This window comes from Hemiscyllium ocellatum, chromosome 5, assembly GCF_020745735.1.
Source record: "Hemiscyllium ocellatum isolate sHemOce1 chromosome 5, sHemOce1.pat.X.cur, whole genome shotgun sequence".
Lineage (NCBI taxonomy): Eukaryota > Metazoa > Chordata > Chondrichthyes > Orectolobiformes > Hemiscylliidae > Hemiscyllium > Hemiscyllium ocellatum.
This window is the reverse complement of record NC_083405.1, coordinates 124,207,252-124,351,430: the sequence shown is the minus strand read 5'-3', so window position 1 is coordinate 124,351,430 and position 144,179 is coordinate 124,207,252. Positions and strand designations below refer to the sequence as shown.

Here is a 144,179-nt window from a genome sequence, read left to right as displayed (position 1 = left end):
GATTGTAATAAATTTCTTAATGATTTTCTTTTGACAAAACCATGCTGACGCTCTCCTCGAACTTTAAATGTGTAATTATAAATTCTTTAACAATCAATTCTAATACCTTTGCACGACAACTATCTGGTCAATCTGCCTTTCTCCCTGCTTGAATACAGGGGTTATATTTGCTGTTTTCCAGGCCAATGGAACTCATCCTGAATCTAGACAATTTTGGAAAAGTGACACCAAAGCATCCACTACCTCATTAGACTTTATCCTTGCATCTTAAAAAAATTACCATCTGGACCAGGAGATTTTTCAATCTGCAGGTCCATCAGTTTGATTCATAACACTGCCCTAGTGATTATAAGCTTGCTGATTTCTTTTCTCCCTTCCATCTTCTGATTTACTGGAAAACGTTCTTGGAATGTTTCTCATATCCTCTATATTGACCTAGATGCAAAATATAATTTAATCTGTTGTTTCTTTATTATCTAATATTAACTCTCCATTCTAATTCTCTCGGGTCAACACTCACTTTACTCATTCGTCTCCTGTTTAAATATCTGTAGGAACTTTTGCTATCCTTTTTTTATAATATTCCTAGCTTTATCTCAGTCATTGTGGCTCTGATGTCAAGGGGTGCTTGAGTATTGTGTTCAGTTTTGTCACCTTGCTATAGGAAGGATGTTATTAAACTGGAGAGAGTGCAGGAGAAATTTACAAGGATGCTGCCAAGATTCCAAGGGCTGAGTTATAGGGAGGTTAGACAAGCTCAAACGTTTTTCTTTACAGTGTAGGATACTGAGAAGGGATCTTCTAGAAGCATATAAGATTGTGAGGGGCATGAATAGGGTGAATGTACACAGTCTTTTTCCCAGGGTTGGGGAATCAAGGACTAGAGAGCATTAATTTAAGATAAGAGGGGAAAGAATAAATGGGAACCTGAGGGACAACTCTTTACACAGAGGGTGGTACGCACATGGTGTACCAGCGGAAATGCTTGAGGCCGGGTACATTAATATTTAAAAGGCATTTGAACAAATACATGGATAGAAAAGGTTTAGAAGGATATTAGCCAGGTGAAGGGAAATGGGGTTACCATGGATAGACATTTTGATTGGCATGGACCAGTTTGAGCCAAAGGGCCTGTTTCCGTGCTGTAGGACTCTATGAGTCGAGCTGTAACCAAGACAGAAGGTGTTTGATTTTGATTCAAACTGATTGCAATTGATTCTTGCTGAGGTAGCTGTTTTTCTGAATCTGTGTTAAGTAGTTAAGGTCTTTGCTATTCTTAAGTTTTAACATAGTTTACAAATTGATGGTCAAGTTGATAAAGTATTTAAAGCCAACTTAAACATGTCTGCTTTGGTTCAAAGATTATGAAGAGGTTGAACTATTGACACTGCAATGCAAGGGAGTGTGAGAAAACTACTTGGATTATTTGTACCAGGTGAGAGCCATGCCACTTATAATAGGATCTTCTGATTTGACCAGTAAGGTACAGGAGGGTATGACTGTGAATAAGGCAGGTAAGAAGACCCTAAAGGCAACAGTATCACCTCCTGCAATTGTCCAATAAGTTTGAGGTTTTCTTAGCCTGTTTGAAAGAAAATGGATGTTTCAGGATGGTGCAGCAAATCATTCAAGTGCCAAGGAATGTATTAGCTGGTTTGACACTACTGACTGCAGCAAAGAGCAAGAGTATAGACACCATATTACCTAGGTTTGGATCATCTACTCAGAGCTGAAAAGGAACTTGCAGTGGGCAGATAAGGAATCCAGTGATCACGGTCTGTTTGAGATAGAGGAAAAACCAGGAAAGGAGTTCTGTATTGACAATATGAGGAACTAAACAGATAAGTAGACTCACAAAGGCCAAAATCTCTGGATTATTTCCTGAGTCATGAGCAAATTGGTACAGGGTACTGTTTTGGACCAGACCAGACCCCCTCAAATTATTTTAAAGATAGACATGAAATGCTATGTGACTACTCAACATTAAAACACAATTTATTTAAACACTATAGTTAAAATACAAAAAGAAAGAGGAATTTAGAATAAATTGGAATACGTGACCAAATAATAGATACAGTATCATGTTACTAATTAATGGCTCCAATGTAGTAACATCCATAATCATGACCAAAAAGACAAATTCAGACACAGATTCTCATATGCATCTTCAATCCAGGAGGGAAAAACACATCAAGTGAAGATTTAGAGAGAACAGCAGCTAGGAGACATTCACTGAAGTGCCAACTGTTTTGAGACCTCAAAGCTCAAAACTAAGCCCAAAATCTAAATTAAAACTAGAAAGCCTGGTGTGGGAGAGCTGGCCACACCCAGGCTGCTTCCATTGATCCAATTGTAAAAATATCCCAAGGCCTCACAAATTATTGACTTTCTCAGAAACAATTCTGTATCTCTGCCTTACAACCTCTCTTTAAAAAATACAGGACAAAATTATCTCTTAAAGTGACAGCATTATCAAAGTACATAAAATTAAATGAAATTGTGGCTCAAAGACTGGTGTGAATTCCTTCGTCTCCGCCGCATCTGCTCCCAGGAGGACCAGTTCCAACACCGCACAGCCCAGATGGCCTCCTTCTTCAAGGACCGCAGATTCCCCCCAAACGTGATCGACGATGCCCTCCACCGCATCTCCTCCACTTCCCGCTCCTCCGCCCTTGAGCCCCGCCCCTCCAACCGCCACCAAGACAGAACCCCACTGGTTCTCACCTACCACCCCACCAACCTCCGTATACAGCGTATCATCCGCCGTCATTTCCGCCACCTCCAAACGGACCCCACCACCAGGGATATATTTCCCTCCCCTCCCCTATCAGCGTTCCGCAAAGACCACTCCCTTCGTGACTCCCTCGTCAGGTCCACACCCCCCACCAACCCAACCTCCACTCCCGGCACCTTCCCATGCAACCGCAGGAAATGTAAAACTTGCACCCACACCTCCTCCCTCAGTTGCCTCCAAGGCCCCAAGGGATCCTTCCATATCCGCCACAAGTTCACCTGTACCTCCACACACATCATCTATTGCATCCGCTGCACCCGATGTGGCCTCCTCTACATTGGGGAGACGGGCCGCTTACTTGCGGAACGCTTCAGAGAACACCTCAGGGACGCCCGGACCAACCAACCCAACCACCCCGTGGCTCAACACTTTAACTCTCCCTCCCACTCCACCGAGGACATGCAGGTCCTTGGACTCCTCCACCGGCAAAACATAACAACACGATGGTTGGAGGAAGAACGCCTCATCTTCCGCCTGGGAACCCTCCAACCACAAGGGATGAACTCGGGTTTCTCCAGTTTCCTCATTTCCCCTCCCCCCACCTTGTTTCAGTCGGTTCCCTCAACTCAGCACCGCCCTCCCAACCTGCAATCTTCTTCCTAACCTCTCCGCCCCCACCCCACTCCGGCCTATCACCCTCACCTTGACCTCCTTCCACCTATCACATCTCCATCGCCCCTCCCCCAAGTCCCTCCTCCCTACCTTTTATCTTAGCCTGCCTGGCACTCTCTCCTCATTCCTGATGAAGGGTTTATGCCCGAAACGTCGAATTTCCTATTCCTTGGATGCTGCCTGACCTGCTGTGCTTTAACCAGCAACACATTTTCAACTGTGATCTCCAGCATCTGCAGACCTCATTTTTTACCCTGGAACAAGTGGGTTCTTGTTTGTGGGTCACTGATACCAATACTGAAGAAATTGTGGGCTATACCATTGGGATGATCTACACCTGATCATGTTGGGGCTATTATTCTTGCAAACTGCATAACTAGAGAAATAGAGAGGGTTTTAAACTAACTGCTAGGGGCAAGGGATCAAATAGAATCATAGAATCCCTACAATATGGAAACAGCCCTTTGGCCAATCGAGTTCACACCAGCCCTCTGAAGAGCATCCCTCCCAGAGTTCCCTCAATCCTATCTCTATAACTGCATTTCCCCATGCTAATCCACCTAGCAAGCACATCCCTGGACAACATAGGCAATGTAGCATAACCAATCCACCTAACCTACACATTTCTGGACTGTGGGAGGAGACTGGAGCACCTGGAGGAAACCAATGCAGACACAGGGAGACTGTGCAAAACTCCACACAGACAGCTGCCCCAGGCTGGAATCAAACCAAGGTCCCTGGCCTTGTGAGACAGCAGTGCTAACCACTGAGCCAAAAATGTGATATATCAACAAGTACAGATGAATTAAGACAGGAAAATAGTGAAGTATGGAACTAGGATCCAAGAATAGCAGGAAGGGGCAAAGAGAAAAAAACCTAGGAATGTAGCAGCAGTCAATACTAGGTGTTACAAAGATGACAAAAAGACAATACTAAAGACTTGTATCTTAATACACCCAGCATTTATAAAAAAAAAGTAAATGAGTTGATGGTACAGATTGAAATAAATATGATCTGACAGCCATTATGGCATTTGTGCATACATTAGAAATGAGATTTGGATTAGGAAATAGGTTGCAGAATCAATCTGCATGTAAATAAGGAGTAGTGGGGCAACAAGTCACTACTGGGAGTGGAGTACAGGCCCTAACAGTACCCATGATGTGGTGGGGCAAAGTATACAAGAAGAAATATTGGGTACTTGAGATAAAGGGATGACAATAATTATGAGTGATGTTAATTTACACATCTATTGAAAAAAATCAGTTTGATAGGAGTAGCCTAGATGCAAAGTTCATTTGTGGTGGTTTCTTAAAGAAACACATTCTGGAACTGACCAGAGTGTGGGTAGATTTGCTTTTGTGTAATGTGACAAGGTTAATTAATGACCGAAGAGTTAAGGCATCCTCAGGAGGGCCAAATTTGTTTGAATTTTATGTCCCTTTGGAAACAGAAAGGTTCAGGTCTAAGACCATTATTTTAAACCTAAATGAGGGCAACTATGTGAACATGAACACTTGGCTGGCTGAAGTGAATTGGTATACTAGGCTACACATTAGCTCAGTAGGGACACAGTCGCAGGCAACATAAAGAACATTGAATGATACTCAATAAGTATATTCCTATTATAAAGAAAATGTCTAAATGTAAAACCCACTTTCCATGTTTAACTAAAGAAGATTTTGGGAAAACATCAGCCTTAAGAAAAAAACTATACAAGCAAGTGAGATGATTATTCAGAATACAAAGAATGCCAGAAAACAATTACAAGGCTAATTAGTAGGAAGACTGAGAGATAGCCATACAGTCACAAAGTCCTGCAGCATGGAGACAGGCCCTTTGGCCCAAACTGGTCCATACCGACCAAAATGTCCATCCACACTAACCCCATTTTCCTGCATGTGTCCCATATCCTTCCAATTCTTTCCTATCCATATATTAGTCCAAATGATTTTAAATGTTGTTAATGTACCTGCCTCAACCACTTCTGCCGGCAGTTCATATCATGTGCATACTATCCTCTATGTAAAAAAAAAGGTTGCCCCTCAGGTTCCCATTTATTCTTTCCCCTCTAACCATAAACTGATGCCCTCTAGCCTCAATTCTACAAACCTGGGAAAAAGACAGTGCATTCATCCTATCCATGCCTCTCATAATTTTATACACCTCAAAAGGTTCTCCCTCGGTCTCCTGTGCTCTGAAGAAAAATGTCCTAGCTTGTCCAACCTCACCCTATAACTCAGACCATTGAGTCCAGACAACATCCTTGTAAATTTCCTTTGCACTCTTTCCAGTTTAATAACATCCTTCCTGTAACAAGGTGGCCAAAACTGAACACAATACTCCAGGTCTGGCCTCACCAATGTCCCGTATAACTGCAAAATAACTTCTCAACTTCTTTAGTCAATGCCCTGACTGATGAAGGCCAATGTGCCAAAAGCCTTCTGCACTGCCCTGTCTACCTGTAATTCCACCATGAAACTCCTACCTTGAATTGACTTTTCAAAATGCAAGACTTCACACTTATCTATATTAAAATCTATCTGTCAGTTCTCGGCACACTTCCCCAGCTGTTCAAAGTTCTGCTGCAATTTCTGATAACCTTCCTCACTGTACACGATACTGCCTATTTTCGTGTCATTAGCAAATTTATTAATCACGCCTTGTACATTCTCATCCAATTGTTGATATAGATAACAAACAATTTTGGGCCCAGCACCAACCCTTGAGGCACTCCACTGATCACATGCCTCTAGTATGACAAGCATCTTTTCAGTATTATCATCCGTTCCCTACCATCAAACCAATTTTGTATCCAATTTGCCAGCGCGCCCTGGATTCCATGCCATCTAACCTTCCAGAGCAGGCTACCAGATGAAACCTATCAAAGGCCTTACTGAAATCCAGATCGACTACATTTACTGCCCTGCATCAATCTTCCTGGTCACTTCATCACACCAACAAATTTGTGAAGCATGTTCGCCCATGCAAAAAGCCATGCTGATTACTCCTCATCAAATACTGTCTTTCAAAACATACGTATAGGGATGGCACGGTGGGTCAGTGATTAGCACTGCTGCCTCACAGCACCAGGATCCCAGGTTCAATTCCAGCCTCAGGCGACTGTCTGTGTGGAGACTGCACATTCTCCCCGTGTCTACATGGGTTTCCTCCGGGTGCTCCGGTTTCCTCCCACAGTCCAAAGATGTGTAGGCCAGGAGAATTGACCATGCTGAATTGTCCATAGTAATAGGTGCATTAGTCAGAGGGAAAGGGTCTGGTGGGTTACTCTTCAGAGGGTCGGTGTGGACTGGTTGGGCCGAAGTGTGGACTGTAAGGAATCTAATCTAATGTATCTCTCCAAATCTTTTCAACTAACTTACCTACCACAGATGTTAAGCTTACTGGTCTATAGTTCCCAAGACTTTCTTTGCAGTCCTTCTTGTATAAGGGCATAACATTTGCTAAGCTCAAGTCTTCCAGGACCTCACCTGTGGCTAACAATGATGCAAAAATATCAACCAGGGCCCCCACAATTTCTGTAGCCTCTTGCAGTGTTTTTGGATATATCTGGTCAGGACCAGGAAATTTATCCACCTTCATACGTTCTAATGCATCTAACACCTCCAATACTGTCCCCAAGATATGACTGCTAACTTCCCCAAGTCTTCATATCTTTCGCCATGGTAACACACAGAGGATAAATAGTCATTGAGAATCTCACCCATCTTTTGCAGTTCTACACATACATGCCCACTTTTGTCCTTGTAGGGCCTTATTTTCTCTCTAGTTGTTCTTTTTCTTCTAAAATACTTAAAATACTTCTTTAGATTCACCCTAATCTTCTCAGCCAAGGCTATTTCATTCCCCTTTTCACCCTCCTGATTTCCTTCTTCAGTAAACTCCTATAGTGTCTGTCTACCTCCGGGGATTTCCTGGATCCCCGCTGCCTGTACCTGAGCCATGCCTTTTTTCTGGTCAAAGCCTCAGTATCTCGTCATCCAGGGTTCCATATTGCTGCCAACTTTGACCTTCACCCTCACAGGAACATACAGACCTTGAACTCTAGCTTTTAAAGGCCTCCCATTTTCCAGAGGTCCCTTTGCCTGCAAATTACTCCAATCAACCCCTGCAAGCTCCTGTCTAATTCCATCAAACTTCGCCTTGATCCAATTTAGAATTTAAACCTGTGGACCAGTTTTGTCCCTCTCCATAACTGTTTTAAACTTATTACAACTATGGTCACTAATCCCAAAGTGCTCCTCCACTGTCAACTCCATCACCTATTTTCCAATAGGTTGGGTTTTGCCCCTTCCCAAGTAGGACTCTCTATATACTGCTTCAGGAAACTTTCCCAAATACACTCAGCAAATTCCAACCCATCTAAGCTGTTAACACCATGGCAGTCCAAGTCTATATTAAGAAAGTTAAAACCCCGTACTATGACAACTCTATTGCTCCAGAAAGTCTCGCCAGTTTCCCTGTATATTTGTTCCTCTAATTCCTGTTGACTATTTGGAGGTCCGTAGTACAAACTCCATAACGTCACCATCACCTCATTTCTTAACTCCACCCATAAAGCTTCCTGGGATGATCCTCAGTTATTTCCCTTCATCAAAAATGCAACTACTCCTCCTCTCTTTCCTCCACCTCTAAAGCACCTGTAACCTAGCACGTTAAGCTGTCTGTCCTCCTTCCCTTAGCCATGTTTCTGTAATGGCTATTATATCCGTGCCCTGAGTTTATTGGCCTTACCTGTCAAACCCTCCTGCATTGAAATAGAGCAATTTGGCATCCCTTGTTTCCTATCACGTACCAGCCTGACCCGTCTTTTCAACTTGTTATTTCTGATTACTATATCTTCATCCAGCCTTGCACTTGCCTCCCTGCTGTTGAGGATCCCACCTGCCTGCCAACCTCGTTTAAACCTTCCCTGGTCACACTAGCAAATCTGCCTGCCAGGGTGTTTGGTCGCCCTCCAGTTCAGGTGCAACCTGTCCCTCTTGAACAGATTACCTCTGCACCAGAAAGGATCCCAATGATCTAAAAATCTGAATCCCTGCCCCCTGCACCAATTCTTTAGTTAGTCATTCATCTGCCATATCCTCCTGTTCTTACCCTCACTAGCTCTGTATTCAATTGCCATGTTTTACTTCCTCAATGAGGCAGCAGAACTCTAACTTTTAAGCTTTAATAAGATGATGTTCAACACTATTTCTCTTGATAAGTGAGTATTCAGTCTAATGTGTATGTCTGCGCTCTACTTTTAAGATTATAGTTTGAAGTTTGGTACCCAGAATTACATGCATTACTGCAGGGTCTGACAAAGGTTAACAAGTCTATTCAAGAATCACTTCAATAAATCATCTGTAGCAATTGGAACCGGGTGGGCCCTGTTGAATCTAAGGTCTTTGACTCGGGTTGTTAACCCGGGTTGATAAGTGTGGCGCTGGAAAGGCACAGCAAGTCACACAGCATCCGAGAAGCAGGAGAGTCGACTTTTTGGGCATAAGCCCTTCATTAGGAATTCCTGACACACTTTTCAACTCTGATCTCCAGCATTTACAGTCCTTACTTTCTCCTAGTCATTGTTAACCAGAGCCAATCAGAAAGCCCTGGCCCACCAATATAACTAGGGGAAACTGTTGAGCAGTCGTGCAGGAGAAAAAAATAAGAAGAAAAAAAAAATAAACAGGGGATAATTCAGGTTTTTTCAAAAAGAAAGAAATAAAAAAATACACAACCAGGGAAAGTGAGTCTGGGGAGGGTTGATCAGAACACAGATTGGTCGAAGACCGGAAGGCTGACAACTGAGGGATAGGATCTATTCCCATTTGGAAGAAAATGGGCTTATCAGTGATAGATAACATGATTTTATACAAGGAAGGTCATGTCTTACCAATTTAATAGAATTCTTCGAGGAAGTGACAAAGTTGATTGATGAGGGAAGGGCTGTAGATGTCATATACATGGACTTCAGTAAGATGTTTGATTAGGTTCCCCATAGTAGGCTGATGGAGAAAGTGAAGTTGCATGGGATCCAGGGCAAACTAGCTAGATGGATAAAAAGAAATTGGCTGGGCAACAGGAGACAGAAAGTAGTAGTGGGAGGGAGTTTCTCAAAATGGAGAACCATGACCAGTGGTGTTCCACAGGAATCCATGCTGGGACCACTGTTGTTTGTGATATACAACAATGATCTGGAGGAAGGTATAGATGGTCTGAATAGCAAGTTTTCAGATGACACTAAGATTGGTGGAGTAGCAGATAGTGAAGAGGACTGTCAGAGAATACAGCAGAATATAGATAGATTGGAGAGTGGGCGGAGAAATGGCAGATGGAGTTCAATCGAGGGAAATGTGAGGTGATGCATTTTTGAAGATCCAATTCAACAGCACATTATTCAGTAAATGTGGAAGTCCTGGGAAATTTGATGTACAGAGAGCTTTGGGTTCACACCCATTGTTCCTTGAAGGTGACAACGTAGGTCAATGGAGTGGTCAAGAAGGCATGCGGCATGCTTTCCTTCATCGGACGGGGTATTGAGTACAAGAGTTAGTTGGTTATGTTACAGTTGTATAAGACTTTGGTTCACCTACATTTAGATTACTGCATACAGTTCTGGTCACCACTTCACCAAAAGGATGTAGATGCTTTGGAGAGGGTGCGGAGGAGATTCACCAGGACATTGCCTGGTATGCAGGGTGCTTGCTATGAAGAAAGGTTTAGTAGATTAGGATTATTTTCATTAGAAAGACAGAGGTTGAGGGGGGACCTGATTGAGGTCTACAAAATCATGAGAGATATAGACAGGGTGAATAGCAAAAAGCTTTTTCCCAGAGTGGGAAACTCAGTTACTCGAAGTCACAAGTTCAAAATGTGAGAGGAAAAGTTTAGAGGAGATATGCGTGGAAAGCATAAGGTGGTGGGTGCCTGGAACGCATTACCAGCAGAGGGCACGATAGTGTCATTTAACATGTATCTATACAGATACATGAATGGGTAAGGAGCAGAAGAAATCTAGACCCTTAGAAAATAGGTGATAGGTTTAGATAGAGGATCTGGATCGGCATAGACTTGGAGAGCCAAAGGGCCTGTTCCTGTACTGTAATTTTCTTTGTTCTTAACTGTCCTGCAAGAAGGCTAGCCAAGGGAGGTCTGTTCAGTAGATGGTGTAGACCGGTGTCAGGAGGTGTGTAGGGTACTCAGGGGCAGGAAGGTGTCAGGAGGCATTGAGTTATGTAATCAATGGTTTTCATTGTTAAATGTTGTTTTTGGCTATGTTACATTTTGTAAGCTGATTTCTTTCATGCCTGGGTGTAGCTGATGTGTAAAGTGTTTGCAATTCTTTATTGTGGGCTTTTGTTCTGCTGTAAACTTTGCCTTTAGGGGCTGAAAAGTGCTCTTCTCTGGATTTCTATCATTGTGGTACCTTTGAAAGGACAGTTGTGTGAAAATTCTATATACATTTTATGTAGTGTTGTTGATTTTATGAGATTTTGGGCACCTTATGATTGCGTCCCTATTTCTCTTATGTATTGTTACTGTTGTCCTATGTTCTGTACAACTGTGAATAAAAGAAAATGGGGATTACCCAGTGCAGGGAGAAGGGCAGGTCAGAGGATCTCCTCGTGGGTCTGCTCCTGAGCATGGTCAGCTGGCCATTAACATGTCCAGGTGGCGGCTGTGGAGGGGGTCGTTACAGCCGATGCCTGCCCCTCTTTCAGGCCTGGGTGTCCCTGTAGAAGCAGCACGCGGTGCCTACCAACGATCGTGAGGCTTTCAGGGAGAGGCAGGCACTACGGGGCTTAGAATGCTTTATTTCCTCCTCCAATGTTGATTTAATTCCTACCTTCCCTTTCACATTTTTGTTCAGGTACGCATTGTCCTTGAAGAGAAGGGCACTGCTTGTCACTGGCCACTCAGGTGTTTTGTTCTTCGTGGTGATGGATTACAAATAAAGTTTTCTGCATTCGATGTTCCAGCACCTACAAGCACACAACATGGGTGCTGGGGAGAAAAAAACACTACTGCTGTTTGGTAGAAGTGAGGTGGGGGGGGGGGGAAGTTCAAAAAAAAATTTAAAAATATAACTGGAGATCCTCCAAAAAAAATAATAACCAGAAGATTTAAATACAATATATAATCAAACATTAGAATCTCCTCAGTTGAAGTCTGACTCTGAGCTGACTGGTCACAGCCAGTGTTACTAAGGGTTTTTATTTTTGGTTTTATTCATGTGTGGGGAACTGTCTCCACCAAGACAAAAAAAAACAGGGGATTTAGAAAAAAATGTATAACCAAGATATTAGGATCTCCTCAGTTAAAAAAAACACATATAACCTGGGGATTTAGAAAAAAAATATAATCTGGACATTAGAATCTCCTCAGTTGAGGTCTGACTCTGAGCTGACCGGCCATAGCCATTGTTATAATAGGTTTTTGTTTTAGATTTTATTCATTTGTGGGGAACTGGCTCCAACAAGGAAAAAAAAACAGGGATTTAGAAAAAAAGTATATCACCAAGACATTAGGATCTCCTCAGTTAAAAAATATATACAACCAGCACACTACAATCTCCTCAGTTGAGAAAACATTTAATCAGGGGATTTAGAAAAAGAGTACAACCAGAACATTAGAATCTCACCAAGTGAAATGAAATAACTAGGGGATTTAGAAAAAATATATAACTGAGGATTTTTAAAAAATGTATATAAATACGGGATTATCGGGACGGCTGTCTGACAGGTAGCCGGAAGGTGCTAAGGGGTGGTTTGGGAAGCCAAAAGGTTGATAGGCCATTCTGATCGCTGTTGTCCTGGGGTGGGAGTGGGAGGTAAGATAGACTGTCCTGGAGATGGCTTGAAGGTGTATCAGGGCAGGCCAAGAGCTGGAGGAGGCGTAGGGGCCAGCTGCCTTTGAGTGGCCTGAAGGTGGGCGGGGCGAGCCATTTGCTGGTTTATCAAGGATGTCTATGTAATATGTACTGTTTTATTATTTGGTTGATCTGAGTGTTTTGTATCTGTTTGTATTTACTGATTCCTCTTTGGTAAGTTAAGTAGGGATCTGGGGTTCAGCCACATTTCCCTGTGAACTGGTTGCACAGTGGGGTTTGGGGTTTGACCTTGTCACCCCTTTCCCCTGTATGTTGCTGCTGTTCATTGTTTGTTTGCATTTTATACAGTTTGATACAATAAAAAGTAATACAGGGAATTTAGAATCTCCTCAGTTCAGGTGACTGACTTTGAGCTGGCTGGCCATAGCCAATATACTGTGCACTACAAAAGAAAGGGTGACTTGGCTACAGGGAAAAAAAGTATACAAACAGGGGATTTAGAATCTCTTCAGTTCAGGAGACTGACTCTTGGCTGGCTGGCCATAGCCAGTGTACTGTGCACAAATATACAAAGGGTGACTGGGTGACGGGATACCGGCCTCTGTGCAGTTATTTCAGTGGCGAAGAGAGTGGTAAAACAGTATATGCCTGAAGAACATTCATTCACAACAGCCATCTTGGAGTTGGAGTAAGAATTTCAGGCATCATGCCTTTATTTGAGAAGCATGACTCATTTAATCCTGCCATCGAAGACTGGCAATAAAGTATGTGGAAAGAATGCAATGCCTTTTCCAGGCTAACGACATTGGGGCAGATAAAAAGCAACGAGTAATCCTTCGGACTGCTTGCAGACCTGCAGTATTTTCAGTTAAAAGGCGCTCAACTTTCCCAGAAGCACCAGACACTAAAATCTTCCAAAGGTTGATGGTGTTAAGGAATATTAAGACCCCAAACCTCCTCTAATCCTGAGATTCTATTGATTTTATTTGGCTCTTAGAACATGGAACGTTACAGCGCAGTCAAGCCCTTCGCCCCTTGATGTAGCACTGCCCTGTGAAAATAGTTAGATTAGATTAGATTAGATTACTTACTGTGTGGAAACAGGTCCTTCGGCCCAACAAGTCCACACCGACCCGCCAAAGCGCAACCCACCCAAACCCCTACATTTACCCCTTATCTAACACTAGGGCAACTTAGCATGGCCAATTCATCTAACCTGCACATCTTTGGACTGTGGGAGGAAACCGGAGTACCCGGAGGAAACCTACGCAGACACAGGGAGAATGTGCAAACTCCACAAAGTCAGTCGCCTGAGTTGGGAATTGAACCCGGGTCTCTGACGCTGTGAGGCAGCAGTGCTAACCACTGTGCCACTGTCTGATGCCCATCTAACCTACACCGTTCCATTATTATCCATATTTATGTCCAATGCCCATTTAAATGTCCTTAACGTCGATGAGTCCACTACTGTTGCAGACAGGCAATTCAACGCCCATACTACTCTCTGAGTGAAGAAATGACCCCTGGTAGCTGTCCTAAATCTATCACCCCTCGGTTTAAAGCTATGTCCCCTCAATTTAGCCTTCAACATCCGAGGAAAAAGACTCTAATTTTCCACCTATCTAACCCTCTGATTATCTTATATGTCTCAATTAAGTCACCTCTCAACCTTCTTCTCTCCAACAAAAACAGCCTCAGTTCCCTCTGCCTTTCCTCATAAGACCTCCCTTCCATACCAGGCAACATCCTCGTAAATCTCCTCTGAACCCTTTCCAAAGCTTCCACATTCTTCCTATAATGTGGTGACTAAAACTGCATGCAATACTCCAGGTGCGGCCTTAGGTGTCTTTTACAGATGAAACATGACCTCTTGCTTTCGAAACTCAATCCCCCTACCAAATACCAACACACCATATGCCTTCTTAACAACCCTATCAACCTGGGTGACAACTTTCAGGGATTAATGCACCAAGACACCAAGACCTCACTGTACATCTACACTGCCAAGAATTTTACCATTAGCCCAGTACTCTGCCATCTTGTTACTTCTTCCAAAGTGATCTACTTCACACTTTTCCGCATTAAATTCCATTTGCCACTTCTCAGCCTAGCTCTGCATCTTATCAATGTCCCTCTGTAACCCGCAACATCCTTCAGTACTATCCACAACTCTGCCTACCTTGGTGTCATCTGCAAATTTACTAATCCATTCGTCTATGCCCATATCGAGATCATTTATAAAAATGACAAGCAACAGTAGCCCTAAAACAGATCCCTGCGGCACACCAGTGGTAACTGAGCTCCAAAACGAACATTTCCCATCAACCATCACCCTCTGCCTTCTTTCAGTTAGCCAATTTCTGATCCAAACCACTAAATCACCTCCAATCCCAAATAGCCTACCATGTGGAACATTATCAAACGCCTTACTGAAGTCCATATACACCACATCAATCACTTTACCTTGATCCACGTGTTTTGTCACCTTCTCGAAGAACTCAATAAGGTTAGTGTGGCATGATCTACCCTTCATAAAACTGTGTTGACTGTCCCTAATCAAATTATTCCTTTCCACATAATTAAAAATCTCTTATAACCATTTCCAATACCTTACCAACAACATCACTGGCCTCATTAAGGCTCACTGGCCTACAATTACCAGGGTTGTCCGGACTTCCCTCTTCAACAAGGGGACAACATTTGCTATCCTCCAGCTTCCTGGCACTACTCCTGTCAACAAAGATGACATAAAGATTAAAGCCAAAGGCTCTGCAATCTCCTCCCAGGCTTACCAGAGAATACGAGGATAAATCCCATCTGGCCCAGGGGTCTTATCTATTTTCAGATCTTCCAAAATTGTTAAAATCTTCGTCAAGTTCAATCCCATCTAATCTTGTAGCCTCTATCTGTGTATTCTCACTAACATTGCCCTTTTCCAATGTGAATACTGACAAAAAGTATTCATTCAGTGCTTCTCCAATGTCCTCAGATTTCACACACAACTTTCCATTACTATCTTTCATTGGCCCTAATCTTACTCTAGGCATTCTTTTATTCCTGATATACCTACAGAAGGCCTTAGGGTTTTCCTTGATCCTATCCGCCAACAACTTCTCATGTCCTCTCTTGGCTCTTCTTAGCCCTCTCTTTAGATCTGTTTTAGCTAACTTATAACTTTCAATCCCTCTAACTGAGCCTTCACACCTCATCCTTATATAACCTTCTTCTTCCTCTTGACAAGAGCTTCACCTTCTTTAGATTAGATTACTTACAGTGTGGAAACAGGCCCTTCGGCCCAACAAGTCCACACCAACCCGCCGAAGCGCACCCACCCAGACCCATTCCCCTACATTTACCCCTTCACCTAACACTCCGGGCAATTTAGCATGGTCAATTCACCTGAACTGCACATCTTTGGACTGTGGGAGGAAACCGGAGCACCCGGAGGAAACTCACACGACACGGGGAGAACATGCAAACTCCACACAGTCAGTCGCCTGAGGCAGGAATTGAACCCGGGTCTCTGGCGCTGTGAGGCAGCAGTGCTAACCACTGTGTCACCGTGCCTCCCATGGTTTGGAGATGCCGGTGTTGGATAGGGTGTACAATGTTAAAAATCACACAACACCAGGTTACAGTCCAAAAGGTTTATTTGGAAGCACTAGCTTTTGGAGCGCTGCTCCTTCAGAAGGAGCTGCACTCTGAAAGCTAGTGCTTCCAAATAAACCTGTTGGACTGTAACCTGGCGTTGTGTGATCTTTAACTTCGTAAACTATGACTCCCTCTCTCGGCAAGAGTACTGGGGAAATCCATATCAGGATGTTTAGCGAGGTTGACATGACTGGCAGAGGCACCTGATTTTGGGTTAACCCTAAATGAGATGCTGGTATGTAGGATTAATGGTATAACCATGCAAAAGCTGAAGCTCCACTGGTCTTCAAACAGGCACTACAACTGGCTTTGTCATTAGAAAAAGCGGCATGTGAAGCATGAGAATTATAGGGCATCCCAATGGAAGTGGACGACCTCAGCCATTGAACTGAGCTTGAGGAAAACCACTTGAGTGCAGACACTCACAGACCCTCATGCCGGGCATATCCTGAGCAACCAGACCCTTACAAAGTCCACAGCGGAACCCCGTATCAAAGCCGAACCTCAGCCAAGTTGCTAAATCGTTCTTCAGGATCCATGCTGGCAAGCCATTGAAGTTGCTGCCAATATGCAGACTCAAGTTAGCAAAGGAGTCCTACAAGGCCTGACTTGAGTAAGAAAACTCATAGGCCAGTACCCAGGAAACTGCACACCTTGGAAAGTCCTGTTACATGTGGGTTGGAACAATTGTTTTGTGACATCCAAATCAGAACCGAATAAGCAAGTTTTGAGAAGATTTGTAGCTCAGGTTGAAATTCTGGATGTAGGTTTGCTCACTGAACTGGAAGGTTTGTTTTCAGATGCTTCGTCACCATACTAGGTAATATCTTCAGTGAGTCTCCAGATGAAGTACTGGTGGTGTAGTCCGTTTCTATTTAAGTTGAAGTGGTGTCCTTCCTCATCCGTATGTAAGGATACGAGTGAAAGTGGGTCACATCCTCTTGTGGCTCTTTGATGTTCGTGTATCCTGGTGGTTAGTTTTCTGCCTGTTTGCCCAATGTAGTGTTTGTTACAGTTTTTGCAAGGTACTTTATAAATGACTCCGTTTTGTTTGTTTTCTGGTATAGGGTCTTTCAAGTTCATTAGCTACCGTTTTAATGTATTGGTGGGTTTGTGGCTACCATGATGCCAAGGGGTCTGAGTGGTCTGGCAGTCATTTCAGAGATGTCTTTCATGTAGGGGAGCGTGACTAGAATTTCTGGATGTGTTTTGTCTGCTTGTTTGGATTTGTTGCTGAGAAACAGCAGACTGTGTTCATTGGTACCCACTCTTTTTGAATATACTGTACGTGATTTTCCTCTGTTCTGTGTAGATTCTCTGTACTACAGTGTGTGCAGGATCATTGAAATAATGTTCTAATGCAGTTTTGTTTGTGGATGTTGGGATGATTGCTTCTGTAATTCAAGCCAAACAGAGACACACACGAGAATTCCTAGAAGTATGGCATTCTAACCGGAACTCTATCAACAAATACATTGACTTGGATCCCATTCACCACCCCCTTAGAAAAAGAACAGGAAGTGACATCACCACAGGAAATGACATTTCCAACCCAAGGAAACCCAAACGTATAAATAGAAAGCGGGCTACACCACCAGTGCTTCATCCAGAGGCTCACTGAAGATATTACCTAGTATGGTGACGAACCATCTGAAAACGAACCTTCCAGTTCAGTGAGTAAACCAACATCCAAAACCAATTAAAATTAATGTTTGGGTAAATGATCATCCAGTTCCCATGGAGGATGATGCCAGCACAGCTGCCTGTGGTTGAAGACCTTGTCTTTAACAAGATTTGTTCCAGTCTCAAACCTCTATGTTTGCGCAAGATCTCAGCCAACTGAGAACATACACTGGAGAACCATTGCAAATTAAGAATATGAGTTTGGTTCTGGTCTCATATGAGAAGCTATTGGTTCAGTTACCACTGATGGTAGTAAGAGGCTTGAGACCGAGTCTATTGGGAGGGAATTGGTTGAGAAAGATTCATCTAGATTGCCTCAACATTATCCAATTAGAAAATGGCTGCGTCTGTGAAGTCCTAGTGAAATACCCAGGTGATTTTCAGGAAGGGTTGGGGACTATCAAAGCTGCCAAAGCCACTTTACATGTTTTCCCCTGCCCAATACCATTTGCGTTGCGGACACAAGTAAAGGTGGACATCAGGAGGCTGGAGAGCAAGGGAATCATCAAACCAGTGCAATTTGCAGAATGAGCAGCACCGGTCATATCAATTATAAAGCCTGACGACTCATGTCACCTTTGTGGAGATTTAATGCAAACAGTAAATCACTTCTGGCAATTGGATAAATACCCCAATCTCTCGCAGAGAGGACTCGTAAGCAAAGTTGGCTGGGGCGCTATCCTTTCCAAAGCTGGACATGAGCCATGCCTACCTACAATTACAACTGGATGAGGGGTCCCAGAAGTACACCACAATTAACACCAATCTACAAGACTGTCAATTGAGGTTATCATCAGCTTGTGTCCTTTTCCAGCTGACCATGGAGAACATTTTACAAGGGCTACCCCGGATTGCCATTTATTTGGATGATATGCTAATGACCGGGAAGACCAATAAAGAGCGCTTGGCAAACTTAAACATTGTGCTTAAATGTTTCTCTCAGGCAGGTGCATGCCTTAGAAAGGAAAAATGTGTGGTCCAGGCACCCCAAATGACATACTTAAGTTACAGAGTTGACAAAACTGACTTACACCAGTTGGAAGATCAAGTGAGGGCAATCAAAGGAGCCTCAGCATCCACATCTGTACCAGAGCTTAGGTCTTTCCTTGGGTTAGTAAATTATTATCAAAAATTAATATGTAACCTGGCCTCCATCTTCCCACCTTTTCACCTGCTATTGAAAAAGGGTCAGCCTTGGAAATAGTTACCTAGCCAAGATGTAGTCTTCAGGGATGTGAAAAAGTAGTTGTTGTCATCTAAGGTAATAGCCCATTAAGCAAGAGGTAGTAGTGACATGAGATGCCTCCTGTATGGTATCCGGGTAGTATTGGCTCACCGGTGGCCCATTAGAGAGGAACATACAATAGCACATGCTCTCCGGACTCTGGGTGATGCTGAATGCAAGTTTTCCAGACAGAGAAGGAAGGGTTGGCAGTCATTTTTGATGTGAAGAAGTTCCACCAGTACCTGTACGGATGGGAAATTGTCATAATAACAGATGACAAACCCATGCTAGGACTACTGAAGGAAGACAAGTTCGTGCCCCCACCCCGATAGTTTCTGGCAGATTTTAACAGTGGGCACTTATTCTCAGCGCATACAAGATAGAACACCGTCCAAGAAGCCAAGTCACTAATGCGGATGTCCTCAGCCACCTCCCACTGGTAGATATTCCACTGGTGGTGCCTTCCCTGGAACAGTCTATTCTGGTTTTACACTTTCTGGATACCCTTCCAGTCACTGCTGACAATATCTGTGGACACAAAAAAGTCTGTCCAAGCAAAACTAAAACAGGTGGTGGTATTTGGGGAGATAGAAGGGCCATCACAACTAGGACTGAAACCTTTCTGGATTCGGTGGAACCAGATCACTGTAGAGGATGGTATATTACTTTGGGAAGCAAGAGTGTTTGTCCTGTGTAAAGGTCGCCGCCAGATACTGGCTGGATTCCACCAGGATTTCCAAGATGAAGATGCTAGCAAGAAGCTATGTCTGGTGGCTAGGGTTTGATGCTGATGTAGCTGTGTTGGTGGGGCAGTCTCTGGACTTCCAAAAAGGACAGAAATTGCCAGCAGTAGCCCCACATTCATGGGAATGGCTGGGTAACCCTGCACTTGGTCACATTTCGACTGCGCCGGTCCTTTCGTGGGCTCAATGTTCCTTGTCATTATAGATATCATTCAAAATAGCTGAATGTGCATCAAGTCTGTTCGGCAAATCAGGGATGACAATTGAGTATCATTCGCAATACAGGGACTCCTAGGAGTATTGGTCATGGACAATGGGAAGTCAAATTGCCACATTTTTCCTCAAAGCAAGAGAGACAATTTAAAGCAGGGGACAAAATTAGTTACCGGAACCATAGAAATGGCCCTATATGGGTATGAGGAGTAGTGAATGTGAGGTCAGATCCCGTGACTTACAAAGTTCAGGTAGGTGAGTCAGTCCTGTACACACATGTGGATCACCTCAAAGCTGTTACCTGACAAATGGAACACGAGGAAAACATACCTGGCCCCTCAGAACCACCAGAAGGCCTGTCAGAAACTGTAGGTTCTCTCCCTCCATCTCAGGTAGAGGAAACTTCAGAGTCTGAGATGGATGCAGCCTTTGTAATTGCCTTTATTTAGGTTTAGCACAGTTGTTTCTGACCAAGTTCCTCCCTCTCAAATTGAATACTAAATTCTACCATATTATAGTTTCTGTTTCTAAGGGGATCTTTTTCTTTGACATAATGTATTAAAGCTGCCTTATTACACATCACCAGATCCAAAATAGCCTGAACCCTCGTTGGATCCACAACATATTGATCAAGAAAACTGTCCCAAAAACACTATGAATTCTTCCTCATGGCCTCCTTGCCAATTCAATTATCTCAATGTACAATCTACATTAAAGCACCTATGATTAATGTACTGACTTTGGTAGAAGCCCTCATTAGCTCCTTATTTATTCTCTGTCCAACTGCTTAGCTACTGTTAGAGGACCTATAGTCTACTCATACCAGTGTATTCTTTCCCTTTTTATTTCCTAACTTCACACACATAATTCCAAAACCTCTGATTCAAGATAATTTCTTATTATCCAACATATTCGCTCCTGGAAAAGTCATCATAGTTCCAGGGGACCATAGAGCTGCTCTCTCATTAAAGACAGATAAGTGATGGTGGTTTAATCTAATGGGTCACCATGTCTCAGGTGAGAGGACAGATTGAGAAGGAGGGACCTTCATGATAACCTCAGCTGGTATGAGAAATTGAACCCACGCTGTTAGCGTTACTCTGATATGCAAACCAGCCTTCCAGCCAACTGACATTTAATTTATTGTTGTCACATGTACCAACGTATAGTGAAAAGGTTCGTTTTGAGAGCAATACAGGTAGATCATAGCAATTGAGGACATAGATCATACGGTACTTATGCAGAGCGAGGCATAAAAGATAACATTTGGATAGTCATGGTCTGATTAGGGGTAGTCAGCATGGATTTGTGTGCAGGAAGTCATGCCTGACAAATCTTTTAGAGTTTTACAAAAAGGTAACGTAGGACAGTGGATGTTGTCCATATGGACTTTAGTAAGGCCTTTGACAAGGTCCCAAATGGCAGGCTAATCATGAAGTTTAGGTCGCACGGGATCCGGCGAGAGCTAGCTAACTGGCTTCAATAGTAGGAAGCAGATGGTCATGTTGAAGGTTGTTTCTCGAACTGGAGGCCCGTGACTAGTGGTGTGCCACACAGGTCAGTGTTGAGAGCTTTGTTATTTGTAATTTACATAAATGATCTGGATACGAATGTACAAGGCATGATCAGAAAGTTTGCAGATGATACAAAATTAGGAGGTATCGTTGATAGCGAGGAAGATTATCAAAAATTACAGATGGCTCTTGATCAGTTGAGGAAGTGGGCTGAGGATTGGCAAATGCAATTCAATACAGCTAAGTGTAAGATGTTGCACTTTGGAATGTCAAACCAAGGTAAGACAGTAAATGTTAAGGTCCTTAGGAGTAGAACAGAGGGATCTAGGAGAACAGGTACATAATTTGTTGAAAGCGGCATCACAGGTAGATAGGGTGGTGAAGATGACAATTAGCATCATCAGTCGAGGTATGAGATTAGGAGTAGGTCGTTATGTTACAGTTATATAAGTTGTTAGTGAGGCCGACTTGGAGTATTGTTTACAGTTTTGGTCACCCTGTTATAGGAAAGACATAGTTAAACTGGAAAGAGTGCAAAGATGATTTATGAGAATGTCGTCAGGACTAGTTGGCCTAAGCTATATGGAGAGGTTGGTCAGGATAGGACTTTATTCCTTGGAACGTAGGAGAGTGAGGGGTGACCTTATTGAAGTGTATAAAATCATGACAGTATAGATATGATGAATGCATGTAGTCTTTTTCCCAGGGATGGGGAATTGAAAACTACAGCCTATAGTTTTAAGGTGAGAGGGGAAAGATTTAGGAATAACCGGAGGGGCAACTTTTTCACATAGAGACTGGTGCATATATGGAATGGGCTGCCAAAGGAAGTGGTTGAGGCAGGTCCAATAGCAACATTTAAAACATTTGAATAGGTACATGGATGGGAAGGGTTTAGAGGGATATGAACCAAATGGGACTAGCAGAGTGGGCATCTTGGTCAGCATGGACCAGTTTGGGCTGAAGGGCCTATTTCCACGCTGTATTACTCGATGACACTATGACTGTATGATTGCACAGGAGGTGCACAAAAGCAAGATTTGAAATTAGAGATGTCCGCTCTGCACAGAAGAAGCTGTTCTTGAACCAGTTGGTGCATGTGTTCAAGCTTCTGCATCTTATGCCTGACGGAAGAGGTTAGAAGAGAATATTATCAAGGTGGAAGGGGTATTTGATGACGTTAGCAGTCTTTCTGCGGCAACGTAAAGTGTAGATGGAGTTCATCAATGGGAACTTGTCTTCCGTGATGGTCTGGGCTTTGTACACAACGTCCTGTAGTTTCTGACGGTCCTGGGCGGAGCAGTTGCCGTACCAAGCCATTATGCACCCAGATAGAATGCTTTCTATGGTGCATCTGTAAACATTTATAACATCTCTATTCCTGAGATGCTGCCTGGCCTGCTGTGCTTTGACCAGCAACACATTTGCAGCATCTGTAAACATTGGTGAGCATCGTTATGGACATGCCAAATTTCTTAAGCTTCCTGAGGAACAATAGGTGTTGTTGTACCTTCTTGACCACTGCATCTACACGGGAGATCCAGGACAGATTGTTGATTGTCGTCACTCCTAGGAGCTTGATGCTCTCGACCCTCTCCACCTCAGCTCCATTGTTGTAGAGAGGGACGTGTCCTCCTCCTTTCTTCCTGAAGTCAAAGATCAGCTCTTTGGTTTTGCTGACATTGCAATCATTCTATCTCCTTCCTTTATTCTGACTCATCATGGTTTGTACCATCAACAAACTTATAGATGACATTCATATAAAATTTGGCTACACAATTGTGTATACGTAAATACAGTAGGGAACTGAGTACACATCGTTACGGGGCACCAGTGTTGATGATTACTATTATTTCCACTTTTAACCCTACCCTCCATTGTATAAGACCTTGGCTGATCTTTTTGTGTTCTGAATTCCACACTCCTACCAATAACCTTTGATTTCCTCATCTGAAAATAAACTATCAACCTCTCGCCTTAAAAATATTAAATGAAGAAAACTACGGACTGCAAATAGTTACAGAATTACAGAATTCTTAGGGTGCACAAAGAGACCATTTGGCCAATCTTGTGCGCAGTGGCTCTTATAGAATTATAGAACCTCCATTCGGCCCATTGAGTCCACACCAAAGAGCATCCCATCCGGATTAACCTGTCTGACCAAGCATTACCCTGCATTTCCCATAGCTAATCCACCAAGCTTGCATATCCCTGGACTGTGGGAGGAAACAAGGGCAACCAGAGGAAACCTGTGCAGACATGGGAAGAATGTTTGGAGTTTGCACAGTCATCTAAGGCTGTAACTAAACCCAGGTCCCTACAGCAGTACTTAATGCCAATCTTCTGTATTTATCCCATACCCTTGCACATTATTTTTAGCCAAATAATTGTCCAATCTCTAGTGCCTCAATTTTACTTGCCTCTACTATTAAAAGAATAATAACAATTCTGATTAGTATTGCAGTTTAGATGGGCAGACAAGTAGCTAATAGAATTCAATCTACACAAATGTGAATTAGTGTACAGGATGTTTGGGAATAAAGGGTAGGATTCTGAAAAGTGTACGCTAACAAATAAATAAATGGTAACGAAAGGAAACCGAATTCTTTACGATTGATACCTAAGATATGTTTGATTTAGCCCAATGTTAATAAACAATAGGGTGGATTTCAACATTTACAAACCTAAATGGAATGGATTTAAATCAGCACTCATAAACCAGGCCTGAGCGTGCCTGTAAAAAGGCTTAGGAAAGAAGGACTTTTTAGGCGCAAATGTAGTGCTCCAGGAAGCCCAAGTTCAAGACCCACTTGTTTCCAGGGGTGTATCATAATATCTCTGAACACGTTAATCCGGAAAATTAATAAACCAGGTCAGAATACATTTAAATGAGTTATAATAATCAAGGATAGATCAGATATTATTCATACAAGGGAAAAAAAAATGTTTAAAAATCTGGACATATATTTTGAAGGGATCTATTTGATATTTTATCTCCGAACAGTTGAACACTTGATTTGAAGTGTTACCGATTTAAATTGAATACAGGAAGGGTGGACCTGCTTTTACAATTCGCAAGTTAATGTTTCCTTGTCCTTCTCGCCAGTTAACTGACCTCCAAATTTGAAAAGACTTCTACACTCGGGCAGACCCCTAGAGGGCGCAGCTCGAACATCCGAGAGAGGGGCGGGGCCTGAGGTAAGGGGCGGGGCCTGACGTGGTACGTATTGAACAGGCTGGCAAAGGAACGAGGATGGGCGGGGCCTGAATACCAGGGAAGGGCGCAGCCGGACTCAGGAGAGGATGACGGGTGGAAGGAAGCGAGAAGAATCGGGTGGTGACGCAGGGAGCGGGTATAAGGGGCGGGGTTATAAGTGGGGCGTGGCCAAAATTGTCCAAGGGATGTAGCTGCGTTCGGGACCTGCTTAAATGGGCGTTGCAAGTACAAGGAAGGGTAAGTGAGCAAATTGTGGTCGAGCAAAAATGGAAATTGCTGGGAGAATCTCTGTAGCTCTGGTAGAATCTGTGTATATGTGTGAAGTTCAGCGCAAGCTGGAAGAACAGCATCTTTTTTCCACTCGGGAAGCTGGAGATTTATTGGGTTCAATAATTTGAGGGCCTCAGCACTTGCTCCATTGTCTTCCCCCCTCACCCCAGACACACCAGGTTTTTTCATCAGAAACAAAAACAGAAATTGCTGGGAAAAATCTCAGCACGCCTAGCAGCATCTGTGGAGAGAAAGCAGAGCTAACCTTTCGGGTGTGGAGACCTTTTTTTCAGAACTGATTGTAGAAAGGGACTCATTGGTATATGCTGAAGATGAGGTGTTGAGGAGGGGAATTGAATGTTGGAAATGGAGCTGACAGCTAGAACAGCAGTTGGGTAGACAACAGAATGGGTAAACGTCACCCTGGAGAATAAAGAGCTGTGAATGTGGGCCATTAATAGTGAAATGTGTTCATTGGGTACCCGTCCTTTTATAATACACTGCATACATCTAACCCAAACTTTGGATCCTCTAAATGGATAACACTTTTGTCATCACTAAATGAAACAAATTAGAGGAAAGCTTCAAGACCACCAATAATACCCTTACTGGCATAAAGTTCGCTAAAGAGGTGGAAAATAACAACAAACTGCCATTCCATGATGTTGCAGTAGAGCTAATAGCCAATGGGGAACTTCAAACCAGTGTATACAGGAAAACAACAAATACTGAACTACAGAAACAACCATCCCTACACCCACAAACAAATCTGCATTAAAATATTATTTCAATGAGCCACCACACACTGCAGCACAGAGAAGAAGAGAAGAATCACCTATGCAATGAACACAGTGCGCTGATTTCTCAGCCATAAACCCAAACAAGCAGATAAAACACATCTAGTCACGCTCCCCTACATCAAAGACATCTCGGAAATGACTGCCAGACTACTCAGACCCTCTTGGCATCGTGGTAGCCCACAAACCCACCAACACACCAAAGCAACCGCTAATGAACTTGTAAGACCCTATACAGAAAACTCTCACTAGTATCCTTACATACAGATGAGGAAGGATACCATTTCGACTGGGACAACACATCCATCCTAGGACAAACCAAAAAGAGACGCACAAGAATTCCTAGAAGCATGGTATTCCAACCAGAACTCTATCAACAGACACGTTGACTTGGATCCCATTTACCACAGGAACAGGAAATGGCATCACCAACCCAAGGAAACCTAAACATATAAGTAGAAAATGGACCATACCACCAGTGCTTCATCCGGAGGCTCACTAATGATGTTACCTAGATGATGATGAAACATCTGAAATGGAATCTTTCAGCTCAGTGAGCAAACCTACATCCAGGGATTGGATTAGTTTAGAGTATGTGGTCAGAATGAACAAGTTGGACCCAAGGGTCTGTTTTTATACTGTACACCTTTGACTCTAGGGAACAGTTCAGAAGAAAAATCACTGAACTGGAAACATTAACTCTGATCCTCAATGAGTTTTTCCACCAATTTTTATTTTTGGTTCTGATTTCCAGCATCTGCGGTTCTTTTTTTTAGCACTGAGGCTATTATCCTGACATTCTTTATTTATGTGCACAAAGTACATCAGCTGTGGTATCCAGTTTGGAGTCAGTCCTCTGGATGAGGAGATTGTAAATTCCCTATTTATATATTGAAAACCTCACACTACCGTCTAATAACAGAAGTGCTTATTTCTCCCCTGTACCCATGTAGTGCGTGTGGTGCAAGACATTGAAACACAAGTGCAAAAAACGTTATTCATATTCCACCACCAAGAAGAAAACAACACCTGAGTGGTATGGAAAATAAAGAACATGAAAGCATGGGAAGGGTTAAAGCATGAAGACCACTGGCAGTCTGTGGTCTGTGGAAGGTAGAATGGGATAAGACTAGGCAGAGTAAGGTTAAGGCTGAAAAGTCAATATAGTGGGATGAGATAACACAAGTAATAAAGTGAGTTTCTCTGTTAAGTGTTATTATAACAGGATTGGGACAATAAATATTTGGAACATGACATTAAAATATCTAATTAATAATTAGCAGAGTCAGTTTGAGACAGGAGACTATTGTAATAGATGGAATAGCTAAATATCTCATGACAGGTTAGTCTAGAATTGAAGATCACTGTAGCAGAGTTAGCAATAAATATCTAACTGTGACAGAATAACATTAAGTAGAATATACAACTAAAGAGATAATGGGAACTAATATCACTGATTTATTGTGTAGCTAGAGTGAGGTATTTTGATTAAAATAGTTGGACATGCTGATAAGTTAACAGAAACATGATAAAAAATATAAAAATACATGGACCCTGAAATTCGTGGGTATTCGAGAATCTGCTTTCTCAGTGTCACAGTTTTTTGTTTGCAAATAAAAGACCTACTTCTTGAGGAACTCTCTGCCTCTCCTGGTGATTGTCTTTATTTTTTCCACAACAGCGGCTAGTGACAAGCATTGTTTAGAAGCAGTGCCTACGTGATCAAAGAAGTGAAGGTGAGGGTAGGGATTAAATCAAAATACAATCGGAGGGGGAAATAAAATAATCCACGCCTCGCGATACCCATCTGTCACATTTGCAGTTGTTTCGAATTTTGGTGGGGGGGGTGGGCCTGCAGAAGAGGGTGTGGTTATTGTGATTAATGGGCGGGGCAAACAGTCACAAAGGCAGACTTTGGCAACAATTTGTTAGGAATTCAGGATTTGGTAAGGAGGCATGGTTAGTGCAGGGGAACATTGTTCAGTGTGGGTGAGCAATCTTGGTTAAGGGGCCTGGTCAGCATGGGCCAGGCTTTGTTGAGTGGGCATGTCCATTATAGAGATTAGAGTGGTGCTAGAAAAGCACAGCAGGTCAGGCAGGCTTCTGAGGAGCAGGAAAATCGACATTTCCAGCGATTGTCCTGCTCCTCGGATACTACCTGACCTGTTGTGCTTTTCCAGCATCACTCTGATCTTGACTCTGATCTCCAGCATCTGCAGTCCTCACTTTAACCGTGGTCATTGTGGAAGTGGGTTTTGTTGTGTTGGCGTGGTCAGTGTAAGGAGATGGGCGGGCTTTAACTGAGTAGTCGTGATCAGATGGAGAGGGCATTGTTGAGGGAGCGTGGTCAGTGTAAGGCGGTGCTGAAAAATGTGTTGCTGGAAAAGCGCAGCAGGTCAGGCCGCATCCAAGGAGCAGGAGAATCGACGCTTCGGGCATGAGCCCTTCTTCAGGAATGAGGGGGTGGACGGGCTTTTAACGAGTGGGCGTGGTCAGGTGGGGAGAGCATTGTTGAGGGGGCACGATCAGTGTAAGAAGGTGGGCGTGTCTTTGAGTGGGCTGGTCAGTTGGGGGAAGCATTGCTGAGGGGGCGTGGTCTGTGTAAGGAGGTGGGCGGGCTTTTATTGAGTAGGTGTAGTGGGGTGGGCATTGTTGAGGGGCGTGGTCTGTGTAAGGAGGTGGGCGGGCTTTTATTGAGTAGGTGTAGTGGGGTGGGCATTGTTGAGGGGCGTGGTCTGTGTAAGGAGGTGGGCGGGCTTTTATTGAGTAGGTGTGGTGGGCATTAGTGAGGGGCGTGGTCTGTCAGGAGGTGGGCGGGCTTTTATTGAGTAGGTGTGGTGGGGTGGGCATTGTTGAGGGGGCGTGGTCTGCGTGAGGGACACGATCCGTTGTCTCTGACGTCATATTCTCGGTCTATGTATGGATTTATTAAATATTAGAAAGTAAATGAGTGCATGCTACTAACGGGCTGCAGTGTACAAATATAATAAAAGTCCAATAAAATAAAGACGGAAATACTGAATCTGCCTGGCGACGGTTACGTTGAATATCATTCAGTTCTGATGAAGAGCCACCGGACTCGAAACGTTAACTTTGCATTCGCCCCAGAGATGCTGTCAGACCTGCTGATTCTCGCCAGCAATTTTTGATTTCATATTGAATATAATTGCTTGACCGTGATTCTTTATCGAAACCAGCCCATACAAGATCACGGAAGGGGCGTGCCGTCACTGAAATGGGCGGGGCCGGTGGTACGGGTGGGCTGGAGTCGAAGTTCACGGGGCGGGGCCAGAGGAAGGGGCGGCACGGAAAGTCACGGTTTCGGGCGAAGTGGGGGTTCGATGGGCGGAGCGAATATAACCCCGCCCCTGGCCGTGACGTCAGATCACGCCTGAACCGGTCGATGAGCGTAAAATCGTCAGTCTACCACGTCTTTGTCACGTGATCAATATAACAACAAAAAGTGAAAGGTGATTGCTGAGATATCTGGAACAGAGAGAGGGGAGAAGGTAAGGAAGGGTGTCCGGTGCATTGTCTCCCATAACCCTTTCCCGGTAGAGCCGGCAGTTTGGGCCTACCCACCCCTTACAACGGGGGGATAACTAAAGCCTGGACCCCTTGCCCCCTGTAACGGCTTATATCGACAGCAGCCCCGGGTAACGGGGATCTGCGCCGACTGACGCTTTCGGTTTTTGGCAACGGCTTCACCCTCTGGCCTGGGAGGCATCATTTGCTCCTCTCCAAGTGACAAATCATCCGACTTACTATCTTTAACCTTTTGCCATCAAATCATCTGTTCTTCTTTCCTCTCGCCTGAAGCACTGGCACACATTCCGGGCTGCACAGTTTAATCTTCAAGCAAATCTTCCACAAAACCCCGTAAACACTCGGGAGGACCAGCTAGACAAACCGAAACCACTGCTTCCTGCACTGCAAGTGTTCTTAATCTCACCTGTCTTTTCACGGCATCCAATTCAGTCTATGGGGGTGAAAGGGGAATGTGCTGAATGATTAGTATTCCGAAGTCTGATATGCACTGCATATAACTTGATTTAGTGGTTCGATATCTTAGCTCTATATTTAATAATCCCGTTTTTGGACATGAGTCTCACAGCAGCAGGTACCCAGGTTTGATTCCTGCCTCGGGTGACTGTGTGTGGAGTTTGCACATTCCTTCTATATCTGCGTGGGTTCCTCTCTTTAGTTTAAAGAGCATCTCAGCAGATAGCAAGAAAATTGATTTGTTGGCCAGTCTCTACTTGACTTCAGTTCTTGGGAGTGAGGACAGTACAGATTTCCTTACTGACCTAGTCGTCCTTACTGAAAAGGGTAAATCCTGTTGTGTGGATGGGGTCAGGCTCCCTTGGGATACCTCTGCAAGGTTGTCTGTTTTGAAACAAACTCCAGCTTCATCTAGCCTTTGAACAGTTAATTGAATCTAAAAACAAAGACTACAAATCTTAAGCACACAACACTGAGCTTACTCCCTAATTTCAAAATGTGTAATTTTTTCCTGTAAAACTAAAATGAAACTATTATTAACCATTGTACACTGTACTGTGACATATGCCTAACAAGTTGCACTGTTAGAATTTTTAAGATTTCCTTTTTTGTATTCTACCTATTAAACAATCGAGACAGCTTCCTCTTGTTTCTGATTCAACAAATATCACATCACTGATTAATATTCAAGATTAGAACAGTTTTGTGAGTGTATTCTGGAACTCTGGGTGAAGTGAATTATTTTATTGCATGGACTTTGTTCAACATCCTGTGCTATGATCTCATGCTTTTTCGTTGGAAATCCCCAACTTTAGATATCGAAAGTACAACACAAAAGGCTGGTCTTGTACATTGCCTTATTGGGTAGTTTTTGTTTTCATGACATGTATGCAATTATAGTTTTAACTGTAAAAGTTGATCTAAAGGAAAAAAAATGAGTTGTTTCACAGTAGAAAACTGAGAATTGCTTTAAAAAGTCACATCTTGTTTAAGCTTTTTGTGTTGTACTCATCAAGACATTTCAAGCATACAAAGCCAAGGGGAAAACCAACCTGCAGTATAAATTTTGGTTTTCCTGCTGAATTAGTATTCTTAAAATGTCCTGATGTGTGCAAGAATCAAAGCCTTAGTAAAATGTCTTTTTCAGCAACTGTCAAGTCCTGAGTACTTTTCATTTTTTGTTAAAAATTGGAAAATAACAGCCAGGACTACTATAAATGATAGAGATGAGGCTGAATGTTATCTCAAACTCAAGAGTGGAGAGTGTGGAAAGATCAGTGCACGAAAAAAATATTAAAAGGGAAAGACAGAATTCAGCATAAAGTTGATGAGCTGATGGTAGAAATAGACACATGGGTATTACCTAGTGGGGATTACTGAAATGTGGTTCCAGGAAGATCAGAACTGGGAGTTAGCTGTCTAAGGTATTCAGTATTCTGAAAGAAGGAGCAGAAATTGAAATTGTTTTACTGGTTAAGGATTATAGGGTATATTAAGAAAAGATATTGGCGCTAGGCACCAAAATGTTGAAACCCTTTAAACCAGGAAATAACGGCTTGTGAGAAGGGCACAATGGTAATTTTGGGTGATTTGATCATCCATATTGGTTTGATTAATCAACTTGGCAAGGGTAGCCTCTGAGAAAGGTTCATAGAGTGTATGAGGAATTGTTTCTCAGAGCAACATATCATGGAGTCAACCAGAGAACTGGTTACTTTAGATTTTGGTATTAGACTGAGGAAGGATTGGTAAATAGCATTGATTTTAAGGATTCTCTTATAAAGAGTGATTGCAATATGCTAAGGTTACAAATTCTGATTGAAAGAGTGAAGACAGAGTTGCATATGAGAGTTTTAGTGCTGGGCAAAGATAATTTTACAGGCTTGAAAGGAATTGGGCCAATTGGACTGGGCAGGACAGTTGAACAGTGGCAGATGCTTTGGCAGATACTAAATGCCTTCTGATTAAAATATATCCCCGAGAGGAAGAGGATTTGTAAGATGAAAAATCATTCATGGCTTAACAAGGAAGTCAAAGATAACGTAAAGGCAAAACTGGGGCATAGAATACTGCAAAAGTTAGTGGCACTCTGGAGGATTGGGAGAATTTTAAACGTTAGCAAAGGCTTACTAAAAACAAATTCAGATGAGCTAAGATGAACAATTTAAGGGGAAACTAGCAGAAAACATAAGCACTGACACCAAAAGCTTCTTAAAAAGCAAGTGTTGGCCCTTTTAGAGCATGAGAATGGTGAGGTAATAATGGGGAAACTCAAAGGTAGCACAGGCACTAAACCAATATTTTGTCTTTTTTTTTTCCATAGTGGAAGATTTCTTCCCAAAAATACAGGAATTTGATGAAGTTAGTGTGATTAGGGAGAACTGTTGAAATTAAAGGCATATAAGGCCTCAGGGCCTGATGGCCCACATCCTAGGGTATTAAATGAGGTGGCAACGGAGATGATGGATGTATTAGTTATGATATTCCAAAATTCCCTGATTTCTGGAATGGTGGTTGTAGATTGAAAATATGCTAATGTAACAACCTTATTCAAAAAAAGCAAAAAGTGAAACTGTAGGCCACCTAGTTTGACCTCTGTAGTGGGGAAGTTGCTAGCATCAATCAGAAAGGAGGAGGTAAGCCACCTTTGGAATACTGTGTCATTCTGGCCTCTTTGCTGTATGCTGTGGAACCTGAAAGGATCGGAAAAGATTTTACAAAGCTGTTGCCAGTGTTGGAGGGTTTGAGCTATAGGGATAGGCTGAATAGGCAGAGAGGCTATTTTCTCTGGAGTGTTGGAGTCTAAGAGATGACCTTTATAAAAGTTTATAAAATCTGGAGGGGCATGGATAGGGTAAATTAGACAAGGTGGTTTCTCCAGGGTGGGGGAGTTCAAAACTAGAGGGCAAAAATTTAAGGTGAGGGGAAAGATTTTAAGAGACCTAAGGGACAACTTATCCGTGTAGAGGGTGATTCATGTATGGAATGAGCTGCCAGAGGAAGTGGTAGAGGCTGGTCCAATTAAACATTTTAAAAGGCAGCTAGATGGTATATGAACAGGAAGGCTTACAAGGATCTGATTGAGATATATAAAATGCTAAATGCGATTGATAAGGTGAACATTGAAAAATGTTTTTCCCCCTTGTTGGATGGTCTCAAACATGAGGTCATAGATATGGAGTGAGAGTAGGTAGGTTTCAAATGGAAATGAGGAATCGGAAGGTTGTAAATCTGTGGAACTCACTGCCCCAGAGTGCAGTGCAGGCAGAATCAAGTAGCAGTTTCAAGAAAGAATGACTGTATGGATCTGTTTTAGATCAGTTTTTATAACTTTTCAGTAAATAAATACCACTTGTATAACTAATTACGTCTCCAGCTTTATTATTCTGTATGATATGTTTCTGATTTATGTAGCGTGGAAGTAGAGTTGGACAAAGTGATTTGTTAAATAGATATTTATTTCATGCATTTATGTAAACTGGACTAGTTTTTGCTTTACGAGGAGTTATAGCTATCACAAGTAAGGCTAACATTTACTGCTGATCCTCAAGCAATTGTATTGAACTGCAGTCTTAATTGCTACAGTACATGTCGTGTTGGGGAGAGTGTTCCAGGATTTTGACGCACTGACAGTGAAGAAATGTCAACATGATTCCAAGTCAGTATGGTGAATGACATGGAAAGGAATTTGCAGGTGTTGAAGTTCCCATGTTTATACTTCCTTTGTCCAACTTGTCACAGTTGCATATTTAGAAGGTGCTGTTAAAAAAAACTTGGTGAGTACCTGTAGTCCATCTTTTAGATGGTGTTGAATTCTTGAGTATTCTTGGTGCTGCAATCCACCAGGCAAGTAGGTGGTATGCAGAGGATGGTACACACATGGAATGAGCTACCAGTTGAAGTGGTTGAGTGGATGCATTAACATTTTTTAAAAGGCATTTGGACAAATACATGGATAGGAAAGGATGAGAAGGATATGGGCTAAGTGCAGAGGAATGGGATTAGTGTGGATGGACATCTTGGTTAGCATGGGCCAAAGGGCCTGTCTCTCTGTTGTCCAGATTCTGACTGTAAAGAAATAGATCTGTTTTGTTTTGTCAGAAACATGATAAAGGGCAATGGGGAGCATGCAGGAGAGTGGAGTTGAGACTGAGCTAAGATTGACCATGATTATGTTGCACGGCAGAGTGGGCTCAAAGAGTCGAACTGCCTACCCCTGCTCCTAATGTGTTCCTAAAGTGAACTTTTGTGACCAACTGGAAACTCACTGAGCAATGTAAACTACAGTCACTTTGGCTCAACCCATTTGCTGGCTGATTCTCCTCTTTTTATCCCCTCCCCCATTCTTAAAAAGCTTGAACTAATGAAGAATGGTGATATACTAATGTGGCCCATGCTTTTATGTGGTATGGCAGACTGCATAAAGTTCCTTATTGAGACCACTGCCTGTCTATCATTTCCTTGGTGGTGGGACCTATCAGTGAAAATCCTAATACTGACCACCGTAAGGTAGTTTTTCCTTGAATGCTACTTTAGATCAGATCAGAATCTGTACAGTGTGGAAACAGGCCCTTTTTCCCAACAAGTTCACACTGACCCTCCGAAGAGTAACCCGTCCAGACCCATTTCCCTCTGACTAATGTGCCTAACACTGTGGGGTAATTTAGCATGGCCAATTCACCTGGCCTGCACATCTTTGGACTATGGGAGGAAACCCGAGTACCCGGAGGAAACCCACGCAGACACAAGGAGAATGTGTGTGGAGTTTGCGCAATCACCCAAGGCTGGAATTGAACCTGGGATCCTGGCACTGTGAGGCAGCAGTGCTAAGTGTCAGTCATAGCGTGTCAGTCATAGCCTTCCATCTCAAGACAGTGGTTTATGCTATGTTGAACAGTGTTTAGCTCTCACCTTCATCCAGATTTGCTAAGTGGGTCATCAGCTTAGTGTCCTGATCAGAGAACAGTTTTTCTCCAACCATGATCCGAAGCTGCTGCATGTTGTGAAGTTTGTTGGTGCTGGCAAAGTTCTCGCAGTTATACTGAAATGCTATGCTCCAGAACTAATTGCACCAATTACAAGTCAAACTATTCCACTATACTACAACACTAGCATCTGCAACATGCGTAATTTCACAAAGACCAAATGGATTCAGGCCAATTATAGCCCCATTAGGTTAGTCTTGATTGTGGAGAAAGTGAGGACTGCAGATGCTGGAAATTAGTTTCTGAATGATTCCTGAAGAAGGGCTTTTGCCCAAAATGTCAACTCTCCTGATCCTCTGATGCTGCCTGACCTGCTGTGCATTTCCAGCACCACATTTTCTTTAGTCTTGACTGTAGCAAGTTGGAGATGATTCAACAACATTGTTGAACTGACACCTGCACTTTCAGTCTGTAACCTGCTCACTAACATATTCAATTCTACCTCCGCTACTAATGCCAGTGTAGCATTATGTGGACAGAGTGAACTGAATGTGAGTGTGATAGCATTTGACATCGAGGCAACATTTGATTTGAATATGTCACCAAGTAGCCATGCCAAAAAGTGGAATGTGAGAATTGGGGAAAGCTCTTTTGCTGTTTTGGACCACATTCGGCATGGTTGAGGTTTCTGGAGATTAATTATCTCTGTTCCTATACTTCACTACAGGGGTTCCTTGGTAGTATCTTAGGCCTGAGCACCTTCAGCTGCAACAGTGTTCTGTTCTTCAGAAGGTGACATTTGTGCGAACATCAAAAGTGCTCAGTACTAAAGAGTGCTCAGATATTGAAGGTGGAAATGGACAATGTTCATACTGAAGCTAATATGTAGTCAATGTACCACAAATGTCAAGCAGCACCTGTCTCTAACAAAAGAGAATCTATCCACTTCCCCAGTGGCTTCACAATCTGAGTCATCCATTGTCCATATCATTGATCAGAAAATGAACTGTATTAGCCCCATGTACTCACTGATTTTAGAGCAGGTTAGAGGCTAGAAATCTGATCAACTCTCGTCTGACTCCTCCAAGTGCAAGTAATTGCTCCCCACTTGTCTGGAGCACAACTCCAACAGCAATCAATCTCGATGCTACCTAGGACCAAGTAGCCCACTTAATTGACACCAAATACACACAATTCAACTTGAACTCACTCTACCATCAATGCACAGTAACAGCAATGTGTATCATCCACAGGATGGACTGCATCGACTTCACTATATTAACTTCCTCACCAGCCAGCAAGGGCATTGGTTCAAGAAGGCAGCTTTCTGTAGAACATAGAAAATTACAGCACAGAACAGGGCCTTTGGCCCATGATGTTGTGCAAAATAACTTAACCTACGCATCCCTCAACTCACTGCTATCCAAGTGCATGTCCAGCAGTTGCTTGAATTTCCCTAATGACTCTGCTTCCACCATCACTGCTGGCAACGCATTTCATGCATTCACAACGCTTTTGCGTAAAGAGCCCTTCTCCTCCTACTATCTTAAAACTATGACCCCTTGTACCAGTCAGTCCTGCCCTGGGGAAAAGTCTCTGGCTGTTGACTCTATCCATTTCCTGTCATTTTATACCTCAACCAGCCCCTTTCCGTTCTAACCGTTCCCTTTCTTCCCCCCCCACCCTTCTCCGAGGTTATTCAACCACTCAGCATAAGGCAAGACCTCCAGTACAGGCAGCATCCTGGTAAACCTTCTTTGCACCCTCTCCAAAGCCTCTGTATCTTTCTTATAGTAGGGCAACCAGAACTGCACACGATATTCCAAGTGTAGCCTCACCAGGGACTTGTAGCGCTGTAGCAAAACCTCACTGCTCTGTCCCCTGTTAATGAAAGCCAAAACACCATATGCTTTCTTAACAAACCTATCCGCTTGGGTGGCAACTTTGAGGGATCTACATAACTGCAGGTCCAGATCCCTCTGTTCCTCCACACAGCCAAGAAGCCTGTCTTTAATGCAATATTCAGCATTCAAGTTCAACCTTCCAAAATGCATCACTTCACATTTATCAAGGTTGAACTCCATCTGCCATTTCTCAGCCCAGCTCTGCATCCAGTCTGTCGCACTGCAGCCTGCAATAGCCCTTGACACTATCGACGGCACCTCCAACCTTTGTGTCCTGTGCAAATGTACTAACCCATCCCTCGACTTCCTCATCAATTATAAAACCTACAAAGAGCAGAGGCCCAAGAACAGAGCCCTGTGGGACCCCACTCAACACTGACCTCCAGGCAGAATACTTTCCATCTAAAACCACTCTCTGCCTTCTGTCAGCCAACCAATTCTGAATCCAGATAGCCAAATCTCCCTGTATCCCATGCTTCCTGACCTTCTGAATGAGCCTACCATGGGGAGCCTTATCAAATGCCTTGCTGAACCCATATACACCACATCCACTGCTCTACCTTCATCGACCTGTCTTGTCACCTCCTCAAAGAACTCAATAAGATTTGTGAGGCATGACCTGCCCCCCTCAAATCCACGCTGACTGCCTTTAATCACACAATGCTTTGCCAAATAGTCAGAAATCCTATCACTCAGAATTCTTCCCACGACTTTGCTGACCACAGACATAAGAATGACTGGTGTGTAATTGCTAGGGATTTCCCTATGACCCTTCTTGAAAAGAGAAATAACATTCACCTCCTTCCGATCCTCCAGTATAACTCCCGTGGAGAGTGAGGAGGCAAAGATCTTCGCCAGCGGCTTAGCAACCTCTTTTCTCACTTCCCGGAGCAGCCTAGGAGAAATCTGGTCTGGCCCTGGGGACTATCAATCTTAATGTTTTCCAAAATTTCCAGCATATCAACTTCAATCTTGATCTGGTCAAACCTATATCCTAGCTCTTCAAAGTTTTCATTCACAACAAGGTCCCTTTCCTTTTAGTGAAAATCGAAGCGCAGATTAAAAACTCATTTAGTGCTTCCCCCATCTGCTCAGACTCCACACACAAGTTCCCTGATCGGCCCTACCTTCTCCCTGATCGTTCTCTTATTCTTCACGTATGAGTAAAATGCCTTTTGATTCACTAATGTCTTTTTTAAAAAAACATCATGTGGTTTGACTCAGAGCGACCCTTGGCAAGGCAGTCTCTTCCCACATTTGCTGCAGGTGAAGACTGGGATGAGAAGATGCACGTTTTTTGTGTCTGTGTCAATTGAGTATTGTTTCTGCTTACCTCTTCCAATTCCCTTATTTCAGTCAGCCTCCAGATATCAATGCTGTCTGTGCCCATACCCACCATCTTCATTATACTTGCAGAGACCTTTGCAGTGGAAGCTTAGATGTATATACAGAAGGTCTTTAGAAAAACAGCTACTATATGTTCAATGAATCTGACCAAACTGTCTTTGGCTGACCAATGTGTCTTTTTTTTAAATGACTTGTAGAATGTGGGTATCATGGGCATTGTCCCTAGTTGCCCTTGAGAAGATGGTAATGATCTGTCTGTCTTAAACTGCGACACAAGGGTATAGGTAGATCCCAATGTCGTTCAGGAAGCAATTCCAAGACTTTGACTGAACAAAAGTGAAAGAACAGTAATATATTTCCTAGTCCAGATGGTAAGTGGCTTGGAGGGGAACTTTGCAGGTGGTGGTGTTCCCATGTATTTTCTGCCCTTGTCCTTCTGGTAGTTGTGCTGTTGTCAAAGGATATTTGGCAATTTCTGCAGTGCAGCTTGCAGATGGTACACACTGCTACTCTGTGTTTGTGGTGGAGGGAGTGGATGTTTGTGGTGTAGTGCCAAAGAAAATGGGCTGTCTTGTCCTGGATAGTGTTGAGTTTTGAGTGTTGTTAGCGCTGCACTTATCTAGGAAAGTGGGCAATATTCCATCGCATGCCTGGCTTGTAGTTGATGGACAGTTTTGGGGAGATGGGAGGAAAGTTTACTCATAGTAATCCTTGCTTCTGATGTGCTCTTGTCGTCACTATATATTTATGGCGAGTTCAGTTTATTTTATGGTCAATGGTAAACCTCCGATTTGAATAGTGGGATTTTCAGTAGTGGTAATGTCATTCAATGTCAAATGGCAGTGGTTAGATTCTATCATTGGAGATGGTAATTGCTAATATTTGTGTGGTGCAAATGTTACTTGAATGCTGATGGAATTGCCACACTTCTGCTCCTTTGGGTTAGTAACCTAGTCCTACCAGATGCTGAGGATATTTGAGATGAAGGTGGAAATAGTTCTGGTTTTCCTACCGTCAAACACTGTCCAGGTCTTTGTAGTGAGGACAAGATTGATAAATTTGCAGCTTCATATTCTGTCAGATGAGTTCCATTCCACATTCTTACTCAGCTTGAATATAGTAGCTACAAGCTTTGCACTTCATTGATTTTAGTAACGAGTGATAATTTCACATGGAGGCTACACAGTTAACAGCTATGAACAACATTATCATGTTGGCAAAGCTGATATTGGTCTGGCGAAGCTCTGGACTGGTCATGAGCAAACTAAACTTTTTTCTTTGTCACAGTACCATATTTTGGCATGTTTGTGTGCCATCATTGGTGTAGAGCAACTCCAAGGATTTGGCACTCCTCCTCTTTTCTTTCCTTTTCCCCTGAGATCCAAAACTAGGATGAAAGGAAGATAGGGTGGTGTATTAGGAATATCAATGGACTAGTAATCTAGAGCTTCCAGGCTAATGTTCATGGTGAAATTTCAAATCCACATCACCAGGTGTGTTTGTATTGAATTCAAAGTCTGAAATTGCAAAGTGAGCTTAATGACAATTGACATAGTTGTCATTTTTTAAAAAATAAACCATTTCATTCACTAACTTGCTTTTCTAAGGAGGGGACATCTATGTCCTAGCTGTTTTGGCCTATATGTGACTCCTGACACCAATATTGTTGATTCCCCTCTGCCACTGGACCATTTAGGGATGAGTATTAAATGCTGGCATAGCCAATGACTCCCACATTCCATGCATATTTTTTAAAAAAGTTCTTTCTTTCAATTCTGATATGAATTGACATCTAGGTAACCTGAAAGCGAGCAAAAGCAAAGAGAAGAATGTCGTGCCAGTTTAAAATTTTTTTTCTATCCACTTTGAAGGGTTTAGCTGTTGGACTCTTAGCTGACATTGTCCATCATGTCATTGGAAGAAGTGGGTGACATTGACCAGCTTCAGCAGGCATCTATCTTTATCCAGTGATTTTAAATAGACAGATTCTGCTCACATGGCCAAATGTGTTGGTGAGACTTAATATGTAGTAGTCTCCTTTTTCCTCATGGCATTTCTCTTGCAGCTGGTTAAGATATTATATATCCATTATAGATCTTCCATTCTGAAACCACACTGGGTTTTGGGGTATAATCATTTAACTAGCCTCTGCAGTCTGACAGGGGCAACATGATGTTCACCGAGGGTCTCTCAATAGTTGTTGCAAACTGCTTGGGTTTAAAGGGTCATAATTTTTGTCACACTTCCTGGGGCACTGGCTCCAGCATCAGCAGAAACAGATATTTATGAAGGTACTTACAGGATTGTAATATCCTGTTTTGATTTATTCACATGTCATAGATATGAGCTTGTGCTATGTTAAGTGAGATAACAGATATGCTGATAGGCATTTTTTCAGTTTTGCCCTGATACACTGACTTTTTGTCAAATGCTTCCTTAATCATATAATTTCCTGGAAACACAATCCATTTTTTTCCAATTGTATATCTCATTTGATGGAAAGCGCCTCTGCTTTGGGTTTGTAATGGAGCCCCTTTTTTTTTAATATGTCGCTGATTGACCTGTTTTTTTTTTGTAAATCCTGTCACAGCCCCAGCATTCTCTTTCTCATAAGATCTTCTGGCAGAGTAGTACTGTAGTAGCTTGTGCATCATCTGGTACTCTGGATTTCACTTGCAATAACTCTTGATCTATTCAAGGGCTTCTTGCTTGAATCTGACTAAATGGAGTGGTTTGCTCAACTTCAGTACGGGTTTGCACGCATGCCCACTACTCAAAGTAGTTGGACTGTTCCATATCACCTATCCTTTGTGGAGAAATTTGCGAAGAAAAATACCTATGACTACAATTCCATCAGGAAGCAGTCAGCATGTAGCATCCTTGCAGGGAAAGGAGGGATGGACCCTGTCACGTGGTTCCCGAAGCAGACAGTCATTTTAGCAGAATATCTCATCACCAGAACCTTCCACCAAGCACCAAGAAGTCATTTAGCTGATGGTGAGAGGGGCAGTACCTGTGAGATCCTTGTATGCCCGGTCTGACTGTGCCACCGCATGCTGCCCTCTCAGTGGCTGCAGGTGAGATGAGAATGTCTCATATCTCCCTCTGGAATGTGCCTTTGCAAAGGAAGTCTGGAGAAAGATAGTGACTTTTGTCAAGATTTGTCCCAAGCAGCTCCATGACGCAGCACTCTGTGCTCTACGGTCTGTTTCCCGGGACACACAGACACATCGACTGCACCTGAAGGATCACTAACTCGGCGAAAGAGTGGTCTGCCTGGAAAATCTTGTCAGCCTTCTAGAGTAAGGGGCTGGCCCTGACCAGCTGTTGCAGACTGGCACATTCCAAGGTCCAGGACTACATGCTGAATGATGCACTAAAGCGTGGGGCAGCTGCTGTATGAGATCTTTCTGCTAAAGTTAAATGGGGGTCCATTCAGTTATCAAACCTTCCCAGTGTCTCAAGTGTGTAGTCTTGTATAAGTAAGATGCCTCTGGATTGTTTGTTTGGATTGAATCAAACTCGTGATTTTTTTTTTCCCTTTTGTAAAAAACCGAATTGCGTTCTTCATGTGTGTATACTTTTTACATATTAATGTAATATACTTTTTACAAAAAGTATTTTTGAAATTTAAAATAGATTCCTTGAGTGATGTTAATCTTGAGCCAGTTAGCTTTATTTCCCCCCTCCTCCTCTGTTTTCAGTATGTTTAGTGTGGAATTACAGAAATCCTGAATTGTATGAGAGGAACCAGTTTAATTGCTTGCTAGCTTCCTGTTGTACCTAATTCCTAGATTGCATTGTATCACAATCATGAAATGGGCTTTTATTGAGTTTAATCACTAACTACAGGGCAGGTTCATTAATAGTAATAGAATGTTTGTTCGAAATGTTGGTTGTCAAGTTGCAATACAATATATTAACTGGGATTTTATTTTGAAATTTTCTTTTAGAATGGCAACTGACGGCCCACCAGAGAATGTGGTTCAGGACCAAGTTAGGTCACTACTGGAGAACGAAAAGATCAAACTTTGGGAGCCTCCTTACACAGCCGAAAATAAAGATGCTTCACCAGAGCTAAAAGTATGGAACATAAATTGCTGTACTAGTAAGAAACATTTTGCACATGCAAATATGTCGTAACCAGCAATGTCGGATTTCTTTTGCGAGGGAAACGGCACTTCTCACTAAACGACAAGCTGTCCATGGAATATACTGTCTTTGAGGTGTTTCTACTGTTAGCAATGTCTGGCTGTAAAGGTGTTTGCGCATTTTTTGTTTGAAGATACAATTGTTATCTTAACACTGGCCCTATATCTGCAAAGAGAAAACAGTCTAAAACAGCAGCGCAAACACTCTATCTCTCTCTTGCAGTGTGAACTTCATGCTGTAAATGTTTTCAGAAAGCATTCTAGTATGGGATCAAGTTGATAGAAACAGATAAAATAAAATATTTTAAAATGATCATTGAAGGACATATGTGTATTTGTTGGAAAATTATGAAGTGGTTACAGATGAAAATATCAATGGATTATTTGCCCATGTTTTAAAGCTTTGTCTAACCATTAAAATCATCTGAAAATAAGAAAATTAATCTATAAATTTTATTTAAAGAACTGATATCCCTTTTACATCAACCTTAACGCTAGGAGCATTTGCAAAGTATTATTGGCAAGAACTTAACCCTAACTCATGGATCCATTCTGCAAATTCTAGGGAGAAGAGAGTTTCAAATAATTTTTCTGGTGGTGATGTCTACCTGCTACTTGTTTTGCAACAACCTCATCGCCATTATAGTGAAAAATCCTAGAGTGGTTGAATGTTAAGTGAAACTAAAATAACATCCTGCAGCTGATTTTGTTTTATAAAACAAAATTAAAACCAATTAACCAGCTGCATCTATAATCATGAACTTTCAGGGGTTTTTTTTTATATATATGTATGTACTTTTTAATTCTCAACCTGAACATCGTTTTTTAAGCTTTCACCCGGAATAACCTACCCTGACAAACATTGCTTTACTATACTTTAATAACTGCAATGAGACACAGGTAAGCATGGACTATTGGTAAGGATCTTGTTTAATAATTTTTTATCACTTATTTATTTAAGATCTGGAATACACTGTCTGCAAGAGTGGTTGAACCAAATTCTGTAAATATTAAAAACATTCAAAATTCGGAAAATTGTTATTCTTAGTTATAGGGATAGGGCAGGGAATTGGACAAAGTAGATAGACAGTTGAATTGCTTCTTTGTGCTGTAAGATCCTAGAGATCAAAAACAGTCACATTTAAAAATTAAATTTCATTACCAATGCAATAAATACATTTCTGCAACCAGATGCTTGAACCCATGTCTTGTGGGTAAACTGGGATTTCCCATACTTACTTTCTTTTTTACTATAGTTATTTCAATTCTGGCTATTTTTTTTAAAAAAAGCACTTTACTTGATGTAGAGAAAATGGATTGCATTAAAAACATTATTTGATTCAGTGAATATCCACTTATTTTTGTTTACAGCTTTTGGGCCATGTGATTTACAGAATAGATTCAAAGTGATTTGGTTCTGCTATTTAGCAATAATAACCAATTTTAAAGGTAGTATTCAGTGCTATCATTCTGGTGATGAATACCAAGGGTTTGTTGCTTGCCTGGTAGATAGGCTTTGTTAATCACTAGTCTACACTTGAATATAAGTGCAATTCTGCATTAGCTGGAAATCTGAAACAAACTGAATGCTGGAGAAATTCAACAAGTCTGGCAGCTTCTTTGGACAGAAACAGTTAAGACTAAGCTTTTAAAAAATGGTGACTGTTTCTGTCACCACAGAAGCTGCTGGACTCGCTGAATTTTTTCAGTGTTTACTTGTTTGTTACTAATCAATACTTGCTTGTATAATCTCATGAATTGTTGGCACGAGTATTTAACTTTGTCAAGAATAAAAGTGATTCTTTAAAATAATCTCCTTTTTCCAATCAGATTCTTGGTGAGAAATATGCATTACAGTTGTGCATTGATTTGAGTATGGTGGAAAATGTTCTTGAAAATTTGAGGTGTAATTCACTGCAAGGCTTGAATGCAAAAAAGACATTTGAGGACACTGGACTTGCGACAATCCGTATCAATTATACCAGTCATGTAAGTGACTTTTTGTTTCATTTGTAATGGTGCAACCATTTAATGAACTCTGATCTGAAACTCCGTTTGTATCTGAGTGACACTTTTTCCTTCCAAGTCAAAAATAACATTTGCTACAATTATTTACCTTTTTTTATTGAAGAACCTTTTTTTAACAGAAACTCCAGATCCTTGTTCAAATAACTTTTACTTTGTGCAGGGTACTTGTAGAGTTTGATTTTAAAGTCACACAACACCAGGTTATAGTCCAACCGGTGTATTTGGAAGCACTAGCTTTCAGGGGGGTGCTCCTTCAGATGGTTGTGGAGCATCCCTCCGAAAACTAGTGTTTCCAAATAACCCTGTTGGACTATAACCTGGTGTTATGATTTTTAACTTTGTACACTGCAGTCCAACACCCGCATCTCCAAATCATGCAGTCTTTAGCAACTAGATAAAAACTGACTTTTTATCATTGCTGGCTGTTCTCTTCAAAACTTAAAATATGGTTTATTAATATGATTTAGAATATATCGAGTGAATGCAGTTTGAAAACTATATTGTTTTTAATATTGCAGACAAAAAGAAAAGAGAAAACTAAGTTGACAACGAAACTAAACATTTCAGCCAAAGATCTAAGAGCTGAGTAAGTCCTGTACCTGTTTGAGCTGCGAAGAATTCTTTGGAAGATGGTTATAATTATCAGTTTAAGATTGGTGCATTATAAAACAAATGTGATTTCTTCCATATGCACTTATTAGCAAATGTTATTTGTATCTACTTTTTAAAATAAAATTTCATTTCAAAATAAAATGTAATAGAAAAAAATCTATTCTCTGGAATTGGACATTGCTATCAAAGCCTGTATTGTATTGCTGCTACAAATGTTAAAGCTTTACAAAACAAAATGCAGGCTTTGATTAATGGCTTGTATGCTAACATTGGTTTACTTTATGCAATTTATATTTTGTCTGTGCTGGGAAATGGCAGCATGCTGAAATAAAATAACTTTTTAGAAACTGAGGGTAGCAAGGCAAAACTATCTAAATACCAAAGAGACCCAGATGTCTTTAAAATGCCTACTTTGCTCACATGATGCATACCTTTCATTTCTTCACACTGATATAAGCAATAGAAGTTGGACTATAGTCTTTTGTAGTTATGCCTTTTTTGAGAATTGCATCTCCATAATCATACTTTCATTCCTGCACAGAATTGCAAAATTGACTGGAATGAATGAACAACATGTTAAACTCATAATGAACTCCAAGGTTCTTAAAATGGGTAAGTGGATTGCAATAATAATAGTATTGTTCCATTCTAATAATAAGTCTGCAAAGAAGATCTGTATTAACCTCCAGTCCTTCGAGTGACTTCCCCACATTAATCACTGTCTGGGTTCTAATCCACAAGTGAGACCTTTCCTTTATTGTGAATGTCCTGTTCCCACCAATAGATAATTACCTTAGTAATTGTGGTGTCCTATAGGAAATCATTTTCATTGTTTTGTCACTGTTGCTAATCTAAGTAGCAATGGACAATTTTCCAAAATCTTTTAATGTTGCTTACTCTTCATATCACATCAAAACACAACTGAATCACAGAATTCCACTTCTGGTTCAATTACTTTGTAGGTTTGACAATTAGAATTTAATGTATTTACATGCTTAATATATGGTGATATTTCTAAACTAAAACAAACCTACTCTGTTCAGTAACGAACTGGGTCCCTACCATTCCAATAAATTTATAGAAATGCAATGTCACAATACACAAATTTGAATTTTTCATGGCAAAAGTCTCATCATATTTTTTTCAGATCGATCGCTTGCTGAACAGAATGTAAAAAATAATTCATTAATTATGGTTATGCAAATAACTCTGACTGAAGAAGAAGCAAAAGAACAGGAGATAAATTATCAAGAGGAGATGAAAGAACAGGATGAGAGGAAAGCCAAAATATCTAGGACCAGAAAGGGTGCTGAAATCTTAGCTCAGCATGGTAAGCTTATCTTATTTTTCTTAATAATTTGGGATAAAATTTCTTATCCCTCTTATGTTTATGGAACCAGTAATTAATTACAGTCTGAGTCATGTGTGATTTATATCATGTCCTGAAATTCTCTTGCCTTGCTACTAACCCCTTCAATATTCTGTCTGTAATAATTTTCAGTAGATTTAGTAAGTGAATCAGTTGGATGTTTGAGGGGGGTGGTATGGGAGGGAGGGGGGAAAAGTGTTTTGTGAGAAGGAAGAGCAACCATTATTTTGCTTGCCTTTCCTAGCAACGTTTGAAATATCTAAAGTTTTCAACAGCATGGGAACAATTTGTGCATGTGCTGACTTCAGCGAGGAACGATGATGACATATAGCAATCCTTCATGTGCTCTTAAAGGTGGTAGGTGAAACCTGTTGCTGAAAATTTGCCAATATCCTTGGATTACATAGAAGGGGTGTGGACTCAAGTTGACCATGTGATATTTCATTATTCTTTATTAACTTGAACACTTTTAATTTGTAGACTTTGTTTTGAGTGGGTGTTTGGAATAAATGAAACATTTTTCTCTTCTAGGTGAAAATACAGATCTCAGTAATGTTCCATACTTAGAAATCGCAGATCAGAAAGGGCGGCCAATCCCTATCCCTGCTGCAGAAAAAAAGGTAAGTGATTTGCATGTAATGAAGCAATTTTTAAGAACATAATACAGTCTTCTAGTTTAGCCTCTGACTTACCCTTTTAAAGCTACAGTATTTCTGTGATTGGTTTAATTCAATTCCTAGTTGACTATTGCCCTAAGGATGTTGATAGTGGAGATTTCAATGTTAATGGTATGGAGCAATGATTAAATTCATTCTTGTTTGAGATGGTCATTGCCTGCCATTTGTGTAGCATGATTGTTACTTGTCAGCTCAAACCTGGATATTCCCAGGTCTTTGCTGATTTTTGGATATGGATTGTTTCAGTATCTTAAGTTATGAAATCCGTTGAATATTGTGCAAATATTCCCACTTCTGGCCTTACGAAGAAGGGAAAGTCATCAAAGCAGCAGCTTCAAGACGGGTGCGCCTAGGACACAGAAGAATAACTGTATAACTACCCAGCAGCTGAAATGACTGAACTCTTTAAAAACCACAACCATCTTTCTAGGGATGACTTCAACCAGTGGAGATTTTCCTCTTTTTTTTTCCCTTTTGATTGCAGTTTTGTCAGGACTCCTTGATGCTACGTTTAGTCTAATGCTGCCTTAATGTCAAGGGCAGTCACTCTCCCCTTACCTCTGGAGTTTCTTTTTTTTTAGTCCCTGTTTTAAACCAAGGAAATAATGAAGTCAGGAGTGGCCCTGGCAGAACCCAAGCTGGGTGTCAGTGAGCACGTGCTGCTTGATAGCATTATTGATAACACCTTTCATTACCTTTTTTTTTACTACTAATGATTTGAGAGTAGACTGATGTAATGGTAATTGGCCCTGGATTGGATTTGTCTTGTATTTTATGTGTAGGATGTACCTAATAATTTTCCATAGTTGTATTAATACTGCATCAGCTTGTCGAAGGGCATGGTAAGTCTTAGAACATAGAGCAATACAGCGCAGAATAGGCCCTTCGGCCCTCGATGTTGTGCTGACCTGTGAACTATCCTCAGCTCGTCTCCTACGCTATTCCAAAATCATCCATGTGCTTATTTAAGGATTGTTTAAATCTCCCTAATATGGCTGAGTTGACTACATTAGCAGGTAGGGCATTCCACGCTCTGACCACTCTTCATAAAGAACCTGCCTCTGACATCTGTCTTAAATCTATCACCTCTCAATTTGTAGTTATGCCCTCTCGTACACGCTGACGTCATCATCCTAGGAAAAAGACTTTCACTGTCCACCCTATCTAATCCTCTGATCATCTTGTATGTCTCAAAACCATTGCTGGAATATTGTCTGATTATCTTGTCTGTCTTCAGAACCACTGCTGGAATATTATCAGGGCTCATTGCCTTTGCAGTATCTAGTGTCTCCAGCTGTTTTTTTTTAATCAGTGAATTTAATTAGCTCAGGACTTGCAATACTGTGGACTTGCAGAGGAGGCTGAATTGGATTGTCCATCTGCATCTCTGGCTGACTATATTGCACATGCTTCAGCCTAATGTTTAGCATGGATATGCTGGGCTCCTGATATTTGAGGGTCCATTACTTCTAGTTACTTTTAATTGTCCACCATTATTTGTGACTGGATTTGAAAGGACAGCAGAGCTCCAATCTGATCTAGTTGGTTGTGGATTGCTGAGTTTGTTCTGTCATCTGTTTTTTATGTAGTCCAGTTGTACAGCTTCACTAGATTGGCATCTTATGTTTGGGATGCTGTGCTTGGCATGTCCTTCTGCACTCTTTGAATATTGGCTGAGCCCCTTACATGATGGTAATGGAAGATTGGACAGGGTTTGAGTCATAGATATCCATCATGGAAACAGACACTTTGGTTGGCATGGACGAGTTAGACCAGATATCCCAACCCAATCTAGTCCCACCTGCCAGCACATGGCCCATCTCCATTCAAACCATTTCTATTCACATACCCATCTTAAATGTTGCAATTGTACCAGCCTCCACCACTTCCTCTGGCAGCTCATTCCATACATGCACCACCCTCTGCATGAAAAAGTTGCTCCTTCGGTTTTTTTTATATATATATTATTATAGACAGCCCCCCCCCCTGTCTATTCAGCCTCTCCCTATAGTCAAATCCTCCAACCCTGACTACATCTTTTTGAACCCTATCAAGTTTCACAACAACATCATCCTGATAGGAAGGAGACCAAAATTGCACACCAATATTCTAACAGTGACCTAACCAATGTCCTGTACAGCTGTAACCTGACCTCCCAACTCCTGTACTCCATACTCTGACCAAAGTAGAATTCAGCTTATGATGATGGCCCACACCACCTCATGTATATCCAGACTTGAGATGCTAGACCTGTTTGAAATCTATCTCAGTTGGCATTGTGTTAATGCCACATGACATTGCTGCTGCTGGTGCTTCTTTTGGGGATGGTGATGGTATTCTTTTGAGATATTTAAGATTGTCATACCTATATAATTGCAAGTCAGAATTTTGCATGGTGACCATGCCTTCAGTTTCTTGAATTTGCACCTTACTCTACTCCACCTGTAAGACACTAAAAGCATTTAACTTCAACTAAGTGTTTAGTCATTTTTGGTTTTCCCCCTGCCAGTGCCCCCCCCCACCCCCCAAAACTCATTTTTGAGAACACACACAGATTTGACCAATTTCTTGTCAGGCTGTTAATGGCAATATGCCCAACTCGAGTTTCTATTAAGCTTTTTAATTAAATTTCAGTTTCATTGCTTCCTAGGCACTATTGTTAGCTATGACACTACATGAAAAAGGCAGAGCATTTATGAAGAAGAAAGATTATGCTTCAGCATTGTTGTATCTGTTGGATTCTGATGAAGAATTTGGGTAATGCTTTTTTATTACAATATTGTATTTATCATTAAAATGTGCTGTGGTTAATAAAACTCTCAACATTAATTTTTGCTATGGCATATTATAGAAGTTTTTCCTACTTGCACTGTATATGCTGTACCTTCCAGAATTTGACTTTTAGTTAGTTTGCTGTTGCAAGAGTTTCTGTACTTTTTCTAATGATTGCATATTTATTTCGTCATAGATTCCCGTTTTCAGATTCAAACATTTCAGTCATGAAACTGAAGTTCTGTTCTGCAAATCACTGATTAATTTTCCCTATTGGAATTTTTTTTATTTGTTCAAGGGAAATTTGTTAGCTAGACCAGCATTTCTTGCCCATTCTTCATTCTTCAACTCATCCATGCCGACCAGATATCTTTTAAAATGATCTTCTCACCCTTGTCAGCATTTGGCCCATATCCCTCTTAAACCCTTCTTATTTATATCATTTACATCTTAAATATTGTAATTATACCAGCCTTTTCGTCTTTTCGTCCCTTCTGGTCATCCGTGTGAAAAAGTTGCCCCCTGGGTTTAAGGTGAGAGAAAAGATTTTAAAAAGGGACTGTCTTCTAGTTCTGAGGAAAAGACCTTGGTTATTCACCCAATCCATGTTGCTCTTAATTTCATATACATCTTTTTAATAAGGTCAGCCTTCAGCCTCTGATGCTCCAGGGAAAATATCCCCACCTGATTCAGTCTCTCCCTATAACTGAAACCCTCCAACTCTGGCAACATCCTCGTAAATGTTTTTTGAATAGAATCCTCAAAGTGTAGGAAGTGGCCATTTGGCCGAAAAAGTCCAAATCAACACGCAGAGCCGTATTTCCCCTCCCACCCCCCCCCCCCCCCCCCCCACCCCCGTGTCTTCTCTTCCCCCACCCCCCCACTCTATTCCTGTAATCCTCCTTGGCTAATGCAACTAAACTACACTATTCCATCTACAAGGCACCAAGGAGATTCTCTGGAGCATTATAGTTCCCAATCAGGGTTGCAGTTAACTAGCTCAAGTAAAAATTGCATTTCAATGAAACTGTTTGAATTAAGCACATCATTGCATAAGATCTAGGCTTTAGTCTTATTCTTGATGTGGAATTGTTGGATAGGGCTTGATGAAGGGGCACTGCTCTGAAAGCTTGTGATTTTCAAATAAACCTGTGACACTAAACCTGGTGTCGTGGAACTTCTGACTTAGTCTTATCCTGCTATTCGTAATTCAGTATCCTGATTTTATTCGTTTAACACTGTTTATAACTTAAATTGTTTGTTTAATGAAAATATATTTGTTGACCGAGATTCTCATGAAGGAAGAAAATAGTGCTATTGCCCTTTGTATTGCTGAACATTGATGTGTCTTCTGTGATTTTAATAGCCAAGCTAAAGAGATCCTCTTTCCTATTCCCTTCTATTTTCCTCCACCGTCCATAAGAGATTTGATAAGACCTCAAACTCTCCTAGGATGGGACAAAGTTTTTGTTGCAAAATTAGTTTCACCTTTTTTTATTGTTTGATTTGATAGCATTTTGTTAACTTAAACAGCTATATTGTTGCAACTTTACTGTGTTCTCTGACTACCTACTTCAAATTGGAGTCAAAAATTCAGATTTTAATCTCAATGGGAATAAAGTTTTTTAAGTTTTGTGGGTAAACAAATTGGATTTGAGAATTGTTTTATTTGCTCATTTGTATGTCACTTTCTGGAGCTTCGAAGTGATTAATTGTCAACTATAAATATTTTGTGATTTAAATGAGGATATTGATGGAATTTGTATTCCAGGAAATGTGGGTCTGAACTTCTGAACATTGTAGATAACCATGCGGTCCTACAACTGGAAATAGTGTGGTGTTACCTTCAATTGGAACAACTCGACTGCCTTCGTGATGCAGAAGAGAGATTAAAACGAGCCCAGACCAGGCTGAATAACTGCTATGGCGAGAACCTGGAGCGACTCTACAACCTGAAGGTTGATGTTTCATGGTTTTTGATATTTGATTTTGCTTGGTCGCATCAATGCTTTTCTTAAGATATTCTTAACTCTAAATCAGCACTAAATTTGCAATGTCCATACACAGCCTGAAAGTAGCAGTAATCTCTCCAAGACTACATTTAACTTTGTTGCAAATTCTGATTTTTACCTTTTTTTTTAAAATCATTACTTAAACCTTAAGTGAAGTCACTGCCATGCTATCACTACCATCTTGGAGGTATTTCCAAACAATTATTAGAACAAAAAGTTGTGGAATTTTCAGTATGTTTGTTTATTTATGCACCTATGTATTTTAGTTGTTTTTGCCATGACTTGTATTCTGATGTGTTGTCTAAGCTAGTTTTTATTTTGTTTGCTCATTTACATCTCATAGGGTAATACTGCCAATGAGCAGGTGCTATATTTGCGGCTCAAGCTTCTTCAGGGAGTGGTATTGTACCATAAAGGAAAGCTGGATCAGACTAAAAATCATCTGAATGAGGTGCAGGCCTTTATCTCCATCTTCTTCTTCTGTTTTGTAGTCATTAACTTTAACTTTATTTTAAGATCACTTTCAGTTCCACCTAATTCTGCAATAATGTTTGCTTTTATTTGGCAGCAAAACACAAGTTTTTGTTTTCCACTTGATTTTTCTTGATGTCAACATTATGCAAACAAACAAATAGAAATTATTCACTGGACAGGCATATGAACTTACTTGGAATTGTGTAGGTGGCATGAGCTTCAGATTAGTATGACCGGGCGATGCACAATCGAGGGCTGAACATTACTGCGCTGTAATGTTCTATGTTCTATTCCAAGGGATTATAGGACTAAAATCATAAGAATAATTACAACCCAAAGGAATCACTTCTGTATCAGTTCTCTACAAATATAGTTCAATGAGTTCTGCTCCATGCCCTCTCAATTTCTCTCCCCATGGTCCTGCAGTTTTTTTTTGTTTTTTTAAATCTTTAATTGACTAATACCCTCCAAGAATAATTACATTTGCCTCCCTTTACCGTTGGTGTCCTCTGGTTTTGACTCTTTCACCAATGTACATCATTCCTAAAGCTTTCACAACCTTCCTATATTCTGATCTCTCAAACTAGCCATATGCAACTCTCTCTTACTTTTGTTTTGCTAAAGACCTGTCATAGCTTCCTCTATACTATGTTTCTGTTCTCTCACCTTCGCAATGCTCCATGCTACCTTCCATGATTTGTGCACATATATCCCAAAATCGCTGTTCTTGTACATCATTTCGAATTGTAATTTCTTAAAAGAAGAATTGAGTTGCAATGTAAGAATTTAAGTGTCAGTTTACACTTTTCTCTACAATAAATCCTCCTCCTCATTTTTAACCGTATTAACTTTGTTTCAGGCGGAAACATTATTGGGAAAGCTTTCTGTGGATGATACAAAGGTGATGCAACTGATGTGTCTTGGTTTCACAGCCCAGGAGGCACGGCTAGGTTTACGAGCGTGCCATGATGATATTGAAGTTGCTGCATCGCACATCTACCACAGGAGAGAGGTAATTTATATTACGGAATACCTAGTAATATAACTTTTGTTACTGCCACTTTTGGACATACCTTGCTTTACCTGAAACACTAGTCAGTGTCTCTCGCCCATCTGCCTCCTGCAACCAAAAACAAAAGTTTTGTGCGTTGGTCGGTAAGGTGACAAGTGTTTTCTTTCATGTTTCATTTTCTTTTTCCAGTGATCTATTTGGGAATTTAGGATAGTGGAAATAGAGGTTAGGGCAGTTGAATGTTCCTCCTGCAATATTGTGGGAGGTAAGGGTCACCTCCAGTGTCCCTGCTGACTTGATTTGTGGGAAGTGCACCAAACCCCAGCTCCTCGAACTGTTAGGGAATTGGAGTTGGAGCTGGATAAATTTTGGATCATTTGGGAGGTGGAGGTGGTTATTGAAAAGAGTTACAGGGAGGTAGCTACTCGACAGCCATGTGAAGAAGGTGATGGGTTACCATCAGTGATAGGAAAGGGAACTGGCAGGCGGTGCAAGGATCTCCTGTGGTGGTTCCCCTCAACAACAAGCATACTGTTTTGGATACAGTGGTGGTGGTACCATGGGTAAGCAATGAGGCACAGGTCTGTCCCTATTGCTCAGAGGGAAAGGAAGAGGAGCAGAGATTTAGTCATTGGGAACTCCGCAGATGGGAGGAGAGATCAGAGGTTTCGTTGGAACGAGAGAGACTCGTGCTTGGTGTGTTGCCTCCCAGGTGCCAGGGTTTGTGATGTCTCTGATAGTGTTTTTGAGATCCTTGAGGGGGAGCAGCCCCAAGTTGTGGTCCACCTAGGCACCAACAACATAAGTAGGAAGAAAGATGGGGATCTAAGGCAGAAATTCAGCAAGTGAGAATGGAATCTTGGAGCTAGAACAAAGAATTATTATCTCTGGTTTGTTGCCCGTGCCATGTGCTAGTGAAGCAAGGAACAGGGAGAGTGTGGAGCTGGACACATGACTGCAGGGTTGGTGCAGGAGAGAGGGTTTCGGATTCTTGGATAATTGGAATTGTTTTTGGGAAGGTGGGACTTCTACAAACAGGATTGTCTTCACCTGAATCTGAGGGATACTGATATCCTGAGGGGAAATTTGCTAATGTTCTTTCAGGGGTGTTTTAAACTAATGCAGCAGGGGCATGGCAACCTGGATTATGGTTCCAGTGTACAAGAGGTTGAGAATAGTGAGGTCAGGGATAGGTTTACAAGGTTGTGAGGGCACTGGCAATCAGGATGTTGGTTTGAAATGTGTACTTCAATGCTAGAAGCATCTGAAATAAGGTGGGTGAACTTGCAGCATGGGTTGATGCCTGGGTTTTCGATGTTGTGGCCATTTCAGACATTGCTCGAGGGACAGAAATGGGTTGTTGCAGCTTCTGGGATTTGGATGTTTCAGTAGAACAGAAGGTGGTAAAAGTGGGTGGGGAGGGGGGTGTGTGGCATTGTTAACAAACGGTGGAATTACAAGCAGCTGAGATAACGTTTGAGGACTCATTCACTGAGTTTGTTTGTGTGTTTGTGTTTGTTTGTACTGAGGTTAGAAACCAGGAAGAAGAGGTCACCCTGTTGGGAGTTTTCTAAAGGTCTCCAAATTGTTCAAGGGATGTAGGGGAAAGGATAGCAAAGATGGCTCTTGATAGGAGCAGGAGTAACAGGGTAGTTATGGGGGACTTTAACTTCCCCAATATTTACTGAGAATACTATAGTTCGAGTACTTTTGATGGGTTAGTTTTTGTTCAGTGTGTGCAGGAGGGTTTTCTGACACCATACGTGGACAGACCAAGTGTCAATGCTACTGGGGAATGAACTTGGTCAGTGTTAGATTTGGAGGTAAGTTTGTACTTTGGTGATAGTGACCATACGTCAGTTACATTTACAATAGCAATGGGCACGGATCGGTCTATACTATTAGAGAAAGTGGTATAACTGGGGAAAAGGCAATTATGATGCAATTAGGCAAGATTTAGGATGCATAGGATGGGGAAGGAAATTGCAGGGGATAGACACAGCTGAAATGTGGAGTTTATTCAAGGAGCAGCTACTGTGGTTAGCTGTAAAAAGACAAGGTGTTGGTTGATGCAAAATGTTCATCCTAGAGTTCCGTTACCAGTGGTGTGCTGCAAGGTTTTGTTTTTGGCGCTGCTGCTGTTTGTCATTTTTATAAATGAACTGGACGTGGGCATAGAAGGGTAGGTTTGTGGATGACACAAGGTAGGCAGAGTTGTGGATAATGCCAGAGGATGTTTTGGGTTACAGAGGGACATAGATAAGATGTAGAGCTGGGCTGAGAAGTGGCAAATGGAGTTTAATGTGGAAAAGTGAGGTAGTTCACTGCGGAAGAAGTAACAGGAATGCAGAGTATTGGGCTAATGGTACAATTCTCGGCAGTGTAGATGAACAGAGATCTTGGTGTCCAGGTGCATAAAACTCAGGTTGATGGGGTTGTTAAGAAGGTATATGGTGTGTTGGCATTTATTGGTAGAGGGATTGAGTTTCAGAGCCATAGGGTCATGCTTCAGCTGTACAAGACACTGGTAAGACGGCTCCTGGAGCATTGTGTACAGTTCTGGTCACCAAATTATTGGAAGGATGTGGAAGCTTTGGAAAGAGTTCAGAGGAGATTTACTAGGATTTTGCCTGGTATGGAAGGAAGGCCTTATGAGGAAAGGCTGAAGAACTGAGGCTGTTTTCGTTGGAGAGAAGGTGGTTGAGAGGTGACTTGATCGAGATGTCTAAGATAATAGTTAGATAAGGTCGACAGTGAGTTTTTTACCTCTGGTGAAGGATACCATGAGGGAAAATAGCTTTAAATTGAAGGGTGATAGATTTAGGACAGATATCGAGAGTAGTTCCCTTAGTAAGGGCATGGAACAGCCTGTCTGCAACAGTAGTAGACTTACTGATGTTAAAGGCATCTAAATGGGCATTGGACATACACCATTCCATTATTATCCATATGTAGGTTAGATGGGCATCAGATTAATTTCACAGGTTGGAGCAACATTGAGGTTCCGAAGGGCCTCTACTGCACTGTAATGTTCTATGTTCTAATCTTATATGGTGCAATGGTGCTGGTCACTTGAGTGATACTGGCATCTTGAACTCCATTTGGTCAGATTAGTTGTGACTCTGATAAAGGACTGGAACATTTTAAGGGTTGGGGAAACCAATCCCATGTTTAAATCAAATAGGGAAGCTGATTTGGACCATTTTGCAGCTAACAAGCTACCATCAGCGCTCGCATCTTTTAAATGGCCAAACACCTGCTTCCAGATGGCCAGCAGCTGTTCTGTGCTACCAGGAACTGCAGCTCGTTGAGGTGCAATATTAAATGTAGCCATTGCAGCATGGTAAATGAATCAGTCATTTGACAAAGTCAAGTAAGCTCTTGCTAGGGAAACCATTGCTACAGTGCTCCCAGACTACCTAATATCTAATTTTATAATGTTACTGTCCTAGAATACAACAAATTTTGTTTTGAACTGAATACTGTATAAATGTCTTTCACACATTTCCTTTGTTAATTTTTGATCTTTTGTAAGCCAGCTTTCCCTATCTATTCAATTTGAAAAACTTTGAGTTTGTTTTTAAAAAGTATTCTAGAGTAAGTGGAAAGTCTGGGGCAGACTAAAGCAGATGGAGTAAACACCTTTTTGAGGTTGGAATCTAGATGAGAATCATTTTTTAAATTTGATGTAACTTGTTTTCCAGAAAGAGATTTCAATCTCATTCAAATCATTTCTCATAAGTAAAGCATTTTAAATTGAGGTAATACTTTCTCCTAATAATTATCTGAAAATAAAGGTTACATGGATTTTTGCAATACATCAAACTGCTTAGATTATTCTTCTGTTTCTCTCGGCAGATTGATTGACATGACTTTAACAATTTTTCTTGTTATTTAACCTACTTTTCTAATAGAGATGGGATTATACACCTGAAGGGAAGGGGTGTGTGGTGCTTGAACCTGAACCCCTCTATTTAGGGATAGGGATTTATCATGGTTTTTCTCCTAGCCACTAAGCGTTTGAACTTGTTTCCCATTTAACATGTCCATAAAACTGACTATACCACTACTTGTGCTATACACATGGACAATAACAAGTTCCTTTTCTAGTGGAGTAGCAAAATGCTGTCTAATTTGGTGTATTTTTCCTTTACAAGAATAAAGGCCAAAACACTCTGAACTCTTGATTCCAACTACTGTCAGTAATGCAAACATCTGACAGGTCTGACTGTGTTTTTGATTTTGTACTTTGTAGGAGAAAGCTGAAATCCGGAGAAAAGAGAAAGCTGAAAGAAAAAGGAAGAAACAAGAAGCTGTGAATTCTTTGGTGGCAATGGGCTATTCGGAAAAAGCTGCAGCCAAGGCATTTAGATCAGCCAATAATAACTTGGAACGTGCTATAGAGGTCAGTAACTTTTCATTGCACAGAATTCTGTGGTAGTGATTTCAAAGATTGTGTTGGAATTTTAGTCCACACGAAAAAGGAAGCATCTTAATTTTCACTCCTAACTGGTTTTGGCTATGGCCAGTAAAGGAATATCTCTGAAAATCTGCAGTACTCATCTCCTTCTCTATTAATGACAGATGTGATTATTAATTTTTTTTAAAAAACAAGCGAAGAGAGGGGTAAAATGCAAATTCACTTAAGAAAATGTCATTCAAATATGCACTAAGCTGTAATGTCATTTTGAGTTTGTTTGCGCTCAAACAGTGGAGTCAGTTTCCATGAGATTGCTTCCCTTTTGAAATCCATTTAGGGAAAATGCTTTCATTTTATTAACTGCCTTTCCCATCTTCAACCCAAAGGAAGAACTTTGCATTCAATGAAATTATTGTCAATGTAACAAATATGAATCTGGATTAGTGGTGCTGGAAGAGCACAGCAGTTCAGGCAGCATCTGAGGAGCAGTAAAATCAATGTTTCGGGCAAAAGCCCTTCAGGAATACAGGAAATATGAAAGCTAGTTTATGCATAGCTTCTCATCTCCACTTGAGACAGTATTGAAAACTTCAATTTAAAGTCAGTTGTACAGCGTAGAAACTGGCCCTTCAGTCTATGCTGGCTAGCAAACATCAAACTGCACAAATCCCATTTACCTGTACTTGGTCCACAGCTTACTATGCCCTGGCATTTTAAGTGCTCATCCAGATGCTGCTCAAAGGTTGTGAAGGTACTTTTGCTCCACCACCCCCTCAGATAGCATGCTCATAATATCTTTTTAACCTCTGGGTGAAAAAGGCCATTCTGGAGATGATTTCCTCCAAACCACTTGTTCCTCATCCTTAAATTTATGCTGTCTGGTCTTTGACACGCCTGCCATGGAGAAGCAATTCTCTCGATCCACTCTATCTATGCTTCTCATAATTTTGTACCTCAATCAGATCTCCTTTCAACCTCCTCTGCTCCAAGGAGAAAACACCCAGCCTATCCAGGCCCTTCTGATACCTGAGAATTTTCATCCTAAGCAACAGCACAGTGAATCTCCAGTGAACCTTCACCAGTTCAATCACATTCCTCTAATACTGTGGCAACCAAAATTGTACACAGTATTCCATCTCTGGTCTAACCAATGTTTTATAAAGTTGTAACACGATTTCCTTGCACCTATATCCAACAACCTGACTAATAAATGTAAGCATCATGAATGCTGCTTTCACCAGCCTGTCTACCTGTTCTGACACCTTCTGTGGACTAGTTTTGCCAACTTACCTTTTGGATTCCATGAGTGTTTATATTTTTGACCAGTCTTTCGTTAGGGACGAATCAAAAATGTTCCTGAAGTCTGTGTAGACTACATCAACTGCGCTTTCTTTAGTATATTTATTCACTTTTTTGCAAAAGAAAACTGAATTAGTCAGGGAGGATCTCCCTCTCAAATCATGGGATTCCTGCAGTGTGGAAAGAGGCTATTCGGCCCATCAAGTCTGCAAGACTCTCCAACCAGCATCCCGCCCAGACTGAGCCCCCAAACCTATCTTTGTGTAACCCTGTATTTCCTATAGCTAACCTACATAGCCTGCACACCCCTGGACATGATAGGCAATTTAGTATGGTCAATCCACTTAACGTGCACATCTTTGGATTGTGGGAGGAAACCAGAGCCCCCGGAGGAATTCTCTCAAACACTGGGTGAATATGCAAATTCCATAGTCGCCTGACAATGGAATCAAACCTGGGTCCCTGGCACCATAGTGATAACCACTGAGCAGTCTTGCTACCCTGATTGTCAGTACTGACAATCCCTGATCAATCCCTCCCTTTCCAAATATTGATTAATCCTACCCTTTAGAAATTTTCCAACACTTCCCACCGCTGTCAGACTAAGTGGTCTGCAATTACGTAGCCTATCCCTGTTGTACTCCTTGGACAGAGGAGTCAATGTTTACTGTAAAATGCACCCAAATTGGCCATCTCCATCAAAGGGACCTTATACAACTTGCTTTTGAGGTAGGTGTGAGGATGTCATGGTGATTTGAAGATTGAGAATCTGTTGTGTACCATCCTGTGACTAAAGCTAAAACTTATTAACATAAATCAGAAGTAGCTGTTTGTCTCTGCATTTTGTTGTACTGAAATTGATATCTTGCATTTTCAAAATAGGAACTGAATAATCTTCTACCATTTACGATGCTCTTTTGATATTCTGTAGGTCCTAGCAAAGGCGATCCGTCTGCAGGGTTAAAAGACTGGAGTCCCACTCACCTAGTCCTTCTCACTTGCTGTTTGTGCTCTGACTGCCTTAACATTTTCACACATTTCTCCTGAAAACTTGAGGATACTGAGCGAGATCCTAATGATTTGAAACTGTTTTCTCCTGTGATTTCTAATTGATAAATATAAAGCAGCACTTGTTAAGGTGAAGTCCTCGTGAATTCCTCGATTAAATGTTGAATTACCTTACCGCGTTTCAAAGGTCTCCTCCAAACCTACAGGAACAAGAAGAATTTAAAAGTAATATTCAAAATCCACTGCAATGACTTCTTTACTTGCAATCAGCTTATTTGTTGCTCAGGCATTGAGTTGAACACTATTCACCCAAGTGCTGTGTATCCTCCTTTTTAATGAACACCAGCAGAAAGCCTAAGTGCCAAAGAACTCCTTAACAAGCCTCTGGGTGTCAGTTCCTAGCTTAAAACTTGAACCCTTACATCAAGATGATGTACTAGATCCAATGCAGGCTGAATGTACAATTTCAGCTTAAAATATCAACATGGTGAACTCTGAAGCTCTTTTGGTTTGTTTTTCCTCCAGTTATGTCAGGCAACCATAACTTACCAAGTAACAAAATTTCTCAACTTTATCATTTAGCCATATCCATCTTCTGTTCAATGGACAAGTTATTAAAATCATTTTTTTTATTGTATCCATTTTAAATATTCCAAGTTGCCCATTGCTGAGATGGGCTATTTTATTGTAGGTAATTGGACTGATCCTCCACCAATTGCACTATTTTCAGATACTTCAACACACCCCAGAGCATGTCTATATGGATGATGAGGAAGCTGGACCAAGTAACAGAATTGAAGTTTCTGAAGAAACTATTAACCAGGTATGCATTGTTTTTGTTCCTTGGATTGATAATTTGCCCTCAAGCTGGTTGAATCTACATAATTGTTCTCGTAAATGTGTTAGAGCAAAAATTGAGAGAATATCCACCATACTCCCAATCCTTGGCTTGTCTTCCTCCTCCTCAACACCCCCCTCCTCTCCCTGCCCCAGGTGCCAGTCAATCAAGAGCACAATTCTCTGGTTGAATCACCCTGCAATACATATCTCAAATAATTTTCTCCATGTTGTATATCATGGCTATGAATGGCAGAGCAGGCTCGAGGGGGCAAATGGCCTACTCCTGTTGCTTATTCTTTTTGGTTGTCTTATGGTCTTATCAGTCTCACTATCTATGTATATAGATGCAATTTGCAGATAATCATAAATAGAACAAGAGAAGCCGATATCCAGAGTATTTTTTTACCTTTGTATTTCTTTCTCTAGCCTTACTTGATTGAGGCCAACATTACTGTATGTGCTGGTAAAGGTGAAGTCATAACTAAAGTGTTTTTTTAAAATTCAGCATAAGATTACAAGGCTTACTGAATATGATTTACTCTTAATATTAACTAACTCACATTTTTGCGTATTCCTCTTTCACCCCCCTTTCCCCCCCCCCCGTGAGCTTTTGTACTGAGATACCTCCACACTCTACAATCATGTCACTCTTCACTGTATCATTTGACCCCAGAACTTCCTCATGACCCAACTGCCACTCTGACCAATGCACCATCCATTTAGTCCCCCAGCAGCATGGAACTGCCAGGGCCCTTCATCTGTCGTATTGCTTAGCCTTGATTCTCAAGACCTAAGCATTGATCTTGCATGTGTAACCCTTCCCTGTATATTCCAACTTTCGTCCCCCAGGAGCCCCCTTTTTATAGGGCCCCACCCAATGCCTCCTCTCCTTTTTCAAGCTAGTCATGAATCTCAAGGTATATGTTTCTCATTGCTTGTTGTTGGGAAGCACAATGCCACCTCACTTTTCTGTCACCTTAACCATCTTTCATCAAGTAGCTAGCATGTTGCCTCAGACTTAAGTACCCCTGTCCAACTTGTTTTCTGCTCCCAAGAGTTTCACTGGATTGCACTCCAGTTTGATGATTCACCTAAAGTTTTCTGAATTTAGGAAATTTTAATAACTGATAAATCCTCTTCAATAATGTCTTCCCTTACAGGTGGCATTTTTGGGTTTTGATCATTCTGCTGCTGAAATTGCCCTCAGGAGATTTAATGGGAACATTGAGCGTGCTGTTCAGGCCTTGATCGATCACGGTGGATACCTTCCATCAAGTCTACTTAATTCACCTCCCTCATCGACATCACCAGAGGATATGGATGTTGAAGGTAATTGTGTGTTAACTAGCAAAACTGCAGTTGGAGTCAATGTGCAAAGCTACTGAGAAAAGAACAAACTACAAACCTTTCTTTAGCACCATTCATGAGCTCAGCCTGTTAAACATCTGGAGCATTCTATGAATTTGTTTTGGAAATGTAGTGTAGGTGACATGGCAGCCAATTATACACAGCAAGGCCTCAAACTCAGTATAATAGAAGATCCCGTAATCCGAGTGATGCTGAAGGAATAAATATCAGCTAGGATTTGGCATGAATGTCACCGGGTTTTTGGTTTTGAAGTAGTAACCATAGACCTTTTATATATGCCATTGTACACGGATGGGGCAGTGGCCCATGTCACTGAGCTAGACAGTGTATTAATAAAATGAATTACTGACTTGAGCACTTGGTTTGAAAGGGAGAAGCTTGTGAAGAGAATAAGGAATCTCACTGACTACTACTTGAGCTATCTTTTAAGAAAATAATCTGCAGAAGATCTTTGGAATTTAATTCTATCAAAGAATTTGTGTTCTGATTTTTTTTTCCCCTCTTGGCATGTATGACCTTTCTGGCACTCCTCCTTTCCTTTCCTCCATTCTTTAGAATATTTTAGGTGTTGCAATGCAAGCCCATCTTGTCCTGTGTCATGCCTTTTCTTGTGAGGAAAAGGTTTAATTTATAACAGAAGCACAAAGCTCCTAATCCCTATTCACATTTCATTTTTTTTGTGTGGCAATAAATAGATTAACATTGACATTGACGTGAGGTAGATTTCAAAGTCAGGTTGGCAACAATTATGAACGTGAAACAAAACAAATTGCTGGAAAATCTCAACAGGTCTGGCCGCACCTATGGAGAGAAAGCAGCGCTAATGTTTTGGGTCCAGTGACCTCCCCACCCCTTCTTCAAAATGCTGCTTCATGGAGTGTGAATTGTTTTCTGGTCAAGTACAGTGCAAGCTAGCTGAACAACAAAGCTGTTTTTACAGTGCCAACAATAGACTACTCTGGACTTCAGAATCACTCCAAACCCAGGCAGGCATTGGTGAGTTGCTGCAGTTCTTGTAGCTGAGAGTACTGCCACTTGTGCATCAGTGATGAAAGGATTGAAGTTGAAACTGAAGCTGGTTTTGGGGTGCACATCAAGTGGCTTACTTTGTCCCGGATGGTCATAGTCAGAGATATGCAGCATGAAAACAGACCCTTCGGTTCAACTGGTCCATGCCGACCAGATATCCTGAATTATTCTACTCCCATTTGGCCCATTATCCTCCTAAACCCTTTTTCTATTTATATACCCATCCAAGCACCTTTTTTAATGTTGTTGTAATTGTACCAGCCTCCACCACTTCCTCTGGAAGCTCATTCCATACACTCACCACCCTCTGTGTGGAAAAGGTTGCCCCTGGGTCCCTCTTTAAATCTTTCACCTCTCACCTTTAAACCTAATGTCTTTTGGACCCTCCCCACCCCCACCCCCCATCCTGGAGAAAAGACCGTGTGTATTTACCCCAACTATGCCCCTCATAATTTTATAAACCTCTATAAGGTCACTCTTCAGTTTCTGTTCCAGGGAAAATAGCCCCAGTTTATTCAGCCTCTCCCCATAGCTCAAACCTTCCAACCCTGGTAACATCCTTGTAAATCTTTTCTTAACCCTTTCAAGTTTCATAACATCCTTCTTCCTATAACAGGTGACCACAATTGCATGCAGTATTTCAAAAGTGGTCTAACCAATGTCCTATACAGCCACAATGACTTCCCAATTCCTAAAGTCAATAGAGCTGCACTCATCAAGGCAATTGGAAAGCATGTCATTGTGCTCCTGGCTCGAATTACTAGATGATGATGGTTGAAGTTAATTCAAGCTGTTCTTGTCACCCATTGTATTTATATAGCTGGCCTAGTTTTTTTCAGTGATAACAACATTTGGACATTGAGGACATGTGGTCCCTTCTACCCTGAGGTGTCATAATCCATGTAAATGGCACAGTGGTGACTAGATTCCCTCCTGAGATTGTGTTTTAATGTGAATTAAAGCCTTATCAGCAGCTAAGTCACGAAGTTTCTACGTTTCAGCCAAGAATGAAACCATGCTGCAGCATTGACAATTCTTTTTTAAAATGGCTTTTTTTTTTGTTTCGTACCTGCCTCAGAAGAGTCCTCAGAAAAAAAGCAAAAGGAGCGTGAAATTGTGGAAGAGGTTTTAGCAGACATCCCAGAGCATGAAGAAGACTACCTTGACATGACCCTGGAAGAGGAGAGGGAGGTCATTATCAAGTACAAGACCTGGCTACAAAGGTCACATCCATCGACCTTGTAATTAGACTGTGGAAGAGCCAGTACTTAAATCCTACCGCTGATTTGTGCCTCATACCTCCATCTACAAAATGTGTTGCCTTTTCTTGATTAGAAACAAAAACTGAATTTTTCTGTTTATGATTTTGTTTGCCGCCTTGCAAAGACCTGAAGCCATGGCATCCCTTTACTATATAATCAAATTTAGCTTTTGGTGCAAATTTTAATTAGGATGTAATTTTATAGTAATTTAGCCTTTCACTTTGTAGTAAATACTGACATTTACTTTACCGGTAGTTGTTCTTATTTCCAAAATAATTGCTGTTGTTACAGCAAATAGAAAATCCAAATTTGGATGTTATTAATGCTGGATAGTTCTACTTCACAAATTAGTCTCCAATGACGTCTTTTTCTAGGCTTTGGTCTGTCACGTACTAACTGTGGTTGGGGCAATCTGTAGTATTGGGGAACCTGTCTGAATAACTCCAGTTGTATAACCTTGGATCTCTTGTCAAAAAGAATTTGCCATCTATATCTTAATCATCATTGTCAAAAATCATCATTTTAAATTTTTTACAGTCTGATTCAATGGCCAGTATTGTTTCCTTCTTGGGCTACACTGGTCTATGCTGTTTGGAACTAGTCAGTATTGCCAGCCATTTCTCTGCTCTCTGGTTTGTTATTCAATGATTCACAATTGCATCCTGTCTTTGCACCCGGCCTTTTAGGCCTGACCATAACTGCTATTGAAACATGGAAGTGCCACTATTCATAACTACTTATACCAAAGTTTAGATTCGGGGGTTAGAGCCAGAGCTGGAAACAGAGTGCAAGTGTATGTATTATAGATATCTTTCCTCAAACTGAGCCCTTAACTGGAGATCAAGAAAACATGTTCTTACTGCACAGACTGTTTGTTTGGCTGCTATACTTGGTGAAGCAGCGATTTCTCACGACCATACCCTCCAATAAAGGATGTGTTGTTTAGAGGCTTATATTTGTTTTACCTCAGTATTTGGATCATGATGCTGTTCTTGTCCTCAGTATTTTCTACGATAATCCCTTCACCTGTGCTTCAAGGCTAAACTCCAAAGCAGTTTGTTCAAGCAAAGTCAGCAGTGGCTCCAGGGTTTTTTAAAAAATAATATTGTCTGGGCCTCTAGCTATTAGATTGCAGTTGATGGCAAAACCATAATGGGTGCTTAAAATTAACAGGACTTTGTAAGATCCTGACTTTGTAAGGATATGCTGCTGTTTTTAAAGAAAAGTGAAAATAGGAGTGATCTCTAAATTCAATAAAAATGTATAAAATTAAATAGAAATTGTATACAATCCTATTTTTGAAAAATTGTATTTTGTCTTGCTCATGAAATTTGTGTACAGTGCCAATTTTTTTCAGCAATAACATTGACAGATGATTTTATACAGAAATGTGCTTTGTTTATACTTGCTGTAATGGATTGAACTGAAATGAGCTGATTTAAACTTTATTTCCCCCCTGCACTCTTACTGAGTGCTGCATGTGAAATGATGTACAACAGAGGGCATTTATCTGTTTAGTTCGAGGATGTGGAAATTCATTCACCGATTCGTTTGTTACTTTTGGCCTTGGTTCTATGTTAGTGCCCTTGCAAAATGTTGGTTCACACTGCAGAGACTTGAAACCAGGCTGATACTGTAATATTTTAAACCAAGACATAATCTGCCTTCTCTAGTGAACATGAGTGATCTCGTGGCACTATTTGAAGGGCAGGGGATTTCTTCCAGCTGGCATTTATTCTGGAGCCAGCTATAATTTGCCTCTATTCAAACATTTTGCTTCAGATATTTTTAACAGTATGGAGTACGTAGCAATTTTTAAATCCACTATAATTGTGCAAACTCTTCTCTTTTTAAGAGACTTTGTTTCAATTGTACTTATACTGTACTTATACAGTTGAGTTGAAATTCCCAGCTTCCTAAATTACATTTCTGATTCTGTGTACACTTTATTGGAAGTAATGATCCTTCTCCCTTTCCTTTTTGATAATTTAATACCTTTCATAAAATTTTGAATAAAATCTTTGCCTTGATTTGTTAGTGAGCTATTACCTCTCTGTTCTTGAAGTTTTGCTTCTTGGGAGTTGTAATTTTTGAAGTCATGTATAATTCTCAAATAAAATGATACTGTGTACTGAAGTGTTTTGTAAATTTGGAGTAATGGCTAACTGAAATAATTACAACATTTACTCCTCTGGAAGGATTCCAATGTCCGAAAAGCTAACTTTAGTGCTCTCGCAGTTTCTAATCCCACCTGGCTGCTAGTTATAAGAAACCAGATGACTCTTAAAATAAAAATGTTGACTCTCTCCAGCGCACTAGGAATTTCACGGTCTGGATGGAATCTGACCCCGTGGACTTAATTTAGTTGTCCAGCAGCTGGTTCAATGTTTACTCGTTGACATTTGAGTTGGGGGGAAGAGGAAAAAAAAGTCTGGTATTTGGGGTTAGGTGAATAGATTAACTGGAGGGTGGAGGAAAGGTAGCTTGTTGAAATGTATCGAAAACTGGGACATATGGAAAACACTAGAGCAGAAGTGAGCTGTTAGCAATACTGGCAGCCATTGGGTTAATATGGACCACAAGATTTCAAAATGTCAGTGTTCCATTTCATTCCAGATTTTTAAAATATTCGTCTCTGACTCAAGTTTCCGAAAGCATTCATTATCATCTCTTGGGCAGAATAATGGGATTATGGGAATGCTGATAGTGAGAGGCGATGGTGTTATGGTGTTGTCGCTGGGCTAATAACCCAGAGACCCAAGCATTAGACCATTAATTCCAGATTTCATTTTGATCATGGAGCTGCATTCAGTTTGTTGTTTAAAAACCCAGTTGGTTCACTAAAGCCTTTTTGGAAAGGAAATTATATTTTTCTTTTTAACAGCACAGAAAGAGGCTTTTGAGCCTGTTGTGTCTGTGCCAGGAATCAAATGTCCATCTATTCCAATCCTGTTTGCCAGCATTTGGCTGATAGCCTTGTGTGCTATGACATTTCAAGTGCTCATCTAAATAGTTCTTGAATGCCTTGGATTCCAGCCTTGACTACCCTTTTTTTTCAAAAAAGATAGTGTTCTAGATGCATTCAACCCTACAAGTAAAAATAGCTTTTCTTCAAATTCCCAATCAATCACTTGTTTGTTACTCTGAAACTGTGCCCCCTAGTCATTGACCCCTCTTTTGGGTGTTTCTCCCTATCTAGCTGATTACATTCCTCGGAACTTTGTCATTTAGGTTCTATGAATCAGTCCAGCCCAGGCAGCATCCTGGTGAATCTCTTCTACACTCTCTCTAGTGCAATCAGATGCTTAAAATGTGGTGATTAGAACCACACAATACTTCAGCTGTTCTGTTCTCCAAATCTACTGTCCTTGCCTGATCTGACTTACATCTGATTCCAAATCTCTGCTGTTGACTTGCCTGTGAATGGCTTGTTAGACAGATGAATCAAATAACTAAATTCTCAATGCTGGGCCATTCAAATAGAATTCTTTAACTTAACCACTGGAAAAGTCAAGAGCATTGCCACTAATTAGGGTAGATCTTGCATCATGCAACCCCCCCCCCCCACAGGCAATCATGAGGCTGAATTGTATTGAGGCAATTTGCAACTTCGTGACCTGTCATTTAGAATATAGAACTGTACAGTACAGAACAGGCCCTTCAGTTCACGATGTTGTGCCAAACACGATGCCAAATTAATTAATCCCTTCTGCCTGCACATTCATGTGCTTATCTAAAAGGCCTTATTATTTTTGCCTCCTCCACCACCACCCCACCAGTGCATTCCAGACTCCTATTCCTCTAAGAAAGCCTACCCCCCCACTCTGTGTTTGAACTTTGTCTCCCTCCCATCTTAAACATATTCCTCTTAGCTTTAGACACATGGATTCGGGGGGGAAGAAGGTTCTGACCATCAACCCTATCATGCCCCTCATAATTTTATAGACTTCTTTTAAGTCTCCCCTCAGCATCCACTGCTCCAGAGAAAACAATCTGAGTTTCTTCTAGCCTCTCTTTGTAGCTCGTACCCTCTAATCCAGGCAGCATCCTGGTTAAATGTTTTCTGCATCCACGTCAAAGCTTCCACATCCTTCCTGTAATATGGTGACCAGAATTGAATGCAATGCCCAGTGTGGTCTAACCAAAGTCTTGTAAAGCTGCAGTGTTACCTCCTGACTCTTGTCCTCAATTCCCTGACCAATTAAAGGCAAGTGTGCTATATGCCTTTGCCACCCTATCTATTTAAGTGGCCACTTTCAGGGAGCTATGGACTTGAACCTCAAGGTCCCTCTATATATCAATACTGTACAGGGTCCTGCCATTAACTATATACTTAACTCGCACTTACCCAGAGTAAACTCCATTTGTTATTTCTTCATTTGTATCTGTGACTGATTTTATGTTCCACGTTACCCTTTGGCAATCTTCTATACTATCGTGACTCCACTGATCTGTTTCGCCTGCAAACTTGCTAAGTCGCTCATCTATATTTTCATCCAAGTCATTTATATAAATCACAAACAGCAGAGGTCCCAGTACAGATCCCTGCAAAGCACCAGTAGTCACAGTCCTCCAGCCTGAAAAACATCTGTCCACCACTACTCTCTCTGCATTCTATAGGCAAGCCAATTCTGAACCTATATGGCCAAGTCAATGTGGATCCATGCATCTTAATCTTCTGGATCAGCTTACCACGGGGAACCTTGACAAAGACCTTACTAAAATTCACATAGACAACATCCACTGCCCTCCATGATCACCTTTGACATCTCAAAAAAATTCAATCAAGTTAGTAAGACGTGACCTACCTTGCAGGTAAAAAGTGAGGTCTGCAGATGCTGGAGATCAGAGCTGAAAATGTGTTGCTGGTTAAAGCACAGCAGGTTAGGCAGCATCCAAGGAACAGGAAATTCGACGTTTCGGGCCAGAGTGACCTACCTTGCACAAAGCCATGCTGGCTGTCCCTACTTAGGCTGTGCTTTTCCAAATGTGTATAAATCCTATCCCTTGGAATTGTCGCCAAATGGTTCCCCAACCATTGTGAACTCGCTGGTCTATGGTTTTGAGGATTATCCCTATTTCCCTTCTTGAACAGAGGAACAACATTAGCTATTGCCAGTCCTCTGGGACCTCCCCAGTGGCTAGCAAGGATACAAAGGCCCCAGCAATCTCCTGTCTTGCTCCTCTCAGTTACTTGGGTAAGTACCATCAGGGCCAGGAGACTTATCCACCTTAATGCTCTTCAAGGGACTAAACCACTTGATCTCAAAATGCCCTAACATATTAGCATGCTCCACACTAATCTCACTATCCTCCATAACCAAATGCCAATGCAAAATACTCATTTAGGATCGCACCCTCTGCTTCCAAGCACAAGTTGCCTCCTTTATCCTTGAGTGGTCTTACTTTCCCCGAATAATCTTTGTGTTTTTCATATATTTATATAACCCCTTGGGATTCTCTTGAACCCTACTTACCAAGGTTGTTTCATGGTCCCTCCTTGCTCTCCTAATTCCCTGCTTGAGTACTTTGCTGTTTTGTTTATATTCCTCGTGGGCCCTGTCCAAGTTTAGCTTCATACACCTTATGTACTTTTTTCCCTTTTGACAAATTTCACAACTTTTCTCATTATGCAAGGGTCCCTTACCTTGCCATCCTTGTCACTGGAATATGCCAGTCCTGAACTCTGATCAGTAGGTCCTTAAACAATTCCCTCATGTCAAGTAACGATTAGATTACTTACAGTGTGGAAACAGGCCCTTCAGCCCAACAAGTCCACACCAACCCGCCGAAGCGCAACCCACCCATACCCCTACATTTACCCCTTACCTAACACTACAGGCAATTTAGCATAGCCAATTCACCTGACCCGCACATCCCGGAGGAAACCCACGCAGACACAGGGAGAATGTGCAAACTCCACACAGTCAGTCATCTGAGTCAGGAATTGAACTCAGGTCTCCAGCGCTGTGAGGCAGCAGTGCTAACCACTGTGCCAACCACAGCTCCTTCTAATTAACACTTCCTAGATCCTGTCTAATACTGACGTAATTTGCCTTTTGTTTAGATTAGAGTGGTGCTGGAAAAGCACAGCAGGTCAGGCAGCACCCAAGGAGCAGGAAAATCGACATTTCGGGCAATAGCCCTTCATCAGGAATGGAGGCAGGGAGCCTCCACTGTGGAGAGATAAATGAGAGGGGGGGTGGGGATGGGGAGAATGTAGCAAAGAGCACAATAGGTGAATGGGGGTGAGGATGGAAGTGATAGGTCAGAGAGGAGGGTGGAGGAAGATAGCAAAGAGTACAATAGGTGAATGGGGGTGGGGATGAAGGTGATAGTCAGAGGGGAGGGGTGGAGTGGATAGGTGGCAAGGGAGATAGGCAGGTAGGACGGATCATGAGGATGGTGCTGAGCTGGAAAGTTGGAACTGGGATAATGTGGGGGATGGGGAAATGAGGAAACTGATGAAGTCCACATTGATGTTCTGGGGTTGAGATGTTCTGGGGTTGAAGTGTTCTGAGGCGGAAGATGAGGCGTTCTTCCTCCAAGCATTGGGTGGTGAGGGAGCGGCGGTGGAGGAGGCCCAGGACCTGCATGTCCTCATCAAAGTTGGCGGGGAGTTGAAATTTTGGGCCACGGGGCGGTGGGGTTGATTGGTGCGGGTGTCCCAGAGATGTTCCGTAAAGTGCTATGCGAGGAGGCATCCAGTCTCCCCAGATGTAGAGGAGACCGCATCAGGAGCAACGGGTACAATAAATGACATTGGTGGATGTGCAGGTAAAACTTTGATGGATGTGGAAGGCTCCTTTGGGACCTTGGATGAAGGTGAGGGAGGAGGTGTGGGCACAAGTTTTGCAATTCCTGTGATGGCAGGGGAGGGTGCCAGGATGGGGAGGGTGGGTTGTAGAGGTGTGTGGCCTGACCAGGTAGTCACGGAGGGAACGGTCTTTGCAGTTTGCAGAAAGCAGGGGTGAGGATGGAAATATATCTCTGGTGGTGGGGTCCGTTTGGAGGTGGCGGAAATGTTGGTGGATGATGCAGTTCATGCGAAGGTTGGTAGGGTGGAAAGTGAGGACCAGGGTGGGGGGGGGGGGGGGAGTGGTGGTTCTGTCCTTGTTATGGTTGGAGGGGTGGGGAACACTTTAACCCCAGGTCATCAATGTGGGCCACCAGTTTCCTCATTTCCCCTCCCTCCACCTTACCCCAGTTCCAACCTTCCGGCTCAGCACTGTCCTCACGACCTGTCCTACCTGCCAATCTCCCCACCTATCCAGTCCACCCTCCTCTCTGACCTATCACCTTGACCCCATCCCATTCACCTATTGTACTCTTTGCTACCTTCTCCCCAGCCTTGCCCCCCCCCCCCCCCCCCCTCCGCTACCTCCCACTTATCTCTGGAGGCTCCCCGCCTCCATTCCTGATGAAGGGCTTTTGCCCAAAACATCGATTTTCCGGCTCCTCGGATGCTGCCTGACCTGCTGTGCTTTTCCAGCACCACTCTAATCTAAACTCTGGTTTCCAGCATCTGCAGTCCTCACTTCTGCCTTGTAATTTGCCTTTCCCCAGTTTAGTACCTTCCTGCAAGGTCCTGACTTATTCATTGCTATCTTAAAATTTAAGGAGTTGTGATCACTGTTTACAAAATGCTCTCCCTAAGGTTAGTCACCTGTCCAGGCTCATTAGCCAATACAATGTCAAGTATGGCCCCGATAGTTGGACTATCCACATTCCGTTTGAGGGAACCCTCTTGGATGCACTTAATAAATTAAGCCTCTTGCTCGAAGGGAGTCCCACACAATATTGAAGAAATTAAAGTCACCAACTATGACAACTCCGTCATAGTTCTCTCCATAATCTTCCCACATGTTTGTTGCTAAATGTCTTGATGGCTATTGGGGGGCCTATAGTGTAATCCTATCAGAGTGATTGCATCAATCTTTTGAGCTCTTCCTATATTGCCTCAGTGGACAACCCCTTCAGTATGCCCTCTCTACCTACCTGCCTTCTTCCCACCCACCCCCCAACACACCTCTCCACCTCCTAATGACCCTTATCTCCTCCTGAGCTAGATTGATTTCTTTGTCTAACAAGAATTTAAGGTGGTGAAAATAAATACTGCAGATGCTGGAGATTAGAGCCAAAAGTGTGGTGCTGGAAAAGCACAGCCGGTCAGGCAGCATCGTGGAGAAGGAAAATCGACGTTTCAGGCAAAGGCCCTTAATCAGGAATGGTCAGATGTAGGTGGGAATGTGGAACTCAAAACACAAACAGATCAAATGTGATCTCGTTGAATGGCAGAATAGACTCAGAACCGAATGGTCCGCATCCACCCCTAATTTGTGTGGTCTTCTACCTTCCTACTCTCCTGTGGTCAGCCCAAGTTTGAAACCCACAAATCATTTCACAGTCCCACTCAGCATTCTATGAAGGGCCCATCAAAGTAACTGCAGTTGACCCTTTTTGTTACTATCCTGCTCCATTGGCAACTAATATCACACCTCCCTTTCCTACCTTACTCCTTTTAATATCACTGTCCCTTTGAGCTCTGCTGGCAGATCACCAAGTTGAATATTCACTCATAAACAAAGCCCTTAGCATCCACAACTTTATTATGGATGTTCTTTTTGATATGTATTGATGTAATTGAGAGTTCATTTATGTTCCTTCATAGATATATTTTCCATCATTTGTCCTGATTAAGTAACTGAGGTAATGGCAGAACCTTTGTGCCTTTGTCTCTCCATCATCTCGTACCTTCTATTCTTTTTCATAGCACCTTCTGGCTTGTTTTACCCTTTCTCCAAGGTGATTCTTCTCTACTAACTACACCACCCACCCCAGCCCTTCCCTTCCCAGCTTATCCTAGACTTTGGGTGGCATTTTCCTAGGCCCTGAACAACAGGCTCATGTCTGGGCAAATTGTGTGGAAAGTCCAGTGAGGCCGTTCTCGATGCCTGGAGCAATGATTGCCTTCTGACTGACTGACTTCCGGATGTCATAATGAGCTTCTTGAGAATGAACCTATTATTCGGGTTTATGTTGCTTTTTTATCATACTCACTGCCAGTGAATCTCCCCTCGTTAAAATGCATTTTCATATTCTACCATGCACTGGCTTGAAACTCAATGCCAAGATTCCTTATATGAAAGTTGGAGAAGGTACCTGGGATTTCCAGCTTGTTTCTCTGGGTGATCATCTTGTGCAACTGGCACCAATGTCTTGAGGGTGGTCCATAAGCAGCAGATGCTGGCATCAATGTTTCAGCCTTACCACACCATTGTACCACATCTCTGATCCACTGACCGAATGCTTCTGAACTTGAAGACTGCATTTAGGGACTTATCTTCACCTAACTGGTACACTGCTACATGTATACTTAGTGTGCAAGTACAGGATCCCTGCTCATAGATGCTACAAGGAGATATCTTAGGGCTGCTTGCTTGCTTGCTTCCTCAGTGCACATTTACTTAGCACCTACCTGGATTCCCACAGCATCCCTGCCTTGCTTTTCCGTTTTGAGCCCTGCCCCCTCAGCCAGAGCTTAAAACCTTGCCTTGCTGTTCAATGTAGACCCAAAGCCAGGGAGCTTGTTATGCTTGACATAGATCATTGGGAAAAGGGTCTGTCAATCTCAACACATACAGCATGTGCCTGCACAGTAAACAGACTGTATGTTCATCAACCACACGGCCTTTTCTCAAAGCCTAAAGCGAGTAGATCTCAGTCAAAGCAAGAGGGACTGCTGTCAGTCAGGGCCTTTGGTGCAGTCAGTCAAGGGCAGTGTCTGCTCAAGGCCAAGGACTTGGTAATGGTCCCCTAGTGGGTCAGGATCAGGGGTTCCATATCACTGCGGGGATTGGACCACGTTGGACCTGGAATGAGTATCCATAGGGGGAGGTATCAGGGGGCACTGTAATGTTAAGGAGGTGGAAAATCTCAGCACTGGGGTTTGGCGGCAGTGATCTGGGATATCGAGGGGAGAAGGACCTTAAAGTGGGGAGGAGATTTTGATATCCAAATGGGACACTGGTGCACAGGAGGTTATGGGAGGGGGTTGATGCCTTAGTCCCGACAGGGGTCACCATGCTGCACAATGCCTGGCATCACCAAACCATTATGACAGTCCTCAGGGAGGTAAAGTCGAAAGTTGGATTCTCAGTTGAAAATGTTGTCTGGTACCATGTAGAGGTTTAACAGGATGGGCTGTCCAGGGAGTGTGAGGTAGTTGGGACATGGAGGCTCAGCGAGAGGGCTAGGGCATGCCTGACAACTGGTCCAGCCTGAGACTCGCAGTGTCCGGTGTGGTTTGTTCTATCATCTGCCACATGGACTATGAATAGGAAATGGCTACAACACGCCTAGTGAGCACTGTCAGTGTCAGCTTGATGGCCAAAAATGTGGACTCGACACTAGCCCGCCTATATGACAGGACTGGCGACAGTTTTATTTTTATTTACTCATATGTGTGATGCAGGCATCACTGGCTCATTTATTGCCCATCCCTAGTTGCCCCCTTGAGAAGGTGGTGGTCAGAGCCTTCCTGAACTGCTGCAGTCCACCTGCTGTGGTTGACCCACAATGCCCTTCGAGAGGACCAGCAGTGTGCAGCTTCACATCAGTCACAACTAGATCAGCATGTGTGTATAATATATGCAGTGTACAGCTGCATTGGGTGTAAATGCTGGTCAGAGGCAACATTTCCTCAAAGCTTTGTGTCAATGTGATAGCACAGCAGCTCCAACATTCCGCATATGCCAAAGACATGCCAACATGGATTGTGCCATTGACTTACAGCTCCAGAAATCACTGATGGACATGGACCTCAGAGATCTGTACAGAAGACAGTAAATGAAGACAGCTAATACAAGACATCAGAGCATGCGAAGGGGTATGGAACTATGTCCATCCCCACCTGTGCTGAAAGTATTATTTAAAGGCAAGTCTGTGGTGCCTTTTGTGGTTGATGTGGGGTTGGGAGGAGGTAGGTTCTGTGCACTTGCAGCATGGAGACTTTAATGCCACATTTGAGTGATGAAGTACTCATTGAAATATTTCAGTGTCGAGAGAAGTCAATACCTGGCCCTCCTTGTCAGAATGCTCCATGTTTCACACTATGGAGGAGCATGTTAAACCATCATTTATAAGGGGATGTGACTGTTGACCATTTGTTCTGTCCCTTATGCTGCTGATGCAAGATGCAGTAGCGTGGGACACTGGCACTGACCCGTGTTAACTGCTGGCGTGGGAACTGTGACCTGACCTGAAAGGGGGATGGGATTGGCTATCCTATCCCAGTGGTTGTCAAGGTTACAGCTGTGTTGAATTGATGTGACTAGCTCCTTACAGACAGCCACCAGGGCCTTGTGAGGGATCTCAATCATCGCTGCCCACTAAGGCATAATGACTGATCAATGCCATTTATGCCCGATTACTTCGCTTTACCTTGTTTCCTCATGGTGGAGGTGAGTGCTGTAGCCTGGGGAGTAGGGCATGGCTGGCTCCCTCTGGTACATGGTGCCATTGACCACACAGAGCTCATTGAGAGAGCCCTATCATAACACAGCAGAGCTCATCAATAGAAAAGGATTCTCTCCCATCACCGTGTAATTGATCTGTGATCACCTCTGCTCCACTTCTTACGGATTGGTGCCGGTATCCCAGTAACTGCCGCAAATCCGACATATTTGACAACGTTTGTTTTCCGGCTGCTTTCCAGGGTCTGGATGCCTGACTGGTTACTGAGGGACAAGGGCTATCCACTGCAACGCGTTGCTGATCACTCCCTTATATAACTTCCTGACTGGGCAGAGTGTAGACACAATACAGTCCATTCTTCCCCATAACCTGCATTTCCCTTGGCCAATCCACGTGACCCACACATTATGGGGCAATTTAGCATGGCCAGTACATATCTCTGGACTGTGGGAGGAAACTAGAGCACCCAGAGGAAACCCACACAGATTTGGGGAGAACATGCAAATTCTACACAATCACTCAAGGCTGGAATCAAACCCAGCTCCCTGATTCTGTGAGGCAGCAGTGCTAACCACTACACTGAGCCAACATGCCTTACAATAGGAGCAGGCAAAGAGGGGATGTGATGGAGGCTAATGAATTGGGAGAGTAGGAACCATCTTCCAAGGAAGAGGAGGATGAGGACATAGAGCAAGAAGAACATCGTCTTATGGATGACAGAATGCCGTGGCTCTGAGCACTATAAGCCAGCCGGAATTCTAGTGGATAAGAGATGAGGGCAGTGATTAATCACTGACTTGTTGTTCAACATGCAAGCGACTTGTTTACAGTCTGGGAAAGAAATGCAGCCTCATTTTGATATTTGCAAACAGAAGTTAATGATCATTTGAGGACTTCCCTTTATGTGATCCCCTCACATTAAACAATGCGAAGATGCTGGGGTGCAGTGAGCATTGGAGAAGGAGGAGAATAGAGTTTGGGAAGGCTAAAGAAATGGGGTGGCTACAAGCTGGTGAATTACAACCAGGCATTGTTCATAAACAGCGATTGAGGTAGGAATGTATAGTTGCATGTGCAAGAAGTTTCAGCCATGCCACCTCCATGTAGTGAGAAGCACTTGTTTTTGGCTTTTGTGGCAATACATTGACAGTGAACTGTAGTTTTTCAAGGTGTTGGATACAGTTCGTTGGGCTAAAGCGGTCAATGAGTATGGGAAGAAAGCAGAAACAGAGGACTGAGTTGAATGATCTAATTGAGCAGCAGAACAGTTTGTAGGGCCAAATAGCCTAGTTCTACTCTGTTCTCTATGTTTTTATGTAAGGACAACTCCAGATTGCTAGTGGTTGATCAGATGTATAGCCTGGATTCAAAGTTGGTGCAGACACCAGGGGTGACAGTCTAGACTGAGATATCCTGATAGGAAGAGTTCTTACAGCTATGGTGTGTGGTAGATCCAGGTTGTCCTTGATTTTGATTTGATTTGATTTGGTTTGATTTATTGTTGTCGCATGTACCTAAATAGATAAAAAGGTTTTTCTTTGCGAGCAGTAAAAGCAGATTGTAATGTACAAGGACATATAAATCACAGGGTGCTTAGACAGAACGAGGCATACAAGGAAGTTTTGCAGATGTAGATGAGGTTTCTAAGTGCAGAATGGTTGTAAGAAATGTGCTCACAAAGAGTCGCCCAGTTTCGGCACCATCTTGATGGACAAGACAGGCGGAGGAAGGGCATTTTTGAGATGATAGTGCAGGAAAACATGTTAGGCCTCGAGGAGAGAAACCCTTCTACAATACAACCAAAAAGACACTTTGCCAAAATGTAGCACACACATTCCTTACACGGGCCCTACATTCCTCAGAGATGCCTACACTATCACATTTCTAGCCCACTGCACGTGTCTGATTTTCATCACTCCACTCGTAATGCCCTATCTTCACAGCTGCCTTGGCCCTTTGTTGACAAATTCCCTTCCTTAATTTATTTCCCTCTTTATCTCTCGCTGCATTGAGAGAATCCTCAGAATGCACCTCTCTGAGTGATAAGAACATAAGGAATAGGAGCTGATGTGGGCCATTCAGCCTCCTAAGGCCTCAATTCAAAGGAACATGGCTGATCATCTATTTCCACACAATTTTCTTGTCCTAGCATCATGTCCCTTGATGTTATTTTCTTCCATACCTTAATACTTCAATAGTTAGTGAAGTGTAACATTTCTTTTAATGACACTCTGTGATGTTCTATTACATCAAAGGCACTATGTAAATGTAACTTGTTGATGATGATCGCTGCATTCCCAAAAGGGAGCAGGTAAATAAATAAAAAGAAACACTGAAACACTAGATCAGCAGATCTAGTAGGATCTGTGGGTGGAAGATAGAGTTATCATTTCCGATGTTAACTCGGTTTCTTACTCCACAGATCCGGTCAGACCCGCTGAGTGTTGCCAGCATTATTTTCATTGTTGCATTGGATGTGGCCGTTGCTGGCAGCGTCAGGGTTTATTGCCCATCAATTATTGTCCTGGAACTGACTGGTTTGCTCAGCCGTTTCAGAGGGCAGTTAGGAGTCAACCATGTTGCTTTGGATGTGAGTCACATGTAGGCCAGATGGGGACAGACAGCAGATTTCCTTCCCTAACCAGATAGGATTTTACAATGACTGAAAGTAGTTGCAATGGTCACCAGTACAGATACTAAGCTTTTTTTAATTCCAGATTTTTTATTTCATAAGACCATAAGAAATAGGAGCAGAAATTAAGCCCATTGAATCTGCTTCACCATTCAATCCCATTCTCCTGCTTTCTCCCTGTAACCCTTGATCCCCTTGATACTCAAGAACCTATCTATCTCAGTCTTAAATATACTCAATGACCTGGTCTCCACAGCCTTCTATGGCAATGAATTCCACAGATTCACCACTCTCTGGCTGAAGTTACTCCTTATCTCTGTTCAAATAGGTCTTTCCTTTAGTCTTAATATGTGCCCTCAGGTCCAAGTCTCTCCTACCAATGGAAACACCTTGCCAACACCTAGTCTGTCCAGGCCATTCAGTATTCTGTGTGTTTCAATTAGATCGCTCCTCATCCTTCGAAATCCATCGCATATAGACCCAGAGTCTTCAATGTTCCTCATGTGTTAAGCTTTTCATTCCTGGGACCATTCTCGTGAACCTCCTCTGAACACGCTCCAGGCCAGTACATCCTTCCTGAGATATGGGGACCAAAACTACATACAATATTCCAAATTCCACTAGCTGCTGTTGAACCCGTATCTCTGGGTTGTTCACTTGAGCCTCTGGATTACAGGTCTAGTGACCTTGCTGCCATTTCAGATTTCCAGCATTGGGAGTACATTGCTTTTATTGTTGTGTAAGCAAAGCACAGATCCATTGGGCTTGCTAAACCAGTTTGCTTTCCATGACTGTGACACTTGTTTTACACAATACTCAGTCATTTCTATCTCTATTTACCCTGTTCTGTTCTTAATCTACTCTTCATCCACCATAATAAGACTACAGTTAACCTTTCTTTCAGAAAGCAAAACTAGAGCTCCTGGGTGTTTTATTGGCAGATTAATTCACATCAGCTTCATCGTAGTAAGCTTCCACAGATAAATGTTAAGGTAATCACTTCTAATTATGCCTATTGGTCAGGACATGGAAGAAAATTCCTGGTCCCCTCTGCAAATAGAGTAAGGTCTTTTATTGCCAACTAAGAAGGCAATCAGGATTAATTGGTCATCTGAAAAATGACACTTCTGGCAGGATAGTGCCCTCTATAGGCATTGGAGGGTAGGGGCTCTTTTAAAAGAAACAGAATGGAGTAGGCAGAGTTGGGGAGCAAATTGAATGCTACAATTACCAAGTTCATTCTAATTGCATGTACTTCCTTGGGCCACTGTCCAAGGTACACTAATGAGAGAAAAATCATGAAATGTTAATGCCCCAGTGATCATTTTCAACTTGCTTTGCTCCTTGAAACTGAAAGTTCAACTTGTGATTTTTATTTAAACTGAAACCTAAAGGAAGTGTATTATAACCCTTTCAAATTACTTTCATTTTCACTTGCTCATACAAAAAAAGGTTTTGAGTATATACCAAAGCAAACAGCTCCAGAAGCTATGGCAGAAAGGAGACAAATTGTGAACCAGGTAGGCTGAAAGACAGTAGAAAACAGTGTTATGATTATATCTGGAGTTTCATAGTTAAGGGCTAACCGTAAGGCAAATTAGATATATGTCTCATGCTAATTTGGAGAACAAAGACTGAACCTTAAGTGTATGATTTTGTATATATCATGTGTATATCTATATTTGTGCTTGTGGCTTAGTCTTTTTCTGTCTGTATCTCTCTCGCTCTCTGTCTCTGTAGCTGTGGGTACTCTGTATAAATATATCTGTCTATCTTTTTGTTTCTTCATGTCTCTCTCTCTCCATTTGTACCAATTTCACACTCCCAGTGTTTGTGTTTCTCACTCACTCTCTCTCTGTGCTTGCCTGTATGTGCTTATCTCTATCTTTTTGTATCATTTTCTGTGCGGCCTCTTGTCTGTCTGTTTGTGTTTCTTCCTTTTCCTCTTTCTGCATTTCACTCTCTGAAATGTGTGCATATGTTTTTGATTCTGCCTCTGTCACTATGTGCCTTCCTCTCTGCCCATGTTATTTATGAGCTCCATGTTTGCTGGACTTCCCCTTTCACTGCACTGTTGAAAATGATAGCAACTTGCACAAAGTCAACATGCCAAAATAATGACACAGCATTGGAAACGGTAGTGAACCTGCAGGCTGGATCTAGACAGATCTAGATCTGGATCTTATAGCCCCATGTCACTGATTGTTTACCTCTTTTAAGTGCTTATTAAACTTCCTTATGTGATTAGATTAGATTCCTTACAGTGTGGAAACCAGCCCTTCGGCCCAACCAGTTCGCACTGACCCTCCAGGGAGTAACCCACCCAGAACCATTAACACTAACACTAGTGGGCAATTTAGCATGACCAATTCACCTGACCTGCACATCTTTGGATTGTGGGAGGAAACCGGAGCACCCGGAAGAAACCCAAGCAGACACGGGGAGAATGTGCAAACTCCACAGAAACAATCACCCAAGGCTGGGATCGAACTTGAGACCCTGGTGCTATGAGACAGCAGTGCTAACCACTGAGCCACCGTGCTGCCCTTTTGTTTCTACCACCCTCATGGGCAGTGATTTCCAGGTTGTTACAACTCACTGTGTAAAAATATTCTTCACATAACCCCAGCAAATGGGGAAGACTTTTAGAACAGAGATAAGGAGAAACTTCTTCAGCCACGGAGTGGTGAATCTGTGGAATTCATTGTGGAGGCCAGGTAATTGAGTATATTTAAGACTGCGATAAATAAGTTCTTGAGTATCAAGGGAATCAAGAGTTATGGGGAGAAAGCAGGAGAATGGGGTTGAGAAACATCAGCCATGATTGAATGGCAGACCAGACTTGATGGGCTGAATGGCCTAATTTCTGCTCCTGCATCTTATTTTCTTATGTTTTACCATTGACTAATGGGATGGGCTTTTCTTGTCTACTTTATGTAAACCTGTGATAATTATATGCACCCCTATCAAATCTCCCATATTTCATCCTTGCTCCAAGGACAACAAATCCATCCTTCCCACTGTAGCCTTGTAATGAAACCTCACCATCCCTGGACTGATTCTTTTTAACACTCAGCAGGTCTGGCAGCATCTGTGGACAGAAATCAGGGTTAACGTTTCTGGTTTAGTGACCCTTCCTCAGAACTGATGGTAGCAAGGAAAAAGTTGTTTATTATGCAGAAAATGGGCTGGTGAGAAGGTGTAAGGAATAAATGATACATGGAGATAGAGCTCAAAGAGAGAGAAGAATAGATGGACAGACAGACAAAGAAATGGATAACGGTCAGCCTAGGAGAATGAATGGCTACTAATGGAGACTATTAATGGCTAACAATGGGTTGTGTTTAGTAGGAGACCATGTGTAACAAGTCCCGGTGTGTGGGGTATGGGGTAAGGACGTGGGAGAAGGTAAGCCTTAAAATTGATAAACTTGATATTGGGTCCAGAAAGCTGTAGAGTTTCCAAGTGGAAAATGAGGTGTTGTTCTTCCAAGCTGAGCTTTGCTGGAGCACTGCAGTGAGCCTGAGACAGAGGTGTTGGCCGGGGAACAGGTGGTGTGTTAAAGTGGCAGGCAACGGGAAGCTCGGGGTCATTTTTGCGGGCAGAGCATAGGTGTTCTGTGAAGCATTCACCCTGTACATGCTTTGTTTCCCCAATGTAGAGGAGACCGCACTGTGAGCAGTGAATGCAGTAGACTAAATTGCGTGAAGTGCAGGTAAAGTGCTGCTTCATCTGGAAGGTATGTTTGGACTTTTGGATACCGAGGAAGGAGGAGATAAATGGGCAGAGATTGCAGGGGAAGGTGCTGTGGGGTGGGTGCGTATTGGTAGTTAATGAGGAGTGGACCAGGGTGTCTCAGAGGGAACGGTCCCTACGGAAGGCGGACAAGGAAGGGGAGGAATATAGAGTCATACAGCACAGAAACGGACCCTTTGGTGCAACCAAATCATGCCGACCATAATCCCAAACTAAGCTAGTCCCACCTGCCTGTGCTTGGCCTATATCCCTCCAAACATTTCTTATTCATGTACTACCTAAATGTCTTTTAAATGTTGTAACTGTACCCTCATCCACCACTTCTGGAATTTCATTCCCCACACAAATCACTTGCTTTGTAAAAAAAAAAATGACCTCTCATGTCTTTTTAAAATCTTTCTGCTCTCACCTCAAAAATATGCCCCCTTGTCTTGAAATCTCCAGCCTTAGGGAAAAGACATGCCATTCACCTTAACTATACCCACTATTATTTTATAAATCTATTTAAGGTCACCTCTCAACCTCCTGTATTCCAGTGAAAAATGTCTCAACCTTTCCTTATAACTCAAACCTTCCATTACTGGCAACATCCTGTGTCTATTGGTGGCATCCTGTTGGAGGTGGTAGAAATGGCAGCTAATGATCCTCAGGGTGTGGATGCTGATGAGATGGAAGGTGAGGACAAAGGAGACCATATTGCTGTTGTAGGAGGGAAGAGGGGAGGTGAGGGCAGAAGTGCAGGAGATGGGTTGGACCCAGCTAAAGGCCCTGTCAATAACAGTGCTAGGGAATCCTCGGTTGAGGAAGAGGTTGGACAGTTCAGAGGCTCCCATGTTGAAGTTGGCATCATCAGAACAGATATGATGGAGACAGAGGAACTGGGAGAAAGGAATAGGGTCTTTACAGGAAGCAGGATGTGAGGATGTATGATCAAGGTAACTATGAGAGTCAGTGGGTTTACAGTAGATATTGGTGGGCAGCTTATCCCCAGAATTGGAAACAGATGTCAAGGAAGGGAATGGGGGAGTCAGAGATAGACCAGATGAAAGTGAGGGTGGGGTGGAAATTGAAAGCGAAATTAATAAACTTTTCCAGTTTCGAACTGGAAAAGGAAGCAGCACTGATGATGTCATTGGTATAGCAGAGAAACAGTTGTGGGTGGGGGCTGGAATAGGAGTGGAAAAAGGAATGTTCCACATACCTCACGAAGGACAGGCATAACTAAGGCCCTTGCAGATACCCATGGCAACTCTTCTGATCTGAAGAAAGTGAGAGGAGTTAAAAAAGAAGTTGTTCGGGATGAGAATGAGCTTGGCCAGGTGGGGAGAGGCTAATGGCGGATGGGGTCAAATCAGACTTTTTTTTCAGGACGAAGTAGAGAGCCCTGAGACCATTCTGGTGTGGGATGGACATGTAAAGGGTTTGCCTGTCCATTAGAAAGAAGAGTTGACTAGAGCCCGCAAACTTGAATTTCTAAAATTGGTGTAATGCCTCAGAGGAATCACGGGTGTAAGTGGGAAGGCACTGGATGAAGTGAGAAAAAAATTGGGTCAAGATGGGAAGAAATGGGTTCTGTGGGGCAGGAGCAGACAGAAACAATGGATCTGCTTGTGGATTGTGGGAAGGACCAGTGCGGAGTTGGAAGACTATGAGCTTGGAGGCAGTGAGAAGGAGATCACCAGATGAAATGAAGTTAGTTACTGTAGTAGACATTATAGCCTGATGTTCCATGGTGGGACCATGGTCCAGAGGGAGATAGGAGGAGGTGTCTGAGAGCTGGCCGTCAGCCTCTGCAATGTAGAGGTCAGTCTGCCAGACAACAGCAGCATCACCCTTGTTAGTAAGGCCCTGGTCAGAAGATTCTGGCAAATCTCCTCTGCAATCTGTTAAGAACTTACCCATTTTTCTAAAGTGTAGTGAACAGAACAATGTTCACTATTTGAGGGCTAACTGAAGGTTAGCATAAGGTTCAGCATAACTTCCCTGTTTTTGTACTCCGTGTCATCGTTTATGAAACTCGAGTTCCTATATATTTTGCCAACTGAGTCTCAGTTTGTGCTTCCAACTTTAGTGTTGTTTTATTACTTTAAGAGCAGAACTGCTTTAGGAGCTGACTTTGTTAACCAGCCACAGGACAGGATGACACCACGTTTCCAGCAGCCATGAAGAGTCCAAGAAGCATCATATTAGACTGAGGATGCATGCATCAGTTGTTCTGTAACTGTGATTTAGCATTTTATCAATTAAGTAAACCTGTTTTAAATTTTCAAGTAAATTGAACATACACTACTTATCAATCCAGGACAAGAGTGGTAATTCTGTGTCGAAGTATAGAACACAAGAAAGATCAATGCCTTTACGCATCCCCATGTCCCCCTCATTCTGAATATTGTTTAGAAATATGATATTAAGTCAATCTTGCCCCTCCCCATCCCAATTGCCAAATTGCAGGATTTTGCATTTCTTCATGTTAAATTTTGTCTCCCACTTGTCTGCTCATTCTGCTGGTTCACTTTTTGCCACTCCTCCAGGTTTGATACCCATGGAAAATGTTGGAATTGTACTTCATGTTCTAATGTCCAAGCCAGTTATATATTGCAAAGAAAAAGCAGTCTTACAGACTGTCACATTGCTGTCTGATAAACAACCATGTACAGCTCCTTTCTGACCTTGAACTGATTTTTGTCCAACTGCGTACTGGCCCTTCTGTTCTACAAATCTCCGTTTTGTTAACCAGCCTTTTCTGTGGCACTTTGTCAATCTGTTTCTTAAAATCCATATAAATCTCACCCACAGATTCCCTCCAGCAATCTTCTGTTTCTTCATGAAGAAATTCAGTTTGCTGAATTTAAGTGTTTATGCTGGCTATCCTTAATGAATTGAACACTTTCCTGTTACTTTTTCCCCTGATTAAAGATACCAAAACCTTACCAATGACTGACTTGAAACCAACTAGCCTATAGTTACTCAGACTGTCCATCCACACTTTCTTGAATAAAGGTGTTACATCCACAATCTCTGAACCTCTGGCATCGCCTCCATATTTAGAGAAGCTGGAAAAATTAAGGGAATCCCTTCCTCTATATTTGCCACCCACTTCCTTTAGAACACAAGATGCAAGTTAAGGGACCTATCTACCACTAAGCTTAGCCTATCGGCTACCTCCTCCCTTCCAATTGTCACATTGTCCATGACCTCTACTTTCTCCTTTTATCTTCAATATTGTTTTCAGATTCCTCTCCCTTAGCAAACACCAACACCATGACATCATTAAGTGTTCCAGAATTACCTTACACCTCTAAATATTTACTATCCATTTGTTCCTTATGGGAGTCATTCCATCTCTCACTGCCCACTTACTATCAAATTATTAATAGAAAATTTTTGGATTTCCTTTTATGTTGACTGTCTTTCTATTCTCATTTACTGGCCTTCTTCACCTACTCTTTCAATGTGTTGTGTTTGACCTGGTTTTCATTTGCAGAATCCACCCGAACTACACAATCCTGTTTTGTTTTCATTCATCACAACATCTGTCTCCTCCAAAATCTGAGGAGTCCTGTTTTTGGCTTAGTTTCTTTTTGTCCTTCTTGGAATACCTGCAAAGGACCAGTACCTTAAGGTCACCCACTGTTCTGTTCCATAATATAGTCACTGATAAGTCTGACAAAGAATTGAGGATAAACCTGTTTACCCAGAGAGTGGTGGGACTGTGAAAGGAAATTTCAGGTGAAGCATTGTATTTGAGGAGGAGCAGGAAGGGGAGTGTAGTGATTGGAATTAGGTTGGCAGGTTGATCTGAGTATGAGTCAAGATTAGAATGGTGCTGGAAAAGCACAGCAGGTCAGGCAGCATTCAAGGAGCAGGAAAATTAACGTTTCGGGCAGGAGCCCTTTATCAGTACAGCCCCTGATTGGGGCTGTTAACCTGGGCCAATCAGGGAGCCCTGGCACACAGATATACACAGGAGTCCCAGTGAGTCTCCTCACTCGAGGGACTGACTCTGAGCTGGCTGGTCAGAGTCCATGTATTGTGCCCGTGTAAATAAAAGATGACTTGGTGATGGGATACTAGCCTCTGTGGAGTTATTTCAGAGAGACAATTAGAGCCAAGATTAAATCAGGAGGTTTCAGAAGCAGGTCCATGTAGAACCCAACTAGGAGTGATTAAAGTTAAAGGGAGTGCTCTGTTTCTGTGCTATGTGTTATGTTATCCTTTGTACTTTAGCACGAGTCAGTGCCATTAGGAGGAAATGGGAGATTCATTTCTGGAATGAAATTTTGCCAAAAGATCCATTGGAGTTCACTGCAGTTAGAGATGTTTATTACAGACTGAGAGAGAGACCGGAGTCTTACATTAATCTTGTTGTCCCTTGCTTCCTTTGTTGCTAACATGTTTTTATTGAAAATTTCTCTCTGGATTTGGGACTTGCTAGCAAGGCTATATTGCTCACCCAAAGCTGTGTTTGTGAACAAGATAGTGAGGTTTCCTCTACAACTGTTGAAGTTCATACTCCTGAAGATTAATGCTCAATACTTTTTATTGACCTTGTGACGATTTGTGACAATCTTGCTACTTTTGAAACATTAAACTTTGGTATTAGGTAGAAAATTGGGCATCATTGGAGGGACTTTATTTCAAGGGAAATAGATAACCAGCTGTGAAACCAACAGGGCATTGTTTTCATAAAGTGCGATGCATGTATTAACTGGCTTACTTTGTGGCTATAGGATCTGTTCTAGATATCATGCAACAGGAACTAGGAGGAAGGGCCAGTAAATTGTCCATGGAAATACTGAAGGGAGTTCACACTCTTGAGGAAATCAATTCTATCAGAATAAGAATTGTTTCTTTCCCTCTGTCACAGCAAGAGCAGGACATTGGCCACGCTACGGATAGTGGTGGGGGAGTGAGCCAAGAAGCAGAAAGCAACAGCTCCGGAAATCTGCTCATTCGGATTGCGTTACCAAAGCTAGATCAGGTAAGGGTACTGCTCAACACTGATACAATGGCCACGAACTTAGTGATTGTTATGTACCACAGGAACAGATCAAGGTCATTCAGAAGAACAGCTGTTACAGCAGCCGTTTTGGACACAGCAAGATGCCATGAATGCAATGAGTAAGCCGTTAGTCTGTTTTTAGCAGCAGTAATTGAGAAAGGAAATGTAAGGCTCCACACCAGGAGAACACTTGTTCTTTTTCATGTGATGTCATGGAATCTTTATTATCTGCCCCTCCTGGTGCTTATATAAATATCAGGACAGAGTTCTGGATGCTTTTGACAGTTGAGGATTGAAACTATGCCAGTGCAAACTAGTGAACATTTGTGAATGATTTACACTATTTACAACTATTAGTGAGGGTTTGATTCCACCCTCAGGCGAATGCCTGTGTGGTGTTTGCATGTTCTCCCCAGTGTCTGTGTGGGTTTCATCTGGGTGCTCCGATTCCCTCCCACAGTTGAAGAATGTGCAGGTCAGATGGATTGGCCATGGGAAATTGCTCATAGTGTCCAGGGTTGTGCAGGCTAAGTCGATTAGCCATGGAGAATGCAGGGTTACAGGAATAGCGTAGGGGGGTTGGGTTTGGGTGGAATGCTCTTCAGAGGGTTGGTGTGGATGCGATGGGCCAAATAGCCTGTTTCCACACTGTAGCGATTCAAGATTCTATGATGTGAAGAGTGATTGTTTCGAACACTGTTGGGTGGCTGGATTTATCTTGCACCAGGCACACGGGGCTTGGGACCCAGTTCCATAAAACCAGTTTCTCAACCTTCCCATTTCATGGGGGGCGAGAGAGACTCACGTTTGGTATGTTGCCTCCCAGATGCAAGGTTACGTGACGTCTCTGATTGTGTTTTCCGGGTCCTTAAGGGGGAGGGGGAGCAGCCCGAAGTCGTGGTCCACATTGGCACCAATGACATAGGTAGGAAGAGTGATGAGCATGTTAGGCAGGCTTTCAGGGAGCTAGGTTGGAAGCTCAGAGTTAGAACAAACAGAGTTGTCGTCTCTGGCTTGTTACCATTGCTACGTGATAGAGAGTCAAGGAATAGGGAGAGAGAGCAGTTAAATGCGTGGCTACAGGGATGGTGCAGGAGGGAGGGATTCCAGTTTTTGGATAACTGGGGTTCTTTCTGGGGAAGGTGGGACCTCTATAAACAGGATGGTCTACACCTGAACCTGAGGGGCACCAGTATCCTTGGGGGGAGGTTTAAACTAACTCTGCAGGGGCATGAGAACCTAGACTGTGGCTTTAGGGTGCAGGACCTGGAGTGTAGGGAGGTTAGGAACATGGCATCAATCTCAAAGGAGGGTGCCTGTAAACAGGAAGGTGGCTTGAAGTGTGTATACTTCAATGCGAGAAGTATACGAAATAAGGTAGGTGAACTTGCAGCGTGGGTTGGTACCTGGGAGTTCGATGTTGTGGCTATTACGGAGACATGGGTAGAACAGGGACAGGATTGGCTGTTGCAGGTTCCAACATTTAAATGTTTTAGTAGGGTCAGAGGTGGGGGTAAAATAGGGGGAGGTGTGGCATTGCTTGTCAAAGATAGTATTACAGCAGTGGGAAGGACGATGGATGAAGACTCTCCATCTGAGGTAGTTTGGGCTGAGGTTAGAAATAGGAAAGGTGAGGTCACCCTGTTAGGAGTTTTCTACAGGCCTCCTAACAGTCCTAGACACACAAAAGAAAGGATTGCGAGGATGATTCAGGAGAAGAGTGAAAGTAATAGGGTAGTTGTTATGGGGGACTTTAACTTTCCAGATATTGACTGGGAAAGCTATAGCTCGAGTACGTTAGATGGGTTGGTGTTTGTCCAATGTGTGCAAGAGAGTTTCCTGACACAATATGTAGACAGGCCAACAAGAGGTGAGGCCATACTGGATTTGGTTCTGGGTAATGAACCAGGCCAGGTGTTAGAATTGGAGGTAGGTGAGCACTTTGGGGACAGTGGCCACAATTCAGTGACTTTTACTTTAGTGATGGAGAGGGATAAGTGTGCACTGCAGGGCAAGAGTTATAGCTGGGGGCAGGGAAATTATGATGCGGTGAGGCATGACTTAGGATGCGTAGCTTGGAAAAGTAGGCTTCAAGGGAAGGGCACAATCGATATGTGGAGCTTGTTCTAGGAGCATCTATCGAGTGTCCTTGATAAGTATGTACCTGTCAGGCAGGGAGGAAAGGGTCGTTTGAGGGAGCCGTGGTTTAATAAGGAATTGGAATCCCTTGTTAAAGGGAAGAGGGCAGCCTATGTAAAGATGAGGCATGAAGGTTCAATTGGGGCGATTGAGAATTATAAGGTAGCCAGGAAGGATCTAAAGAGAGAGCTAAGAGCAGCAAGGAGGGGACATGAAAAGTCCTTGGTTGATAGGATTAGGGAAAACCAAAGGCTTTCTATAGGTATGTCAGGAATAAAAGAATGACTAGGGTAGGAATAGGTCCAGTCAAGGATAGTCGTGGGAAGTTGCGTGTGGAGGCTGAAGAGATTGGGGACACACTAAATGAATACTTTTCGTCAGTATTCACTCAGGAACAGGACATTGTTGCCGATGTGAATATTGCGTCACAATTAATTAGAATGGATGGCTTTGAGGTATGTAGGGAAGAGGTGTTGGAAATTCTGGAAAGGCTGAATATAGATAAGTCCCCTGGGCCTGATGGCATTTATCCTAGGATTCTCTGGGAAGATAGGGAGGAGATTGCAGAGCCATTGGCCTTGATTTTTATGTCTTCATTGTCTACAGGAATAGTGCCAGAAGACTGGAGGATAGCAAATGTGGTTCCCTTGTTCAAGAAGGGAAGTAGGGATAACCCTAGTAACTATAGGCCGGTGAGTCTCACTTCTGTTGTGGGCAAAGTCTTAGAGAGAATTGTAAGGGATAGGATTTATGAACATCTGGATAGGAATAATGTGATCAAGGATAGTCAGCATGGTTTTGTGAAGGGCAGGTCGTGCCTCACAAACCTTATTGAGTTCTTTGAGAAGGTGACTAAGGAGGTGGATGAGGCGGTAGATGTGGTGTATATGGATTTTAGTAAGGTATTTGATAAGGTTCCCCATGGTAGGCTACTGCAAAAAATACGGAGGTATGGCATTGAGGGTGAGTTGGAGGTTTGGATTAGGAATTGGCTGGCTGGAAGAAGACAGAGGGTAGTAGTTGATGGTAAAGGTTCATCTTGGAGTGCAGTTACTGGCAGTGTTCCACAAGGATCTGTTTTGGGACCATTGCTGTTTGTCATTTTTATAAATGACCTGGAGGAGGGGCTAAAAGGTTGGGTGAGCAAGTTTGCGGATGATATGAATGTCGGTGGAGTTGTTGACAGTGAGGAAGGATGTGGCAGGTTACAGCGGGATATAGATAAGCTGCAGAGCTGGGCAGAAAAGTGGCAAATGGAGTTCAATGTAGGTAATTGTGAAGTGATTCACTTTGGTAAGAGTAACAAGAAGATGGGATACCGGGCTAATGGTCGGATACTTGGTGGTGTTGATGAACAGATGGATCTTGTTGTCCATGTACACAGATCTCTGAAAGTTGCCACCCAGGTAAATAGTGCTGTGAAGAAGGCATATGGCGTACTGGCTTTTATTGGTAGAGGAATTGAGTCTGGCTTTTATTGGTAGAGGAATTGAGTTCCGGAGTCTTGAGGTCATGTTGCAGTTGTATAAAACTCTGATGCGGCCGCATCTGGAGTATTGTGTGCGGTTTTGGTCGCCATACTATAGGAAGGATGTGGAGGCACTGGAACGGGTGCAGAGGAGGTTTACCAGGATGTTGCCTGGTATGGTAGGAAGATCATATGAGGAAAGGCTGAGGCACTTGGGGCTGTTTTCATTGGAGAAAAGAAGGTTTAGGGGTGACTTGATAGAAGTGTACATGATTAGGGGTTTAGATAGGGTTGACCATTAGAACCTTTTTCCACGTATGGAGTCAGCTATTGCAAGAGGGCATAGCTTTAAATTAAAGGGCGGTAGGTATAGGACAGACGTTAGGGGTAGATTCTTTACTCAGCGAGTCGTGAGTTCATGGAATGCCCTGCCAGTAGCAGTGGTGGACTCTCCCTCTTTATGGGCATTTAAACGGGCATTGAATAGGCATATGGAGGAAAGTGGACTACTGTAGGTTAGGTGGGCTTGGATCGGCGCAACATCGAGGGCTAAAGGGCCTGTACTGCGCTGTATTTTTTTATGTTCTATGTTCTATGTTCTGTTTCACTTTCCCATACCTCTTGATCCTTCCTGGACTGCATAACACAACTCAGAATGAGCAATGCACCCACCAATCCAATTAGAGTGAATATAGATAAAAGAATTATGGATACTGTAAATCAAAAACAGAAACAGAAATCACTGGAAAAGCTCAGCAGGTCTGGCAGCATCTGTGAAGAGAAATGAGAGTTAATGCTTTAGGTCTGGTGACCCTTCCTCAGAACTGATGGTAGCTCTGAAAATGTCAGTTTTTATGTAGAAGATAGGGTGGTGGGAGGGCGTAAGGAGTAAATGATGAGTGGGGATAGAGCCTAAAGAGAGAGAAGAACAATTGTACAGACAAAGGAGTGGATAATGATCTGGCTAGGAGGGTGAATAGCTATTAATGGAGACTGTTATTGGCTAACAATAGATAGTGTGTAATGGCAGACTATGTGAGAACAAGGCCTGGTGTGGAGGTTGGGGGCTGGTACATAGGAAAGGTCAAGCCCAGAAGTTATTGAACTTGATGTTGAGTCTGGAATGCTGCAAGGTCTCCAAACAGAAAATGAGATGTTGTTCTTCCAGCCTGCACTGATCTTTGTTGGAGCACTGCAGCAAGCCTGAGACAGAAATGTTGGCTGGGGGACAGGGTGGCATGTTAAAGTGGCAGGCAGCTGGAAGCTCAGGGTCTTATGTGCGGGCAGAATGTAGGTGTTCTGCGAAGTGGTCACCCAGTTTCACTTCGCCAGTGCAGAGGAGACCACATTGTGAGCAGCGAACGCAATAGACTAGATAGAGTGAAATGGAGATAAAGTGCTGCTTCACCTGGAAGTATGTTTGGTCCCTTGGATACTGAGGAGGGAGGAGGTAAATGGGCAGATGTTATACTTTCAGCGATTTGCAGTGAAAGATTCTATGGGGCTTTTGGGGGGGGGGGGTTGTTGGGAGTGAAGGAAGAGTGGACCAGGGTGTCCTGGAGGGAATAGTCCCTGCAGGAGGTGGACAAGGAAGGGAAGAGGAATATGGCATCTCTCTGGAGGTGGCAGAAATGGCAGCTCATTATTTTCTGGATATGAGTGTTGGTGGGATGGTCGGTAAGGATAAGGGATATCCGATTGCGGTTGTGGGAGGGAAGAGAGGGGGTCAGGGGTGAAGTGAGAGATAGATTGGACTCATTTGAGGGCCCTGTCAACAATGTTGCTGGGGAATTCTCAGTTGAGGAAGAAGGTGAACATTTCGGAGGCTCCATTGAATGGAAAGGCAAATTGTGCAGAGGATGTGGAGGATCTGTAGAGAGATTCAGATAGGTTAAATGTGTGGGCAAAGGTCTGGCAGATGGAATATAATGTTGATAATTGTGAGATTATCCACTTTGGAAGTAAAAATAGTCGGTCAGACTATTATTGAAATGGTGAAAGATTGCAGCGTGCTGTTGTGCAGAGGGACTTAGGAGTCCCTGTACCTGAATCGCTCTGTAGGTGCAACAGGTAATCAGGAAGGCAAACAGAATATTGGCTTTCATTGCTAGAGGGATTGAATTTGAGAGCAGGGAGATTCTGCTGCAATTGTACCAGGTGTTGGTGAGGTCACTTCTGGAGTATTCTGTGCAGTTCTGGTCTTCTTATTTGAGGAAGGACATACTGACTTTGGAAGCGATGCAAAGGAGGTTCACCAGGTTGATTTCGGAAATGAGGGGGTTACCCTATGAGGAGAGGTTTACCCGCCTGGGGCAATACTTGCTAGAATTTAGAAGAATATGTGTTCACCTTAGAGAAACATATTAAATTATGATAGGGAGAGATTAGATAGAGGCAGGCAAGTTGTTTCCACTGGTGAGTGAGACTAGGACTAGGAGACATGGCATCAAGATTAGGGAAGTCGATTTAGGACAGAGACGAGGAGAAACTGCTTTTTCCAGAGAGTAGTGAATCTATGGAATTGTCTACCCAAGGAAGTGACAGAGGCAGCTTCATTAAATCTATTCAAGACACCGTTGGATGAGTTTTTGCATGGTAAGCAAATTAAGGGTTATGGGGATAATATGGATAGGAGGAGCTGAGACATTAGATAGATCAGCTATGATCGTAATGATCAGGAAGAGGGCATTGTTGGTCTGATCAGTAAGTTTGCAGATGACGTGAAGATTGGTGGAGTAGCAGAAAGCATAGGGGACGGTCAAAGAATACAGGAGAATATGGATAGACTGGAGAGTTGGGCAGAGAAGTGATAGGTGGAGTTCAATCCAAGCAAATTTGAGGTGATGCATTTTGGAAGGTCTAATTCTAGAGCGAACATGGGAAACGTTGATGAGCAGAGAGACCTGGGAGTTCAGGTCCATTGTACCCTGAAGGTGGCTGTACAGGTAGATAGAATGGTCAAGAAGGCATATGGTGTGCTTGCCTTCATTGGATGGGGTATTGAGTATAAGAGCTGACAGGTCATGTTAAAATTATACAAGACTTTGGTTTGGTCACATTTTGAATACTGTGTACAGTTCTGGTCGCCACATTCCCAAAAGGATTTGGACGCTTTGGAGAGGGTGAAGAGAAGGTTAATGAGGATGTTGCTTGGTTATGGATGGTGCTAGCTATGAAGAGAGATTGAGTAGGTTAAGATTGTTTTTATTAGTAAAAAGGAGATTGAGGGGGGACCCTGATTGAGGTCTACAAAATCATGAAGCATATAGACAGGGTAGATTGAGATAAGCTTTTTCCCAGGGTGAGGGATTCAATAATGAGAGGTCACGCGTTTAAGGTGAGAAGTGAAAAGTTTAAGGGGGACACATGTGGAAAGTACTTTACACAGAGGATGGTAGGTACCCAAAAAGCATTGCCAGCAGAGGTAGTAGAGACAGGCACAGTAGATTAATTTAAGGTGCTTCTGGACAGATGCATGAGTAGGTGGGGAGCAGAGGGATACAGATCCTTAAGAATTGGGTGAAAAGTTTAGACAATGGATTTGGATCGGCTCAGGCTGGGAGGGCCGAAGAACCTGTTCCTGGGCTGTAAATTTCCTTTGTTCGTTATTCTATCTTAATGAATGGCAGAGCAAGCTCAATGGGCCAAATGACCACCTTCTATTACAATAAAACTATGTGACAGAGATGGAGGAACTAGGAGAATGAAGTAGAGTCTTTACAGGAAACAGGGTGAGAGGATGTACAGTCCAGGTAACTGTGGGAATCAGTGGGTTTACAATGGATGTTAGTGGCCAATCTATCCCCAGAAATAGAGACAGAGATGTTGAGGAAGGGAAAGGAAGAGTCCGAGATGGACCAGGTAAAAGTGAGGACAGGGTGGAAATTGGAAGCGATTATAGACCTGGCCTATAAAAGCCAAGCAGTTGTGCAAAACTACTGAAAGCAGTTCACCTCAGCTGAAATATTGTGTCCAATTTTATTACACTCGAGGAAAGCTTTGAAGAGGTTACAAAAGAGATTTATTAGAATCATTCTGGGGATGCGAGATTTTAGTTAGATTGAAGAAGCTCCATTTATTCTTCTTTGAGCTGTAAAAAGCAGAGGAGATTTGGTTAAGGCACTTAAAATCATGAGGGATTTAGATAGAGCAATTGTTCCCATTTCCTGAAAGGCCAATAACGAGAGAGCATAAATTTAAAGTGAGCATAAAAACAGATGGACTGGGAGATGTAATGGATGCTCTCAAGCCTGCTCCACCATTCAGTAACATCATGGCTGCTGTGATTGGGCCTTGACACCATTTTCTCCCTGTTCCCCATACCCTTGATTCAGTTGTAGTTCAACAAACTATCTAACTCCGCTTCAAATATACAAAAGGATACATGCTCCAAAGGTTGGCGTCCCTCCAAGACAAAGCTGCTTGTTTTGAGATAATGTAATTCGAGGAAGAATCAGAGGCAACTTAAGAAATCACCTCCATAAACAGCAAATAGTTAGGGTTTGGAATGTAAAGTCCAATCAGGAAGAGATTCCGAGGACTGCAGATGCTGGAGATCAGAGCTGAAAATGTGTTGCTGGAAAAGCACAGCAGGTCAGGCAGCATCCAAGGAGAAGGAGAATCGACGAAACGAAAAGAGAAGAAGAGCTCATGCCCAAAACGTCGATTCTCCTGCTCCTTGGATGCTGCCTGACCTGCTGCGCTTTTCCAGCAACACATTTTCAGTAGTGGAAAGTATTCTCAACCAGTCAGCCAGTAGCTCGGAATAATGCTGTAGAGATATGTCAAATCTTACCACAACAGCTAGGGATAATCAAATTTAACTAATTAGTCATTTGATAATATAGAAGTTGAATTTTGCTGAAAAATACACATTTTTGTCAAAGCTGTTCACTTTACATTGATCAGGACAATTTGCAAGAAATACCAAAGTGAAAGATACACAATATTTATACAAATTAGAGAAGAGTACTGGTTGTTTGGCAATAGAATCTGATTAGTCATGGACTAATTTTCCACTATGCTACAATCCACTAGGCTCCTTATCTTTATTCCCATGTTCCTCCTTTCAATGCCTTTCTCCTTCAACCAATATCCAACCAATTAACTGCCATGGACACTGCACCAGTTAATGATGACTGACAGTTAACTGCCTAGTTTTACTAGGTATACAAGATAATGAGAGGCATGGGTAAAGTCAATAGCCAGAGATTTTTCCCCAGGGTAGGATTGACTGGCACGAGGGTCATAGCTTTAAGATATTAGGGGAAAGGTATAGAGGGGATGTCAGAGGAAGTTTCTTTGTGCAAAGAATTGTGAATGCATGCAATGTGTTGCCATTGGTGGTGGTGGAATCAGAGGCATTAGGGATATTTAAGCGATTGCTGGACATGTGCATGGATAGCAGTGAATTGAAGGGTGCATAGGTTAAGTTATTTTATTTTACATTAGCATTAATCCTTGGCACAACATCGTGGGCCAAAGGGCCTGTTCTGTGCTGTACTTTTCTATGTTCTATGTTCTAGTTTAGTTTAAATTTTAAACAAGGCAGGTTGACTTGGATAGGTCAAGACATTGGCCTGAGAAATGAACACAAGAATGGCTGTAAGTTACTTTGTTGTGTTGAAATAGTCGTGATATCTGTACAGGTTCTGAGTCTACAGAACAGGGCCCTGTAATATATGTAGCTTCCACTACACGCAAATGTGCCACACTGCAAAATAAACCGACACTCTATTCTTATCATTAGAAACCAACACTCTAGTCTTATCATTAGAAATGTTGTTTTCCCTTCACTTGGTATTTCTTGTGAATTATCCTGATGAGTTCAAGGTGAAAATCTTCAACAAAATGTATATGTTCTCAGCAGAACTTCAAGCAATTAATAATCAGATTCCACTGCAAATATACCTGCATCACCAGTGAAGATCTAGACCCCTCCAGAGGGGCCTTTTAGTTCGAGATCAGTCAAAAGAATCACGAGGAGTACTGTTTGTTTAAAGCAAGGTTACCAGTTTAATAAAATAAGGCAGCCTGACGCAGATTTGCCCAGCAACCTGGTGGTTAAAAACTTCTGTGTTCCATGGAGAAATGGCACAATTACATTCAAAAATTACACATTATTTATATATTTTTTTAAGAGATAGTACAACCTTAATTACAAGAAAAGACCAATCACATATAATAAGGTGACATGATTTACAGAGGGTTAATTCAATGATATTCCCCTGGATGGGGTTCTTAATTTATGTAGAGCACCATTCCATGCAAGCAGTTCAAGGCTAGTTCGAATACCAAATCACTGTCTTATGAATCATATTATGAAAAATCCATTGTTCTCTCTTATCTCGAAATAAAGCATCAGTTCAAGCTCACACAGTCAAATCATTACTTGCAGCCATTTTGTTGAGTTACTTTAAATTGAAAAGCCATTTTGTGCTTAATAAAAATCGACAGATACTTGTTGCTTTTGACAACAGCTTAAATTCAAATTTTAGACCCTCACCATGACTGTATCTTCAAGAAAGTGCGTCATCATTACTTCCTCTGAAGCAACTAGTGTTAGACAATAAATGCTGGTCTCACTGTGAGGTTTGCATACCAAGGATGAATTAAAAAATAAATGGATTATTCTTTGAAAGGCACAACACTGTCTCAAAGGGCTAATTGGTCTCTTTCTCTGCTATTTTTCATGTGACAGTTCAATTGTCCTTTTTGTTTTACAAAATGTAAGCTTGGTCTGCTTTTCAGAGTTTAAGCTCTCTTTTACTTTTCAGGAAAAAGAAAGAAAAATACAGATCACTATTTCTCCAAATGCCACAGGTCTTCAGTTCTGCAATGAGTAAGCAATGATTGATGTTGTGATTGGATGTTAATGGACATTTGAGGTAACAAAATCAATTAGACCCAGTGATAAAGCACATACAATCCTAGCTCTTTTCTGCTCCTGATGTAATGATAAAAAAGGCAAACACAGACAATTTTTCACAAATAATCCTTTCTTTAGCCATTTTCTATCTCTTTTTCATTAATTAATCTGTAATTAACTAAATCACTTTTTTTTCTCAGAATCTCAAAGGAGTTACCAAATATTGATGTTGAAAAAATGGAATTAATATATAAAGGGAAGTTTCTGGATAAGTGTGAGTACAAATTCTAAAATTCTTACCACACAACTCTTACCTCCAAAACAGGTATACCCTTTTGGATACTGTTGGGAGAGATGGCTCACTAGGGGAGAGCAGCATTTGCTGTTCAGAAGGGCAGGAAAAAAACTCATAGGGCCATAGTCATAGGGAATTCTATTGTAAGTAGATAGGCAGTTCTGTGGCCTATAAAGAGACTCCCAGTTGCTCGGGTCAGGGATGTCACCTGTTGGCTGCAGAACATTCTGAAAGGGGAGGGTGAACAGCCAGTTGTCATGGTGCACATTGACGCCATTGATAAAAGTAAAAAATGAAATGGGGTCCTGAAAGCAGAATTCAGGGAGCTTGGAGGGTGATCTCAGGATTGCTACCAGTGTCACGTGCTAGCCAAGGTAGAAATGGAAGAATAGGCAGGATGAACATGTGGCTTGAGGGATAGTGTAGGAGGGAGGGAGTTCAGATTTGTTGGATTATCGGACCAGTTCTGGGGAAGGTGCGACTATTACAAATTGGACGGTCTACACCTGCACCAGACTAGAACTCATGTCCTTGGGGAGTTTTTGCTACTGCTTTTGGGGAGGATTTAAACTAATGTGGCAGGGGCTGGGAACCAGAAGAGAAGACTAATAGACAGTGAGGTGGAAACTAGAGACTGTAAGGAACAGGATCATGAAGTTAGAATTACCAAGGGGAAGAGTGGGCAGAAAGCAGATGAACACAAAGGAACTGGTGGTCTGAAGTGCATATGCTTTAATGCAAGGAATATAGTGGATAAGGCAGATGAACTTAGGGCTGGGATTGGAGCCTGGGAGTGTGATGTTATTTGGTTGAAGGAAGGGCATGATGATTGGCAAGTAAATGTTCCAGGATATAGATGCTTCAGACAGAACAGGGAGAGAAGTAAAAGGGGGGAGGAGTTGCATTGCTGGTCAGGGATGATATCACCGCTGTGCTAAAGAAGGACACGATGGAGGGCTTGAGCAGTGAGACATTATGGGTAGAGCTGAGAAATAAGGGTGCAGTTACATTGTTGGGGCTGTATTACAGGCCTCCCAACAGTGAGATAGAGGTAGAAGAACAAATAGTTAAACAAATTATGGAAAGATAGGCAGATGATGAAGGGCTTTTGCCCAAAACGTCGATTTTCCTGCTCCTTGGATGCTGCCTTACCTACTGTGCTTTTCTAGCACCACTCTAATCTTATGGAAAGATATAGAGGCAACAGGGTGGTGGTGATGGGAGATTTTAATTTTCCCAACATTGACTGGGATACACTTAGTGTCAGAGGTCTGAATGGGGCAGAATTTGTAAGGAGCATCCAGGAAAGTTTTCTAGAGCAGTATGTCAATAGTCCAAATAGGGAAGGGGCCATATTGGACCTGGTATTGGGGAATGATCCAGGCCAGGTGGTAGAAGTTGCAGTGGGAGATTTCTTTGTTAATAGTGACCACCATTCTGTAAGGTTTAGAATACTCTTAGACAAAGATGTGAATGGACCTAAGGGAAGTGTACTAAACTGGGCCAAGGCCAATTATATCAAAATTAGGCAGGAGCAGGAAAATATGGATTGGACACAGCTATTTGAAGGGAAGTCCATATTTGATATGTGTGAGTCTTTCAAAGATAGGTTGAAGGTAGTGCAGGATAGGCATGTCCATTTGAAAACCAGGAATAGGAAAGGCAAGATTCATGAACCGTGGATGACAGGAGAAATTATGCTAAGAGAAAGTGAGGACTGCAGATGCTGGAGATCAGAGCCGAAACATGTGTTGCTGAAAAAGCGCAGCAGGTCAGGCAGCATCAAAGGAGCAGGAGAATCGACGTTTCGGGCATAATTCCTGAAGAAGAGCTTATGCCCAAAATGTCGATTCTCCTGCTCCTTTGATGCTGCCTGACCTGCTGCATTTTTCCAGCAACACATTTTTCAGTTCAGGAGAAATTATGTGCATAGTCAAGAGGAAAAGGTCCAGGCAGCTAAGAACAGAACAGGCTTTGGAGGAATATTGGGAGAGTAGGACCAATCTTAAACAAGGAATCAAACAAGCTAAAAGGGGTCATGAGATAACTTTAGCAAGCAGAATTAAGGAGAATCCCAAGGCCTTTTATTCATATATAAGAGGCAAGAGGGTAATAGAGAAAGGGTTGGTCCACTAAAGATAAAGAAGGAAAGTTGTGTGTCGTACCTGAGAAAATGGGAGTGATTCTCAATGATTACTTTGCATCAGTGTTCACTGAGGAGAGGGACCTGTTGAATGTTGAGATTAGAGATAGAAGTTTGTTTACTCTGGATCATGTTGACATAAGGAGAGAGGATGCATTGGGTAGGCTAAAGGATATTAAGGTGGAAAAATCCCCAGGACCGGAGAGGACCTATCCCAGGTTGCTGAGGGAGACAAGAGAAGAAATAGGTGGGGCCCTGACAAATATCTTTGTAGCATCCCTAAACACAGTTGATATGCCAGAGGACTGGAGAGTTGCTAATGTTGTCTCCCTGTTCAAGACGGGTAGTAAGGATATTCCAGGTAACTACAGACCAGTGAGCATGAGGTCAGTGGTTAGAAAGTTGCTGGAGAAGGTACTGAGGGATAGGGTCTATTTATATTTGGAAAAGGATGGGCTTATCAGTAATAGGCAACATGGTTTTGTGCGGGGGAGAGCGTGCCTTACCAACTTAATAGAGTTCTTTGAGGAAGTGACCAAGTTGATAGATGTCATATACATAGACTTTAGTAAGGCATTTGATAAGGTTTCCCATGGTAAACTAATGGAGAAAGTGAAGTCATATGGTGTGCAGGATGTTCTAGCTAGGTGGATAAATACCTGGTTGAGCAACAGGAGACGGAGTAGTAGTTGAAGGGAGTTTCTTGAAATGGAGAAAGGTGACCAGAGGTGTTCCACAGGGATCAGTGTTGGGGCCAATGTTGTTTGTGATATACATAAATGATCTAGAAGAGGGCATTTGTGGTCTGATCACTAAGTTTGCAGATGTCTTTGGTGGGGTAGCAGAAAGCATAGGGACTGTCAAAGAATACAGGAGAATATAGATAGACTGAAGAGTTGGTCGGAGAAGTGGCAGATGGATTTCAATCCAGGCAAATGTGAGATGATGCATTTTAGAAGGTCTAATTCTAGAGCAAACTTTACTGTAAACTGAAGAGCCTTGGGAAAAGTTGATGAGCAGAGAGATCTGGTTCAGGTCCTTTGTACCCTGAAGGTGGCTGCACAGGTGGACAGAGTGCTCAAGAAAGCATATGGTATGCTTGCCTTCATCGGATGGAGTATTGAGTATAAGAACTGGCAGGTCATGTTAAAATTATACAAGACATTGGTTCGGCCGCATTTAGAATACTGTGTACAGTTCTGGTCGCCACATTACAAAAAGGATGCAGACACTTTGGAGAGGGTGCAGAGAAGGTTAACGAGGATGCTACCTGGTATGGAAGGTGCTAGTTATGAAGAAAGGTTGAGTAGGTTAGGATTGTTTTCTTTAGAAAAAAGGAGATTGAGGGGGCACCTGACTGAGGTCTACAAAATCACAAAGGGTATAGAGATAAGCTTTTTCCCAGGGTGAGGGATTGAATAATGAGAGGTCATGCGTTCAAGGTGAGAGGAGAAAAGTTTAAGGGGGATACATGCAGAAAGTACTTTACACAGGTGGTAGGTGCCTGGAACGCGTTGCCAGCAGAAGTAGTAGAGGCGGGCACGGCAGATTCATTTAAGGTGTGTCTGGACAGATGCATGACTAGGGGGAGAGCAGAGGGATACAGATCCTTAGGAATTGGGCAATAGGTTCAGACAGTTGATTTGGATCGACACAAGTTTGGAGGGCTGAAGGGCCTGTTCCTGGGCTGTAAATTTTCTTTGTTCTTTGTGTTTTGTTCTTTCATGGATCTTTACAAGTTGTAGGGCATTATAAGTTGACCCCCTCACTGCAATCTTTGCAAAGTCTGAGTATTAGCTCCAAAATGAGTTTAAGTATGAATTCAATGTATATGTTTAGAGTAGAAACAGCAGGTTGATACAGAATTAGAGTAATTGTGACAATTTATGGGAAGTGTAGCATGCTTGGGAGAAAGAAATGGTTCTAGACATAGAGCCTCGACAGCTCTCCGCTCCTGGGGTTTGTTGGAGCCATTTCTGGATCTATTCTGCACTAGCGAATCAGCCTTGATTTTTGTGTTTAACTCTCTGGGATAGGACTTCAAGTTAGAAACTTCTGACTAAGAGGCAAGTGTGCTGCTCCCTGAGCCACAGCTAACTCCAACTTAAATACACTTGCTTGTAATATTTAGCAGAGGTAATAACCATCATGTGAACACAGAGCCAAGCAGAAGAGGTTCAAATGGTAGTGAGCCATATAAATTTAGTTCAGGAACAATCGTTTTACTTGTTTGATACTACTTCTTCAGGCATGAGCATATAATGCCCAACAAAAATAGAAATCGCTGGAAAAGCTCAGCAGGTCTGGCAGCAGCAGCTGAGGCAGGGTCATTCGATCCAAGATGTTAACTCTGATTTCTTTCCACAAATGCTACCAGACCTGCTGTGCTTTTTCAGCAATTTCTGTTTTTGTTTCTGATATACAACATTTGCAGTTCTTTCAGTTTTTATTTTGTACGTCATGTCCAGATTATCAGCTACAACACTATTCACTCTAATCAGAATATATGAAAGCATGAAATCAGAAAAGGCATTTGGGCCAGCAAATCAGATATTTTTACACTCCAAACCTTCTCCAAAAATCCTAATGGTATTCCAGGGAGCTTCAAGACATCTTATTAAGCCTTGTAACATCCATGACTGAGTGTTAATCTGCACAAAACGTCCATAGTCCTAGCAGCTGAAGAACTCTCATAGTCCATTGAGGGTTTGGTAATCATTTAAACCGATGGCTTCATTCATTCTCTTCCCAAAAATTTAGTCATTACCAAAGCTTAGAAAAGTAAATGTTGCAAATCTGACAAAAAAGGACAAGATACTGGAAATGTACAAACAGGTTCAATAGTATTCAGAGAGGAAATGAACAGTCAGTCCTCAGCAAAGACCTTACCTTCATCCCCCTCCATCCACACATCAATGAATTCAATACATGCCATGATGTTGAACACTTCTTCTGTTGCCTCCATCTCCGAGCTTAGTTCTTCAATCAGGACTCCTGCCTTCCTTCCGAGGACCCCTTCACCCACCTCCATCCATCTGGACATCCCGCGCTGGCCTATTACCCGCCCTTGATCTCATTTCCAACTGCGGCTGAGACATTAACTGCCTCAACCTGTCTACCCCCCTCCCCCACTCCAACCCCTCACCCTCACAACATGCTGCCCTCCACTCCCTCTGTTCCAATCCCAACCTCACCATCAAACCAGCAGATAAAAGGGATGCAGTGGTGGTTTGGCGCACTGACCTCTACATCACTGAAGCCAGATGCCAACTCGAAGACACGTCCTCCTACCACCCCCTCGACCATGACCAGCTCCCCCTCCCACCCCCCCACCCCAACCCCCCATCACCAAACCATTATCTCCCAGACCATTCCCAAACTCATCACCTCAGGAAATCTCCCACCCACAGCTTCCAACCTCATACTTTGGGAACCCTGCACTGCCTGATTCTACCTCCTTTCCAAGATCCACAAGCCTGACCAAGGAAGAATGCCTCATCTTCCATCTCGGAACATGTCAACCCCAGGACATCAATGTGGTTTCCTCATTTCCCCTCCACCCTCTTTACCCCAGTTCCAACCTGCCAGCTCAGCACCATCCTCAGGGTCCACCTGTCCTATCTGCCAATCTTCCTTCCCACCCATCCGCTCCACTCTCCCCTCTGACCTATTACCTTTATCCCCACCTCCATCCGCCTATTACACTCTTAGCTACCTTCTCCCCAGCCCCACCACTCTCCCATTTATCTCTCCACCCCGGAGCTCCCAGCCTCATTCCTGATGAAGGGCTCCTGCCCGTTGATTTTCCTGCTCCTCGGATGCTGCCTGACCTGCTGTGCTTTTCCAGCACCACTCTCGTCTTGACTCAGTATTCAGAGAGTGGAAACACAACTAAAGAATAAAGTTGGAATGATTGTAGAGTAAGAGAATGTCATAAAGTTACTGCATGTAAGTGTGTTGTGAAGAGTGAGATGCCTCTAGATAATGATGGATAAAAACAGGGACACTTGCCAATAGGCTGACTTCTACCGATTTTGAATTATTTTGCAAACTGTTATGCAACTTGAAAAGGGACTATTCTCTTCCTAAACCCTATCTGTTTGAAGAATATTTCCAATTTCTCCCTTTAGCCAAAAGCCTGGCTCAACAAAAGTTAAAGAACAAAGGAATGGTCATGCTCAAGCTGACAAATAAGTTTGAACAAGTAAAGACAATAAACGTGTCCAGAATTAGGAAGGGAGCAGAGGCATTGGCAAAACGAGGTCAGTATTATTGACTCACTTGTCCAACTCAGTGCATGTCTAATGAACCTGTTCATAAACTGCTTGTTAACAAAGTAAAAACTTAACATGGAAACTGTTTTTCTGAAAAACCTGCAGAAAATTAACTACCATTTAGATAACTCTTTCCACTGTCACAGGAGACCCCAGCATGATTTCTAGATAATAAAATACTTTAGATGTGTAGTGACATTTGTAAAGTAAGAAATGTTTAGCGCAGCAAGATCCCTCAAATGCCCATGAGATAATGATCAAATACTTGGTTTTAGACTGATGTTGATAGAGGGATAAAAGATGGCCTGAGCACAGTGAAGAGATCCATTTCTTTTCTTCTCAAGTACCTAAGGACCTTTTATGTCCACCAGATGTAACATCTGTAGGAATGCACTGAAGTTAGACTTTGATCTCAGGTCTTGAGAAATATAATGATCGGGTCTTTTGCTCTTTGGGTGCTGACAGTTCCACTCTCGAGTCAGAGATTTTTTTTATGGATTTACACTGTGAGGAATACTCCCCTAAAACCACCCTTACCTTTCTATCAGATATCTGTCACACAGAAAATGACATCTAAAAATATTTCATCAAAAATAGGATGAATACTCTGGGGAAAATGAAACCGAATACCTGAAAGGGAAGTGAACATGATCAAAGAGAAGAATCCTTAAAGAGAAACAGAAATCGCTTGAGAAACTTAGTAGGCGCAGTAGCATCTGAGAGAGAAAACAGAGTTAACACTGACCCATCTTCAGAACTGATAGTGGCTTGGAAAAAGTGGTATATCTGCTGAAGACAACAGTGAAGGAGTAGACAACAAGTAGAGAGAGAGCCCAGAGACAGATAAAGACAGGCAGATAAAAGTGATGGATAAAGGTAAGCAAGAGAGACAGAAAAGATGATAATGGGGTCCATAAGTAGGTGAGAATGGGTTGGCTGTGCTAAAAGCAGCCCACACGATGACAAGGCCTGGCCTGTGGGCAGGATTAGGGCGAGGACATGGCAGAAGTTGCTTGTTGAAGAATTGTTAGATTGTGGCAGCCATTTTGTCATGTATTAAATGCCTGGATACCATTTTGAATCTCACCTTAAGTGCGCAATTTGTGTTTTCCCTCCCCAGTGTAGAGAAACCAAATTGTGAGCAGCAAATACAAAGGACTAGATTGTGTGAAGCGCAGGGGAAGTGCTGCTTCACCTGGGAGGTGTGTCTGGGGCCTTGGATACTGAGACGGGAGGAAGTAAATGGTCAGGTGTTACACCTTCTGCAGTTGCAGTCGAAGCTGCTGTGGGCCTGTGGGGAGTGTCGGGGGTTGGAGGAGTAATGGACCAAGGTGTCCCAGTGAGAAAGGTCCCCATTGAGAGGGGAATGTGTGTCCAAATGTGGCATCCCACTGGAGGTGGGGCAGAAATGGCAGCTAATGACCCTCTGAATGTGGTTGCTGCTGAGATGGGTAGGTGAGTACAAGGGGGACCCTGTTGCTTATGTAGGAGGGAAAAGAGGGCTGAAGTGTGGGAGCTGGGTTGGACTCAGGTGAGGGTCCTGTCAGCTGTGGTACTGGGGAACCCTCGGTTGAGGAAGGAGGTAGCATCATCGGAACAGATGTGACAGAGACACAGGAGCTGGAAGAATGGAATAGAGTCTTTACAGGAAGCAGGGTGTGAGGATATACAACCAAGGTAACTGTGGGAGTCAATGAGTTTGTACAGAAGTCAGAAGTCACACAACACCAAATTATAGTCTAACAAGTTTGTTTGAAATCATGAAATCACAAGCTTCCAGAGCCCTGCTCCTTCATCTGACACCTGATGGAGGACAGTGCTCCAAAGGTTTGTGATTTTTGTGTTTCAAATAAACCTGTTGGACTATAATCTAGTGCCATGCGTCCATCCCAGTCTAACACCAGCACATCCACATCAGGGTTTATATTGGAAATGGAAACAGACCCTCCAGGTCTGAGTTTCCAGTTGCCTGCCATTTCAACACCCCATCCTGTTCCCTGGCAAACATCTCCGTCTCAGCATTGCTGCAGTGCTCCAGTGACACTCAGCGCAAGCTGGAAGAACAATATGTAATTTTGCTGCTTGGGAACCCTTTAGCCTTGAGGACTCAATATTCAGTACAATAATTTAGGGCCTAAACACCCTCTTCCATGTCCTTTAGCCACCTCCACACCCCAGGCCCTGTCATGACGTGGGCTGCTTTCAGCACAGCCAGCCTATTCTCCCTAATGTATGGTCCCCATTATCAGTTTTTCTCTCTCCCTGGCTTATATTATGCATTCCTTTTGTCTACCTGGCTGTGTTGTTTACTCTCTCTCTATGGAGGAGAAAGTGAGGACTGCAGATGCTGGCGATCAGAGCTGAAAATGTGTTGCTGGAAAAGCGCAGCAGGTCAGGCAGCATCCAAGGAACAGGAGAATCGACGTTTCGGGCATAAGCCCTTCTTCAGGAAGAAGGGCTTATGCCCGAAATGTCGATTCTCCTGTTCCTTGGATGCTGCCTGACTGCTGCGCATTTCCAGCAACACATTTTCAGCTACTCTCTCTCTATCTCTAGGTTCCATCTTTGCCTATCAACTCATTCCTTTTGCTCCTCCATGCCCCATCACCAGATATATATCACCTTTTCCTCGCTACTATCAGTTCTGTAGAAGGGTCACAGGAACCAAAATGTATACTCTGTCTCTCTGCAGATGCTGCCAGACCTGTTGAGTTTCTCCAGCAATTTCTGTTTCAGATCTTCAGAATTTTCAGTTCTTTGATTTGTTTTAGAAGAATTATTCGGTTTGGAAAGGAGATGTGAGATGAAATATTTTTGGTAGGGATTTCCAGAAACTATAATTGAATAGTTTAAGGAATGGACATATGTCAAGGATTAGAATAACAGGGGTTCAGAGTGAGGTGCAAAAGGTGTGGACAAGATACATCTGTAGGGCACATTTTATTCTTGTTTGAAATGATGCAATCATACAGTGACCTTTTTTGTTTTGTTTTCAGGTGAAGATTTTGAACACCCTCACTTAAAAATAGTAAACCACCAGGGGGAAATTATTGAGGTTCCTGAGGAGAAACGAGTGGTGAGTGTTTGCAGGAAAACGGATTTAGCCTTCTCACATCTCCAAACCCATACAACAGCTCCAGCAAATAAAAAAACCTGTACTTTCTTTTGTAGCAAGTGTCAAGTTGTCAGCACTTTGCAGCCAATGACTATATTTTTGAAGTGTTTGCACGATTTGCTAATATGTTTATCCTTGAACCTGTATTTTGTACCCTAGACGAGACACAACTGGAAAAAAAATGGTTTGGAGGCTTGTAGGAAATGTTCTGTGCATCTACTGATGATTCAGTTGCTTCCATGTGTAGCTGAGCCAGACGTAACTTACCTGTGAAACATAACCCTCCTTTATAAGAGGGACGTGACAACACTGGAGAGGATAAGGGGGGTGATCTATCAAGATGTTGCCTGGGCTAGAGAGTGCTGGTTATGAAGAGAGTTTGAACAGACTGAGATTGTTTTCCTTGGAGCACAAGAGACTGAGAAAGGCATGATTGAGATGTTTAAAATTATGAGGGGTTTCAATAACATAGACAGGAAGGAAGTTTTCTCCTTGCTGGAAGGAACAATGCCCAGGAGCATAGATTTAAGGTAAGGGGCAAGTGGATTTAGAAGGCATGGTAGAAGATGGTGGAAGGTGGAGCTCTCTATCTGTAAGGGCAGTAGAAGTAGAAGAAGGAGAAATGGCGTTTTTGATTAGGGATAACATTATGGCTGCACTTATGGAGGATATTCCTGGGTATACACCCAGGAACGTTATTTGGACGGAACTGAGAAATAAGAAAAAGATGATCACCTTATTGGGATTACTCTATACAACGCTAATAGTCAGAGGTAAATTGAGCATCTTTAAAAATTTCCATTTACAGAGGAGGCAGTATTGGATGTCTTAAAATAAGTCCCCACAGGACCTGATTAGGTCTACCTGAGAAGCTAGGAAAGTGATTGCTGGGCCCTTTGCTGAGATCTTTGTATCATCAATAGCCACAAATGAGGTGCTGGAAGACTGAAGATTGGCTAACATGATACCATCATTTAAGAAAGATGGTAAGAAAAAACCAGGGAACTAAAGACCGGTGAGCCCGATATTGGTGGTGGACAAATTGTTGGAGGGAATCCAGAGGGACATGATTTATTAACATTTCGAAAGGCAAGGATGATTAGGGATAGTTAACATGGCTTTGTGCAATAGAAATTGTGTCTCACTAACTTGTTTATGTTTTTGAAGAAGTAACGAAAAGGATTCATGAGGGCAGAGCAATGGGTATGATCTATATAGATTTCAGTAAGGTGTTTGACAAGGTTCTGCATGGTAGACTGGTTAGCAAGGTTAAGGGCATTTAAATGGTCATTGGATAGGCATATGGATGAGAATGGAATAGTGTAGGTTAGATGGGTTTCAGATTGGTTCCATAGGTCAGCGCAACATCGAGGGCCGAAGGGCCTGTACTGCGCTGTAATGTTCTAAGTATAGATCTCATGGAATACAGGAAGTACTATCCATTTGGATACAGAATTGGCTCGAAACTAGAAGACAGCGGGTGATGGTGGAGAGTTGCTTTTCAGACTGGAGACCTGTGACCAGTGTGTGCCACAAGGATTGCTGCCAGGTCCACTGGTTTTTGTCATTTTTATAAATGATTTGGATGTGTACATAGGAAGCATAGTTAGTAAGATGACACCAAAATTGGAGGTGTAATGGACAGTGAAGATGATTACCTCAAATTATAACCGGATCCTCATCAGATAGGCCAATGGGCCAAGGAACGGCAGATGGAGTTTAATTTGGATTAAAGTGGGGTGCTGCAAATTGGAAAGGCAAATCAGGGCAGGACTTATACACTTAATGGTAAAGTTCTGCGAAGTGTTGCTGAACAAAGATAGCTTTGAGTGCAGGTTCATTGAATGTGGAATCACAGGTAGACAGGATAGTGAAGGTGACATTTGGTATACTTTCCTTTTGTTAGTCAGTGCATTGAGTATAGGAGGTGGGAGATCATGTTGCAGCTGTGTAGGACATTGTTGAGGCCACTTTCAGAATATTGTGTGCAGTTCTGGTCTCCCTCCTATAGGAAAGAAGTTGTGAAACCTGAAAGGGTTCAGAAAAGATTTACAAGGATGTTGCCAGGGTTGGAGGGTGTAGCTATAGGGAGAGGCTGAACAGGCTGGGGCTGTCTTACCTGGAGCATTGGAGGCTGAGGGATGACCTCATAGAGGTTTACAAAATTATGAGGGGCATGGATAGGATAAATAGACAAGGTCTTTTCCCTGGTATCAGGAAGTCCAACATTAGGTTTAAGGTAAGAGGGGAAAGATTTAAAAAGAACTTAAGCGACAACGTTTTCATGCAGAGGGTGGTGCATGTGTCGAATGAGCTACCAAAGTAAGTGCTGGGGTCTGGTACAATTACACCATTTAACGGCATTTGGATGGGTACATGAATAGGAAGGATAAAGGCCACATTCTGGCAAATGGGACTGGATTAATTTCGGCTATCTGGTCAAAGAACAAAGAAAATTTACACTGCTTCAGCCCTCCAAGCCTGAGCTGATCCAAATGTACTGTCTAAACCTGTCGGTCAATTCCTAAACATCTGTAACCCTCTACTCCCCAACTACTCATGCATCTGTCCAGATGCAACTTAAGTTAATGTACCGTGCCTGCCTTTACCACCTCTGCTGGCAATGCATTCCAGATGCCCACCACCCTCTGTGTGAAGTACTTGCCATGTGTATCCCGGAGTGGGATTGAAAGGTCTGCTTCCTTGCTGTACATCTCTATGTGGTACTTGTGGTGCCAAGGCTTAAAAGCCTATAAGTCAAAAGCTGAAAAATAGGATTAGAATAATTAGGTTTTTGACTGGTGCAGATTTGGTAGGCCAAAGGGCCTTTTTCTGTGATGCAGACTCTATGACTCTATAAAATAGGAGCAACAGTTTAGGCCATTTGGCTCTTCAAGCCTGCTCCACCATTCAATATGACCATGAACAATCACGCAACTTAGTCTCTTGTTCACACTTTCTCCTCATGCCCTTTGATCCTTTTTAGCCCTAAGAACTATATCTAATTCCTTCTTGAAAATATTCTTCGTTTTGGCCTCTACCACTGTCTGTGGCAGAGAATTCCACAGAGTCTTCATTTTCTGCGTTAAGAAATTTCTCCTCATCTCAGTCCTAAATAGCCTACCTGTTTAGACTGTAACCCATGTATCTGGACTTCCCAGTCATTGGGAATATGCTTCTAGCATTTACCCTGTTTAGTCCTGGAGTGGCATGATGGCTCAGTGGTTAGCACTGCTGTCTCACAGCACCAGGGTTCCAGGTTCGATTCCAGCCTCAGGCGACTGTCTGTGTGGAGTTTGCACATTCTCCCTGTGTCTGCGTGAGTTTTCTGAGTGCTCCAGTGTCCTCCCAGATTCCAAAGATGTGCAGGTCAGGTGAATTGGCCATGCTAAATTGCCCATAGTGTTAGGTGCATTAGTCAGAGAGAAATGGGTCTGTGTGGGTTACTCTTCAGAGGATTGGTGTGGACTTGCTGGGTCAAATGGCCTGTTTCCATACTGTAGGGAAGCTAATCTAGTTTTAAGAAAACTCTCAGGGATTTTGTCCACCCCAGGTTGCATGATGTGCCAATGGCATCTTTCTGTTCTATAAATGTCTGTGAGTTCCAGACAGGCCCAATTGCTTGATAAATACTGTGGTTGTGGGAAAGCATTTTAAAGGGAATTGCACCAAAAAATACATGTTAAAGGGAATATTGATTGCAAGAAGGCATAAAGGCAGAAGGGTAAGAACTGGAAATAAAGATGTGGCTAAACCAGGAGCTAGTGTAAGTCAGTAGGCATGTCTAGGCAAAAGGAATAATTCAGCAGGTGAGTGAGTGGTCACTGGCAGCAGACAGTTGTTTTGTTGTAAATCTGGTAAGGGCCCTTCCACTCCTCCTGCCTCCAAAGTAAGAAAAACAAGTCAAACTTTTCAGTCTCCAGAGCTTCCATTTAAGGATTGTTAGTTTGACTGTTTTGACCTTGAAGAAACAACCACAGTATGTGTGCGGCACAGTGGTTAGCACTGCTGCCTCACAGTGCCAGGGACCTGGGTTCAATTCCTGCCTCAGGCGACTGACTGTGTGGAGTTTGCATGTTCTCCCCGTGTCTGCGTGGGTTTCCTCCGGGTGCTCCGGTTTCCTCACACAGTCCAAAGATGTGCAGGTCAGGTGAATTGGCCATGCTAAATTGCCCGTAGTGTTAGGTAATGTAGGGGTATGGGTGGGTTGTGCTTCGGCGGGTCGGTGTGGACTTGTTGGGCCGAAGGGCCTGTTTCCACACTGTAAGTAATCTAATCTAATCTATGTAAGGTGCATGCTGTGGTCAAGAAAAAGATAAATTTTACAAATGAGCCTGAAATGAATAGGGCTAATGCCAGTTTCATGTAAATGTGCAGTTCCAGTGTGGAGTTGCACATGTATTTTCAAGCCATATCTTGGCATCTGTTTGGTGTTAAAAATGACTGATTTCAGGTAAATCTACATTCGTAGGCAACGATTTAACACAAGAACAGTAAAAATGAATTCCATTTCAACAGGCAACAGAGGTAGTAATGAGTAGGCATTTAAATAGCAATAAAGAAGTGTTGAAGGTTTCTTTTATGAATGCATATCAGATATCTGGGAAATTTTGGAAATTAGACAGTGGAGGCAAGCAAGCCCTGAAAAAATTGCAAATACATTTAAATGGAACACAAACTCATAAATCAGCTTGTTAAAAATTAAAGCAAAGTGACAGAAAGGTGAAGTGATCTCTTTGTGTACTCTGAATAAATTATTATTATTACTATAAAAATATTTTTCCATACCTTTCACTTTAAGCGAAGCTGTGGTCTGTTGGTCACCCGAATCACACACACATTCTCCAGCATCTCCTTGTTTCAGATTGCAGATTGACAGTTCAGCAATTGAACCCATTTGTTTTATTTCATACTTGTCACTGGGATGAAGCACCATTGTCCCCTTTCTCCACTCTACCGGAGTATTAGGCTTAGTAAGCTCACAGCGTAAAGTGGTGGTGCTACCTTCATCAGCTTCTTTGTTCTGAAGAACTTGTTTGAAAAGTACCGGAAGGGCTGGCAGGGCAAGAGTATAATGCATTTACAATAAAAACAAATAAAAATATTCAGCTATTTACAAATATTGCACTTTTATATATAGTTAACTTACATTTTAAATTTTTCATCTTCTGAAGTTTTAAAAATTATTTAGAATGAGAAACAAATCATTCAGATGATTTTGTTTTGTCTTCCCCATACCTATACATATTTTCCAGCGGTACATATTTATGAGTGATATTTGTGAATGCATCATCACTTCTTCATGATAAGAATACAAAATGAAAAGAAATTTAAAGGTGTTTACTGGCTGTTTTGTACAACCACAAAATCAAATCCTTAACTTTGTTCCCCTTCCTTCTTTCCTATGTTACATTTATAAAATATAAGCATTTAATCAATCTTTGATATTAAGTTATCTGTTAAGTTAGGAAAAGATAATCTACAGTACAGACCAAAACATTAAGATTAGTAGTGTTATGCAGTTGTAAATCAAAATTAAATAATATAAAATGTTACATGCTCTGTCCAACTGAGAAAGCCATCTCAGTGCTTATCTATACTGCAACACTCACAAAATTAATAAGTTTTTGAGGTAATAGAGTCTGGATGATAATAGACAATTAGGTACTGAGTGCGATTTCTGCAAAGATCTGTCTTACACATGAAGTGACTGGTTAAAATGTGACACATTTGTGCTGATATAGAGACATACATTGGCTAAGAGTGGGATGGCAACTTTCCTTCCATAATAAGATGTAAATGAACATGTGTTTTAGTGACAACCCAATAAGTTTTACAGTCACTTTTACTGTTGTGAGCTTTGTGACTTCAGAACCATGTAATTTTCACATTATCACATTGCCATGTTGAATTCATGTTAACTAGGTTGTTAGTCCAGGTCAGGTGAATTGGCCATGCTAACTTGCCCATAGTGTTAGGTGCATTAGTCAGAGGGAAATGGGTCTGGGTGGGTTACCCTTCAGAGGGTCGATGTGGACTACTTGGGCCGAAGGGCCTGTTTTCACACACTAGGGAATCTAATTTAATCTAATTATACATGTTTCTATGAGATCACTCCTCATTCTTCTAAGTTCCAGTGAATATAGTTTCTACTGATCCAATCTGTCTTCATACATCTGTCTTCATACAACATTAAGTATTTTACCTATCTCTTCTGACTCCGCACACAACTTCCCACTACTATCCTTGATTGGCCCTAATCTTACTCTTGTCATTCTTTTCTTCCTTAAATACCTATAGAAAGCCTTAGGGTTTACCCTGATCCAATCCGCCAACAATTTCTCATGTCTCCTCCTGGCTGTTCTGAGCTCTCTCTTTAGGTCTTTCCTGGCTACCTTGTAACCCTCAAGCTCCCTAACAGCCTTCACATCTCATCCTAACATAAGCCGCCTTCTTCCTCTTGATCAGAGATTCCACTTCCTTCATAAACTAGGACTCCCGTGCTCTACAGCGTCCTCCCTGCATGACAGGTACATACTTAGCTAGGACACACAGGAGCTTTTTCTTGAATCAGCTCCACACTTCTAATGTGCCATTCCCTGCAGTTTCCTTCTCCATCCTACGGGGGGGGGGGGGGGGGACTAGTCCAGGTTGGCGAGCTAGTCACCTGAACTCATGCTCCTGATTGTATGCCTTCTTTAGAAGTCCATTTCTAATGTTGATCAGTCCCTTTCCTGAACACAAATTGAATATTGTGTTGCCTCAGCACATTAGAACCCTTCGGGTCTGACTTCTGCCTTCAACCACATTCAATAAATGAGATCAGAGACTATATCGAGTTAAACTAAAAGCCTTACTTTATTGCTAAAGTTGGAGAAGCCAGCAGACTGAGAGATGCATCAAAAACAATCAAAGGACACAAGAAATGTGACTGTGTGCAAAACATTTGCAAGCAATGACAGAACCAACATCAAAAAGGTTTTACAAGTAGATTAAGAGATAAACAGTAGTTTGATTCACAAAGGTCCATTCCACACAGTTTCAAGTGAGACTATGAGAAGAAAATAATGAAAATGTTAAATAATTGCTGTTCACTGGAAGGAATAAGGAATGCAAATGACTTTCAGTCCAAGGGAAATATAAGTGCAGTGACTAATTGGATTTAATATAAGCTTAAGAAAATGGTAATTGAGAAAATAATGTGACTTAGGGAAAGAAAAGCGAAAGTGGGCAGATGTTACAAGTGGAGTGAGACTAATGATGAATGAAGTCAGGAAGGTCTTTTTCACAAAAAAACCTTGACCCTTCTCCCAAACACACTGTCGATGTTGGATCTTTAAAATGTTCAAGATTCAACTTGAAAGGTTTTGGTTAATTACACGTATTTATGGATATGAAGTGAAAGTGAACAAGTGGAGTTGAGGTACACTGTTCAGAAATAGTTTTCAGTGCCAGTAGTTGTGTTATTTTGTATGAATGGCCAGACAAATGCTCTTTCATCAGGAGGTCCCCATTGAACTGCATTGCATCGTTCTCATGCCTTTGACTAATCTGCAGGTCTTTATGCCTTGAGTAAGGTTTCCATTGTCCCTCCCTTTCTCCCAGACTCCCCGGTTGGATTGGCATATACTACACTTGTGATTAGCATTTTAAACCACTCTTTGCAATACTTTGTGGTCATTCTTTATGCTGCATTAGGAGCAACCGAGCCTCAAAAAGTGGACAGAGTAAAATTGTCTCTTATGTAAATGTACCAGACAGGGCAAATTAAGTTTGAAAGAAATTCCATGTTTGGTGCTGAAGTTCTAGTGATTTTTTTTATGATTCCTCGGCTTAGTTTCTTTTTGCTGATTCTTCTCTCTCTCTTTTCTCTCTCTCTATCCTTAATGGTGAAACATGCATGATCTGGACCAGTTTGAAAGGCAATTTCTGTTTCATTTGTATTAATCCATTAAATATGGGTATAGCTGACTATGCCAGCATTTATTGCTCATCCCCAGGGCAGAAAAGGGTTTTGAACTGCCAACTTGAACCATTGCAGTCTGTGCAGTGTACTTACACTGGTGTAAAGGAGGAAACTAGGATTTTGACCTGTGAAAGTGAAGGAACATTAATATATTTCCAAATCGGGATGGTGAGTAGCTTGGAGAGGAGCTTGCTGCTGGTGGTGGAACAATAGCTGAGTGGTTAGCACTGTTGGCTCACAGTACCAGGGACCTGTGTTTGATTCCAGCCTTGGGTGACTGTCTGTGTGGAGTTTACACATTCTCCTTGTATCTGTTTCTGTCAGGTGGTCAGGCTTTCTCCCATAGTCCAAAGATGGGCAGATTAGGTGGCTGGCAATGTGAAATTGTCTGTAGTGTGCAGGCTAGGCAGATTAGCCATGGGAAATGCTGAATTATGGGATAGGGTAGGGGGCTGGGGCTGGGTGGATACTCTTCAGATTGTTAGTGCACACTTGGTGATATTAAAGAGCTAACTTGCTCTGCTGACCCACAGGAAATTGGATGTCTTGAGGCTAGGGTGGTATGTCTCTGATTTACAGATAGATTGTAAGAAATTACATTATCCAGTCCTATTATTCAGAGCCATTTACATGGCCATCTCCTTGCCATTCAAAGCCATTTACATTGTCATCTCCTACTATTTACATTTTCATCCCCTATTCAGAAATCAATAAGAACATTATAGTTGGAATTTGGCTATTCCCCTATAGTTACAAAAATACAATTAATCTGGGGATTCAGGGATGATTTACATTACATTGTATCTGGAGATGATGTGGTCCATGCATTGTGTCTTGAATGGCTTGTGACTGAGAGGGAGTGGCTGGGGGTTGTTTTATGGGCATTACTAACTGTGATGTAAATATTTTGTATAAAGGAAGGACTGCGTCCTTTGCTTGGGGAGGGCTTTTGATGCTACTCCACAAGCCCTGTGAAGTATATGTTAAACATTCTTCCAGGAAGTTTGTACTGTACTGTGCTTAATAAAATTTTGGTTGTTGATAGAAGTTGGTGTGTTGCAGTTGCATCAAGTGTGTAAGAATCTCAAAACAAACTTAACAACTTGATGGTATGAATGGCCTCTTTCTGCACTGTAGGGATTATGTGATTCTATTGTGTTCCTTAACATCTGCTGCCCTTGTGTTAGCTTGGTGATAGAGGTAGCAGATTTGGAAGGTACTGTTACAGGATTCTTGGTGAGTTACTACTATACATCTTGTAGATAGTACACACTGCAGCCACTGTATGTCAGTGACATACTCCCTCCGTATGCCCTGGCATTTCATTTTAGAATTTGAACTCTCAACCTGCTGGTTCAGAGATGAGAATGCAACATACTGTGCTAATGTCATCCATAGCACAATCAGACAATGCGTTAAAACGTTTCCTTTCGATTCTATTTTGTTAATTTGCTTCATGTATTTGTTTGGTGGCAGATTATTCTAACAGCCTTGATTCTGCACGAAGCTGGCAAATCTGATATGAAGAAAGGGGCCTATGAACAAGCATTTGAGTATTTAACATTGGCAGAACTTGAGTTCAGGTGATGAATTTTCTCATTTTAATTTTCTTCATACGTGACATCTTTCCTAGCAAAATATTCAGTAATATTAAAATGTACTGATACATCTTCACCACAGTTACATTAATAAATAAGGATGTTTAAGGATGTGACATGATATTGAATGCCTTCTGCTCTGATTTAGCTTAGCTCAGTAATCACGTTTCAAAAACCTGATCAAAAGTTTTAATAACAAATATTATTAACTTTGACAATTCTTCATACTGAGCCTGTAAATCATTGCGCTTGCATTTTGAATATAAATATTTGCCCATTTTTATGGATATGAGTTTATAGAACAACACATCCATGGGCAACACGGTGGCACAGTGGTTAGCACTGCTGCCTCACAGCGCCAGAGACCTAGGTTCAATTCCTGCCTCAGGCAACTGTCTGTTTGGAGTTTGCACATTTTTCCTGTGTTTGTGTGGGTTTCCTCCAGGTGCTCCGGGTCCTCCCACAGTCCAAAGATGTGCGGGTAAGGTGAATTGGCTATGCTAAATTGCCAGTTTAGTGTTAGGTAAGGGGTAAGTGTAGGGGAATGGATCTGGGTGGGTTGTTCTTCAGCAGCCAATATTTATCCCTGAAATGGCAATGAAGTTAAGTATTAGTGGAAGAGCATATCTTTGAGGAATTGAATTTTACAATGGATATTAGATTAGATTAGATTCCCTACAGTGTGGAAACAGGCCCTTCGACCCACACCGACCCTCTGAAGAGGAGTAACCCACCCAGTACCTAACAATATGGGCAATCTGGCATGGCAAATTCTCCTGACCTGCACATCCTTGGACTGCTGTGGGAGGAAACCGGAGCACCCGGAGGAAACCCATGCAGAGACGGGGAGAATGTGCAAACTCCACACAGACAGTCGCCTGAGGCTGGAATTGAACCCGGGTCTCTGGCACTGTGAGGCAGCAGTGCTAACCACTGTGCCACCATGCTGCCCATGGATATGTTGTTCTATAATGTGTTGTTCTATAAACTCATATCCATAAAAATGGGCAAATAGTCATATTCAAAATGCGAACGCAATGAGTTACAGGTGCTAGTGCTGTGAGGCGGCAATGCTAACTACTGAGCCACCGTGCAGCCCCTCCAATGTTGCCAGTCTTCCAGTATGTTGTTTGGCTTAACTCCTGATTTCTGATCAGCCAGTGTTCGATCAGAAGAGCTGTTATGGCTACCTTCTTGTGTCCACTTAGCTTCAATTGCCTTATCTACTAGACATAAAAAAGGATCTTTCTAGCTGAGAGATTTTGCCAAGGTGGGTCATCTAGGTCTCCTGCAGCCTACCCCACTATCACTTCCCAGTTTTCTGGCTACCATCCACAGCTTTGGTCTGTATTACTTGTCTGTCTGTCTTTTTATTTCTCTCTTATTTGTTTCCTGGTTCTCTAGCAATCTGAGATTTGGAGCTCACATATCCTGGCCTTCTACTCCTTTTATTTTATTAGATTAGATTACTTACAGTGTGGAAACAGGCCCTTCGGCCCAACAAGTCCACACCGACCCACCGAAGCGCAACCCACCCATACCCCTACATTTACCCTTTACCTAACACTTCAGGCAATTTAACATGACCTGCACATCCTTGGACTGCGGGAGGAAACCGGAGCACCCGGAGGAAGCCCACGCAGACACGGGGAGAACGTGCAAACTCCACACAGTCAGTCGCCTGAGGCGGGAAATGAACCCGGATATCTGGCGCTGTGCCACCGTGCTGCCCACATTTGTCCATGGGCATCGCTGGCTGGACCAGCATTTATTGACCATCCCTAACTTCCCACAAGGCTGTGGATCTGGAGTCTCATGTAGACCAGACCAATTATGGACAGCAGATTTCCTTCCCTACAGGCATATTTTGGATCTTGTATTATGCAATGAGAAAGAGTGAATTCATAATCTTTTTTGCAAAAGGAATTTTCCCTGGCAGAAATATTGATATCATCTAGAACTTGGGTGAGGTGTTGGAGGACTAGAGGCTGGGTAATGTCGAGCCTTTACGTAAGAAAGACTAAGGAAAAGCCTGGGAACTATAGACCTGTGAGTTTGAGATCAGTGTGGGTAAGTTGTTGGAGGGGATTGTGAAAGATAGGATGTACATACATCTGGAGAGGCAGGGACTGATTAGGGATCATCAGCATGTTTTTGTGCAAGGCAAATTGCATCTCTCAAAGTTGATTGACTTTTTTGAGGAAGTAACCAGAAAGATTGATGAAGGCAGGGCAGTAGATGCTGTTTACTTGAATTTTAGTAAAGCCTTTGATTCTTTTGTTTTGGTCCAATGACGAGCAGTGCCCTTCACAAAGGGCAATGCTGTGTGATCAAACAGTGAAGGGGAGGGCAGGGACTAAATCAAAATAGAGTTGGAGGGGGAAAATGATGCACTCCACTCCCTGCGGCGCCCACCTCTCCCTGAACAACTACAGGGTGTTGGTGGACACCCGGGCTCTAACGTAACCGCGGAAGAGGGGCAGGCAGTCGGCCCTCACGACCCCCTCCACGGCCCGCTGCCTGGACCTGTTTATGGCCAACTTGGCCAGGCCCAGGAGCAGACCCACGAGGAGGTCTTCAGACCTGCCCTCCCTCCTCCATACCGGGTGCCCGAAGATCAGGAGCGTGGGACTGAAGTGCAACCAAAAGCAGAGGAGGAGGTTTTTGAGGAAATCAAAGAGGGAGTGCAAACGCCCACACCCAATATACACATGGTCCACGGACTCCACAGCACCACAGAACAAGCAGTTGGGCTGGGAGTCCGTGAACCACCGCAATCTGCTGGTGCAGGGGACTGCTGCATGCAGCACCCTCCACCCCCGATCCCCGTGAGAAAGGGGGAGGACTCCCGTGTAGAGAGCTCTCCACTGGGTATCCCCACCGCCCGGTGGCAAATGGGCACGCCAGGGCGTGTCCAGGCGGTGGATGAGGGAGAAGAGGTGGACGGTGTGCAGCAGCAGTCGATACAGGGCCCACGTTTTCACCCCCTGAAAAGAAACAAAATTAAATTTTTGGAGGAGGCTCAGGTTGTGGGGCACAGGCTCCCGCGGGAAGTACAGGACCTTGGGGCCAATGTGCAATTCCGTCCGGGCTGGGGTGAGCGCGGACGGGATCCCACCGCACACCTGAGCGTCCTCCAACTGGTGCACTATGTCGGGTCCGAGCACCGCCGTTTTAAGGCGTCGGATGGCGGTGGCCACGTACCGGACGTCTACCGCTGCCCTGCTCGCTATGTCTTGCGGCAACGTCCAGCCCAGGCCCCCGGCACCCAGCACGTCCCCGACCCTGGTCATCCTCGCCGCCACGGCCCTCCCCTCCGACAGCCACTCGAACCCACGAGCACGGAGGTGCGGATTCCTGAGCAACGGCTCCCTGACGACAGCCGCTACTCCTGCCGGAGGGTAGGCGCGACGCGATTCGACCATGTTCCAGACAGTGATCAGGTCCTGGTAAAAGACAGGCAGCACCTTGAGGGCGACCTCCAAACCGTCACGGTCGACGAACAGGAGCTGCGTGTCGTAGTTGAGGTTACGCACCTGGCAGAAAAAAATACGTCGCCAGGGCGCACCACCTAGGAGGAGGCTCGACGTAAAAGGTATCTCTGCAAGGTCTGAAGGCAGAAGGACGAGACCTGGGTGCGGATACACACCAGTGACTGACCGCCCTCCTCAATAGGGAGACTCAGAACCTGCGCAGCGACCCAGTGCATCTTTTTGTCCCAGAAGAAGTTGACCAACGTTCTCTGGATGTCAGCGACAAAGCCAGGAGGAGGGACCAAAGTGACCAGCCGGTACCACAGCATGGCGGCCACCAGCTGGTTTATGACCAGCACTCGGCTCCTGTAAGATAGCACTTGGAGCAGTGCTGTCCAGCGGCCTGTCGAATGCCTTCTCCTGATCGAGAGACAAGAAGGCGCTCGGCAGACCAGCCCGTCGACAGAAATGGATCAGGTCCCGGACCAGGTGGACGTTGTCGTGTATCCTCCGGCCCGGGACCGTGTAGGACTGGTCCGGGTGAATCATGTGGGCCAGCACGGAAGCCAGGCGAGAAGACAACACCCTGGCGAAGATTTTGTAGTCCGTGCTGAGGAGGGAGACCGGACGCCAGTTCTTCAAAGAACGAAGGTCCCCCTTCTTTGGCAGCAGGACGATGACTGCCCTGCGCCAAGAAAGGGGCAGCTCTCCGGCATTTAGACACTCCCCCAGGACCTGTGCGTAGTCGCTCCCCAGGACGTCCCAGGACGTCCCAGAACGCCCTGAAGAACTCCACAGTCAGCCCGTCCAGCCCCGGGGATTTGCCCCTCGAGAGCCGGTCAAGGGCGCCGGTCAGCTCCTCTAAGGTGACGGGAGCGTCGAGCCTTCCGGTGTCCTCCGGGCTGAGCTGCGGCAGGTCCTCCCACAGAACTCTGCGAGCATCCTCGCTGGACGGATCCGGAGAGAACAGAGCTGTGTAATAGGATCGGACGTGGGCCCTGATACCCTCCGGATCCGAGACGAGGGACCCGTCGTCGGCCAGCAGCACAAGGAGCTGCTGACGGGTGCCACGCCTTTTTTCCAGCGAGTAGAAGAAGGGGGAGCCGCGGTCCGGGTCCTGGAGGAGCTGGAGCCGCGACCTCACGTACGCGCCCCGAGCCCCGACGAGCTGCAGGTCCCGGAGCACGGCCTTCTTCTCTTCGTACACCCCGCGCAGGGCCGGGTCCGCGTCGGGCTGACCGAGGCGTGACTCCAGGTCGAGCATCTCCCTCTCCAACTCCCCGATCCTGGATTTCCGCCTCTTTGTCGACCCCCTCGCATACTCCTGACAGAAGACGCGGATGTGAGCCTTGCCCACGTCCCACCATAGCCTCAGGGAGGGGAAGCTTCCCGCTTCCTTCTCCAGCCGGCCCAGAAACGACGAAACGAGTCCCGGAACCGCTCGTGCTCCAGCAGCAGGTTGTTAAAGTGCCAGTACGCGGAGCCCAACCTGGCGCCGAACGGAAGGAGTTCCGCCCACACCAGGTGATGGTCCGTGCACGACACCTGCCGCGTGGAGGCCTTCGGAAAACAGGAGGCGTACGCCCGCGAAACGTACAGGCGGTCGATTCTGGACGCTCCGACCCCAGGCCTCACGAAGGTGAAAGCGATGGAGTCAGGATGGAGATTCCGCCAGACGTCCACCAGGTCCAAGGACTTGACCAAGTCCCCCAACCTCTTCCCCGACGCCGAACTCGTGCGGGCACCGCCGTGATCCCTGTCCTTGAGGACGCAGTTAAAATCTCCCCCGAGGACGACGCACTGGTTCTCGTCGATGGAAGCAAGGTGAGCGGACACTTCTTCGAAGAAGCTCGCTTGCCTCGGCCCGGCTAGGAGAGCGTAGACGTTCACCAAGAGAAGCACCACGCCCCCCAGCCGAACCGTCAGGTGAAGCAAAAGGCCTGGCACTGGCTCCCTGACCCCCAAGATCTCCAGCTGAAAATGCGGGGCCAACAAGATAGCCACCCCGCCAGATCTGCGGGTGAGGTGACTCATGTAGACCCCCCCCCTCGCCACTCCAGGAGCCAGGTGGCTTCGTCTCCCGGGGTAGTGTGGGTTTCTTGCAGGAAGCACACCGAAGGACCGAGGGGGTCTGGAATCTGTGCTGTGACTCCCTGCTGCCGTTGATGTTGAGGGTGGCTGTAGTTGTCTCCATGTCGGAAGCATAGTGCAACCACCATCAGTACACACAGTTAACCAAAAACTATATATACATTTACTGGGAGGACGAGAGAGGGGCACAGAAGTCCCTCGCCCTCACCAGGAGTGCTCCCAGGAAGTTTCTGACTCGCTATCGCTCGTTAACGTCAAGCCCGGGCGCCTGGCGCGCAGCGTGGGCCGACCAGTAGACTCTTTCAAAGGAGCTCCAGCGGTCGAGCGCCAGTTGGGCTCTATCCCGGCGACTCTGAGTTTCCTCGACAAACTCCCGGAGTTCCTCGAGGGGGATGAGGGGGAGATCGGTGGGGGGCACCTGGGACTCAAATATGTCGCTGGAGACGGACTCCGCGTCGTCCCCGGTGTCCGCCACCGATCCAGAACCCCCCTCCGGGAGGTCGCCCTCGGTAACCCACCCCTCCCCCACCGAGAGAATGGGGGCTGGTCTGGCACCGCCAACTGGCCTCAAACCTCCAGTGACCCCACCCCCAGGGTCACTAGCAGTACCTTCCTCGGCGCACCTCTTCCCGGAACGCCCCGAGTTTGGGTCGCGGGGCGGCAGAGGCTCGGGGCCCCGCTCCTCTCCCGACACCGGGACACCCGGCTCCTCGGGGAAAAGGTCCTCCCCCCCGGGCCAAGGCCCCCGGAAAAACAGTCTGGGAGGGAGGAGCGAGGATAACACCTTCCTCCCCTCCACCGCTCGACAATTGGCTGGGGAAGACAGGGGGCGTGGCCAGGATGGGGAGGGTCAGCCGTGTCACTTCCTGCCCCGCCCCTGGTTTATCAGGTGATGGCGGGCGGGGCAGGGGCCTAGTTTCCTCTCCCAGAGATGCGGTCGCTGCAGGAGGTAGAGCAGTGGTGGTTCCCCCCAGGTTAGTGCCAGGGGGTGGCTGGGTGGGGCTCGGTCTCCGGGGCAGGTGTTGAAGCCCCAGGGGTTTCTGTAACAGGGTGGGGGTTGGGGCTGGGGCTGGGGCTGGGGCTGGGGCTGGGGCCAGGATCAGGTACGGGTTTGGGGGTTTGGGGGTCAGGGTTCCCGCGCCGGGGCGACGCTGGGATGGCCGCAGGGGCATTGTCGTGCTGGGGTGGGGTGGTTCGTGGGCTAGGTGGAGGGGAAGGGGATGGGGGTAGGGTGGTCTCCCCGTGGGCGGGCTTGACGCGTTGCGTCTTCCTGGGCGCCTTCCGTCCGATCGGACGCTCACCCCCCTCCCTGCCAGAGGCTGAGGCATTTGGAGCCTCCGGCTTAGCCCCCGGTGCCGGGGCTTGAGGTGTTGACTTCGGGGAGGGGGAGTGGGTGCGGCGGCGCCACCACCAGCCGTTGGTGTGGGCTGGGCAGCCTTCTGGTTGGGGCAGTTTTTCTAATTTGCCCCACCTAGCGGCACAGGTGGCACTGCACGCCGTCCGCCGACAAAAGGCGCAGTAGGCTGTACCCTCGTGGAGGATTGTGAAAGAGCCCTCCGTGACCTCCTCCCGGGCCAGGCAAATGAATACCTGGCATCGGAAGGAGTATATGTGACGGAGGGCGGGGTCCTTAAGACCGAGCAGGAGCGGTTGGACACCTGACCGGATCTCCCCCAAGTTGTTGAGATGGGGAAGAAGGAGCTCACTGGCAATGAAGGGCGGGACATTGGAGATCACGACCCTCTGGGCTGTGACCTCCAAAGGATCGACTGGCAAATGTGTCCCGCCCACAGTGAGTCCCCTCTCCACGGCCAGGTGGACCGCCTGCTCGGTCTTAAGGAAGAACACGGCCTTCCCGTACATGCCGGCCGCAGCGACGATGGCCAGTGGGCCGACCACACCAGCCATGGCCTTACTGCAGGCCTCGATGGTCATGTTGGAATGGGGATAGGCCTTTACCCCCAGGCGTTTAGTCAGGTGCCTGAAGGGGGTTGCGGTTGCGGCCGGGGTTGGGACAACCGAGCCTAATGCAGCAGCTACCCTGGCGTACGTGCGGCTGTGCCCAGCGAATTTCGGGCTGACCATACTCTGCTGCTGGAGGTGGGCCTTTGGCAGTAGCAGTGGTGGAAGTCCTGGGGATGTGCCCAAGGCCAGTCATCCGAGGAGAGTCCTAGGCAGCGACAGTGGAAACTCGCCTCAGGCAACGGCAATGGCAGTGGCAGAGGCAGGCCTCGGGCGAGTCCCAGGTAGGCCCTTGGTCACCGGTGGGGGCAGGCCTGTTGGGGAGGGTCCCCAAGGCAAGTCCCAGGCAGCCCCAAAACTGAGTCCCGGGCAGCAGCGGTGGAGGTGGGCCTCAGGTCACAGCAGTGGTGGAGGTTGTGGGGAGTGGCCTCAGGCGAGTCCCAGGCAGCGGTGGTGGAGGCAGGCCTCAGGTGACAGCAGCAGTTGAGGCAGGCCTCTGGCGAGTCCCAGGCAGGCCCTTGGTCGCAGCGGTGGAGGCAGACCTGTTGGGGAGTGACTCACAGGCAAGTCCCAGGCAGCAGCGGTGGAGATGGGCCTCAGGTCGCAGCAGTGGTGGAGGTTGTGGGAAGGGGCCCCAGGAGAGTCCCAGGCAGCGGTGGTGGAGGCAGGCCCAGGCGGGGTCCCAGAAACCAGCAGTGGGTGTGGGCCCCAGGTCAGCAGCAACACTCCCTTGACCTGTGCGAGGCCCAGGCTGCAGCTCCAAAAGTAGGCCCAGGACTCAGAACTCTCACCGCCTTCCACCTCCTCCTCCTCCTTCTTCCTTCCTTCAGCCATCTCGATGTGGGGCAGCTGGTTCAGGGATAATCCCCTTCCCCTCTGACACCTTCAAGGAGGAGAGTCCTTGCACAGGTGCACACACTCACACTGATCCAGTGCTCAAGACAGGAAAACACCCGAGTGGCCCAGTGACAAGCAGTGCCCTTCACATCAAAGGGCAATGCTGTGTGATCAAACAGTGAAGGGGAGGGCAGGGATTAAATCAAAATAGAGTTGGAGGGGGAAACAATGCAGTCCACTCCCTGCGGCGCCCACCTCTCCCTGAACAACTCCAGGATGTTGGTGAAGACCACGTGCTCCTTCTCCAAGGACACCCGGGCTCTAAAGTAACCACAGAAGAGGGGCAGGCAGTCAGCCCTAACGGCCCGATCCCATGTTTTTTTTTATTTTATTTTATTAAACAAATTACAAAACAGTTTACAAAAAAAAACATTTACAGCTGTACACAAGAGACAGCAATTTTACAAGGGAGAGGAGCAGCAAAGCTAGGCGATCCCATGTTTATTTTGGTCAGCCAGCGCGCCCTGATTGGCCCAGGCTACCAATCCCAATCCAGGATCTCATAGTTAATAAGATCCACCTGGTTCCAGTCACTACATTTACAAAGACATCTTGGTTAATTAGATTAATGGATGAAGGAATGGCAGATTGAGTTTAATTTGGATGAATAGGAGATATTGTACTTTTGTAAAACAAATAAAGGCAGGACCTATACAACTAAAGGTCAGGCTCTGGGTAGTGTTTTGGAATAGAGAGATGTCGAGGGTTAGGTATATAATTCTTTGAAATCACATATAAACGCGCAGACAGGATGGTCAATAATGCATTTAGCATTCTTGCCTTCATTGCTCAGACCTTTGAGTACAGGAGTTGGGAAGGTATGTTGAGGTTGTACAAGATGTTAATGCAGCCTCTTCAGGAGTACTGTGCCCAGTTCTGGTTACCCTGTTATAGGAAGGATATTATTAGACTAGAGAGGGTTCGGAAGAGATTTACCAGGATGTTGCTGGGAATGGAGGGTTTGAATTATAAAAATAGGCTGGGACATAGGAGATTGAAGTTTATAAAACTGCAAGGGACATTGATGAGGTAAATAGCAATGGTCTCTTTCCCAAGGTGGGGTAGTTCAAAACTCGGGGGCATATTTTTTAAGGTGAGAGGAAAAAGATTTAGGAAGAACATAAGGGGTGACGTTTTTACACGGAGTTTGGTTAGAGTGTGGAATGAACTGCCAGAGGAAGTGATGGATGCAGGTACAGTTGTGAAGTATAAAAGACATTTGGATAAGTACACGAAGAGGGAAGTTTTGCAGGAATATGAGCCAAATGCAGGCAGATGGGATTAATTTAGATTTGGAACATAGTCAAGGACTGGTTGGACCAAAGGGCCTATTTCCATGCTGTATGACTGTGACTCTATTTTCCCTGTATGACACACTAGCGAATGATTCCCTCTAGAGAAAAGGATCAGTGTTCTGCTTGCATTGGTTTGATGTACTGCTCCATTTTACAGGCAATGTGATGAGATGCATCTCAACAGCATTGACAACTATGGAGTACTGTGTCTAGATATGATTTGGTGTAATTTTCAGCTGAAGAAAGCCGAGTACCTTAAAGATGCAAGAATAAAGTTAGAAGAAGCTCAGGAATGCTTCAACAAATGCTTTGGAGAAAATCAGGAACGACTCAGGGAACTTCAGGTTGGTTCATTTTTATTTGCTTGCAAGATTTGCACATTTGTCTAAGTATGGCACAGAGATTGTTGGTCAGTCTCACATTTCAGGTTGCTTGTTGTTTATTTCATTTATTCGTTCATATATTGTGAATATCGTCAGCAAGGTCAGTATTTATTATCCACTCCTTTTGGTTTTGACCCTTTGATCATGAATCTGTGTAACTTGTTACCCCATAGTGTGGCGGATTTTTTTTCTTTTTTCACTCGTGGGAGGTAGCATCGCTGAGTGGCCGGTATTTTTTGTAGACAATTCCTCGTTGCCCTTGAGAAGGTGATGGTGAGATACCCTCTTGAGCTGTTGCAGTCCACATGCTGTGGGTTAACCCACAATGTCTTATGGAGGGAACTACTGGATTTTGACCCAGCAACAGTGAAGGAATGGCGATATATTTCCAAGTCAGATGGTAAGTGGCTTGGAGAGGATCTTGCAAGTGGTGGTGTTCCCATGTATCTACTGTCCTTGTTCTTCTTCCAAACCCATGGCTATTTTCCATTTAGGTGCTGTAAGAGTGCCTTGGTGAATTTCTGCCGGGCGTCTTGTACGTAACATACACTACTGCCACTGAGCATTGGTGGTGGAGGGAATGAATGCTGATGGCGATAGTGTCAATCAAGCGGGCTGCTTTGTCCTGGATGATATCAAACTTCATGTGTTGTTAGAGCTGCATCCATCCAGGCAACTGGGGAGTATTTCATCATAGTCATGACTTGTGCCTGGTAGATTTTGGATAGGCTTTGGGGAGTCAGGAGGTGAGTTACTCACTACAATATTCCTAGCCTCTCACCTACTCTTGCCACCATGTTTATATGATGATGGGCAATGGTAACCCCCAAGGAGTTGACAGTGGGAGATTTAGTGATGGTTAAGAGATGATGGTTAGGTTGTTTCTTATCAATGATGGTCATTGCCTGGCATTTATGTGGCTTTAATGTTACTTGCCAACCCAAGCCTGGATATTGTCCAGATCTTGTTGCATTTGTACATGGCCTGCTTCAGTATCTGAGAAGTGGTTAATGGTGCTGAACATTGTGCAATCATCAGCGAACATCCCCACTTCTGACCTTATGATAGAGGGAAAATCATTGATGAAGCAGCTGAAGATGGTTGAGACAAGGAGTCTACCCTGAGGAACTTCTGCAGAGATGTCCTGGAGCTGATCTGATTGATCTCCAACAACCGTAACCATCTTCCTATATGCCAGGTTTGACTCCAAGCAGTGCAGAATTTGTCTCCCATTCTCATTAATTCCAGTTCTACTAAGGCTCCTTGATGCCTCAATTGAATGATGCTAGGACATTGAGTAAATTTCAGAAGTACATAGGCAGATTATTAATTAGTGATGAGTTGAAGGGTTATAGAGAGCAGGCAGGGAAATGGGGTGAGACAGATGAGATTGAATGGTGAAGCAGACTGAGGGGCTGAATTGCCTACACCAGCTCCTGGTTCTTACGTTCATGTACTGATGCAGTCATTGTGCTGTCAGGAGGGAGTTCAACCATTTTGACACAACACCAGTGAAGCAACAGCAATTTAATTCCAAGCTCAGATGGTGTGTGTTATAGAGATGTACAGCACGGAAACAGACCCTTCGGTCCAACCCGTCCATGCTGACCAGATATCCCAACCCAATCTAGTCCTACCTGCCAGCACTTGGCCCATATCCCTCCAAACCCTTCCTATTCATACACTCCTCCAAATGCCTCTTAAATGTTGCAATTGTACCAACCTCCACCACTTCCTCTGGCAGCTCATTCCATACCCATGCCACCCTCTGCGTGAAAAAGTTGCCCCAAAGGTCTCTTATATCTTTCCCCTCTCTCCCTAAACCTATGCCCTCTAGTTCTGGACTCCCCGACCCCAGGGAAAAGACTTTGCCTATTTACCCTATCCATGCCCCTCATAATTTTGTTGCCCCTCAGCCTCCAATGCTCTAGGGAAAACAGCCCCAGCCTGTTCAGCCTCTCCCTATTACTCAAATCCACCAACCCTGACAACAACATTGTAAATCTTTTCTGAACCCTTCCAAGTTTCACAACATCCTTCCGATAGGAAGGAGACCAGAATTGCACACAATATTCCAGCAGTGGCCTAACCAATGTCCTCTACAGCCGCAACATGACCTCCCAACTCCTGTACCAATAAAAGAAAACATACCAAACGCCGCCTTCACTATCTTATCTACCTGTGATTCCACTTTCAAGGAGATAAGAACCTGCACTCCAAGGTCACTTTGTACAGCAACACTCCCCAGGACCTTACCGTTAAGTGTATAAGTCCTGCTAAGATTTGCTTTCCCAAAATGCAGAAGCTCACATTTATCATGAGGGGATAGCGTTCCAGGCAGTGATGGCAGTATTCCTGTGTTTCAGCCACCCTGTACTTCTATTAGATAGATGTTGTGGGTTTGGGACCTGCTGCTGGAGGATTATTGACCAAAGGATTGGTGATGGTACTACTACTTAAACTAATGACCTTGGAACTGCACTTATTTTTTTAAAATCATTCCTTTGTTGCTTCTTTTATTCAGTTAGCCCACTTTAAAACTACATCGACAAATTAGGTACAAGCTCATTAGATGTTTGTAGGAAAACAATGCTTGTCAGAAAACCCTGACAATGACCTGTCCATCTGTAGAATAGCCTTAGCTGAGGAGAGATGCAGCTCACACAGTAATTCAGTGCGGGCAATGTCACATTGTCGGCTTGGAACCTAATACTGAGCAAACGATGTTACAGACAGCTGATGTAGATTCAAGAGTATGACTTAATAATCTACATGAAGGCGTCTTGTGTGTAGTGACAATGTCCCTACCACACTGCCAGAAGGTTCAGGTTCATGTCCCTCCTGAACGTATCTTATAAATAGCCAAACAGGTATCCAAACCTGCATAAATAGTATTCTGCTATGCTTGGAGTGAAACAGAGATGCTCTTATTCATAGAGAGGGTGCTCAGAGTTTAGGACTGTCTTCCATAACTGATAATTGATGTCAGATCAATTGTTAATTTTAAAACTGAGATGGATAGACTTCTGTTAGCCAAAGGCATTAGAAGATAGAGTCAGAGGTCTACAGCATGAAAACAGGCTCTTCAACCCAACTTGTCCATATCACCCAGTTTTCATAATTAATCTAGTCCCATTTGCCTGCGTTTGGTCCATATCCCTCGAAATACCTATTCCATCCATGTACCTGTTGAAGTATTTCTTAAATGAAAAGGTTGTATGCACTTCCACCACTACCTCTGGCAGCCTTTCACAGACACTCACCACCCTTTATGTGGAAAATTGCTCCTCTGGACCTTTTAGTAGCTTTCCTCCCTCACCTTAACCATATGCCTTTGAGTTTTAGACTACCCTAACATGGGGAAAAGCTGTAGGCTGCCTACCTTATCTATGCCTTGCAGGATATTATAGACCTCTATAAGGTCACCCCCTCAGTCTCCTACACCCCAAGATGTGGGACAAAGAAAAGTACACGGGCTAGACCACAGATCAGCTGCAATCTCAATGGTTGGGAGTGACACAAGCTTAAATGCTTGAATGGCATCTTCCTGTTCCTGTGTTCCAGCACTCGGCTGGTTTGGCAGCATCGTTGTTTCACAGGATGAGGGCATTGCTGGTTAGGTCAGCGTTTATTGCCCATTCGTAATTGCCCAGATTGCAGTTAAAAGTTAACCACATTGCTGTGAGTCTGTAGTCACGTGTAGACCTGACCAGATGGCAGTTTTCTTCCCTAAAGGACATTAGTGAACTAGATGGGATTTTTCAAACAACTGACAATGGATTCATGGTCATCATTCGACTCTTAATTCCGGATTTTTATTGAATTTAAATTCGAGCACCTGCCGTGGTGGGATTTGAACCCAGTTCCCCAGAACATTATTAAGGCCTCAGGATTAATAGTGCGGCGATAAAACCAATTGGTCAGTAGCTTCAAATCTGTTGAGAAAAGCAAAACCATTTCAGAAACCACAGCTGGGGGAGGTGCAAAAGACATGGAGCATCCTAAAATGCTTGATACATTTAGTCTGAGGTGGTCTCAGACTAAAAGAATATAGTTGCAGGTTCCAGACAGAGCCTCAGCTGCTAATACAACAGTGCAGCAGCTTTTAATGAATCCTATTCAAAAGTGTCTTCTCAGGAACTCTCCACTTTTCTCTCTGCAGGATGACAGTGGGAGACATCACATACAGTCCCTTCGGCTCCATGTGCTGTGGGGAGTGTGGTTTTATCACAACCAGATGGAGAAAGATGCTGAGCAGAACCTAAATAAGGTAAAATGTTTAGCTTCAGTTAAAGAGGAAAAATTCCAGTCTTTTTTTTTGTAAGTTGGTGCATGATCTGCATTCCTACCCTGAAGATAAAAGCACTTGTTGATGGTGTAGGTGGTGATGAGTGCATTAGGTAAGGGTCTCCTTCAACAGCAACAACAATGAAACCTGCAATTTCCTTTAACAGAATAAAATATCCAATGAAGAACAATTGCAATACAAAATCTGATGCTGAGCTGCAAAAGGAGGTGACCAAAAGCTTAGTCAAAATTGGTATGTTTAAGGAGGAGACAAAGCTCACAAGGTTAAGGGGGTAATTCCAGAGCTTTGGAAGAAAAAGCATGTCCGCAAATATTGGAGCAGTTAAAAAGAAAGAGGTGCTAAAGGCCGGAACTGGAAAATCACAGCTATCCCTGAAAGTTGTTGGGCTGGAACAGTTCATAGTGATCATGATGAACAAGTCCAAGGAGATACTTGAAAACAAGAAGAGCACCAGAAATAAACACAGAAATTGCTGGAGAAACTCAGCAGGTCTCGAAGCATTTGGGGGGCAGGAGAGCAGAATTAATGTTTCAGGTCCAGTGACCTTTCTTCAGAGCAGGATTTGAAACGTTACCTCATTTCTCTCTCTCCGCAGATGCTGCCAGATGTCAAGTTTCTCCAGCAATTTCTGTTTTTGTTTCAGATTTTCAGCATCTTCAGTTCATTGTTTGATGATGAAAGGTTTAAAGGTCAGCTAACACAATTGCAAAATCATCCGCAATAGAATGTAATTTGAGACCTTGCTATATGTGGCACGAAACGTAAAGTGATACAACTGTATTAATATTGATGGAAAAGATTTTAAACAAAGATATAAAAAAGACCTAAGGAGCAACGTTTTCACACAGAGGGTGGTACATGTATGGAATGAGCTGCCGGAGGAAGTGGTGGAGGCTGGTACAAATGCAACATTTAAAAGGCTTCTGGGTGGGTATATGAATAGGAAGGGTTTGGAGGGATATGGGCTTGGGTGCTGGCAGATGGGACTAGATTGGATTGGGATATCTGGTCGGCATGGATGAGTTAGACGGGAGTGTCTGTTTCTGTGCTGTACATCTATGACTCTAAATGGCGACTGATGATCTTCTGGATGTGGATGCTGGTGGGATGGTAGGTAAGGACGAGGGGAACCCTTTTGCTGTTGCGGGAAGGAAAGGTGGGGGTGAGGGCTGAAGTGCAGGAGATGTGTCGGACCCAGTTGAGGGTCCTGTCGACAATGGTGCTGGAAAAAGGTGGACATTTCGGAGGCTCCCTTGTTGAAGTTGGCCTCATCGGAACATATGAGACAGAGACAGTGGAGCTCGGAGAATGGAATGGAGTCTTTACAGGAAGTAGGGTGGAAGTTGGTGGATATGAGTGGCTGTGGAAATGGAAACAAAGATGTTGAGGAAATGAAAGGAATCAGAGATGGACCAGTTGAAAGAGAGGGCAAGGTAGGACTCTGTATCCTCTGCACTCAAATCGAGTTCAACAATTTTAGGGCAAGAACTCGCCCATGTTCTAGCCCCCTACTCCACACACCAGGCCTTGTTGTCACAGTCTGCCATTACACATTGCGTATTGTTAGCCACGAACAGTCTGCAATTACAACTATTCACCCTTCCAGTCAAATCGTTAACCACTTCTGTATCTGTCCAACTGTTCATCTCTCTCTTTGGGCTTTAGCATTTACTCCTTACCCCCTGCCTCCACCCTGCATTCTGTATATAAACCAACATTTTCCAAGCTACCATCTGTTCTGAGGAAGGGTCACTAGACCCAAAGAGTTAATTCTGATTTCTCTGCCAGACCTGCTGAGCTTTTCCAGCAATTTCTGCTTTTGTTCCTGATTTACAGCATCCGCAGTTCTTTTTGTTTTTAATTAGCCTACTGCATTCACTGCTCACAAGGTGGGTCTCATTACAATGGTTAGACTGAGCGAGCAACAGGTCACCACTTTTACTGAGCATCCCCGCTCCGCCTGTAGGATATGGCCCCAACCTGCTGGTCATGTGCCATTTCAATGAACCATCTTGCCCTCGTGCTGATATTTCTATCCTGGGTCTGTGGCAGACTTCCAGAAAATGCCATCACAAGCTGGAGGTATAGCACCTCATTTCCCACTTCAGCACTTGAGGACTCAATATTGAATTCAGCAGCTTCACAGCATGAACTCTGTGCTCCATTTTACTGAGATGCAATAGTTTACTGAGATTAATGCGAGTGAATGGGTTAGTGTAACTGAAGGAGTTGTTTGCCCTCTTCAATCTATATTCAGGCAGGGATACTACTGGAACGTTTGAGATTGGATGATTCAGACTTGGCTGACCTTGTAAATCAAGGATTCACCATCCGGGAAGCTCGACTCGCCTTACGGGCCACTGAGGGCAACATCGAGGATGCCAAGATGCGCATTAGAAAAAGAAGGGAGGTTAGTGCAAGTCATTGTTTCACATTAAGGCATTAGCACTTTGACCTCTGCAGTCTGTTTCTCAATCAGAGAATCATAGTGCAGAAAAGGGCCATTTGGCCCATCAAGTCCATTCTGACCCGACAAAAAACATCCCACCTAGACCCAACCCCCTGCATTTCCCATGGCTAATCCACCAAACTTGCATAGCTCTGGACCATGGGAGGAAATTCACGCAGAGTGCAAACTTCGCACACAGTCATCGGGGGTAGAATCAAGCACAGGTCCCTGGCGCTAAGCCACCCTGATCCCTTTCTGAAGTAGTAAGGTTCCACTGTTGCAAATGGTGCATGTCTCAATGTGTCAAATGGGATCCAGTCCCCAGTCCACCTATCTATTGGTGAGATTGTGGTTGTGATTTGAGTTAATGGTGCCCTCCCTTCCCTTCACCAAGAGGGCCTGAAGGCCTCCATCTCCAACAAATGGAGACATGCAATGATTCATGTATCTTCATTGCCAAAAGTGAACTTAAATCATCATTTAGGAGAAAGTGAGGACTGCAGATACTGGAGAGTTAGAGTTGAAAAGTGTGGCGCTGGAAAAGCACAGCGGGTCAGGCAGCATCCGAGGATGCGACATTTTGGGCATAAACCCTCAGGGCTAATGCCTGAAAGGTTGACTCTCCTGTTCCTGGATACTGCCTGACCTGTGTACTTTCCCAGGCCCGCACATTTCGACTTTAAATCACTATTTAAGCATACACCAGCCAGTGGAATATTTTGGAGAATGGTTCACTGATGATGTGGATACCCTCTTTACATTGCAATGTTGCTGCTGGTCTTAGCCTCACCATGGAGATTGGAGCTAGTGCTTTTGTATCTGGGAAAGATCTCCATTACGTAGACTCCATTTGTTAAACTCTTGCCAGAAACCATCAGCCGCTCTTCTCAAGTTAATCAACTTTTACTTCCTGATTTCAAACAGAGAGCTCAGCAGCAAAAGAGAGAAATGGATGAAAGAAGGCAGCAGCTGAGCAGACAGGCTACAAAGAGTAATACTGATGTACCTGAGGAGAACAGGAGGCCTGATCAGGGAAACCAGGTAAAATTAAAGTCACGAGAGTGGATAGATTTACACATTAAACCAAGGTGATGAATTTCTTCGCAACTTTAACTGAGCTGTTTACAACAATGTTAAAAATCACACAACACCAGGTTATGGTCCAACAGCTCTATTCGAAAACACTAGTTTTCGGAGTGCTACTCCTTCATTAAGTTGTGGAGAATAAGATCATGAACACAGAATTTACAGCTGAAGGAGTCCTGTGTCATGGAGATCTGATACATTAAACAATTTTAGATTAAATCTTTCATCTTTTAGCATGGGATATGCTGGTTTCTGTTCTTTGCTATGTAAATCCCAGAACTACTTTTAAATTACGTTCTCAAGATAGCTCAGTGTTTCTAACAGTAGGTGTGAAGTCAGTCTGTGTCCCAATGCTGAGTCACTGACAAACCCTCCGCATAGATTTTCAGAGTTTTACACGGATTCATGCAATTTTTGAGCAAAAGAAAATGTAATTCTGTGAAAACAAATTGGACTAAAACCTGGTGTTGTGTGATTTTTAACTTGGCGAAAATGAGAACTGCAGATGCTGGAGATCAGAGTTGAGATTAAAGTGGTGCTGGAAAAGCACAGCAGGTCAGGCAGCATCCAGGGAGCAGGAAAACCGACATTTCGGTTCATTCCTGATGAAGGGCTTTTGTCCAAAATGTTAGTTTTCCTGCTCCTCAGATGCTAACGTTTTGGTCAAAAGCCCTTCATCAGGAATGAACCGAAACGTCGGTTTTCCTGCTCCCTGGATGCTGCCTGACCTGCTGTGCTTTTTTAGCACCACTCTGATCTAGACTCTGATTTTTAACTTTGTCCACCCCAGTCCAAGTTGTGTTTTATAACAACAGCAACTTAGATTTATCTAGCACCTCTTATGTCGTAAAACATTCTTCATAAGAGCTCTATCAGGTAATATTTGATAGCAAGCCACAGATAAAGGTAAAAGGGACTGGTGGCCAAAACCGTGGTAAATGCCTCTTCAAGAAGGAAAGAGAGATCGAGGATTCTAGCTTTGGCTGCAGCGATGGGGTGATGGAAATGGGACATGTACCATGCTCGAAGTTTGGAGGTTGCAGTCACCGAAGTGGTTTTGGGGATGGAGTGGGGTGAGGCCATGTCTCTCTGTGATATTGAATAGTTACGGTATTCCTGAATTGTTGATGTTTGTAGCCTCCCAGGCCAAGGCAGATTAGATTAGACTTAGATTAGATTTTACAGTGTGGAAACAGGCCCTTCGGCCCAACAAGTCCACACCGACCCGCCGAAGCGCAACCCACCAATACCCCTACATTTACCCCTTACCTAACACTACGGGCAATTTAACATGGCCAATTCACCTGACCCGCACATCTTTGGTCTGTGGGAGGAAACCGGAGCACCCGGAGGAAACCCACGCAGACACGGGGAGAACGTACAAACTCCACACAGTCAGTCGCCTGAGGCGGGAATTGAACCCAGGTCCCTGGCGCTGTGAGGCAGCAGTGCTAACCACTGTGCCACCGTGCTGCCCCTAAGGCAGCTTGATTGTTTCTGGCCTTGTTAAAATGCAGTTTCCAATCCTACCAGCTGATGGGGGCGAGATAGATGCTGACAATTCCTGAAAGTCAGAGCAGGTACCTAGTGACATTTAGATATTTATTGGCTAGTATTTATATGGTTGAATATTTTTGTCAATGGTAACCCACAGGATGTTGATAGTATGGCATTCAATGATGGCAATCCCACTGAACGTCAAAGGGAGAAGCAGAGATTCTCTCTTGCTGGAGATTGTCATTACTTGACACATACTGCTGACCAATTATTAGTTCAAGTTTTGATATAGTCCAGATCTTGCTGCATTTGGGTATGGACTGCTTCAGGATCTAAGGAGTTGCAAATGGTGTTGAACATTGTGTAATCATTGGTGAACATCTCCACTTCCAGTCTGATGATGGACAGAAGGTAATTGATAAATTAAAAGTGATTACACAAACTAGGTTTGTATTCCCTGCAATTTAGAAGATTAAGACTTGATCTGATTGAGGTTTTAAGATATTAAGGGGAACAAATAGGGTTGATATAAGTTATTTCTTTTGTTTGTGGAACCGAAGATTGGGGCACAATCTAAAGATTGGAGACTGACCTTAAGCAGTGAAATTAAGAAATGCTTCTATATTCAAGGTTTGTAGAGGTTTGGAATTCTCTTTTTGAAAGTGGTGATTGCTGCTGGATCAGTTGTTAATTTTAAACATGAGAGTGATATAATTTTGCTTAACAAGTAAAAATGGTACGACAATAATCATGGGTGATTTTAATCTTTGTACAGACTGGACAAACACACATTAGAAATAATAAATTGTGAACTGATTCCTGGAGTATGTGCAGAATGTTTTTTTTAACCAGCGTATTGAGGAATAAACTGGGGAATGGGCTATCCTAGATTTGGTTTTCTGCAATGAGAGGGGGTTAATTATCAACTTGTGGTGCAGAGTTCTTTAAGGAAGAATGACTATAACATGATAGAATTCTTTGTCAGGATGGAAAGTGAAGTAGTTCAATCTTAAACTAGGATTCTAAGTTAAACAGAGGGAATTATGAAGGGGTGAACTGGCTATAATAGCTTGAATAACCTTAATAAAAGTTTTGATAGAGGATGGGTAATGGTTAATATTTAAAGAACAAATGCATGCATTGCAACAGTTATGCATTACTTTCTGATGCCAAAAAACAAAATCAAAAGTGGCCAGACAATGGCTAACAAAATAAATTAAGAATAAGAAAAAGGAATCCTATAAGGTTGGTAGAAAAAATAACAAGGCTGAGAATTGAGAGCAATTTAAAATTCAGCATAGGAGGATGAAGAGATTGAAGAAGAGGATCAAGATGAAATTTGATAATAAATGTGCAAAGAGCATTAAAAGTCACTGTAAATATATCTCTACAAAGAAAAAAAAAGTAAAGGCAAATATAGGACCCTTCAGACCAAAATGGGAGAATGATAATGGAGAACAAGGAAGTGTTAAAGCAATCTCCTTTATTGGTCAGAGCATTGAGTATAGGAGTTGGGAGATCATGTTGCGGCTGTACTGGACATTGGTTGGGCCACTTTTGGAATGTTGTGTGCAATTCTAGTCTCCCTCCTCTAGGAAGGATGTTGTGAAACTTGAAAGGGTTTAGAAAAGATTTGCAAGAATTGAGAGGTCTGAGCTATGGGAAGAAGCTGAATTGGCGAGGATTGTTTTCCCTGAAGCCTCAGAGGCTGAGGGGTGACCTTTATAGAGGTTTATAAAATCATGAGGGGCATGGATATGATAAATAGACAATGTCTTTTCCCTGTGTTGGGGTGTCCAGAACTAGAGGGCATAAGTTAAGGGTTTGAGGGGAAAGATTTAAAACTGGTCTAAGGGGCAACTTTTTCATATAGAGGGTAGTGCATATATGGAATGAACTGCCAGTGGAAGTGGTGGCGGCTAGTACAACAGAATAGAACGGTTTTAGAGGGATCTGAGACAAATGCTGGCAAATGGGACTAGATTAATTTAGGATGTGTGGTCAGCATGGACAAATTGGTCCAAAAGGTCTGTTTCCGTGCGATACATCTCTATGGCTCTATAACTGAACAGCTACTTTAGTTCTACATTCATGGAAGAAGACACAAATAACTTTCCAGCCAAGCATCCAATGAGAAGGAAGAATTGAAGGAAATTAGTATTAGTGAAAAAGAAGTACTAGGGAAATCACTGAGGCTGAAAGCTAATAAATCCTCGATGCCTGAAAGTCTACAGGCCAGGGCACTAATAGAAGAGGCCATGGAAAATAATGGATGTGCTTGTTGTTATGTTCTCAAGTTCTGTAGATTCTTGTAACAGTCCGAGCAAACTGCTACTGTAAATGTTGTCACACTGTTTGAAAAAGGAGGAAAGAAGAAAATGGAATTGCAGACTGATGAGATTAACATTGGTAGTATTAAAAATGCTAGTACCTATTATAAAAATTGCAATAATCAGAAACTTAGAAAATATCAATAGGATTAGACAAAAGTAGCATGGCCTTATGAAAGTGATATCATGTTTGACAAACCTATGGGAATTTTTGAAGCTGTGATGAGTACAATAGATAAGGGAGAACCAGTAGGTCTGGTGTATTTTCAGGAGGTTTTTGATAAACTCCTGGACAAGATGCAAAATCAAAGGACATGGATTGGTGGTAATAATTGATATGTATTCAGTATTGGTTGGTAGGCAGGAAACATTAGGAATAAATAGGTTTTCTTTGCAACAGAAGATGGTGGCTGGTAGGTACAGCTTGAATTAATGCTCGGGCTCTAACCATTCATAATATATACCATCAATTTGGAAGTGGGAATCAAATGTAATATTTCTAAGTTTGCTGATGACATAAAACTAGGCAGGAGTGTGAATGATGAGGAGGATGTAAAGAAGCTTCAGGAAGGTTGAAACAAGTTGAAGGAATGGGCAAATACATGTCAAATGCATGACATAGTTAAGTGTAAAGTTGTCCACTTCAGTAGGTAAAGCAAAATGACAGAATTATTTAAATGGTGATGGTTTGGAAATGTTGTTATACAAAGGCATCTGAATGTTCTTATATGTCAGTCACTGAAAGCAAGCATATAGGTATAGTGAGCAGTTCAGAATGTAAATAGTTTGTTGTCTTAATTACAATGGGGTTTGAGTACAGGAGCAAGCAAGTGTTTCTGTAGCTGTACAGCATCTTGGTAAGACCATACCTGGGATTTTGTGCAGTTTTGGTCTCTTTTTATCTAAGGAAAGATATGCTTGTCATAGAGGGAGATGCAACCAACATTCACCAGACTGATTTCAAGTATAGCAAAATTGTCATATGAGAAGAAACTAGTATTTACTGAAGCTTAGAAGCGTGAGAGGGGATTTAATTGAAACATTTAAAATTCTGAAGGGGCTGGACTGACAGGATGTTGGGTTGTCTGGATGTCTAGAACAAAGAGTCATGGTCTCAGGCTGTGGGGTAGGCCATTTAGGACTGAGATGAGGAAAAATATCTTCACACAGAGGATGGTCAACTTGTGAAATTCTCTACCACTTGAGGCTGTGGGGATCAAGTCACTAAACATATCTAATAAAGAAACAGATTTCTAGACCCTAAAGGCATTAAGGGATATAGGGAGACAGTGTAAGTACGGTGTTGAGATAGAGGATCAGCCAAGATCACATTGAATAGCACAGCAGACTTGATGGGCCAAATGGCCTATTCCTGCTCCTACTTCTATGCTTTAAAGATTTAGGGGATATAAGACAAACTGGTTAGGATGCAGATCAATCATAATCATTAAATGGGAGAACAGGCTCAAGGAGCTAAATAATCTACTCCTGTTCCTAAAATTGAGTTGAATTGAATTTGAGAATTAACATCATTATTAGCATGCCTTCACTTTAGAAACAATTACAGAGCCATTTTCTAAATGTACATTTTGAATTGATGTAACAGAATTCACTTTCGAACACAAAAGTGCTAACTGCTGATGAAAACTCGTCTTCGGCCTCACCAGCCCCTTCCTCTCCATCTATAGGTAAGAAAGCAAAAGTGAATAAAATAACTCTGCAATATGTACTGCCTGTGGTGTAACTGAGAGTGACAGAAGGGACTTCGCATGTATGTCTTCCTCACTTGCCCTTGCCCAAGGGACAGAGCCATATTTACATTGAGTGAGAATCACTCCTCCTTACTGACATCACATCCCACACTGGGTGAATCAGTACCTGTCTCGTGGGCTCTGTAGGAACATACTTAAGGAGCTCCAGCTATCCAGTTGTACTTTCTGTTTAATTTCCTACATCAGCTGGATGGCAGATTCGGTGAACTCCTTCCCAGAAATAGCAGTGCAACAATCACCTTCCTGAGTACTCAGACCATTCACGCACTTGTATCAGAGGGAACTTACAGCAGCCCTTCATATTTATGAAGTATTTTCAAATTCAGCAATAGACACTGAATAAGTTAGATAAACAAGAGCGAGCACAGAAATAATGGGATTTGTTGGTAAGAATTCAATTAAATGGGAGGAAGATCATGTTGAAGTGGTACAAATCCATTGAACCTGTACATGTTTTGCAAAATTCAGTCAAATTCGTTTCATCTGAACAGCCTCCACCATTTAATTGTTGAGTCTGCCGTGTCCGCACATATTTATCTCATTCCTTCCACTGAAGATCAAATCTCTCTCTCTCTCAATCCTGCATCTCGTGCCTTGGCATTTTAAAAAACATGCTTGTGGTTGTGCCTCAGATCAGCGTGAGAATAAGCGCGATCATTTAGGGTGACAGGTTAAACCATCTGCTATCAAACCTTCTCCCAATCTGAAGGCGTGCAATGAGTTTTCCCCTCCTACTCTGACAAGTATTATGGGGTGGCATGATGGCTCAGTGGTCAGCACTGCTGCCTCACAGTGCCCAAGGATGTGGATTTGATTCCATCTTTGGGTGACTACCTTTTGGAGTTTGTACATACTCCCTGTGTCTGCGTGGGTTTCCTCCCACAGTCCAAAGCTGTACAGGTTAGGTGGACTAGCCATGGAGAATGCAGGGTTAAGGGATAGGGTATTGTAGTGGATCTGGGTGGGATACTCTTCAGAGGATTGGCGTGAACCCAATAGGCAGAATGGCCTGCTTCCACACTGTAGGGATTCTATGAAAAAAAAGGATCCCTCAACCGACACTGTCTATACAAAAAAAATTGATCATTTTTACACTGCTGGTCCTGGAATTTTGCTATACACAAGTTAATTGCATATCTCACCAAAGCACAACGCCTTTCTCAAAGTGCTCAGTCGATTGTTAAGCACTTTGGGATGAGAATGTGAAGCGTGCTATATAAATGAACTTAAATAGGTCTTTCTTTAGCATGTAGATTGATAAATTTGTTTCTTTTATTATCAGGTGCTCAAGGCAGCTTTGAGGATGAGGACCTTCTTCAAGAAATCCTGGCATTACTGCCTGAGGATAATGATGACTACATCAATGTGACCTTGGAGGATGAGGAAGCTGTCATCTCTTCCTATAAGGCCTTGCTCACTAATAAAGGCAGTGAGCTGTGTGAAGAGGCCCCATCCACCCCAAAAAAGGGAAAGACTGAGCCAGAGGTTACTGCTCCCCCATAACACGCTGAGATCTGAACCGTACCCATAGCAGGCTCCAATGAGTAGCATTCCCTCATTTCCCACCTGCTGTGTGAAAGAATGCATTAACACAGCTTAATGTTGCTTATGCACAGCCTGCTTAATCCCTGCTGTGAAAAATTCCAATTGCTATGTGTCACTGAGCCCAGAGAGAACATTTTTAATGACCAGCCAACGTGTACAAATCCAAATGTCATTTAGACCTCACCACAAACAGACAAGCATGACCCACCCAATAACCTGGATGAACTGCAAACGTGACAAAGGCTGTACCCACACCCACGCAATCATTCAGGGGGCATCAACCTTCATTTCACTTCAAGATCACTCCATTACTTTTCTCTCACACACTTTTCTGAGGAACATGTGACCTCCTGATTTTACTTACCTATGGAAATTCATGTAATAATAAGTTTATTCATACCTTCTTGTGATTTTCGCTAATTCTCCTCCGGCTCCTCCATTTGGTGTCATTCACAATGTTAGAACTTGCTGAGATTCCCTCCCTAACAGCATTGTCTGTACTGACACCAGATGGATTGCTGAAATTCAAAATAGTGGCTCCCCACCAGTTCTTCAAGGGTAACTAAAGATGAACAATGAATGTTGGTCTTGCTACCACTACCACATCCAGCTGAAGAGTGTAAAACAAAAATACACCACTTCTGGTATGGCGTGGTTGGTCAGTGGTTAGTGCTGCTGCCTCACAGCACCAGGGACCCAGATTTGATTCCACCATCGGGTTACTGTTTGTGTGGAGTTTGCATACTCTCTGGGTTTCCTCTGGGTGCTCCAGTTTCCTTCCACTGTCCAAAGATGTACAGGTTAGATGGATGGGCCATGCTAAATTGCCCATTGTATCCAGGGATGGGCAGGTTAGGTGGGTTAGTCATGGGGAAAGTGGGATTATGGGGGTAGAGTGAAGTGGAGAGTATTTGGGTGGTTGCTCTTTGGAAGGTCAGTGTGGACCCAGTAGGCTGAATGATCGGCTTCCACGCTGTCAGGATTCTATGATTCTGGTTTACCATAATCACTTCAGTTAGCTTCACATCACCAACAGTTTTGCCATTTAATCTCTCCCTGCTTCAATATTATCAAAAACCTTCCCATTGTACTTTCTCTCCATCCCTACTCTTTCATGTTCTTCAAATTGATTTCATGACTAGCTTTTTCTCAGGTCTGATGTCTCCAACGTAAAATAGGAAAACAGTATGGCACACTGACAAGAAGAAAAATCCACAAAGATAAACCTAAAATGGCAAAGCTGTTTCTCTCTCCAGAGATGCAGCCTGCCTGAATGTTTCCAGCATTTTCATTCTTTTATTTCCAATCTCTCTTCCCCCACCCCCCTCCCTCCCGCCAGATTAAACTGGCTGGCCTGGATATATTGGATTCATCCTTACACATGTTAAAATAAGGGTGTAACATTTGCAGTTCTATACTTCTTGGCATCATTCTGCTATCAAAGGAAGCTTGGAAGATTACAGCCAATGCCACTTCAATGTTCCTAGTGGGTCACCCTGATTTCCAAATACCAAGTCGCCTTGGACTGTTGTCACATGCATATATGCTCATAAACACGCATGTGTTCAAAATACACACAGTAAGAAACACACAGATGCTCACAGACAAACACACATTCACAAACACACTCATAGATATGCATAAATTCACAAATCTACACACTCTCAAACACACACACTTACAGTCAGACATGCTCACAAACACACACATGACCATAAACACACAGACACACACTCACAAATACATATGTTCTCACTGACACACATGTACTCGTAAACATACACATGCTCAAACACATTCACTCACACAAACATACACATACACGCAATCTTCTCTTCATCTGTCAATAGTGAACCACCCTTTATGCTTACAGACTGTATACTTGTCCTGTCTATTCAGCTGATGCATCAAATCTAAACTGCTGCTTCTTAATAAACTTTAATAAGCTGTTTTAAAATGACTCCTGAGTAGTTTGTTCTGTCTGTGGTACTTGTGTTCCTCAGATCCAGAATGTCACAGAACTTACAGGATGTGTATTTGGGCTGGAGGTCCTCCCACTATAGTGAATAGTTTCCTAGCAACACAATGCTAGTACCAGTGTGAAATGGAGTCATGTATAGTGATTTGATCATAATTACAATTCTCCAACTGCTGTCAAAAACACAACTATGATTCCTATCAAATCCCATCAATGACCTAAATGTAGAGGATTATAAAGGGCAGAGGGGAGATGGGGAAGAAACTGCACAGCTCCCTTTGTGGGGAGTAACACTGAGTAAAGCCTTCTCCTCCA

General features: G+C 43.2%; 2 protein-coding genes across 5 annotated transcripts; both read left to right on the top strand.

Moving 5' to 3' along the window:
• The first annotated feature begins 24,676 nt into the window (after window positions 1-24,676).
• Window positions 24,677-66,102, top strand: LOC132815851 (NEDD8 ultimate buster 1-like). Of its 3 annotated transcripts, none has more exons than XM_060825161.1 (15): window positions 24,677-24,725; window positions 41,687-41,816; window positions 43,715-43,873; window positions 44,431-44,498; window positions 45,066-45,136; window positions 45,672-45,854; window positions 46,425-46,513; window positions 49,221-49,327; window positions 51,114-51,300; window positions 51,698-51,805; window positions 52,688-52,840; window positions 57,096-57,245; window positions 60,298-60,390; window positions 61,568-61,736; window positions 63,883-66,102. In XM_060825161.1, the coding sequence occupies exons 2-15, from the start codon at window positions 41,688-41,690 to the stop codon at window positions 64,047-64,049; spliced, it is 1,833 nt and encodes a 610-aa protein (XP_060681144.1). In that variant the 5' UTR covers window positions 24,677-24,725; window position 41,687; the 3' UTR covers window positions 64,050-66,102. The 3 variants fall into 3 exon arrangements, with proteins under 3 accessions (XP_060681144.1, XP_060681145.1, XP_060681143.1); XM_060825162.1 differs by lacking the exon at window positions 24,677-24,725 and adding an exon at window positions 28,977-29,064 and having other exon boundaries at window positions 63,886-66,102; XM_060825160.1 differs by lacking the exon at window positions 24,677-24,725 and adding an exon at window positions 28,977-29,064.
• A 13,519-nt stretch (window positions 66,103-79,621) lies between these two features.
• LOC132816154 (NEDD8 ultimate buster 1-like) lies at window positions 79,622-143,804 on the top strand. 2 transcript variants are annotated; one of them, XM_060825626.1, is made up of 13 exons: window positions 79,622-79,693; window positions 86,797-86,910; window positions 97,315-97,379; window positions 97,607-97,680; window positions 103,975-104,106; window positions 107,115-107,194; window positions 116,676-116,782; window positions 126,673-126,859; window positions 131,061-131,168; window positions 133,465-133,617; window positions 134,581-134,697; window positions 140,176-140,257; window positions 141,624-143,804. In XM_060825626.1, exons 1-13 carry the CDS (start codon window positions 79,664-79,666, stop codon window positions 141,842-141,844), a joined length of 1,470 nt encoding a protein of 489 aa, XP_060681609.1. In that variant the 5' UTR covers window positions 79,622-79,663; the 3' UTR covers window positions 141,845-143,804. The 2 variants fall into 2 exon arrangements, with proteins under 2 accessions (XP_060681609.1, XP_060681610.1); XM_060825627.1 differs by lacking the exons at window positions 79,622-79,693; window positions 97,315-97,379 and having other exon boundaries at window positions 86,868-86,910.
• The last annotated feature ends 375 nt before the right edge of the window (window positions 143,805-144,179 follow it).

What these genes read in the sequence shown, in the direction of transcription:
- LOC132815851 (XM_060825161.1), top strand. Translation starts at nt 41,688, where the DNA reads ATGGCAACTGACGGCCCACCAGAGAATGTGGTTCAGGACCAAGTTAGG. An exon ending in TGAAATCTTAGCTCAGCATG is followed by an intron (nt 45,855 to 46,424) that starts GTAAGCTTATCT and finishes TTTCTCTTCTAG; the next exon opens with GTGAAAATACAGATCTCAGT. An exon ending in AGCGACTCTACAACCTGAAG is followed by an intron (nt 51,301 to 51,697) that starts GTTGATGTTTCA and finishes TACATCTCATAG; the next exon opens with GGTAATACTGCCAATGAGCA.
- LOC132816154 (XM_060825626.1), top strand. Translation starts at nt 79,664, where the DNA reads ATGGCAGAAAGGAGACAAATTGTGAACCAG. An exon ending in CTGAGCAGAACCTAAATAAG is followed by an intron (nt 131,169 to 133,464) that starts GTAAAATGTTTA and finishes ATCTATATTCAG; the next exon opens with GCAGGGATACTACTGGAACG. An exon ending in GGCCTGATCAGGGAAACCAG is followed by an intron (nt 134,698 to 140,175) that starts GTAAAATTAAAG and finishes TTGATGTAACAG; the next exon opens with AATTCACTTTCGAACACAAA.